Source organism: Anabas testudineus, chromosome 11 (genome assembly GCF_900324465.2).
Source record: "Anabas testudineus chromosome 11, fAnaTes1.2, whole genome shotgun sequence".
Taxonomy (NCBI): Eukaryota; Metazoa; Chordata; class Actinopteri; order Anabantiformes; family Anabantidae; genus Anabas; species Anabas testudineus.
In genome coordinates, this window is record NC_046620.1 from 6,258,376 (window position 1) to 6,367,090 (window position 108,715).

The 108,715-nt window shown below is 40.5% G+C and overlaps 8 protein-coding genes across 16 annotated transcripts; 4 read left to right on the forward strand and 4 right to left on the reverse strand.

The window, feature by feature from the left end:
• The first annotated feature begins 8,808 nt into the window (after positions 1-8,808).
• Positions 8,809-12,236, forward strand: oscp1a (organic solute carrier partner 1a). The gene is made up of 10 exons (XM_026350266.1): positions 8,809-8,964; positions 9,690-9,844; positions 10,186-10,353; positions 10,503-10,583; positions 10,695-10,798; positions 11,036-11,164; positions 11,267-11,321; positions 11,528-11,673; positions 11,756-11,816; positions 11,910-12,236. The coding sequence occupies exons 1-10, from the start codon at positions 8,853-8,855 to the stop codon at positions 12,030-12,032; spliced, it is 1,134 nt and encodes a 377-aa protein (XP_026206051.1). The 5' UTR covers positions 8,809-8,852; the 3' UTR covers positions 12,033-12,236.
• A 218-nt stretch (positions 12,237-12,454) lies between these two features.
• On the forward strand, positions 12,455-15,490 carry lsm10 (LSM10, U7 small nuclear RNA associated). Its single transcript, XM_026350267.1, has 2 exons — positions 12,455-12,581; positions 13,057-15,490. The coding sequence occupies exon 2, from the start codon at positions 13,093-13,095 to the stop codon at positions 13,504-13,506; it is 414 nt and encodes a 137-aa protein (XP_026206052.1). The 5' UTR covers positions 12,455-12,581; positions 13,057-13,092; the 3' UTR covers positions 13,507-15,490.
• Positions 15,491-16,185: 695 nt separating this feature from the next.
• Positions 16,186-21,801, forward strand: eva1bb (eva-1 homolog Bb (C. elegans)). The gene is made up of 3 exons (XM_026346596.1): positions 16,186-16,671; positions 19,465-19,609; positions 20,944-21,801. Exons 2-3 carry the CDS (start codon positions 19,543-19,545, stop codon positions 21,372-21,374), a joined length of 498 nt encoding a protein of 165 aa, XP_026202381.1. The 5' UTR covers positions 16,186-16,671; positions 19,465-19,542; the 3' UTR covers positions 21,375-21,801.
• Positions 21,802-23,921: 2,120 nt separating this feature from the next.
• Positions 23,922-37,980, reverse strand: thrap3b (thyroid hormone receptor associated protein 3b). 2 transcript variants are annotated; one of them, XM_026348129.2, is made up of 11 exons: positions 37,586-37,980; positions 34,293-34,452; positions 30,747-31,556; positions 28,782-29,399; positions 27,928-28,091; positions 27,672-27,783; positions 27,488-27,563; positions 26,619-26,800; positions 25,987-26,308; positions 25,620-25,769; positions 23,922-25,432 (listed from the first exon to the last, which is right to left on the reverse strand). In XM_026348129.2, the coding sequence occupies exons 2-11, from the start codon at positions 34,418-34,420 to the stop codon at positions 25,205-25,207; spliced, it is 2,790 nt and encodes a 929-aa protein (XP_026203914.1). In that variant the 5' UTR covers positions 34,421-34,452; positions 37,586-37,980; the 3' UTR covers positions 23,922-25,204. The 2 variants fall into 2 exon arrangements, with proteins under 2 accessions (XP_026203914.1, XP_026203915.1); XM_026348130.2 differs by lacking the exons at positions 34,293-34,452; positions 37,586-37,980 and adding an exon at positions 32,790-32,881.
• A 5,021-nt stretch (positions 37,981-43,001) lies between these two features.
• On the reverse strand, positions 43,002-74,405 carry LOC113154427 (MAP7 domain-containing protein 1-like). 4 transcript variants are annotated; one of them, XM_026348631.1, is made up of 17 exons: positions 74,044-74,405; positions 60,402-60,593; positions 58,334-58,402; positions 56,275-56,438; positions 55,524-55,632; positions 54,657-54,761; positions 50,441-50,560; positions 49,469-49,596; positions 48,875-49,017; positions 48,125-48,375; positions 47,373-47,703; positions 46,878-47,037; positions 44,747-44,851; positions 44,591-44,641; positions 44,453-44,507; positions 44,105-44,374; positions 43,002-43,607 (listed from the first exon to the last, which is right to left on the reverse strand). In XM_026348631.1, exons 1-17 carry the CDS (start codon positions 74,108-74,110, stop codon positions 43,597-43,599), a joined length of 2,331 nt encoding a protein of 776 aa, XP_026204416.1. In that variant the 5' UTR covers positions 74,111-74,405; the 3' UTR covers positions 43,002-43,596. The 4 variants fall into 4 exon arrangements, with proteins under 4 accessions (XP_026204416.1, XP_026204415.1, XP_026204413.1 ...); XM_026348630.1 differs by having other exon boundaries at positions 44,105-44,371; positions 49,469-49,620; XM_026348628.1 differs by having other exon boundaries at positions 49,469-49,620.
• A 4,184-nt stretch (positions 74,406-78,589) lies between these two features.
• Positions 78,590-82,751, reverse strand: stpg1 (sperm-tail PG-rich repeat containing 1). Of its 4 annotated transcripts, none has more exons than XM_026349337.1 (10): positions 82,713-82,751; positions 82,483-82,585; positions 81,893-82,090; positions 81,488-81,612; positions 81,302-81,403; positions 80,644-80,823; positions 80,446-80,554; positions 80,166-80,334; positions 79,883-80,073; positions 78,590-78,838 (listed from the first exon to the last, which is right to left on the reverse strand). In XM_026349337.1, exons 3-10 carry the CDS (start codon positions 81,921-81,923, stop codon positions 78,765-78,767), a joined length of 981 nt encoding a protein of 326 aa, XP_026205122.1. In that variant the 5' UTR covers positions 81,924-82,090; positions 82,483-82,585; positions 82,713-82,751; the 3' UTR covers positions 78,590-78,764. The 4 variants fall into 4 exon arrangements, with proteins under 4 accessions (XP_026205122.1, XP_026205119.1, XP_026205120.1 ...); XM_026349334.1 differs by having other exon boundaries at positions 81,488-81,615; XM_026349335.1 differs by lacking the exon at positions 82,713-82,751 and having other exon boundaries at positions 81,488-81,615; positions 82,379-82,514.
• On the forward strand, positions 82,490-88,579 carry meaf6 (MYST/Esa1-associated factor 6). 2 transcript variants are annotated; one of them, XM_026349338.1, is made up of 8 exons: positions 82,490-82,612; positions 83,680-83,795; positions 84,116-84,203; positions 84,310-84,355; positions 84,453-84,645; positions 87,158-87,187; positions 87,678-87,711; positions 88,149-88,579. In XM_026349338.1, exons 1-8 carry the CDS (start codon positions 82,523-82,525, stop codon positions 88,161-88,163), a joined length of 612 nt encoding a protein of 203 aa, XP_026205123.1. In that variant the 5' UTR covers positions 82,490-82,522; the 3' UTR covers positions 88,164-88,579. The 2 variants fall into 2 exon arrangements, with proteins under 2 accessions (XP_026205123.1, XP_026205124.1); XM_026349339.1 differs by lacking the exon at positions 87,158-87,187.
• Positions 88,580-93,193: 4,614 nt separating this feature from the next.
• On the reverse strand, positions 93,194-108,168 carry fhl3b (four and a half LIM domains 3b). Its single transcript, XM_026349373.1, has 6 exons — positions 107,993-108,168; positions 97,322-97,489; positions 95,842-96,016; positions 94,752-94,921; positions 94,352-94,538; positions 93,194-93,816 (listed from the first exon to the last, which is right to left on the reverse strand). Exons 2-6 carry the CDS (start codon positions 97,475-97,477, stop codon positions 93,665-93,667), a joined length of 840 nt encoding a protein of 279 aa, XP_026205158.1. The 5' UTR covers positions 97,478-97,489; positions 107,993-108,168; the 3' UTR covers positions 93,194-93,664.
• Between the last annotated feature and the right edge of the window lie 547 nt (positions 108,169-108,715).

Sequence of the window (108,715 nt, forward strand, 5' to 3'; positions counted from 1 at the left end):
TCTTTTCTTCAGTGTTTTGTTGCTTCAGGTAGTTGTTTGCTTCAGATGGTTTTTTCTTCAGGTGTTGTTTCGTTCAGGTGTTTGTTGCTTCAGATTGTTGTTTCTTTCTTCAGTTGTTGTTCCGTCAGTTGTTGTTGGACTTCAGTTTTGTTCCTCAGGTGTTGTTGCTCTCCATTGGTTGTTTCTTCAGTGTTGTTGCTTCAGTTGGTGTCTCTTACAGTGTTGTTGCTTCATTGTCGTTGCTGACGCTGGCCCAGGGTTGTTGCTTCAGTTGTTTTTTCTGTTTCTTAGTTTTCCGTTCTGACTACTCTGGACCAGGTTGTTGTGGTTTCAGTGTTGTTTTTGTGACTGCTGGCCCAGGTGTGTTGGTTTGCTTCAAGTTGTTGTTCTTGCAGTTGTTCATGTTCTGACTCTCTGGCCCAGGTTTTGTTGCTTCAGTTGTCATTTCTGTATCTGGCCCAGGTGTTGTTGCTTCAGTGTTGTCTTCTTCAGTCTGTCGTTTCTGAACGCTGCCCAGTTTTGTTGCTTCAGTTGTCATTGTTCCTGTATGGCCCGGTTTTGTTGCTTCAGTTGTGTTGTGACTTCTGGCCCAGTTGTTGTGCTTTCAGTGTTGTTTCACTACTCAGTCGTTTCTGACTCTGGCCCAGGTGTTGTTACATCAGTTGTTTTTCTGCTTTCCTTCGCCGTTTCGTCTTCGTTGTTTGTACGTCACGTGTCATTTCTTATTCTGGCCAGGTAGTTGTTGCTTCATTGTTTTTTGATCCCATTTGTTGCTCGTTGTCTTTGACTGATACTGGCCCCAGGTGTTGTCTTGCGTCAGTTGTCTGTTTCTGACTCTGGCCCAGGTGTGTGTTGCTTGAAGTTGTTGTTTCTCAGTTTATCGATCTGGACCAGGTGTTGTTGCTTCAGTTGTTTGTTCCTCAGTGTCTTTCTGACTCTGGCCCAGGTGTTGGTTCTGCAGTTTGTTTTTCCTCAGTTGTCGGTTTGACGAGGCCCTGTGGTTCGTTGCTCAGTGTATTTTCCTCTCTCGTTTCGTTGCACTTGGCCCAGGTGTTGTGCTTGTTTATTCATCAGTTTGTGTTTTGCTGGACGTAGGTGCCCAGGTTTGTTGATTCTTCAGTTGGTCGTTTCTGACTCTGGACCTAGGTGATGTTGCTTCAGCTGTTGTGTCCTTTCCGTATGTCGTTTCTGTGGCCCGGTGTTGTTGCTTTCAGTTGTTTTTTGTGACTCTGGCCCAGGTTGGTTTGGGCTTCAGTTGTGTTTGCCGACTCTGGCCCAGGTGTTGTTAGACTCGTTGTCGTTTCTGACTCTGGCCAGGTGTTGTCTGCCTTCAGTTGTTTATTTCCTATCCCAGAGGTCGTTTGCTTGACTCTGGCACCTGGGTTGTTGCTTCAGTCGTATTCAGTCGTCTATTTGACTCTGGCCAGTTTGTGCTGTTGTTGTTTCTTCTGTTAGTCGTCGGCTTTACTGACTCTGGCCCAGCGTATGTTGCTTCAGTTGTGTTTTCCGTAAGATGTCGTTTCTGACTCCAGTGTGTGCTCTTCGGTTTCGTGCTTGGCAGGTTGTTGTTATTCAGTTTCGTTTCTGACTCTGGACCAGGTTTTGTTGTTTCAGTTGTTGTTTGTGGACTCTGGCCCAGGTGTTGTTAGGGTTCTTCGTGTCTTGACGAAGGTTTGTTGTAGTTGCTTCGTTCGGCCATTGTTGCTTCAGTTGTTTCAGTTGTCTTCTGACCTGGGCCCAGTGTTTGTTGCCTTCAGTTGTCATTTCTGTATCTGGCCCAGGTGTTGTTGCTTCAGTTGTTTGTTTTAGTGTCGTTGACTCTGGCCCCAGTGTACAAATAGTTGCTTCAGTGGTTTCTAGTTTCGTTCTTGGACTCTGGCCCAGAGGTTGTTAATATTTTTTTGTAGTTGATTTGTCTGTTGTTGTTTCCAGTTGTATCTTATGCTGGCCAGGAGGTTGTTGCTTCACTATTTGCAGTTGTCTTCTGACTCGTGGCCCAGGCTTGTGTTGCTTATAGTCTAGTTGTTGTGTTCTTCGTTCGTGTTTCAACTCATGCAGGTTTAGTGCTTCAGTTTCGTTGTGCTTGGGGCCCAGGATGTTGTTGCTGCGTTGGTTTTTGTGACTCTGGCCCAGGTGTTGTTTGCTTCAGTTGTCGTGTTGTGACTACTGGCCCAGGTGTTGTTGCTTACAGTGTCGGTTCTGACTCTGGCCAGGTGTTGTTGCTTTCAGTTGTTGTTTACTCATTTGTCGTTTCTGACTCTGGCGCCAGTGTTGGTTGCTGCAGTTGGGGTTGTATTTTCCTCAGTTGTCGTTTCTGACTCTGGCCCAGGTGTTGTTGCTTCAGTTGTCGTTTTTGACTCTGGCCCAGGTGATGTTGCTTCAGTTGTTGATTTTCAGTTGTCGTTTCTGACTCTGGACCAGGTTTAGTTGCTTCAGTTGTTGTTTGTATCTGGCCCAGGTGTTGTTGCTTCAGTTGTTGTTTGTGACTCTGGCCCAGGTGTTGTTGCTTCAGTTGTCGTTTGTGACTCTGGCCCAGGTGTTGTTGCTCGTTGTCGTTTCTGACTCTGGCCCAGGGTGTTTGTTGCCTTCAGTTGTTGTTTCCTCAGAGTTCGTTTGTGACTCTGGCCCAGGTGTTGTTGCTTCAGTTTATTCTCAGTTGTCGTTTCTGACTCTGGCCCAGGTGTTGTTGTTGTTGCTTCGGTTGTCGTTTTTGACTCTGGCCATGTGCTGTTGCTTCAGTTGGTTTCTTCAGTTGTCGTTTCTTGACTCGGCCCAGTGTTGTTGCTTCAGTTTTGGGTTTGTGACTCGGCCCAGGTGTTGTGTTTGTTGTTGCTTCAGGTGTTTTCTGACTCGGGGCAGGGTTTGTTGTTTAGTGTGTTTGGGACTTGGCCCAGGTGTTGTGCTCAGTTGTTGTTTCTTCAGTTGTCGTTTTCTGACTTGGCCAGGTTTTGTTGCTTAGTTGTTCATTCTGTATTGGCCCCGGTGTTGTTGCTTCGTTGTGTTTCTTCAGTTGTCGTTTCTGACTCTGGCCCAGGTTTTGTTGCTTCAGTTGTCATTTCTGTATCTGGCCCAGGTTTTGTTGCTTCAGTTGTTGTTTGTGACTCTGGCCCAGGTGTTGTTGCTTCAGTTGTTGTTTCCTCAGTTGTCGTTTCTGACTCTGGCCCATGTGTTGTTACATCAGTTGTTGTTTCTTCCGTTGTTGTTTCCTCAGTTGTCATTTCTGATTCTGACCCAGGTGTTGTTGCTTCAGTTGTCATTTCTGACTCTGGCCCAGGTGTTGTTGCTTCAGTTGTTGTTTCTTCAGTTTTCGTTTCTGACTCTGGACCAGGTTTTGTTGTTTCAGTTGTTGTTTGTGACTCTGGCCCAGGTGTTGTTGCTTCAGTTGTTGTTTCTGACTCTGGCCCAGGTGTTGTTGCTTCAGTTGTCGTTTGTGACTCTGGCCCAGGTTGTTGCTTCAGTTGTCGTTTCTGACTCTGGCCCAGGTGTTGTTGCTTCAGTTGTTGTTTCCTCAGTTGTCGTTTCTGACTCTGGCCCAGGTGTTGTTGCTTCAGTTGTTGTTTCCTCAGTTGTCGTTTCTGACTCTGGCCCAGGTGTTGTTGCTTCAGTTGTCGTTTCTGACTCTGGCCCAGGTGTTGTTGCTTCAGTTGTTGTTTCTTCAGTTGTCGTTTCTGACTCTGGCCCAGGTGTTGTTGCTTCAGTTGTTGTTTGTGACTCTGGCCCAGGTGTTGTTGCTTCAGTTGTTGTTTCTGACTCTGGCCCAGGTTTTGTTGCTTCAGTTGTTGTTTCTGACTCTGGCCCAGGTGTTGTTGCTTCAGTTGTTGTTTCCTCAGTTGTCGTTTCTGACTCTGGTCCAGGTGTTGTTGCTTCAGTTGTCGTTTTTGACTCGGGCCCAGGTGATGTTGTTTCCTCAGTTGTCGTTTCTGATTCTGGCCCAGGTGTTGTTGCTTCAGTTGTTGTTTCCTCAGTTGTCGTTTCTGACTCTGGCCCAGGTGTTGTTGCTTCAGTTGTTGTTTCCTCAGTTGTCGTTTCTGACTCTGGCCCAGGTGTTGTTGTTTCCTCAGTTGTCGTTTCTGACTCTGGCCCAGGTGTTGTTGCTTCAGTTGTTGTTTCTTCAGTTGTTGTTTCTGACTCTGGTCCAGGTGTTGTTGCTTCAGTTGTTGTTTCTTCAGTTGTCGTTTCTGACTCTGGCCCAGGTGTTGTTGCTTCAGTTGTTGTTTCTTCAGTTGTCGTTTCTGACTCTGGCCCAGGTGTTGTTGTTTCCTCAGTTGTCATTTCTGACTCTCGCCCAGGTGATGTTGCTTCAGTTGTTGTTTCCTCAGTTGTCGTTTCTGACTCTGGCCCAGGTGTTGTTGCTTCAGTTGTCGTTTCTTCAGTTGTTGTTTCTGACTCTGGTCCAGGTGTTGTTGCTTCAGTTGTTGTTTCCTCAGTTGTCGTTTGTGACTCTGGCCCAGGTGTTGTTGCTTCAGTTGTTGTTTCTTCAGTTGTCGTTTCTGACTCTGGCCCAGGTGTTGTTGCTTCAGTTGTCGTTTCTGAATCGGGCCCAGGTGTTGTTGCTTCAGTTGTTGTTTCTTCAGTTGTCGTTTCTGACTCGGGCCCAGGTGTTGTTGCTTCAGTTGTTGTTTCTGACTCTGGCTCAGGTGTTGTTGCTTCAGTTGTTGTTTCTTCAGTTGTTGTTTCCTCAGTTGTCGTTTGTGACTCTGGCCCAGGTGTTGTTGCTTCAGTTGTCGTTTGTGACTCTGGCCCAGGTGTTGTTGCTTCAGTTGTCGTTTGTGACTCTGGCCCAGGTGTTGTTGCTTCAGTTGTCGTTTCTGACTCTGGCCCAGGTGTTGTTGCTTCAGTTGTTGTTTCTGAATCGATCCCAGGTGTTGTTGCTTCAGTTGTTGTTTCTTCAGGTGTTGTTGCTTCAGTTGTTGTTTCTGACTCTGGCCCAGGTGTTGTTGCTTCAGTTGTTGTTTCTTCAGTTGTTGTTTCTGACTCTGGCCCAGGTGTTGTTGCTTCAGTTGTTGTTTCTTCAGTTGTCGTTTCTGACTCTGGCCCAGGTTTTGTTGCTTCAGTTGTCATTTCTGTATCTGGCCCAGGTGTTGTTGCTTCAGTTGTTGTTTCTTCAGTTGACGTTTCTGACTCGGGCCCAGGTGTTGTTGCTTCAGTTGTTTTTTCTGACTCTGGCTCAGGTGTTGTTGCTTCAGTTGTTGTTTCTTCAGTTGTTGTTTCCTCAGTTGTCGTTTGTGACTCTGGCCCAGGTGTTGTTGCTTCAGTTGTCGTTTGTGACTCTGGCCCAGGTGTTGTTGCTTCAGTTGTCGTTTGTGACTCTGGCCCAGGTGTTGTTGCTTCAGTTGTCGTTTCTGACTCTGGCCCAGGTGTTGTTGCTTCAGTTGTTGTTTCTGAATCGATCCCAGGTGTTGTTGCTTCAGTTGTTGTTTCCTCAGTTGTCGTTTGTGACTCTGGCCCAGGTGTTGTTGCTTCAGTTGTCATTTCTGACTCTGGCCCAGGTGTTGTTGCTTCAGTTGTTGTTTCTTCATTTGTCGTTTCTGACTCGGGCCCACGTGTTGTTGCTTCAGTTGTCGTTTCCTCAGTTGTCGTTTCTGACTCTGGTCCAGGTGTTGTTGCTTCAGTTGTTGTTTCCTTAGTTATCGTTTCTGACTCTTGCCCAGGTGTTGTTGCTTCAGTTGCTGTTTCTTCAGTTGTCGTTTCTGAATCGGGCCCAGATGTTGTTGCTTTAGTTATTGCAGCTTCAGTTGTCGTTTCTGATTCTGGCCCAGAAGTTGCTGCTTCAGTTGTTGTTTCTGAATCTTGTCCAGATGTTGCAGCTTCAGTTGTCATTTCTGTCTCTGGCCCAGCTGTTGTTGCTTCAGTTGTTGTTTCTGAATCGGGCCCAGGTGTTGTTGCTTCAGGTGTTGTTTCTTCAGTTGTCGTTTCTGAATCTGGTCCAGAAGTTGATGATTCAGATGTTGCTGCTTCAGTTGTTTTTTCTGAAATTGGCTCGGAAGTTGCTGCCTTAGCTGTTGTTTCAGAATCCAGCCTGGGTGTCATTGGTTCAGTTGTACTGTTTGGCTCCACTGCAGGATCTGACTCTTGCCCAGATACTGGTGATTTTGTATTAGGATGTGATTCACTTGTCTTTGTCTCTTCTTTCTTTCCATTCGTTCTGTCTTCTTCAGTATTTGTACATTTACATGGTTTCATGTCAGTGATACTTTTAATAAGATCAACGCCGGGGAAGTTCATACTAAAGATGCCTAAGCAACCTTGGTTTAAGGAGGTGTCCTTATGTTGATTTAAAAAGTCATAAAGCTGAGTGTTAAACCTTTTTGCTAAACTCCTAGGACTACTGAAGACTGATGCTGCGCTGTCAGTCAGGATTATGGATTCATTACAGAGAACTGACTTGATTCGTTTTATTTTCTTTTCAACATGCAGTAGCATGTTTTTCATTAAGAAAAAAGATTTGTGGTTTTCTGCTCCTGCAGTAAATGTTTCACTCTGAAGTAAAATGATTTTTCCCCGTGCCTGCTGCAGGGTTGGCACTGACGACTTGGTCCATATTTTATCTTTGTGCTGTTCAATCAATTCATTTATCATTGTTTTGACTTTGTCCTTGTGGAACCAATGCACTGTCACTTTCAGTAGAACAGTCTCACTTGAATGCTCATTTAAGAAATTTAAAATTATCTCCAGAACTTCTTTAAAATCAATATGTTGCCAAAACATCCAGTGACTATCCCGGACATAAACATGTTTTTGGGTATAAATCCAAATCCCGGTGTGTATGTCAAAATACCGTAGACCTACTTTAAGTTGCTGGTCTAAGGTCCAAACTTGACAAACAGCAAGGGGTCCTCCATGTAAAGATAAGCTTTCATGTGTTCCAGGTATTGTGATAGCAGATAACAGAGTCTCATTTGGTATAGACTGCATCCACGCCTGGTTATAGAGTTGTGGATTCAGCTCTGGCTCATCATTGAAACTTTTCCATGAACTTGAAAACGAGGTCATCCTGGTGGGGGAAAGACATTTTCAAGTTTAAATATTTTTCGGAAATCTTATTAGAACAACATTTTGTAATAGTTTAGCAACAAGCAAAGACACTTTGTCTAAATGTGTCTGAATGTGAAAGACATATGTGCGCCGTAACACACTGTACTACATGAGTGAAAAAGCACATTTATGTTTTCAGAATTTCAAAGACGGTAAGAAAAACAACAGAGATCTAGACATTATGTTCAACTTACATAGAGAGAGAGAAAAGCCAAAAACAATGCTGAATCTCCATAGTTGGTTTGCTGGCGAAACTAAAGTCGAGTTAACTCAGTCAGTATTTGTCCAGCTTTCTTTGCCAGGTGTAAGGACATTTTTGTCTCAGCTGTTAATGTCCAAGTGTCTTATTAGCCTAAGAAAGCTTTTAACTGTGGACACAACGGAGACAAATGGCCAATTGTCTCACTTGGAGTGAGCTGCTGAAACAGTGAGAAAAAAAGATAAGATTTCATTTGCATGTTTCTACTCTCTAATCTTTTACTGGAGTGAGAGTGAGACAAAGAAATAAAAAGACAAAGACACGTGGGCATCGTACAAGTGCATACAAGTTAACAAGTTAATTAGTAAAATGTGACTTGAGTCAGCACAACTGGTAAACCTTAAACCTTAAAAAAAATTTTGTTTATAAGTTGAATTTTTATACTGTACCATTTCTGAGGACACTGATGAACATGCAAATATATATATATGCAAAATTTGTCCAGTTGGCTACTTTATATGTGACACTATTGTTCGTTGTCCACACATGCAATAAAGACAAAACCATCTTCAAGACTCGTCATTATTGTAATAGAAGACTTATTTGCTTTCTTGCCTTTTGGTTTGTAATGGTTTTGCATTTGTTTCCATAGTAAACTGTTCATATGCTATTTGTAATTTCTACAGAATATTTTGTGCTGTTTATATTTATCTTGTTCAGTCCTGTTTTATTTATATAGTGTGGATAGTGTAGTGGGGTCATACTGGAGAGCACTGCTGTATATTAAGAGGTGTTTCTAATGTTTTGGCCACCTTGGAGGCAGGTCTGCTGTATTAGATTGTGTTAGCTTAGATTGTACATATGTACAATGTAGAAAGTGACACTAGTGATTACTTTGTTAAAGCTAATGGAGATCCAAATAAAGGACAAAGAATTTCCCCATGAGGATTAATAAACGTTCTCAAGTTGTAAAGCTGCCAGTAAACCAGTAACTTGCCTTAATCCCAGTGTCTGTGGTGCCAACAAGCCGGGCCTCATCTCCCAGACGTATGACTCAACATGAATAATATCCTGAATGGGAACAAATCTGCAGCAGATTAATATTCATCAAATTAGAATGAGATCCTGAATAGTTGTGCATGGTAGTAATGTTAAGGTGTGCATGTAGTGTCCAAAATATTAATGTGATTACCACGTTTGGATGGTACTGTGAATGTTTGCTAATGAGCCTTTAAAGCGCTGACATTGTGATTTACTGTAGGTTTTGATATTGGTATACTTCATCCACGTATTGAACACAGACACATGCTGTACCTGTTAACCTTCTATGGTTGGTTGTGCTGTGCTGTCACATCATGCTTATCCTGGCCAATAGGCTTGTGTCTTGCCACTGCTGATCCTCTTCCTGACCACCTGTTGCATCTTAGTGAGAAAGGTTATCTGCAGCAGCATGATCAGATAAGACAGTTCTGTTTTGCAGCTGCAGTTCACAACACGATTGGCTAATGTCTTGGAAATGACAAGACTGCTTTTGATCTTCAAGGAGCTCAGCTGCCTCAAACACCTATTTCTGCACCAGCTTCTGCTTCCCAACTAATTCCTTCTTTGTCTTTGCGAGATGTCAGCGAGAACTCTCCCCCTGGTTTTCGTTAATCTCGGTGGAGAGATGCTTTACATACTGGACCAGCGCCTGCGAGCTCCCAACACGTCCGAGGACAAGTCAGACAAAGGTAGATGCAGCTAATTGACAGGCTTGGTACGTGCGTACGTGCTTAGCTCCCAGTCATCCTTCAACCCTGACAAGCTGTGGCTGCCAAATGTCAGCTAATAAAATAAACACACCCCATAGTTTTCATGTACAAAATGACAGCTGTTTTCTTTATGTTTTCTTCTCTTGGCTGCAGGAGTGTGGTCAGAGAATGACAGAAAGAGAGGTATCATCGGTATACTCAGTAAATACAGCACCCTATAGTCTCTAGTATTATGTTTAGTTTCCACATAATGATGTAGATTGGTAGGTGTGATAGATGTTTCACTACTGTTTTAATCAGGTACTAACAACTACCTGCCACATGGCACTCAAGTGTAGGTACAGTATTAGTAAATATGCAAAATAAATGTGTACAATGTATTAAGGACTGGAATCATGTTTTAACTGTAAATTTGTTGTAAAAACAACATGCTGAAGTAAAACTAGCGTACATTTGTTTACTTTTTTGTCCCTTTTCTTTTTCTTTTATTGTAATACTGTGTGGAAAATAACTATTCAGAGGAACAACTAAATGCTTGCAGGCTGAATAGCATTATAACTATTTTGATGCCAGTGGATTTACTGCAGTTTTTATCAATCAGATAAAAAAGTGCTTTTTAACTTCATGTCCAGACCCAAACTTTCCATCAGTGTATTGTAGCCAGAATTAATCACCTTCTGTTTTTGCCTGTTCCCTTTTCATAGTTATGAATGACATCATTGGGACCTTGTTTAGTAAAGCTTTTATGGATGAACTTCTCAAACCACAGCAGCTGTATTCCCACAGGACAATGAAAACTGTGCTAACGCGATTAGCGCACGCCTCCATCATGAGACTGAACCCAGCCAGTATGGACAGGGTAGGTACTGAATAACAAAGAGAAAAGAGGTGCTTTAAGGTCTTTTGGGGGGAAACTAAGTCAGTCGGAGCAGATGAGACAAGTTCAAGTAAAGCCTCGAGTCTTGGATGGCCCTTACAAGTTAGTACATGTCTTTAAAGTTGCTTTCTTGGAGTTTCCTTCAACTCACAGCCCAATTATTTAATACTCCAGACATAACGCAATGTCAGTGACAGCCAGTGTTCACAGTAATGAAGAGATACTGTCAGGTTCACCTTTGTATGCACAGTAGGTCTTATTTCAGTCTGCACTCTAGAGATCTTCCATACAATTAATTTGTTTTTCTGTGTTTCCTCCTGTAGCTTTATGAGCTGATGGTCATGGCATTCAAATATCAGGTTTTCCTTTGTCCGCGGCCAAAAGACTTGCTGCTCATCTCATATAATCACTTGGATACCATCAGGGAATTTGTAAAAGACACTCCTGTTGTTGTGAACCAGGTGGATGAGGCACATAGGAAGATCATTGAGGTATCGGATAACTGTCATCAAATAACCCTTATATTTTTATATTCCTTCACAAGATTGATTCCAGTTTAGCGTATTCAAATCCAAAAACAGAAGCAAAAACAGTCTGTGCAGCAGCATGTCTTCAGCTGTTTTGTCTCTCCTTCATGTAGGTATACTCATCGTTATCAGAAGGTGAATTCCAGCTTCTCAGACAAACGCTGCTCATATTTTTTCAAGACCTGCATGTTCGAGTGAGTCTGAGTCTGTTACCATTATCTGTCCAGCCCTTACAAGTAAAATCAACAATCTGTATAACGCTGCTTCTCTTCTGAGGCGACTCTTATTTTATTCTCTTGTCTCAGGTGTCACTTTTCCTCAGGGATAAAATCCAGAATCCAAATGGACGTTTTGCCCTGTCCACATCAGGTCCAGTGCCTCATGGGATAGATGTTCCAGGGTTAATCAGGTAGGAAATACTCTTAACACGTCCAATGTAGCTCCAGTGGTAGCACATGTAGTACAGAGTCAGTTAAAGAGGTTAAATTGATTGATGGTTAATGTGGCTTCTTGGAGACGTATGATGCAACTGTAAATACTTCACTGACAAACTGACATGTCTTAATTTGAAAAAATTCTTTTATTCAGTCTCATCTTTCCTCTGACTGCTTATAAAAATATCTTCATCCGTTTCCTGTTTGCACAGGACATTTGACAGTAAAGGCAGAGAAGTGACACGAAGCGAGTTCCTGACTGGAGGAAGTTACAGCAGCCCCATCAGACAGGGATCTTTTGAATTGCACGGAGATAGAGTCATCAGACTTGGCACGAACGTGTATGTACTGAGTGGTACAGTGCATCGTTTTCAATTTTTAACATATGGACAAACAGTATTTTGAGATCACAGTGGTGTGTTTTGTGTTTTATGAATTTAAAGGTACACTGTGAATCGTCCAGAGGAAACGAACACGTCCAAGGCTCCTTCTGTTAAGGTTGTAATGAGCAGATGTTTTCACATCTGGAAAAAAATGATGTTATTATATTATATTATAAATAAAGTGTATACACAAAATATATGCTTTAGCTTGAGTATAAAAAGGGTTTAGATTACCATTCCCTGTGACTATGTATCATGTACAGTGTACTCGAGACTTTCTAATCATCTCCAAGCTTCCTGTCTGTGTCCATCATGCTGCAGACGGGTGACACTCCCAACCTGTTGGCTAAGGAGGAGCTGAACCTGTTGGCTCGTTTGATGGGCAGGATGAAGGCTGAGAACATACCCAGAGCTGAAACTGCCTTTCGGATCAACATGTTTTCCACAGACCAAGAGGAGGAGGAGGCGTGAGTGCTTTTCTTGTCTTTACTCCTCCTTTGCAATCAACCTAACATTTAATTCTCAGAAGTCTGACTTTTATTTTAACAGGGGAACTTCAGGTGAAGCTGAGGAGTCCATATTTGGAGTGATAAATATTCAAGCCATGCAGGTAGCGTGTAGACGTACTGTTGCCCACCAGGTTTTATCCTGTGTAACCTGATAAAGGACCTGCAGCAAGTTAAATATATGTTATTTGGTTCAGGATGAACATGCTGCTACTGAACTGGCTCGAATCGCTGGACAGTTTGCAGAACTAGAAGAACAGGCTGAAAATCCCATCTGCAACAAAGGAGACGACCTGTTGGCCATGATGGACGACCTCTGACTTGTGATTGGTGGCTCATAGTTATTAAAGTCTGTGATGACATCCAAGATGTTTTCATGAGACTTATATTTTAAATGTATGGCCTGAAAAGCTGATGGCCTCATTTATGTCAGGTACCTTCACTTTGTGTAACATCATTATCACAACATTTCTCACTGTGATTTGTGAAATATTCAGTGGTCGATGTACACGTAACACTGAAGTAAACTAGAGGGTAAGTAACGTAAAGTTTTCTCTTTAATAATTTAATGTTTTCAATAAAGCATTTATTTATTAAATATGACCTCCTTGCATGTCTTTTTTTTATTTTGGTTGTTATAACGTCATATTTATATTTTATTATTTTTGGAGCACGCTGCAGGGGGCGCTGTTGTTCTGTGTTGACGCAAATGGGTGGCGCGGCGTGTGACGTCATCGCGCAATTTCTTCTTCGGTGACGTTCTTCATGCGGGAAACAACAACTTGTTGACATGTGGGGAACGACTTTTACTTCATCCTGCAGAGATTTGGTTTGTGTTTACACCTGAAACAGAGACTTAACTAATTCAGGTGAATGTTACGCACGACATCTATCGATAGCTGTGTAATATGTTTTCTCTAGAGGCTCTGTGGTACATACTTTGATCGCTGCTAAAGCTAAACGTAGCTAATACATCTTCTAACGTGACCAGATTTCATATTAGATTTGTTGTTTTGAGGTGACGGTGCAAAGTTTTAATTACCTGTATCTACCGTGATGTCTCTTAAAGTCTGTATCAGCATTTGATATGTTTCACAACCACTTCGGCGTTAATTGAAATCAGATTTAGGCAGGATTAGAGAATCCTTCATGTGCAGTGGTTGCAGAAATACTCAGGTTACAGAGAGATTATCAGCAAAATTAAGTACTCATTATCAAAAACCTTAACAACACATTTTCAGAATAATGGTTATTATACTATGAGGAAATTATTCGCAAAGTATTTATGTGCACATTACTTGTGACTTTACCTTTGACTGACTGGTATCTGGTCTGGATCTGTAGGTATCATTTAGCCTCTGGAGACTATCATTAGACTCCATGGAGTCAGAGGGAGCAGATTCCTCCCAATCAAGTTCGAGGCCAATCGAAGTCTTCAACTCCATACGGGAACGTACAATTGCAGAGAACAGCATGGTGGTCCTGCTGCAGGGTCTGCAGGGGGAGGTCACTACAGTGGACCTGAGGAACGAGAGCACAGCAAGAGGACGTGTGGTCAATGTGGATGCATTCATGAACATACGTCTAGAGGAGGTGCTTTACCGGGACTGGCGGGGCAACCTCAGTCAACTACAGGACATGTTTATCACCAGCAGAAACGTCCGGTATGTTCACATCCCCGACCACATTGACATAATGAAGACCATGCAGAACCAGCTGGCCAAGATCCACAGAGTCCGCAACTTTGCCAGTCAAGGAGGAGGCAGGAAAGAGTATGCCAAGAACAAAACATAACTTTATTATAAGTGAAAAACTGAGTTGGGTACTGCTGTGTGAAAACTTGAAACTAATCCAAACATACTTATTTTTCTTAGATTTCATGACATGCACCACTGTATGTCATCTGTTTACAATCTGACCGATCATGAAATGATTGCACAAATACAATTTACTTTCCTTTTTTAAGTCACAAAAACATGAACGATTTTTCTTTGGTTGTTGCTAAAATCATCATTTGCAGAGAGGAAGAAAAAACTGCTTATAACTCGTCCACACTGTGGCCACAAGCTGTGATATGAGCTCAATTTGACATGAATTATTTTCAAACAGGGAGAAGCCATAAATATAAATAAAGATATGTTCACAGAAACAGATTGAATTACTATGAAGATCATGTTCATCATAGATATTAAGAACTCTGATGTGTATTTATTTTCACTGGGCTTGCCACAAAGATAAAACATCATCAGAATGTAGAAACATGTAAATAGTTCATTTTCTAAATATGTCAAGAAACATGCTGTCACTAAATACCCCGAGATGTCTGTAACTATCTACCAGATTTTTATTTTGTCAAAGTGAAGATGTTAATGTGAAAGTAATTGCGCCATGACACCAAGCCATCATGCTTCTATAAAGAGTTCTTAGCTGTTGGAGGATCAGGTCCAGAGTCCACATGCCCAGTAGGAAACTGTCCAAGTCAGACACATTCTCACAGTTTGCCTAATTTCATCAAGGAGTGGAAGTGTCTGTATAGAGCGTGCAGGATTACATGGCGCTGCAAAGATCACATTGCAACATTACCCAGACTTATGTATGAGAGGATGTGGGATAAAGTCTGGGTGCGAGTCCTTGTGCAGCTCTCTCAGTTCAAGTATCAATATGTTCAGGGCTCCAGTGCATGACTGAAAGCAGCATCAGCCTGTATCTTCCTTCAGTATATTATTAAATTTAATTCATTGTAAAAAGACTAAAATGTTTTTCCATTAGAAATTGTGGCTGATTGTATGAAAAGCTGATTAAACTTAAATGAAGTCATTGTCTTGTTCTTGTGGAATGTCTCCATTATGGAACATATTACAATTAGCAGAGGGTGCGGTCCACAGTGTCAGTGTATTTACTCTTAAATAATCCTGACATTCACCACAAAGCCCATCTGTCTGTCTGTGAGACCAGCCCACAGATAATAACTGCCCATATGCAGGAAAACATTAGTCACGATCAGCACCAGGAAAAACAAGCAAGCGTGTTTCCACAGCATCCACCTCACAAACATCTCAGCTGCGAGCATCACTGGGCTGTCATTCTACACTGTGATTGGCGGTGTGACCTCCAGCCAAGCGGGATGGGTGCAGACAGAGAGTGAAAGGAAAGAGGGAAGTGGGAGTGTTTCGCTTGGAAACTGTTGTCCCAGTGTTCTCCCGACGCACAAATACGATTGGGAATTTAAGGAATTTGCAAAGGGGTATGTTATGTTATTCCTGCAGTGTCAGGAAGAGGCCTGATATAACACAAGCCGCAGGCAGCTGGTGCAGATAAACTCTCCCCTGTAGATGGATGGGCGTGTATTCACCAGCTGTATCATTTAAATCGAATGAAACGCTGCATCAATCTTAGACGAATATGCACACAGGAATGTCCCTTGGCAATAGGATCATTGTTTTGGCTGTGGCCTCGATGTGTTTTTAGGGACATATTTTTCTCTTGACTGCTCTAAAAACCAACCTTGAGAGAGTCTGAATGACAGCAGCCCACATAATGACAGCTCAGTGCTATGCTAAAAACACCAACAAGTGCCACATCAACACTTACTTAACTCAGAATAGCACTTTGCAGAGGCTGAACCGCGTAAACAATTCTTTAACAATACGTAACACAACCTGGTTTGATGTGTCAGACTCCACCAAGTACTCATGTGGAATGTAACTACTGTATGTGGATTTACTCAAGGAAAAGTATGTGAACTATTGTAGATGACCTGTTTTTTTGCATTGTGATCTGATTTTCAAGTCGAAGTACAAATAAAAACAAGCCACAGTTCACATCAGATGCTTCCTGTGAGTCTAAGTATAAAACATATGGGAACGGCTAGGCTAATTTATTTGTGTTTGCTCTACGCTGACGGCATTTTTATTTTCATTAGCCGTAGCTAATACAACAATGTGTAATGTCCTGAAAAAATAATAAAACCCTCTTTGAACTGAGCGGCGTATTCTGAACACGCCAAGGAAACAATAGCAGCTGATGATAGAAACGTTTGTGAGAGCTGTGATGACAAACTCAAAAACAACAATCAGTGTCCAGCAGGCTCCAAAGAGCAGGAGTGAAGGTTTCAACAAGTAGAAACAAGAACTATAGAGGCCATACGAGAAGATATGAGCCCTTCAGCAGCAGTAAGCCAGGTTGTTACAGACCTGACAGAGGTTCACATAAATGATTTGGTGTAAAACACATTACAACTATTTGAGAGGAGACATTTAACACTCCAACAGCTCAACACAGGACCACTGCACCGCTCGTTGCTTTTTAAACTCTGTTAGTGACTTCTGGGATGTTTTTCCTCCTTCAAAGCTGAGATTAAAATACAAAGAGTTCAATTAATCCAGCAGCCCCCACAGCACCGTGGCCCCGTGCCCATGCCAGCCGACGAGCTATTTCCTGTCCCACCCTCCTGGCTAAACAGTGAACAGACCTCACTGTGGTGTGTTCACCAGTGGAGAGATCACCTCCCTGTGGTCAGCACCGAGGCTCCGATCTGCCCTGAGGAGGAAGAAATACAGAGAAGAAGGGTGATTTCTATAAAAGTAGAGAGTTAAGTGAAGCAACTTTGGTGTTTAGTTTTGTAATCAGATGCCAGTGGAAGATACACGGTTTCATTTTTATCTCTCAGGAAAAGGCAGCACCTCCTTCTCAACACGAGTCTGGACTGTTTCTGTCTGGTCCTCCTCCCACTAAAGGATGAGAGGGAGTGAATCATGTCGTGGAGAGCTGCTCAGTCTCTAGTCCAGCAGAAATATTAGCTCCACTGTCGCAGACACCGAGTGACAACAGCCTCTCATGACGTTTCTGTCCAAATGATGGGATTTGCTCTGAACTGTTTAGTGACAGATCAGGTCTAAACTTGGATTTAAGTTCTGTGTGTTCAGAGAAGATTTGTAGAAGCTGTCATCCAGGACTAAGGTGAGTGATGTTGATCTTTTACCAGGTTTTCTTGAAATACACTTCAGTTTGTTGTTAATTAAGGTTTTTCTGCACATCACATGTCATCTCTCTGTCTGAGGACCTGATTGTCAGACTTTTTATTTATATTTTCACTAGGATCCTCCCAAACAGACAGCGGCTACTCTGTCAGGCAATAAACAAGGCAACAAACTCGTTTATTAGAAGAGCTTGGAGCATGTTTTTTACAATACTGCAGACCATAAAAATCTTTATGGGTGCTACTAGCAACAGCGTGTCCCTTTAAATACATATTCACACAGAAAACACCTGTGGTCACAGGTTTTGTTCAGAATTACTGAGAACAAATTATCTCCGAGAGGCCATAGAGGTTTGGTAGAATCACGATAGAGCGTGTCTAATTTTCTACGGTTTCAAGTTTCATCTTTTGACTTAAATGGGATTATCTAAGCAGGAAATGTGGGAGGGTTGAATGGGAGTGCGTTTTATGGGGTCACATAAACAGCTACAGCTGCCGGGCTTTGCATGTGTGTAGTTAAGTTGAGAAGTTATTGGACTTGTCTGGAAATGTTAGGTGTTAAATTTGTCTGCCTCAGACTGTGGCTGCATAAAATGGACATTTGTCTCCCTCTGGTATTTGTGTTGTGTGTCCAGCTTGAGCAAACTGCACCACAAAATGCCCGTCATGCAGTTCTGTGAAGAGCTGCATAAAAATACACGGTCTGTAAAAGTAAGAAAACAGAACAAGGCTATAATAAAACATTTCAAAAACATGTAGTTTACACCACATATAATATCTAAATATACATCAGTTTCCAAATCCACTTGTTGCATGTGTGTAATTAACATATTTTGTTTGATTATTTGAAATGAAGCTTACAAATAAACATGGTCACGTAGTGTGAAGTGCATCAGATGTAATGTTTACAGACCCTGTAGTTGTGAATGTTAACATGAAGATATGATAGTAACATAGAGTAGGACTTGACATATAAGTACTGTAGTATGCAGATATTCCCAGAGGTTGTAATATTCCTTTAAGTGCTCAAATTACAGACAAGATAAGAAGGTGATTTCTGCAGTGTGATAAATGCTGCAAGCTTTATAAACAGTGTGGTATGTGGCCACGTCAGATTAGACAGTTTTCATTTAACCAAACATTGTTTGACTTGACACAAGCAAAAACCAAATTGCCCACTTATGTTGTTAGGGTCTGGGGGCAGCAAAGTGAGGGTGCAGAGGCGTCACGCATGTTCAATCTGCAAGTTGAGTGCTTGACTGCAGGCTGTGCTGCCCACCAGTTCCCATGAGTCAGTGGCCCCGGAGTCAGCGACCAAAACGACTACAAGTGTAATTACCCTCCTAAAAAAATAAAACAGAAAAGGCTTTGAAAGAGCACAGGCTCTGCCAAGAGTCACCAGGATAAAGATCAGGGTGGGAGAGCGACCTAAGCCCCCAATGGCAGCGACTGGAGCAGGGCATGGTTTTGTTCTCCCGAGAGAGAGAAAGCTGCAGAAAGAAAAACACTCAGCTCCCACGCACGGAGCTGCTGTTACAACACAGAATGTAGGTGGGTGGGAAATATCAGACATCAAGATTTACTACAACTGTGGGACCCTCCGTGACTGGGCTTCTTACTAAATCCCCCCCAGTTCAGCTTTTCGGACCCCCTCCTTTTCTTAAAGGGTCAGTTCACCCAAAGTACAAAAAGAGAATCTAGTTCGTGTGAGGTTTGTGGATTATCCAGACCTGGATTACCATGAATTGACAATATGTGACTTTACACTTCAGGTTTGAGTGAAACACCTCAGCTAATATTGTATGATTTAGTTTTAGGTTTGATGCATGTATTCACCTTCCTCCTTTTTATTCATCAGGTTTTAATTTCTCTAATTTTTGTTTATGACCAAATGGCTGCAAAACAAATCCATTCTGCTTCAACTGTACTTTGAGTTTCATGTTAATTGCCAGCTGTTAGCATGCTAACATGCTAAAACATGAAAAGGATTAAAACATTTCAAGTCTGTAATTTGGCAATTAAATTAATCTTAAAATAAATGTACTAAATTATCCAACAGCAGAGCAGATATGTTTTCTTAATAGAGAAGTGTTAGAGAATGTGATTTAAGAGCATTATCAATCATCAAACCTTCATTAGCAACTTATGTTTTGTGTACAATCATTTTTTTTTAATTAGAAACAGTTAAAACTACACTATTAATCTACATAAAAGATAAAACTAAAATGGGAAAAGATTATTACAACCTGGCAAATGGTTCATGACTTATAGCTATAATCTTTAACACAACAACAAAGTAATGAGTTATTTATAAACTTTGTATTATTAAAATCTCAAAACCTGAGCCAAACAAAACAAAAGCAAGACATACTTTGCCTTTTTTGGGTGAACTGGCCCTTTAATCCGTATTTTGTGTTTTTATTAGCCGCTCTTTCTCCCAGTGGACGTGTAATTCGGGGCCAAAGCAACATGTGAAACTTGTAACGTGACTTTTTCTGTGGGAAAACACACTGTAAGTCACATTTCACTGACACTGGAAAAAAGGCTCTGATGTCATGAATGTAAACATCCCCATCAGACACGGAGGATCGCACGTTGCCTGCATTTCCTCGCCTCAGGACTCAGAGTAAAAACTTTACAGGGAACATCACAGAAAGAGTGACGGTGTTTCTAAACTCAGACTTAAGTGGTTTTGTAAAGTGACTGTTCCTCATTAAAGCAGATCAGACTCTGATGTATTTACCCACTGCCTGCTTGTGCTTTTTCTCTGGTAGGAGACTGGACTGTCCTGGAGTTCTGGGTGTGAAAAGTCCTTGAGATGATAGATATTTGACCCCACAGTGAACACCAGGATGGAGCCTGTTAAGAGAGACATGGAGCTGCTCAGTAACAGCATGGCGACTTACGCTCACATCAAAGGTAAAACCTCACTGTGGTTGAAATTCTGTCAAAACTAATATGAGCAAAAGAAATCACTGAGAAAACAAGAGTGGATTTTGTACTTTGGAAAATATTTTTTGAGATGTGTTTGGGATGAGTCAGTGACTTATTTTAGCTGCAGCTAAATGTTTGGATGCATTTTTATGCCCCCACATGGGCGACAGACGCGGCTGGAGGCAAAACGCTTCCAGATTGTCTGTTTGTCTCATTATAACGAACACGATATCACAGGAACACCTTGAGGGAATTTCTTTAAATTGGCACAGACATCCACTATGATTATGATTAGATTTTGGTGGTCATAGGTCAGAGGTCACTGTGACCTGACCTGCTATCCACCCCATTCTCGTGAACACATATCAGCATGTAGGTAAACTGCAGAGAAAAAAAGAGGGAAGGAATACAAACCAAGAGGAACATTTGTATATTTTGTTATATAACAGAAATCTAAACCTTTAAATTAGGTGTTTTTTTAATGGAGTCTTGAATGTCATATTGATATTGATAAGTACATAATAAAATGCATTGGAAACACTGGTCATCTCATCATTATGTGATGATCATTATTATCATCATGTGTTCATGAAGAAGAAACCTCTTCACACTGAGTATGAACTGGAGAAGCGATTAAAATGACCAAAACGTCTTTACATGAACTGTAGACCGAGACTTTAGGAGGTGACCAGCAAAAACTCTGGGAACCAAAAAAGAAAGACTTTCCTGCCATGAGTGAATTCCTCTATGTGACTTCAGTGTCCTGTTTTCTTTGGCTCACAGCTGCACAGTGTCTCACAATGTTGAATTTCTGGTGTTCAGAAATAGGAATAATAATAATAATAGAGCGTAGATTCAGTTCTGCTTCTATAGAGGACATGGACTTCACTAAAGTAAAAGATACTACAGGACACATCGACCCAATCAACATGTAACTTGGTTTGTTTTAACTTTTTCACAAAAGATTAGAGAGAAAAGTCCCAGAACTGCAAACAGATTCATGTAGCAGAGTTTGTTTTTTCTTCATTACTCTCCATTCATCATGTCACGACCCCACTGATTTATCTCGTGACCCTTTGACCCTTAGGTTGCAAAGCCCTGTGTTTAATTACTAAACTGCATTTAAAGTAGCTCCTCAAACAGCCACAATAATAGAAACATGTCATCAGTTACTTTACTACAGTACTTGAGTAAATGTACTCAGTTACTTTACTACAGTACTTGAGTAAATGTGCTCAGTTACTTTACTACAGTACTTGAGTAAATGTACTACAGTACTTGAGTAAATGTACTCAGTTACTTCTCACTTCTGTCTACAGCCAATCCGGAGAGTTTCGCCCTCTACTTCATGATGGGCGTCTGTTTTGGTCTGCTCATGGCGCTCTGCCTGCTGGTGGCCGGCATCGCCTGCAGGAGCCGCCGCCACAGCAGCAGACCTCCCCCTTCGCCCGAGAGGAGACAGCTGAAGGAGTCCAGCGAGGAAGAGGAGGACGAGGAGGAGGCGAGCGTTGGGGAGGACGATGGGGAGGAGCTAGAGATCCCCAAAGTGACAGTGGGGCCCATGAGTGATCACAGCAGCCAGTCCAACGGCACCCTGAGGAGCGTGAATGTGTTTGCTTCAGCTGAGGAGCTGGAGAAGGCGAGGCGTCTGGAGGAGAGGGAACGGATCGTCAGGGAGATCTGGAGGAACGGGCAGCCGGACATCCTGGTCACAGGGACGGGGACTATCGGACGAGTGCATTACCACTAACAGACAGAGGATCCAGAGTTTTTGGACTAACCCACAGTAGAGAACTAAGGAGTCTGAACATCTCTGCTGTTTGTCATTCTGTCACCTGCAAATCCCTCAGTGCAACCAAAGTGAAACACTCAAGTGTAAATATTCATATGAATAAATACAGCTAAAAGTAATTTAAGCATGAACTTGTTAAAGGTGTTTAAGACTCAGTTAATAAATGTTATTTCATCCTGTTTTTTTTACAACAATCTGCACATTGAGACCAAAGTGTATCTGACCCTGGTAATTCCACTGTTAAAGAGTCCATAGGATCTTTAATTTTCATATTTAACAGTGTAATGTTTCATACAGTTTGTCGTTGTGCAATTTGTTTTGTCTGCAGCATATTTGGCTTCATCCACATTCATCTTTTCAATGTGAATAAAACTTTTCAACCAAATGAGGCTGAAAACGACAAATCTGTTTCAAAATGTTTAACGGCGAGCTAATTTAGTTTGCAGAGGAAAACTAGGAGATGCAGTTCAAGGCAAAAGGCACAGTATCCAAAGTAAAGGTGTTAAATATGAGGCGTCTCCACAAACTAAAGAACCACAGTTTCCTATGATGGTGAACTTAAAGTGTTTCCATGCTCACGTCAGTGGGATGAAACAAGAAATTGCAACACTCAGTCTTGTGATCTGGTAAATTCATCATTAATCAAGTTCGTTTTCTGTTCATCAACTCTTTGTTGACATGGTGTTCGACTCTGGAAAGTTGTGGTGTGGATTCTTTACATTTTCTAAGAAATCAGAAACCGTAACTGTGATTAGTCGCAGCCCGGTGTTTTCAGAGTGGGTTCATCTTGGCAGAGGAAACTTTTTCCCACAGGAGCCTCCAGCTTGTTCCCAGCCTTTACACTCGCTTGTGTCTCTGACCCCAGTTACTTCCTGTGTTTCCTTTCCCACATTTCTCAGTGTCATCAGATGATTCTCTGTGTCGTATGTGTTTGTTAATGCGTGGAGGATTCGTTGGCCTGCAGCTCTTGGACGTCGATCCTACACAGAGCACGAAACAGAAATCAGCAGTGTAATGCAGTTTTTTTTATGCAAAAGCTAAATCAGAATGAAAGATTGAACAGTTTCATATCAGATTCACACAAATACAATGTGCTGTAAAAACTGCAGCAGGTGTCTCCATTTTTAACTGGGTCAAATACTTTCAAACAGTGAGTCATTGGTGTTTTAGCCATCACATGAGCACAGGTGTTGTCTTACCTGTGTTACGCCCGTTTGTCTTCTTATTGCCAAGTAAAAGCGTCTGGAGTCTAGAGTGATTAATACTTCCTGTTGGAGAAGCAGGGGAGATTATATGTACAGTAACTACATGGCTGTATGGAAAGTGAACCCACCCACTGATGGTTTAGTCCTCCTGAATCATTCGAGGGGGGCGAACATACTTGACAGTGAATATACTTTTTAAAAGTTGTTATTCTGTGAGTGAGAATCAAGTCACAACACCAGGAAGTAGAAAAGCAGTAATAAGAAGTGATGACGTGATTCCGCTGACACCGAGCCCTCGTTTGTCATCGGTGCCTCAATATTTAGCACAAACAGTACGAAGCTTCATCACAAACACACATTGCTGCCATCAATAAATGTCCACATAAGGCCTGAGCATAGTGAGCCTCCTCATTCACCCACATTCAAAGACAGTTTCTCTTTTAAAGACTCGTCTGTTCGCAGCTATGAAGGAGCCTTTCACCTCACCTCTACTGTACTTATTACCAGTGCAGAGCTTCCTGAAGTGGATCCAGACAATGTCCCAGGAGACGTTCTACTTTCTGCCGGCTCAGTTTCCCCACTCTGCTCCTGAAAAGGCTGATTATCCTAGAACACTTGTGACCAGTGACACGAAAAGTGTCATAGATGTTTCAGAATTGGAGTTTGTTGTAGAACAACTCTTAAATAAAATGAGACACTCATGACCTGATGCTGTCAACATGCTGTAACAAACTGTTTATTCACCATTGTCTCTGAAAATATGCTGCTGAGTTTCTGGTGACTCCAGTTCATGTTATTTTATTTTCATTTTATACTTCCACTCAGTCACAGGAAAAGGCAGATAAATTGGAATATTTCCCCATTTGCTTTCTTACTGAGAAATGACTTTAAGAAACCTGTAGCTTAGCTCTGTGGTAACAATAAACAAACATGTATCGTAGTCTAATATTTACAACCTGTATTACAAACTAAAATGACATTTGTAGAATATATAAAAACTGCAAATAAAATAAATAAGAGGATGGAAAGCTGTAACTCTCGAAACAGCCTGAATCCAGATCCAAAATGAATCATCCCAAGTGTAAAGACAATGTTAACAAGATTTCCTGATTTCCAGGAAAAGTTGGATGTTTACCTCTCACATATCCCATTTAACATTATTTAAACATTACATATTTATCTAGTGTAATGTTGTTACCATTGTGTCGTTGCCTTCATCGAATGTAAAGGCCCAGTTTGCAGTTTGACTGAACAACAAAACCGTGAATCATCCAGTTCTTCATGCAGAAATCAAACAAAATTGCCCTGAATCAAATAAAGATTTATTGAAAATTAAAAGACAAGTACTTCAAAGCTCTTGAAACAGTAAAAAAGTGTTCAGCTTCTGATTAAACAAACAAAACAAAACAGAAAAATACAAGTCCTACAGTTTTGTTTAGTACATGCATTATGTACAATCAAAAGTGGGACGAAGCAGCACAGTGAGATTCACAGAACTAGTTCTGCTTGTTTGTGTCGACTCCTCTTAAAAATATACATGTTCATCTTTTACCTTTTGACAAGTTTTATCGTCTCTCTTCAGTTTTTTTAGGTTCAAACACAGAATGTGAAACTGCAGTTGCTGTATTTAAAAAGAAAATTATATTCAGGTTTTATTTTCCCCTCCCTCAGGAACTAATTACAATAATTTAGGTCTTATAATTCTATACACGTATTACCCTTTTGCAATAACATGTCATTTCTTATTAAAAATCTAAACTGTGGTAGCCACTTACCTACACTGATATGACTTGAGGCTTATGAGGCTTTTTGCTTCAGTCTAAAGCAATTCAGGGGATTTTGGTGTCAAACTTTTTCAATTTACACTTGTTTTTAAACTGAAAACACCCAAGTCAATGAGAATACACTGTAACACACACGCACACAGGAAAATGTCTTCACTTCCTAACGAGAAATGCAGGTCAGTGGCTCTATAGATGAAAACGCTCAGATAATATAAGTGACAAACATCAACTGTCCAGGTGTTTAACAGATACTAACTTTCATGTTCGATCATTTCTAAATGACGAATCGTGAGCCTGGAGCCCACAAAATGATTGGTCCCATGGAGCGAGGTGTGAATGAACTCTTCATGCAGTAACATCAAAGATTTTCCAAAGCCCCAAACAAAGAAACAACACAAACTCTTTTCTACGCTGACGAGCACAGAGATGTAGCTTTCATCCCTTCAAATTACACAAGAACTGTATTATTGTTTTCTAAGGCACAAATTATTTTGTCTTTTTTTTTTTATAGAGTATTTATCTTCCAAACTTGTTGCCTCAGTAATTTTTCCTTTAAAAAGATACTATTAAGTCGTCCAGCTGCAAACCAACACAAACAAAACTCACCGGTAGATTAAAAAAAACAACTGTTTACGCTCCTCTCATTGACTTTAAACAGGAGAAGAAAGAAATTCAACACATTTTAACCATTAAATGATGAAATGAAGTTAAGGGCGACAGACATATGACCCCTTCATCACCACTGTAACCATTCTGACACCGAGACACTCATGAGTGTGTAGATGAGGGAGCGGGACGGTTACTGCTTCGAGGCGGAGGCGTCTCCAGCGTTCTGGGTGTCTTTATGGTCTACTTCGAGGCTGTCGTCTACCAGCTCTCCTTCTTCTTCTCCCTGGAACATGTCGTGGGTCCACTTCGGGCTGCTCCCTCCCTTACGGTAAATGAAGCGCCCCCAGCGAGTTGGGAAGGAACCTCGGCCTCTCCCACGGTTGTCAACCCAGGTTTTCTCACCATCACGGTCGTCGTGCTGGAAGGGAAACATGGTACTGTACTGATGAAGCTGGTAGGAAAAGACTAAAAATGAAAAGGCTCAGACTCAGTGTGAGTTTCTTCTTTCCATATAATTAACTTTTATAGTATGAATGAAGTCTAGTTTAACGAACAGGTAAGTATGACATTATCAGACAAATTCATTAGTAGCTGCAGAGACGCACCAGGTAATACTTCCTGCTCTTGGGAGTGTATTCAGGGTCCCACTCCTCGTCTGGAGGACGCACTGGAGGATTCATATTGACAGGGTTTCCGTTGCTGTTGTTGCCAGGATAATTTCCCCTGTTCCATCCTCGTCCTCTGACTCTAGGGAACTGAAATCAAAACAACAGGTGGATTTAAAGGTGCAATAAACAGACTAACACATTTACCATATGAAGATAGGAGAATATTTAATGGATATATATATATATATATATATATATATATATATATATATATATATATATATATATATATATATATATATATATATATATATATATATATTATTATAATATTTAAGTGAAAAGTGTAGCAATGAGAACTTACAAATCCACGGCCCCTGCCTCTCTCCATGGTGTGGCCCTCATAATCTCGAGGGCCTCTGTCTCCAGGACCCCTCTCTCCAGGACCCCTTTCTCCAGGACCCCTTTCTCCAGGACCCCTCTCTCCAGGACCCCTCTCTCCAGGACCCCTCTCTCCAGGACCGCTGTACTCTCGTGGAGGATAACGTGAGTGACTGTAGCCCTCCTCCGAGTGCTCCATCCCCTCTCCCATGTACTCTTTACCTCTGAAATTTGGGGGATAAGGGGATGGAGAGGTAGAAGCAGAAGAGGAGGACGGAGAGCGATCCCTCTTCTTCTTACCCTTCCTGTGAGAAAAAAAGTGAGCGTACATAAAAGGAACTTGACAAATATGATAAAACAAAAATATAAAGAAAGTTTTTACCTGTTCTTCCTTCACAAAGCAAAACCCCAAAAATGGGATTCAGCAGCCTGAATTAGTCAAATCAAGTAAATACTTAAATACGTAAAAGTTTCTCCCTTTTTTTGCACAAACTGTTTCTTCACATTTCTCTAACTCTGGTGGAAGGAAAGTCAAGTCAAAGACTTGATTTTTATGCAGAATCCAAATCTAAAAACAAAACCACATCGAGGGCCACGAGTGGAGACTGGACTTACTTGGATTTCTTGTGGTGTTTCCCTGATTTCTCACAGGACCTCTCTCTGCTTGGGCCCCTGGAGCCTCCTGGGCTCCTGCCCGCTTCCCGCCTGCAGTCGCGCTCCTTCCCAGCAAACCTCTTACGTCTTTCAATATCCAGACGAAGGTCCATCACATCTCCTTTGAACTTTTTACTTGGATCCTGCAGAGATATGCGTTTATTAATCATAAAATCAGCCATGTTCACTCTTGATTGGCAATGTTTAAATCACATATTCCCACAGATTTAGAAATGATTCACATTATTTCATAAAGATGAGAAACGAGTGAAAAGCCACAGGACATATGAATATACACAACATAAACAAGTAGTGTGTTCCCCCTGGTGGTTGAATGTGAATACTGACAATACAAATGACATCGCAAGACCATGATATTAGTACAAATACTATGTGTAGTAAATAAAATACTTTTATTTCTTTAAACTGTACATGTTTCACAATTCTATATTACGATATCTGTGAAAACCAGCAACATGCATGTAGCTTATTAAAATAAACTGAATTTCACAGTTGTTTTGTGGCTTGATTTTTTTCTTTTTAGAAAAAATACTTACAAGGTAAAGGCACTGATAAGCGTCCCTTGAGAGGCTTGGACTCGGATCTTAATTCACTTCCTTTAAGCCTTTGCTTGGGTTCGTATCTACCCAATCAATAACCATATCTCTTAGGCTGGGGGGGCTTGCTTGGCACTTACAAAACACAATTGGGCTCTTTTGATTTAGAAATATGCATCCTTTGAAAGAAAAGCACAAAGCTGAACACTGCTGCTTTGGATCGTCTCAAATTTGCTTGTTCCAAATACGTCAAATTTCAAAAGGGCTGGTCACCTTGTAGCTCGTCTCCTCCATATCCTCAAACAGGTAAGAGTGCCTCTTAAAGGCACTGGGGGAAACATCGATTCTCCTAAGATAAGAGGACAAAGCCGTCAGGTTGGTATGCAATAATTATAAAAATATGTGATACATAATTTGTTCCACAGTCATTCAACAGATAATTAGATGTCACAGCTACCTGTGGATTTCTGGGCTCTTCCTTGGCTTCATCATTTCTACCTCTGCAGCTTTTCTTTGGTACATGGCAAACCGCTCGCTTAAAGTCATGTCTGAGGAGTGGAAATGCTGAGCTGCAAATTAAGAAAAACAGCCATTATCCCTCACTCAGTAGCATCCACTGTTAATAAGACATTTAATAATGTAAAATGATGCAAAGTCCAAACTCCTGTTGTCTTGCTATGTTGTGGACAAAACCAGTACAGACCATACTATACCTTTGATGTAGTGCACAATTGAGACTATGTGCTGAGCAAACAGCTCAGAGGGGCTGCGACGAAGCTGGGCAGTCTGAATGTGCTGGAAAATAGAACGAAACTCTGGATCTTTCTTAGAGGGATTCAGCAGTTCTCGGGGCATGTAGCGATCTTTAGAAGAGGAGCTGAGAGAACAGAGGAGGTGAGGAACATTGGTCAAAGAAGCGTGACAAAGCTTGAAAACATCTACTGTACTGGCCTAAATATAAAACAGAGACAAGTACATATTTACATCTTTACTTAAGGAGTTATTCATTTGTAATTAATGTATTCTGATTCTTATTTTTCAATTAAAGCTGTTTATTAAAAAGACGGTTTTAAGTGGTAGAGGTGGGATCAGATCAGGCCCTGAAGTCTTTCATGTCCTCTAGGAATATGTGTTGTGGCATTATGACTTATTATGTCTTGGGTTATTCTGGTATCTCTTGTTGTTCTGCAGCACTGAATAAACAAGCTTCTCCTTTGGGGATTTAGGAAGGTATCTATGTCATCAGATATTCTGTCTGAATAGAGTTTATATGGACTAACTGGGCCACCAGCCCTTAAAAAATGTGTTCCCACCCACCCATTCATAGGAATGTTTATAATTGCACTTCAAACTTTATGAAGACTCTGAAAATTAATAATTATATAATAAATAAAGTTAAGAAATCAGTTTATTATTGAAAGTCACCTGTAACATGGTTACTGGTTGGCATGCACAGTACGTAACTGCACAATGTACTGGTAGCGGTACATTCTTAGGGCCGGTCTCTTAGATTCAGGCCAGTACAGTAATATTGCAGCAGTATATGAATGAGTATTAGCACACATACCCGGGCAATTCATCTAAAGAACCAATTTTGAGTTCAAAGTCTTCCCTTGAAGCTGACAGTCGTGATGCGGATGACTCTTCAGGTGGAGGGAAAGCTCCAGGAAACAGCGGGCGCTCTCTCTCTCTAGAGGTTGAGGGAGGTGACGGACTCCTCCTGAACTTTTCTTTTTCTTTCTTCTCTTTCTTCTTGGCCTTTTCCTCTTTCTTTGAGGCGTGCTTGCGGCTTCTGTATAATTCCTCCTCCATGTGATCAATGGGCTCAGACTCTTCAGCATCTCTGCAGCTTTTCTCTTTGACAGACGGATAGGAAGTTGGGTAGCTCGGCTCATCCCCCCATTTCCCGAAAATATCACGAGCTGTGAGGGCTGATTTGATTTCGCCATCCTCCTCAATGTTGCTCTCTTTCAGCCTGTGAGACTTGAGGAACTCCTCTTCTCCCGCATCAAAGAAAGGGACTGTCTTGTCTTCCTTGGATTCACCAAAAGAAGAGGACGAGATGTTGAAAAGTTCTCCAGACTTGCTTCCTTTCTCTAGTTCTCTGTCTATGATGTTGTGTTCCTTATCGCGACCGTTCTCCTTTTCAGGTGCCTGCTTTTTGTTTTTATTCTCTGCCAAGAACCTAAAACAGAGAACCAAGCAGATAATTAGTATCTGCAACTCCTTATTATAACAAAAGCCTTTAAAGATTGCAACAATAAACAACGGAAGAGGGAAACGCAAGACCACACGAGTACAACATATTGTCACAGGCTCACAGTGAAAAATGTTAAACACACCAGGGATGGGCATGGGAGAAGAAGTCTTTAATCAAATGTATTTACTGAACTCAAACTTCTGTTATCCTTTTTCTGGCTGAAATGTCCTAAACTGACAGAAGCATTAAGAGAAGCTGTAAACATTTTGGGAGCTGCACTGTAGGCTAAAACTGCCAATCACATCAAATATTCTCTACACATTACCTAGACAACCTGTTTGTGAAACGTCAACGTCCAGGTCAGTCAGCCTGGAGGTTAAATGAACATTACCCTACCAGCTCCTAAGTACAAAGTGCAAGTAATGTCATGTCCAACTGTAACTGTGCTTCTTGCAGACTCACCAACATATGCAGTTGCTCCTTTTGACCGATATGGTTATATTATTAGTTTTCTATAAACTTACAGTATGTACGTGTTTATGACAGCTGCATTTTATATTAGTACATTTATTGTATGTATAATTTATACCATTTTTTTTATTTGAGGCAGCTGAGGCACCTGAACAGCACCTGCATCAATAATGTTTTAATGTTTTGTTCTCAAAGAACACAAAGGAAACAAGTCTTAGAAAGAGTTGTCACACAGAAAAAGTAGCTCCCCAAAAGGACAAAGTACTTCTTAAAGAGGCAATATACAGACTTCTTTTGAATTAATCTTGTTGCTGTTAAAAAACATTACTTTAGCAAAATTAAGAACATTATTTGCACAGAGTTTAACAAAAGATATGTTCAAAAACAATTCATATCATGTTTATTTAACTAAAGAGATGCTGAATAGTTTAAGTTAATTTATAATTGTTATAATTAATGTTATATGACCAATACAATGGCTGGGTTTTAAAGTAAACAGATTCTTTAAAAATTGTACCTTGTTATTAACTGCTTGCCTAAATGATAGGTGTGATAAATAAACCAATACCCATCCCTTGTGCAAACAGTACAGATCAGGACTTACATTGCAACAATTATACTCACGTAACCAACTTCGTCCTAAGTAAGTGGGATTTCATATAACTTCGTCTCAGTGCTAGCCGGCTACATTTTCACTGCACTTAAAATCAGGAGTCTTATGTTTCATTCCTTTTTAACATGTATTCTTCCAAGGATCTTTAAAAACACTAAACATATTTGAAAGAATATAATTTGTTAGGAAAATTAAAAAGGAAAACAATGTAATTACATTAAAATAACTAAATAAAGTAACAGACATACTTTTTGAAGGCAGCTGAGATCATGGTCTTATCTCCAGACTTGGCATCTTCCTTTGAGAAGAACCCAAAGCCGCTGAACGAAGCAGTTTGTCCTGACTTTGTGGGGCTCTTGGCGGGAGGGGACACGCTGCCGATGGTTTTCCACAGAGGGCCACCGCTCCCGGGCCCTTTGGTCTCAGGACCAGGGGGAGCATCCTCTTTCTTAGGGCTGATTCTTTTAGGGCTTGCGTCGCAGTCAATCCATTTTCCTCCAGACACCTTCTCGATGGCGCTGCCATCAGCTGGCTGTCCTGCTTTCTCTGCTTGACTTTCAACTAGCTTGTCTTTAGCATCCTTGGTGCCAGGCTTGCCCTTGCTGCTGCGATGACGTGGGGACGAGGACCGGGACCGTGAAGAGTAGCTGGAACGTCTGGAGCGCCGAGAGCGACCTGAAGACGAGCGTTCAGAGTAGCGGGAGCGGCTGCGACTGCCCGAACGCTTCTTAGGTGTGCGGGAGCGTGAGCGCCCTCTTCTGGGGCTGTGTGAGTGCCGGTCCTGGTCATGGTGTCGGTCATGCCAACCTCCTCCTCCACCACCACCACCACCACCACCCTGCCAGTTGGCCTTGTAGCCGTAGCCACCGCCGCCACCTCCTCCCCTGTTCTGATAGTGGCCTCGTGGGTAGTAGCCTCGGTTTCTTCCTCGGTAATGAAATGGCCTCCTGTAGCCCCGGTTGTAGCCCCTGAAACCACCTCTGTTGTTCTGATAGTCCCTGCTGGGGTAGTTCCTATAGGATGGAGTGTGTGAACGAGAGCGGGAACGAGACCTAGAACTGGGGAAGCGAGAGGAAGGAGAATAAAGAAAGAGAAAAATAATATTAAAGAGGGCAAAGTGTGTGGTGATGCCAAACAGCATTTAAGCAAAATACTCTATGCCACAGGTCTGCTTCTCCTGTTGACTGACTATCTGTAACGTCAGACCCCAAACCAGTCACAGCTTCACCTGAGAAGGGGTAAATTACATTATAATTGAATCACTGCTACAATAATGGATCAAGAGTTCGAGATGGGTTTTAAAACTGCTTTTTTGTGAAGTTCTGCTCTGTTTCCAAGATCCGTGATGAATCTTTAAGCTTCTTCTTCTTCATCTACCATTAAAAATAATAGAACATTTGTTGTACCACTTTGTGGCATTAAACAAAACTAACAAGTCTGTAATTTCACCAGCAGGTGGAGCTTATGTCACGTTTTGGGCAGCACTGAAAGAAGACAGAACTACCAAATGGCCAGGTCTGTATCAAGTAAGAAATGTTCATGAGTCACAAAATCAAGTCTCATGTTGTATCAAGTTGCTAATGTTTCCAGAATTATATCTGGTAGATTAACTAATCGTGATTTATAAAAAGGGAAAGGCAAAAAACTGTATTTATCACTTACACACCATCCTTAATTAACAACAAATAGGTAACAACAGCTAAACACACAGATCACAAGTTAGATTTTATCTGTGTAGGACAGACAAGTTTATTTTTACTGCAAAAACATAATAAGGAACATAAACAGTCTGCAAACATTAATGTGAGATGGGATCACATCATGTCAATAAGAGTAATTGTCAGAAATGCAACATTTAGGATTTGGATATAATTAAGAAATTATTTTAGGACCTAGTAACCCACAGAACTTCTAAAGAAAACTGTAATTATAATATTTCCAGACATACTGATATGAACTCAAACATCACCTTAATTAAAGGTTATGGATTAAAGCCGCCGAAAACAAAAATAAACACATATAAATCACATCGAGAGCATTCAAGTGAACAGATGGCAATGCAGCCTTTGTATTAACTTGAATGTTTTCTCTGCGGCTGTCTCATCCTCACTGTGGACAGGTCTTTATGTTGCTACGTCAGTCACTCAAAGTAGTATTAATGTAAACAAAGACTTAAATTAGAGGTATCACACAGATCAAATATCTTTACACTGCCCTAACAGTAACTTCTAAAACACCTTCAACTAAACTACTCAGTTAAAAACTTTGCTTTCTCTGCTTACCGCTCTCACCTTTTCATCGGAACAGAGATTGTGCTTCATTACACAGAGAAGATACAGAATATTCCCACCTACAGGGCAGGCAGTGTCTCCTTAGTGTTTGTGGTGCACAAAGGGTGCATCCAGGGCACAACCTGCTCTAATCCACAGGGGGAGGAGGCAGTACAGGGGGAGGGTGTTGGATGCAGCAAAGCCAAGAGTACTTGCTCTCAACTTTGTTTTCTGCTTTAACAAATCATTAACATGCAGAGTAGCAATGTTCTTCAGAAAAATTACATCCACAACAACTCACCATCACTTCAAAACACAAACATGGGCTGACAACTAGCCTGCCAAATGGACAAGCAACATTATATTGGCCAAGGTTTAAAAACTTTAACTTACAAATGGTGACTGGACAAGATAAGGGGCGAGGCAATGCAAATTCATTCAGATCTTTCTACACAGGAACATAAATAATGCAAATATAGTGCAAACCTAGAGATCACAGGCGAAGAATGAAAGAGCAGGATATACACTTAATCCGAATTGTAGTAGTAATATTATGGACGCTTCCAGGAAGAAGCTGTTTGAAAAGGTGCAACCTTATCCCCCTTTTAAAAGCAGATTGTGTCAACACAGCCATTGGGTGTAAAAGCATCTGATTTCCAACCATGTCTGACATCATATTAAAAAAAAAAAAAACTGATCTAGTAGAGCAATTTTTTAAACCACAAATAAATCCTTCTGACATTTCCAATCTTTAGACGTCACTTGCAACCCGATGATACGGTTATTTTCATTATTTGGGGACACTAATCAGTCTTGTGCTTTAAGTTAAGATGAACTAAATATGCTTTCGTTTTAAAAGCAGTCTTGACAAAAACTGCATAGCACTTAGCAGAAATGCTTTATCACTGAAGTAAAATGGCTCCCATCACAAAGCAAACACCGACTCAACGAGAGCTGAAATCTGAGCTGGTTGTTTCCTTGATGCTGTGCAGTTTTAACACAGAAACATGTATCACCAGATTAATATTCTCAACTGATTTGTGTATAAACATTTTGACAACAAACTAATTTCACAGAGCAAAAGGCAAACCAGTGCCTGCACTGGAACCCTGAACTTATTAAGACAACCCACAGCAGCTGTATGTAGAAACACAAATGACTGATGAATGGACTTCACCCAGTCAGATCGTGAGTACAAAGTCTGTGTAATGTCTGATAATGTAAATACAGAAGGAAACTCACAAGAGAATTCACTGTGAGTGGGCATGTCGATAATGTTTCTGTCCAACCACTGGTGCTGCCTCAAAGTGTTGTAAAGAAAACAATATGATTTCTGCAATGTACTCTTTGTGTAATTGTGAGTATTTCCATTAAGTGAGAACACATCTGATACTCTCTCTCTTTTTGTGTGCTACATGTGTGAAATCCTGAGCAACTTATTGGTGGATAGTAATTTCATCAGTCAGGTCCCAGTGAAGAAACATGATGTAGCCTAAGGTCAAACAGAAAAGTCACTGAACTTACCTATAGCGACGTTTTCTGGATCTTGACCGGGAGTGGCTTCTAGAGTGAGACCTGGAATAAGATCTGGACCTGGACCTAGACCTTGATCTGGAGCGGGACCGAGCTGGAGAATCTGGAGCCTTTGACATCTTTTCACTCAGGCCAGTTTAAATATTTCTTCCTTCAAAGCAAAGAAAAGTATTGTCAATGGTAATGTTTTGATTTTACTAACTAAACGTCCACAAGGGAACAAAATGCCAAAGGTTATAACGTTGAGCAATTGTGCTCTTGAAAAGCAAACACCAAGTGTACATCAAACAAATCCACCACATTAATCAGGATTGTACAGCTACATACTTCCAGACCTGCTGACAGGGCTAGGACTGAACAGCGTACATGACACCTTGTAGGCTGTCATCAAAACCTGTGCACCCTAAAGCCCCACATGACCTTGAACTGTCAGAGTAAGATATATCAAAACCAAAGCAGTGATAGCACAGAGAGTCCAACAGGTTAGCTTTCGAACTGCAGCAGGCCGCTGGAACAGCATGCAGCGTGCTTGAGCCGGCAGCAACATGAGACAGGAGGGGCAGACACGATGTTCAGCCTGTTGCTGAAGTGGAGTGAAAGCTGGCTTCAACATCAGACACACTTCAACCTAAATAGTTCAGCTATCAAAGAACGTGGCCCTTCTAGCAACAGAGACAGATACTTTTGCCTTTTTACTTTTGTCTGATTCAAGTTCCTTCAGAGCAATTTGTGCGTTCTTCTGTTTTCTTGAAAAGTTACCCACTTATTCTCCCACGTCTGTGAAAGCACAAAGGAGTATCCAGGGAGCAGGTAGTATCACTTCAGGAGAATGCTTTTATTACACCAGGGACTTAAACCAGAATGACCAAACGACAGAGTCCCTGGTACTAATGACGTCAATCTTCCCTATCTCCTCATGTGTACTATGAAGTCAAAGTCTGAAGCATTTACATTTTATTCAAGATTCCCTGGAAGGTCCCAATCAAATGCACAATAGGGGTTTTCACTGAGTGTTGTGGAATGCCTGTTTTCTTTTATGTTTGAGGGGGACAACAGTTGCTATGTGACAAACAATGGTTGTTAGTACAGGACTTCCCCCAAACATCCAAAAACTACAGGAGGACACTCGAACAAAACTAGAGGAAAAAAAGCTCTTACTGTTCTTCAGCTGAACCCTAAACTTTTAATACATATAATTAATAATGAAATGCCTCTTTCAATGCCTGTCCCCCTTTACATGAGGCATTTAAACCACTTTACTCTCTAATAAAAGGAGAAGATTGTGTTTTTTTGTTTCAATGTAAAATTACTAATTGTATGATTAAATTCTCTATAAGCAGGTTTTACTGAGTGATTTAAATAGGCAGGCAGAAAGAAGGCTAGTGGTCTAAATGTATATATAGAAAGAGAGAGAGCGAGAGAAACCTCTAAAGCTCTGTGTTTCACAATATTTTCAGAACTGTTTTCATAGCATCATCACAGCTGCTGCTCTGCTTTGGAAAATGCCCCACAGACTTTCCGTATGCCCTGAATAGTAATTACAGCAAAGAGGAGACCTTCACCTCATTATCTACTGTATGCTACCAAAGCTCAACTCTGCATTTGACATTAAAGCAAAAAAAAAGGAAATGAAAGTAAGTGTGAATACTTTTTCCATTTCATCACTGACTCTGACTGATATTTGACAGTCTGTAGGCCCTGCTAACACATAATACAATGTGCACATGAAATGAAATGCAAATATGCCCATGTAATACTCTTTCACATGCATTTCACATAATGTGTACTCTGAAGTAGCTAGGCTGGTTGTGTGGGTTAATGCTCTATAGTTGCACCGTCCAATCAAATGCATCCACACTGTCACCGTGGGGGGAAGGTATGTATCTATGAAACTTCAAACTGAAAAAAGAGCACCTCAGTAGCACAAAACTGAGTTGTAGTTGCTCAAATCTATGGTCCATCGCAATTAATTTCTGTGTTGTGATGATGGTTTAGGTTGGCAGCTGGGTAAGTAGAGTATTTTAATTATTCCACAGGGAAATTAAAGTGTTACAGTCACTTAACACGAATCACATAAACAATAAGCTAGGTAAAAAAATAAACAAGTAGAGAAGACACCAAGACAGCCTATATTCACAGAGGAACTGTGGCAATTTCTCCAAGATGTCCGTAGTGATCTATCTGCAAAGTACCTTAAAAACTGTGCAGAAGTCTAGTGTTTCTGTTTACGTTTACCTTGTTCTAAATTAATTGATAACCAAAAACTATTCATTTTAATATTTTTAAAACAATCCCACTTCACATTTAGAGCTGTTTAACAGAACTTTATGTCTGTGAAAGTGAAAAAACAAGATTTACCACCACAGATGTGACTGATAACATAAAAGAAAAATTAAGTATAATTTGAGTGTTCTGGTGATGGCATAAACCTTAAAGTCAAAACCTTGAACGTGAACATGCAGAATGTAGTACATAAATATCAATTCAAGTTGACGAACATTATGTTATGAAAGGCACCTGCAAAAACTTGAAATTATTTTAAAACTGCAGGTTCTTTCGTTTCAGAATCTTGAACTGGGAAAAAAATAACTCACACAATTAATCAATTACCAACAATTGCAGATTAATAGACTGATAAACTAACCACTTGTATTTTCTACCAACTTGCGAGTTTGCTATAGTTTTGTTATTTGATAGTTCATTTTGTGGATTTATCATTTATTATTTTATTTGTGTGCAATATATGCACCTTGTTTTACTTGTAAATCACCAACCAAAATTAACAAAACATTCACCATCCATTTGCCAATGTGCCTCCAAATCTTTCTAGGAGGATAATGAGAAATATCTACATGTGGACAAATACACAGAGATATCAGGGGGAAAGCCCAGCTCCCCAGCACATGGGTTCAATGTTCAATCATTGTCTACTGCTTTTCTTTTTCTAGTTAATTTCGTTAATGATCACCATTTAAGGCCACAAGCAAAAACATTAACGTTATCTATGCACCGCAGAGAGCATGCTGGGTTCACTCATTATCAGGTATAAACAACACTATAAATGAGCTAGCTGCTAAACCAATCGTGTAAAAACACTTTGTTTTTCGTTACGTGCAGCTGCAGTAGCTATAAAGTAAATCTAATTTAATAAAAGTGACTACAGATATCGATACCACTCCTGCACTAATGTTAACGACCTCCCCAGCGTTAACAGTTAGCGGTGCCCATATTTCTACCACCAGCAACCAACTTTAACGACTAAAATGAAACCGAATTGCAGTTACCTCTCTCCCGCCGATACCAGACAGGACGACCCTCGTTTTAACGAAGAAGTAAGACGAAGATTTGCAAAAGTAGAGCAACCTTTCAGGCCAAGCTGCTCGATCTGCTCGTCTGGTCCCTCCTTCCTGGTTTTAGCGTTACAGGACGAGTGTAAACCGGACACCAACGGATGTTAGCCACCTAGCTTGTTAGCAGCTAACGTTAGTTACCAGCTAAACAAACAAAACGGCCACACCGGGCCTTCAGAAAGGCAACTACTGTTTCAATCCCCGCTAAATATTTGAGGAATGCTTCAATGCATTTGTCAATTCAGCAAAATGTATGTTTTTGGAAGCATCGAGATTTAATAGTTGCTAACTGTCGACAGATACACTATTAGCTCACGATGCTATCTATAGTCGACTGCTAATTCGCCAAATCACGCGAGACTTTGTGTGAGTGGTACAAAGCTGAAGGGTCAAGTTTCTTGACCTCACTGAGGTGCAGCAGGAGTAAGGTAACACTTATTCTTTCAGTTTCACCTGTGGCAAAGACACAGACAATTGCATGCAACCCAGAGGAAATTTACCTATATGATCAGTTGAAAGATTACAGGGTCAATAGAAAGATTACACTAAATATCAGCAAATTGTAGTTGGAGTTAGTCGATAAAGTGAGCTGGCTTCTACATCACAGCAAAAATCCAAAGTACACCTTAAATCCACCACAGATTACGGTACTTCAAGAAACACAAGATGAACTAACCAATTTGATGACTGAAAATCAGTAGAACTTAATTTTGCAATGTGAACATCACCGCCTAAAAAACCTCAGAACTTGAAATTATCTGCAAGAAAAAGTTTGTAAAAATCCTAAATCAATAATCAATAGTCATTGTACACATGATGCATTTTTGCTGTTTGTTTTGTTAATAAAATGAAAAGTAACAGTGCAGTAACATCTGAATAAAATCAAGTTTGCTTCAAAAGATCTAATTTATTCTTTTCACACACAAAAAAAGAAAGGTCTAGCTGGATTCACTTTCCCAAGGTCCAAATTCACTATTCAGCCCCTCTGTAAAGTACTGAAATATGCTCCAATGTACACATAAAAATTATTCCTGTAGCTACACTTCTGTTATATAAGGTCTGTGAAGGAGCACAGACAGACACAACTATAAAATGATCAAGAGGAGACGGTGGAGGTGTTTGCAGTTGCTATTTATTTTTTATTTTTTTACCAAAGCTCTGTCCATTTAACACGGTTTAATTTTAAAGTTTAAATGTTCTTTCTTAGTTTTTATGCCAGCAATTAAAATAAAGCTGTTACAGGCTGATAGCATGCAGCAGGATGTAAGTTATCATTAACATCCTCTGATTGTAGATAAACAGAAGACGTTTCATAATCAGCTATTTACCATGTCAACATTTGTCAACTCTGATGACATGCATGTTTTTTTTTTGTCCATCCTGTGGTGGAAGATGTTCAAGCTCCACCCAAACTGCCATCTTAAAACAGCTTCAAGGTGGTGTCAGTTGTGAATTCGCTGTTTGTAGCGCTGCACACTATTTATATCAGTCTGATTCACACAGAGCCTCCAAACAAAAATACATCTAGTTATAAAGTGACATGTTGAGAATCAGTAGTTCATTTGTCATATCAGATCTATAACAGACACAGTGTTAGATTTGTAAGTGGAAAACTTTGTCTCACCTGTTGACACTGGGAACCATTTGATCCCAGACAGTGAGGAATAAAGTAACACACACTTCTTAGCAGCTGGTGGTGGTAAAAACACCTGTGTAACAACATCAAACCCCACTATAAAATCCTAAATGAATGTTTAATAAGTTTAAGTGCATCATTCAAATGAACCTGAACATGCCAAAGAACTTTCTGTCTGTATATATTTAACAGTCTAATATTTTCTTTCTTTGCCTTTTTTTGATGATTGATAACGAAGTTTGTGCTCACACTTCTGAAACCGGCGAATAACGCTGTACAAACTTTGTTTTGAACATTTAACTGCTGCACAGATCACCAAACAGAGCCCGTCTGTACAAATCATCCAACCAAAAACTCAGAATCTAACATACTTCACACAACATTTAGAACTGAGAAGAAGCGCAGCAGCGCCTGCCTAAATATCTGTGATAATAACTTGTCACACAGTCCACAATCTGCACAGAAGAGCTTGTTTGAATTTTTACAGCTCAGTACAGGCATGCAGTGATCAAGTCACCCCTTGTTGACCTTTGACAAAGCCATGCAAACTGTTCCAGTTCACTGTCATTTTCTTTGCAGCACAGGTGTTGGACACTTGGCCTTGCCAAAGTTAAAATTAACCCAAACCAATCTCTCCTCTGGCCACAAAGTGGGACCACACAGTGCTCCTTGTCTGTCACTCACTGTTAGGAGGTGGTGATGGTCTCTCCGGAGGTTTGGATTCCAAGGGGCAGAGGACACGTTTGACCAGTGAGATCATGAGATTAAAGCGAAATAAAGTCAGAAGGACTAAAGGGATTATAACATGTTTACTCACTGCAACATGAAACGTTTCGAAGCATTTGTGTCACCATTCAAAATAGAGCAAACGGACAACAAGCCAACACAGAAATACTAAAAGGCAAAATAACTTCCATAAATGTCACATTTCATTTTGTGATAGGGGATTTTTACATGCTGTGTCAACTATGTTCTGACTTTTCTGACTAATTTTCTCAAAATTTGAATTAATTTCTATTTTTTGCAGTAAATGAACAAGTGTTATCTAATCTAAAGTATAAAAAGTAAAAGACAGTTAACTTTGGACCATAAAATATTGCTCCAATGAAAGCTGTAAAGACCCTAAATGAACATATTGTCAATATCTCTAATTAATTTGCATCCACTGGTAATTGTTTAATTATTTTTAATTTAAATTTAAAGTGGACTCAGAGGAGCAAAACATGAAAAGTATGTATGTGAAAGGAAAGTGGCTCACCTTGCAGGGGAGAGTCAAAGTGCCACGAACAGAGAAGAGCAGGTCGCCTTTGCCTTGTCGAAACAAAACATCAGTGAAGGGTGTGCACAGCCCACTGAAACCCACTGTCTGACAAGGACTTGGTGAAATCACATCTGCATTATAAATAGTTCTCCCTTTGAAAGTGTGAATAATGTTGTTTGAAAAAAGGCGTTTGGAAGAATCTGCTGGTGGGTAGAAAAATATAAACGATCAAGTGTTCAGCATCATGTATTCGTGACGGTGACCTCGTTTTATTTGTGATGTGAAGGATGAGCATGGTGAATCATTCAGCTTCATGACACATGCTTTACAATTTGTATCCTGCTGCCTTTGGCTCAGGTCCAGTGTCGGTTTGAGCAGCTAGAAGCCGTCCTTCATTCTCAGCCTCTACCCATTCAAAGCCACCCTGAATCTCTTCTGTTAGCTTCCTATCTCTGGTCCCACATTGAGTGGGGAATAAATCAGCAGCTTAATGCAGAAGCAGGAGTAGCAACCTGAAGGAAGGAGGTGAAGAGACCCATTCAAACCTAAACACAGTCATTAATGCAGTCATAAAGTGGTTATGCAAAAACCCCAACTCTTCACATGCACTGTGTATTTATCTGTCAACCTTCTGTGTCACAGGACAAAGTTCAAGCATTAGGGAAAAAAAAGACAAAGGGTCCAGGACTGCAGGTTCAGTGGTCAGGCTCTTTGGACAAGACACTGAAACCCTGTGGCTGTTCTATTAAATACATGTGCAGCTGTCCCACAACAATTTCCCCATAGGGATCAATGAAGTATATTGTTACAGAGGGTGTTTCTAGCAACTGAGCAAAACATGGGCTAAGTAAGGTGAATCTGGGGCTAGTGTTTAAGTGGGTGTAGCTGTGGAGGTCACATACAGCTATAATAAATTATAATAATAAATTATAGTAATTTATCAACTGAACGTATCTTTGCTGTTTATTTATGAACTGCTGACCTTTTCTCTTCTGTCTATGGCTGGAAACCCTAGACTACAGTTATTCTATTAAGTCAAACCATGGAACCGTTTAACCACTGAATAGTTTACATGTTAGTTTTATAACACTTGTATTAACAAATAAATTGAATAATAATGTTCTTGAAAACTGTGCACTTTGATATTTGTGATTGAATCTGATGCTGTTTGAACAGTATTCCTTTTAATAAGGTCAGCTCGTCTCACGCAGGCAGAGATCGGATAACACAGACATTGTAAACAACAGAACATGCAGAGTACTCTGCTCACACAGTAATTGAATGCTGACTGTGCAGCGCTGCATTGTTAGTAGCTTTGAGTAAGCTTTCCAATTGTAAAGTCATCATCCAAATCAAAGCAAACACATACAGATAAAATATCCTCCATCTGTCCCAAATCACGCCGCTGTGCTAAAAGGGCAGCACGGTCGCTGTACAACACGGTGTAGTGGATTTTGTTATACATTTGAAATTATCACAAGCCTGTGACAGATGCTCTGTGACCGAAACTGACCGGCTGCCGCAGCAAGGAGAGTTCTGTCTGAGGACAAGGCTGAGGGGAAAACAAGGTCGACCACAGTGGTTTCAATGTTTGATTGCCAGAGTGCATAATGGCAAATGGACAGAAAATCTCATGCTCACACCTCTGATCCTCTGCCTGGACTTGACCTCAGAGCTGTCTGGAGATAGTTCTCCTCTCTGTGCAACCTAAGGCTGCAACCAAACACTGAAAACAGAGGCAGCCTGTTGATTCCGGGCTTTAAAGAAAAGACTAAATGAACTTTTATTATGTTCGGTAAAGCAGAGAACACCGTTAGTGTGTCTACATACAAGCACCTAAAGTAGGTTTACAGTCGTATCACGTCATTAAGACTGACTGAAAATGGGATTAATCACCCTGAAAGTCCACACAGATCACCGAAACCGTCTAGAATCGCTGAATATGCAAAGCTTCATTCTTCAGCCCTCTAGTGCAGTGACCTTCATGTGATCACCTGTAAGTGTTTGTGGTGCAGCCACTCTCACATTCCTCTTCTATGGTGCTCAGGAACAAAATCAATATATAATTTCACACTTCATGAGAAAGAAGCTTCCTGTTGTTTTTAACAGGTGGTTTCACATTTATTACTGGTGTTTCTCAGGCTAAATTATTATTATAATCATTGTTAATTTAATTTTACATAGATTTACATAGATATAAAGAACTGTGTATTAAAAATACTGAAAGTAAGATTAAATTATTACTACAGAATTAAAATGATAAAACATTTAATAAGATTATTAAGAAATAATAAAATACTCTAGTACCAGTAAACATATTCTTAATGTTACAGTACACGGTATAGAGTAAAATGTTTTATGAATTATCTATTTATTATATAATCATTATTACAAGCTAATATATATAGTTAGAATCCATAAATGTCAGTATTAATAATAATAAAGAGGCCTGGTCCCTTTCATAAAGCTTTATTTCACAGATCTCCTGTAACAGGAGGCAGCCGGGCTCATTGTACATTTACATACACCCTCTGTGTCCAGTCCTTACAATGCTCCCCATGTTAAATAACTCAAGACGAAAACAACTAACACACACACACACACACTCACACACACACACACACACACACTGTTCAACTTAATAACAATATCATAATGACGGTAATAATAACAACCATTGTCAAATATTATGTATTTCCAGGATCTTATACTGTATTTTCTAAAATTTGTTACACAGTCAGTCATCTTTAAGGTGCACCATAAAATCTGCATGTGACATTTCAGTAAAACTTGACAATGCTGCACCATAACATGCAGTGAAGACAGAGAGTAGCCTACTTGTTGTTGCATTTTTTAAAAATATATTTCAGATAGGTATTAATTCATTTCCTGGCAGCGTTTCCCTCCTCCGATCTCTGCGGCAGATACTGTGGATGTGAGTTTGTCGTTTGTTTGGCACTCTGTTTTTTTTATAAGCCGCTGCGGTGTGGCATGAATCTCGTAGCTGAAGCAGAGACATAAGGCGGGTCTCCATGGATGTGTGGGGACTCACAGGACCTCTGCAGAAAGAGACAACAGAAGGAAGACGAAGGAGAAGAGTTGTGTTAAATTATTTGTTTATACTACATGACTGAACAATAACCTTTATTGACCGCTTACATCTGATTTATTGTCTCAACCAATATGTTGTCTCTTTTGTTAAGCAGGAGAATAGGGACACGTTACACTTGGAATTTAGCTTTTATTTTGAAAGAAGTACTCAGATATGTGAAGAATAGTAGCAATACCAGAGTGTAGAAATACTCTGTTCCAGTGGAGTTTCAGGTTTAAATCTTAATTCCAGTTGTTTCAAAGCAGTGCTGCCCCCTTCTGGAGCTGAGTGTGAACATGTTCATAAAAATCCACAGTGTGTACATAATGTCATTTAGTGCACAGTCTATGGTTAAAGTCAGTAGTGAATTAAGTATTGAAAACTTTCACTGTACCTAATCTTAAATTTATGAAACAGACTTAACTGGCTCCAAGGCCTAAAGCTGCACCTGAGTCGCTACTGTACCTGCAACGTGCTGAGGCTTCATTGGGCCTGTTTTCATCAGGAACGGCTCTCCGCCCTCGAACGCCAGGATCGGCTCGCCGACCAGCCCGCTCTGTTGTTGACCCGGGTTACTGTTCTTCAGCTGGACGAGCTCCTCAAAGTCAGCTGCCTCTCCGTTGGGCGAGACGCCGTTCTGGTGGGTCGTCAGCTGGACACCGTTTACAACAGGTGTAGACACACCTTGTGCCGGGCTGAGGACCGCTGCAGCTGGACTCTGCTGGTTTGCAGCTGCTGCAGAAAAACCAAAGACTTTCAAACTACATCCCAGAGGCTACAACTCATTAAGATGAGAGGAGACTGTTACAGTACCTTTGTTGAGCTCTGTGTCTTTGCCGTTGAGCTGCGTAGAGGCTTTGACGTCCTTCTGTGTTATAAAGAACAAAAAGACTTTTGTTATTTCAATAAGAGGATGTTTCGTTTTTACCGTTTACAATGAATCACACTGACCTTATCTCCTGCATCACTTTTCCGAGTCCTCTTCATGATCTCCTCGAGGCGCTGTGCAGACCAAACGGAGACATCAGTAAGTTATGTTTTATAAAAGGAGGAATTCGAGCATGACCTCCTGTGTCACTGACTGTGATTTTCTCTCTTCGTCCTCACCTTCTTCCTCTCCAGTCGCTCCTGCTCTTCTTTCTGGAAGTGTTTCTCCCTCTCCAGGCGCTGACGCTCGGCCTCCTCGCGGGCTTTAGCATCAGCCTCCTCTCTCTGAAGAAGGGAAACAAAAACTTTCATATGAACCTAACAAAAATAACACACAGGATCCGTCATGCTGACATTGTAGTTAACTTGGATTGTTCCACCCAGAGACCACATATGCAGCTTGAAACACATTGTAAGCTAAAGGATGTCACTGACATTCAAAAGAAATGTTAAATACATTTAAAAGAGCACTGAAAAAATAAAAAAACATGTCAACCACTACCCAGCCGCCCACTCAAAGCGGAAAATTAAATTAGCTCATTCAGTATAAAGGAGTCTATATTTACACGACTGTTCATCCTCCTACTCTTAAAGGCAAATTCAATTTACTTACTATGATTTTGTTTACTGCAGGTGAGAGACGTTTTGCTGTTTAATGGGTAAGTACAGCGCTAAAATACTTCTAAATATGATACAAAAATATGTTTAAACTAAATAATATATACAGTATATAGCGAATTCTAATTATTCTATATTATTCTGTTCACAATGACGTCATCATGTGCTCATAATTAACAATTAAACTCTGTCCAGTATCATCCCCTGTTCCAACACCAGGCTGTTTAACATCACAACCCACGGACTCTACTCTACTCTAGTTGTAAAAACGCATGTTGTGAAACTACACTAAACCTTTTCCATTCAAATAAAAACAGTCTTGCAACCTCTCCACCACCAGGCGGCAGCACATGCTCGCTCTGCTCTGCAGGCTTCAGGCCAGGGTTGACATTTTCAGAGTAACTCCATTACATGGTTCACAGAGTGTCTGCAGCCAGCACCAAGCACACAGATGTTTTAAAGTCAGCAATGAAAACAAAATTATGATGCGAGTATAAATCACATGTATTGAGGGCAAAACATCTGCAGCTTAAACGCGAACATTTCACACGTTAAACCGCAGACAGATGGTAAGTAGACACATTCTAGGAGTGTTTCTACTGCACAAACACTTGAACTCAAGTCAGAAATATGAGGCAGCTAAGAGCTGTCAGGCTGGAACAATGGTCCATTCAGAGTTAGCATTGCTGAGCGCTTGAGGCACGGCGTATCTGACTGCAGAGCCCAGTGCGTGAGAGACAGGCAACACAGGCCTGTCACTATCTCTCTGGACACAATGGCTCCCTCAGCCTGTGCTCATCACCACTATGGAGGTCACCAGCTGGCATCTGCCGGGCAGACAGGGGGCCACTGACTATACGGGCTCATGCATGACATATATCGTCCGTGACAGCAGCAAATTTTCTCGTCTTTAATCTGCCCAGATGCCAGACAGTGAGGGGTGAGGGAGGCAGAGCGGGGCCTGATGTTTGGGCTCGAGTACAGTAAAGCACCCCTTCCCAACTGTGATAGCTCCTATGCATTAATCTGCCCAGATGGTAAATGGGCTTACTGCATGTGGGGATCACTGGGATTCATGCTGCTTAATGGAAAATTAAAGGGTTTTTAGGGGGTGGAGTATTTACAGTTAACAGGAAGATGTCTCACTGGTTGAGACAGCAGCGAGTTCACAGTTTTGATTTTGTTTCACTAAAATGAGTCAAGACATGAGAAGTCTGGTGTCTCCTGTATATTAATTCTCCATGAAGCCCCATAACTCAAAGTAAAAATTCAAAAGTTAATTAATTAGCGTTACGGGTTGAATTCTAGATAAAAAGTGTTATGAGAGCAATAATTGTTGGATTTTCATTCCTATTTAACTCGAAGTCAGCAATTTTAGCTAATTTATAGAAATACTGTGTTTAATTCCTGTAGTCTGCAGTGTGGACAATGTTAAATATTTTATATTGAATCAAAACAATCTCATCCCAAAGTCCTTTGTGTGGGTGTTCTGGTGCTTTTTACTGTATCACATAATTTTCTCCAACAGATGGGATTTCTCTGAGCTTGTCACACACTGTAAACATTTCTATTTTCCTGGGAGCTTTTACGTTGTTAATAAAACACAATTTTCTGACAATTCTGGAAAATCTTCAATCTTCCAATTCATTAAGTCTCATCCATCAACTCTCATCCGTGGTTGCTGATCACTGACCTGTCTCTGCAGCCTCTCGTTCTCCTCCTGCGCCTCCTTCTCCTCCTGAGCTCGCTGGGCTTCGTCTCTCAGACGCTGCTGCTCTGCCATGAATCGAGCCTCCTCCTCTCGGCGCTTCCTCTCCTCTGCCTCCCGGACCATCGCTTCCTCCCGCAGGATCCTTTAAAGATATTTACATAGATATAAGTGTGTGGGCTAACACCTAAGATCAACCTCACCGAATTTAACGTGATCACTGTTGAACCCGGAGAGATTCAGGATCAAGACGAAGTTTAAAATTAATAATGTGATGCAATTCAATGCAATAAGCAGGTGTTGTTATTGCAGGGCTGTTGTGTTGAGTTATGTCATAGTAGAGGTGTTCATGCTGTTTTGTAAAACCCTCCTTGTTTAATGTTCTGTTTCTTGGCAGTAAGGATTATTTTTTTTCCTACAGTATTGACAATCTTGGAAACAAGCTGTTGGAGATGACAACGCTGACAGTCTGACTCTGACCTGTTCTTCTGCTCCTGCTCCAGACGCTCCTGCTCCTCTCTCTCCCGCTGCTCTCTGGCTTGTCTCCGCTTCTCCGCCAGCACACGGGCAGCCTCCTCCGGGTCGTTGGTGCCTGCTGACGGCTTGCTGGCCGGTGCCGCTGGGGTGGAGGCGGCAGCAGGTGTAGCAGGAGGAGCAGCGATACTCGTGGAAGCTGCTGCAGGAGATGCAGCTGAGGCAGCCGGCTGTACACTTGGCATAGCTGCAGAAGCTGTTGATACAACCGGTGGACTCAGAGAAGGAGGAGTCACCGGTGCAGAGGACACCACGATGGCAGGAACGTTACTGGAGCCTGTAGAAGAGACGACAGGTGATGCTTCGGTTTCTAAAAACAAAGATTATTGTGGCTGAACATCTGGGTTAAAAGCAGGGTCTTTACTGCCTTATGTTTGATTAATCGTGAGAATATTTTTTCACAGTTTACAGTATTTTTTAGCCTGTATGCATCCTGACAGGCAAAGCATCACTTTCTGCTGCTGGTGATGTTTATTCCTGTGAGCGCACAGTAACACGACAAACAGAACAAATGTTTTTATTCACTGTTTTAAGACGTTGTACACAGCAAAAGTGGAATTAACACCCCTGACACACACACACACACACACACACACAGTGTCTCTTCAAGTGATAATTTACACTACAACACGAGTGTCGGCCAAAACCTCCAGATCACCTTGAAGCTTGGATGTCATCTCCATGGTAACAACACTCACTCTTTTTCTCCTCTGGCGTGTCAGGCTGCTTGGGTTCGTGGCTCGTTTCCACGGTAACTGCAGTGACCGTCTGGGGCTGCACCCTGGCAGGCGTCTGGGCCCGTTTGGGTCGGGTCTTGGTGCCAGGCGGAGGTGTCTTCTTGCCTGTGGGGGTTTTGGAAGCGGCTGTGGATGCTGCTGGCACCAAAGGGGACAGGGGCCGACTTTTGGGGGCGGCAGGTGATGGAGGTCTGTTTTTGGGCTTTGGGGTGCTGAGGAGCAGAGAGGAGATGACAGTAAAAGTGAAATATGAGCAGAAGAGTCGAGTAGCGCTCAGGAGATGGGATTTCATGTAGGAAAAAGTAAAGACAGCGCAGCACATAGAGCCTTTAACTAGGTCATGTGGAAGATATGAGCAACTGAAGCTGAAACTCCACCTTCGGTCAGCACGATTCTTTGGATTTAACCTGAGAGAAAAAGAATCAGGGAGCCATTTTCCCCCTGTGGATAAGTGAGGAAAACCCCATTCTGTCTAAGAGCTCCTGACTCTTACACTAACAGACCTGCTGCTGGCAGACTGCTGACTAAACGAGGCTCCTTTAGTAGATTATAGCACCTTAGACCATCTGTCAGACGTTAACCTGCTGCAAGGACACATGAGCTGCCTTCTGTCTCTCCTACATTAACTAATCCCACAAAATAGACTTCATTTAACATTTTCCTGGTTATAAATATACATTATGGGACATATAACGATCTACTGGGCGTTACCTGGTCTCTGGTCTGGACCTCTGGATTGTGGTGGTGGGTGATGCTGTCTGTCTCTTCTTCTGTACTTTCTCTTTTGTGAGAGCATTCTTCTCTTTTTCATTCTCTCTCTCCTTGTCTTTCTTTTCTTTCTTCTTTTTATCCACCTTGAGAAAATGAGGTGACACAAATATCATTTTCACATCAGTCTTACAGACATTTTTGCAGTTTGGTGCTGAGCAGGAAGTGTACAATTGATCATCGGAGCTTTTCTTTTACGAAACTGAGTCTGCTGAACTAAAGTAGTGGAGCTGTATGAAACCAAAACAAGGAGCAGAAAGATGCCAAATGATAATTCTCACATTATTTGTAATGAGAGTGACATTTTTTACATTACACATTATATAAAATATTGATTTGTGCATCTTTAAAGTTTGCACTAAGACAAATCTGGTGCAGAGAAAATATTTTGCATTAAGGATCTAACAGAGAGTTGGCAACCAGAAAGGTTTTCACCTTTAAATATCTTTTAAATGTCTCAAAACACGATAATACCAACACTAACATTACCACATACATTGACTCATGGATACAGTGTGCACTGTATTCACTGCCTACCGGTGTGGAGTTTCGTCTGCGCTGACGCTGGGTGATGTCCGGCGTGCTGGCAGAGGAGACTCTCCAGCGCTCGGCAGTGTTCTGGTGGGGGTGTTGATGGGAGCAGGCGTACAGCGGGCTGGCAGAGGCTGAACGGGAGCAGTGGTGAGAGTCTGAGCGACACATAGACATGCAGAGAGTGGCAGCAGGGCCGAGGTCAGGGGCCCAAACTCACAGACACACACCATGCAGAGTGATAAAAAGCCCCTCAGAGAGGCGACAACATGCTGCAAGACAATGATTAAAATCTTGATGGATTAAGTGCTGATACCTGAGGAGACAGCGTCTTATTTATAGTTTTTTGAATGAATCATGTCGATCTTTTTATTGTTGTCCATTGCTGGTTTTTGTAGCTTCACTCTGTATAGTCATAGTGACCACATTTCCCCTCAGGAATCAACCAAACAACTGTTTTTATTATCGAATAATAATTAAAGCCACAAAAAAGAGCAAATATTTGCTGATTGTTGCTTCTCAAATTGAGATTTTGCTGCCATTTAAAAAATTAAACAACACTAAACTGGATATATTTGGGTTTTGGACACTCAAGATGTACTTTTAGGATCTGGGTAACTATGTTAAACAATCGATTTAATAAATTAAACAGATTAACTCATGTTAAATGGTAATGGTCAGATGCAGACTCAGTAAGTGAAATCAAATATCACCACAGACTTAATAAATTAACCACAGTTAAGACAACAAAACAAAAGTTAGAAAAGGGAAACTACACCTGCAGATGAAGCATTGAAAGCCCCACATTAGCTACTAAATGGACTTCATAGTGTTTTCTCAACTGCTATTCCCAAAGTTAAGCAACAACTTTGAACAACAGCACTTGGTTGGATATGAAAACACACACTGCAGTTTTGTGCAGAAACAGACAAGTGTGGGTACATGAATAGAAAGATCATGTTGGGCTCTCACACTCACGAGAGTCACTGTTGTTGAGGAGGGTGGCGGCGCTTCGACTGCGTGCCAGGAATGACAGGGTTGGAGTCATGAGCCTCTCCACGATGCGACTCTCCCACGGGCTCAGACGCAGACTGCGGGCTGACACAAGAAAAAGCTGTGAGTGCCGGATAACTGTCAGAGCTTATACAAACACATGAAAATACACCAGATACCTGTCTTACACACTAAATGATCTGTTATCTTCTGCAGACATGCACGCTGTCAGACACGCAATACAGAAGATGTAATACTTCTGAATGACATTCACATTTTCACACACACTCCGAACACTGCCTGTCTCCGTCTGATGAAGAGCAGAGGTTTTACTGTGCCTTCATGTGCTGCTGAAAATATTTAAACCTAGTTCTATAAAAGTAAAAAAGGAGAATAACTTGGAATAATTACCGGGCTGTGAAAGGAAAAAATAAGAAAAAAAGAAAGTTACCTTTGTTAGAGGTAAATAAACTCTATTTTCATGTTTATTCAGCCAGAAACGTCATAAAACGTCATAAATTCTCAAAACAGCAGCAGCAGCATGTCTCAAAGAATTGCCCATATCTACACAGATCTTTTCATCCTCACATGAAGACACAGTTAACCACAAAAAAATGTCTTTGAGGCACAGTCTCACTGGTCGACGTGGACGTCAGTAGGTGAGGTCAAGGATCCAAACTACAGGTTCTGTAGTTTACAGATCATTTTCCTGGAAAAGTTTCCTCAGACCTAGTGTAGCTGGTATTTAGCTGTAAATTAGAAGAGAGACTTCCACTGAATCACTTTCTTTCACAGGTTCAGTTTGTGGAAATTAGTGGAAGGAGACGAGGTGGTGAAGTTTTCTGGCATAAAGTGTTATTTGTTGGTCGTGTGAGCTTGAAACACAAAACTCTGATTTCAAATGCAGCTGAAAACTACAGGTAAGCATCATATATGAACTATATGAATACTTACTGATTACCAACTTTAACTTATATATTTATATTAGAACACCTTACAGGTCAAACTCAGTCATTTTGATATTTTCTTGGAAACTATCTGGATATTGACATCTTCCACTTGTCTTTTTGTTAACTAATAAGTTTTATATATATATATATTAACTTTTAACTTCTAAAATCAAGCAAATATCTAATTTGTACAGGTACTCTACTTTCTTTGCTTAGAGCTTTACTGTAAATATCGTCTTATTGCCACTCACCCCCGTGAGTTTTCACAGTTTATCAGTTTCTGCTAAATGTCTGCATGTCAGAAATGATCAGACTCAAACAAACAGAAAAGTCCAGATGAATGAGTCAACTTGAGCTTGCATGTTACATCCAGAACCAGACATTAAATAAAAACACACAGAAAAGCAAACCCAAGTTAATTTTCATTACTTACCACACAAAAACACACCACACAAAAACCAGTGTGTCCGTTTACTAGACTTCACTCAAACACAGATGCGGTGCAAAGGTGTGTCAGTGACTCGTGAGTTCAGTATTAGTGCTGATGGTCCTTCTAAGCACCGTTCTGCTATTACACACTATGCTTCTGACTAATGGATTGTCATGGTATGGAGGTTCAGCAAATATGATGTCCAACAACAGCAGCAAACGTAATGACGGCTGGATATAAACAACACATACAACAATAAATCAATTTATCACAAGCAAAGCAAATGTAAACTTCAGCCTTTTGTGTTTGTTTTAAATTTTATAATATATAAAATAAAGTTTTAAAAGTCAATTACTACACAAACTATGAAATAAAATATAGTTTGAGTACATTTTGCTGTTAAATACTTGTGTTTAAGAATCTAAACACAGGACTGTAGCTGATTATTATTTCTTCATACCTTAACGTACATGAACAGCCTGGCATTTTAGTTTCTGAGTTTCTTAATATCAAATCTAATAGTATTTATTCCGCCCTTTGTCACAATCTCTCAGTCTTACACTAATATTATAAGTTGTATAACATCCTCTGTCCTTCACCCTCAAATCAGAATTAACCATCTGACTTTACATAAAGGAGTCAAAATTAGTTCCACCTTTGATGCACTGGCTTTCTGAACTTGAATTGAATTGTTTAAAGGTCTTTTATGGTTCAGTCCTGCTCATTTAAAAATATCTGCTCCAGAGTAAAACAACAGGTTCACTGGGGACAAAACAAACACAGAATCTACCACCAACATCAGATACAATGAAATGCGACAGCGAGTTCAGTTTGTGCAATTTTCCGGTCTCTCATAACAAAAACTTCAACTGACAACGTGCTGAGCAAAGATGTTTTTAAGTGACAGGTCGAGCTTCTGCTGCAGTGCTCAATCTGTTTACATGCACAGTGCACAGTGCACGTACAAACACTGACGACAATAGTGTAATAACAACAGCGCTGCCGGGGGTGAGTTCTGCTGTTTTTACACAGTTGTCTGCTAAACTGGCCTTTCATATAGAGCGTACAGACGGTCGCTTCTGCTGCACGTCGTACGGAGCATTTTAACATGTTTTATGACTAACTGATAACACGACTACCTCCTGTTGCTAGGCAACAGTGGTTTCCCTCCTCCTCTTCTTTCTCAAATGCGGCAAGAGGAGCCCGAGCTGCTGCCTCGTGTCGACTGTTCAGCTGCAGGTAGATTGATGCCTGGATCTACACACGTCACCTCACCCCAGTCATTATTACTGCTACACTGTGCAGAGCATCTCCCGAGGCGTGAAGCAACAGCTATGATGTCGTAGCTCTGCAGAAATATGATTCATGTGCTTTCATGTGCTTGTAGTATCAGACCATCTGTACTGGTGAATAAACACTATTGTGAGAGTCGAACTGTTTATTGCACTGTGGGTGCAGGCGTGATGCATGAAGACAGGGCTGCTTATGTACATGTGGCAACTCAGGAGTTAGATGAAATGAGTTCGGTATAACACGTTAGTTTACATATTCATAATACTGTGGCAATGCAATATTGTCATGTCATGTATCCCGTCATGTTGTGAAAAGTTTCCCATTTTAACTTGTCCATGTTCATATTATAACAAGATATTTTAAGATAAGATAACATAAGATGAGAATTTTATATTGTTACACACATAATGAAATTTCTCTTGTACATTAATACACATGCCTTTAAATGTAGTCAATTTAAAATTAAGTAGTAAATTCATTCCAGGAAGAACGGTAATAATACCATCCTATAATTGTACTTTACTTTGTTTAGTGGCAATAAATAAATTATCTAATACTAATCATTACTCCGCATGTGCTAGTTAGCATGCTGATGTTAGCATTTAGCTCAGTAAAACCTCCAAGTGTTGGTAGTATGGCTGCCATTTGTGTTATTGCAGAAAAATGGGTTTTGCGGAAGTTTGTTGAATTTTTATCAGAGCTGCATTAACAATTGACGTTAGCCACGGATTCAGTGGACAAAATGCTAATTGGCTACTTCTCCCCTCCTAATCAGAGCAACAAATAACACCCAAAGACATGCAGCCTATTTATCTGCTGATATGTCTGCTGCAGATAAACAGCTGCCAGATTTATTTATTAAAAAAACAAATATAATGATGATGCGACAACATGAACTGTCCTAATAACATGAAAAATGTCTTGTATGTAATAATAATTGTGTTGCAATGTGTAATTCTCACATTATAATGACATTTCAGTAATATACCACTATAAATTAGTAATGAAGTAGTAAAAATGTAAATGTACTGTATAAAAGAAATAAGAATTCATGTGCATTTAGTAGGTTCTTAATTCATTTTCAACAATCACACTATAATATCCACCACCATCACCACCACACCAAACCACCAACAGTAAAGTGGAGGGGGACAACCAAAGAGAAGGTGTCATGACAAAATGTAAACTGATAAACCTATGAAACACCAAAATATATCACAAAATATGGCTCAGTGATGTCGAGGTGAGAGGGAGGCTGACCCAAAATGCAGAAGAGACTTAAATCAACAACAACCACCAAATCAAATTAAAAACCACGATGCATATGAGACCGAGAGACAAGTGTTGGGGGAAATAGGTGGTAAATGACCAGTCACCAAGCACAGGCAGGCAAGCAGGCCACCAAAGACGACAGTTATAATAAAAGAAAACCAAAAACCAGATTGGGGTAAGAGGAAGGGGGATGAAGAGGAAAGGGGAGAGGGAAGAGGAGGAAGCCTGGTGGACATTGACGCAGGGTCGTCCTTACTTCTGTTGGGGGAGTTCCAGAGGGTGGCAGAGGACTTGGACAGCCTGTTGTTAATGACAGGGTCCACCTGTCTCGGCAAGTTGACTGTGGAGGCCGAGCATCTGCCTGCACCGGAGAGAACGCAACAGACAACAACTGTTCAAAAGGCGGCCGGGGTGCGAGCAGCGGCCCCATCTGATGACTGCTAAGAGACGGGGCTGCTCAGTCTGGATCTGGACTCACCACTCTCTGAGGTTCAACTCGCTTCTTATACTTTAGAGGGAGATTAATGTGAACTCAGACATGAGGGCGAGGGGGAGGAAATTTGAGGAAAGTACGGGAAGGGTTTGGTTTAGTTAGAGATCGCATTTAGAGTAACGAAGTTTTTTACTGCAGCAAAAGATTAGCTTTAGATATCACACACCGACTCCCACACACATTCAGGATCTTTCACACTTGGAAGGAGAGATAATGTCTTGACCTCAGCGTCACGGGTCCAAAAGAAGCAGCCCGACAGCCCTTCGTGTTGGTCTGAAAGCTGAAATTAGCTCACAGCGCTGTGAAAAACACTGTTCACACTGCAAATCTAATGAAACATATTCATCACAGCTACCTCGTTGCTCGTCTTTCTGCTTCTGTGATGACTTGAAATGAAGAAAATTACTACTTTAAACCAATTTTCCCCCAAAAAACAGAGAGATTACAAAGTTTTAACATAATAAATTACTGTGTAGGTCATTTGTTACCCCACCCTTATGACAGCAACCCCTTCCCAAGCTATTTCCCTGAATTGCATCAGTGGGTTGAGTGAGTCACCGTCTGTGCAGCGTTGATCAACATTATTGCCTTTGTGTTTGGCTCTTTGAGTGTCCATGTGGTCAAACTCACTTTCTCTGCGGGAAGTCTGGTTGAGCCCTCCCGCCCAGGACCACCGCTGCTGGCGGATCTCGGCCCACGTCTTCTTTGTTGACCTCTTGATAGCTGCCTCATATCTCTCCTGGAGAACCAATCAGTCATAACCGAGTCAGTGTTTACACCCATCAGAGTTAATTTAACAGATAAAATATCTTTAATCCAGTGTTTCACAACCATAGAGCTCATAATCACTCTGAGATAAAGCTTGTGAGAAATCATTTTTCTCCCAGTTTCTGCTTCTAAAATGTGATGAATTGCTGTTTTCTTTGGCTTAGGATAGTCATTCCAATATATTTTTTTATCATTTGAATATTTTTTAAGTTACACAATTAAAAGATAATGCAGCCAAATAATGTAGAGATAGTAGGGAGTACAAGTAGAGGGAATAGATATTGAGTTTTTTCAAGTGTGTACAAACTTCCAACCTCAGCTGTAGAACAAAAATAACCCTTGAAATAACTCTTTGGCAGAGCTACATCTTACAGGTATGTGCAACTTTTAACAAGAAGAGACCTTTTTTAAGAGGCAAAGTCAAAAAGGTCAGAAACTGCTGCTGTGATCAATAAAAGCCAAAGAAAAATCAATGTTCATTATCCCCGGAACAGTGGACGTACACAGTCAGTACTTGGCATCATGAGTGATAGTTGGGACCAAACACAATCTGCACCAGACCTGCAGTAAAGGGAGGTCCTGTGGTTCTGCTGTTACACCCCTGTCATCTCACCTTGTTCTTTTCTAGTTTCTGTCTCTGTTTTTCCTCCAGCAGAGCCCGACGCTTCTCCGCCTTCAGTCTCTGCTCCTCCAGCTTCCTCCTGCGATCCTCCAGCTGACTTTCCCTCAGACGTCGGGCCTTCTCCTCCTTCTCCAGCCACTGGGCCTTCTTTGCTGCTAAAGAGTCATAAGGAGATGTCGAATTTTAGGCAGGAAAATTAGTGTGTTTGTCAAATTCCATGATTTTCCATCAACAGGAGCTGTCCTTCCATAAATGTCAAATGATGAAACCTTCTTCAGATGTAACAGAATATAATCACTTATAGCTTTTGTTAGGCCTCAGCTTCTGAGAACACCCAAACAGAATCGATAAAACAGATGGAAGACAGTGTTCATTACACTGTAATCCCGCAAACAGTAAACAAGCATAAGTTTCCTGCTGTGTTTTACAGCACCCTCCAGCAGACGCCAGTTCTTCTCTGCACAGACGCTGCTGTGGCTCATTTCTTAAGGGAACAATTAAACGGCAATCGATCCTCTTAAATTACACTGCCAAGATGTGGGATAGCAGCTGTGTTGCTCTCACTTACAGTATATTTTTATTGAGAAATCTGCTTCCAAGACTTATTCTTATCACAGTGCAGAGTTTAAACAATGAAGAGGTCAGTATAGAGGATGAGGCAGGTGGGTTACATGCTGAATTCAACCAAAGAGAGGCATGAGCATTAGAAACACTTCTTATTGGATTAATCAGCTCTGCAGGGAAGTAGCACTGTAGCACTGAGGCAACAACATGTTTTGTAGTTAGTTTAGTATTTTGCAGCTCATCTTCACTAATGAGCCCATGAGACAAACAAGTCGGAGCCTCGACAATAAGAAAGCCTTCTTCAGTCCTCCACAAATCGAATTCGTGAGAAAAATCCAATTATATCTGCATTCTCTGCAGCAGAACTGAAAATATGTTGGGTTCCTGCTCATGAGTGTGTAAGATTCTCATTTTTGCACAAATTTGCACAAAATATTCCAACAAAAAGCTGCTAATACTCCAAACTGGGTTCAGTTCTTCACAAAATGTTCTGAATTGTTGTTCAGAGGTTAAACAGTGAGCATCATGTTTATTATTTTTGATTACATGCAAAAAGCTTCATCACTATATCATGTTTTTTTTTATACAGAAACAGTCGGCATCAAGCTAAACGCATCTGAGAGCAGCTGAAGCTGAGTAATCCTCGGATAAAAAGGCAGCACAATTCCCCTTTAACTGTGGGGCGGCTGCAGCATGACCACATTATTGATGCTAATGAAAGTAGTAATTAAATCTAATCTGTCTGAGAGGCCTGGTTTCAGTTCACGGTAATGACGGCTCATATTTTACGCCAAGCGCCTCGGGCTCTGAAGGATGTCTCCGCTGGGAAACGCCCACTTGGATCTGCTCTGATTGGCTACTCTGGTCTTCGTGCACCAGGAGAAGTCTTTGGAAAAAACAAGATATTGCATGACTCTGGGCTGGCACAATATGTTTTATCCTGCAGCCAAAAAGTAGAACCACAATTATATGTGTGGTATATGCATGTTGGATGGAAATGCAGAAAATAAAGGTTAAAAATGTAAAAATCATTGAAGTCAAAAGTGAAACTGCAGAGGGCTCACAGAAGTCATAATTCTCCAATGGATAGTGACAGAACCACCCAAAAAAATCACTTCATGGAGGGAAGAAGAAAGGGCACGACGGAGTGAGCCAGCATTAGCCGAAATGGAAGGAAATGAGATTCCTGTCACAAGTCTGATTATTCCCAAATGGCATGACTGATGGGAACGCTGAGGGTTTTAGTGAAGCCCCTTACCTTGCAGCTGAGTTTGCTGTTCTGAGAGCCATGAGAGGAGAAACAATAAGAGACGACAATAACTGTCAGTCACATCAGAGCAGAGTGACAGAGACAGAAATTTAGAAGTTTCAAATAGGATACAATAGAGGGGTGCCCATGCATGAAGTTAGTGACAATAAACCCATGCTTCATGCATTACCAACGTCAGTAACAACTTACAGTCAGTACTGTTTAATCATTTCTTACCGATGTATCTGGCTCTCTCCTCCCTCCGTTCCTTGGCAAGTTTCTGTCGCTGCTCTGAGCTCATCGAATCTACAGGGGCAAAAGAAAATATAAGGCTTTCAGTTATGACAACATCATATACCAGAGCACGCCGGCAGGATTACTGTACTGTTACTGTATATACACATGTGAGTTGGAAATATCTGGTGGAGAGGGATGTCTGGGCTACTTAGCTCGAGGCAGAAGTACAAGTTAGTGGTGTTCTCCACCCATACATCAAAAAGAAAATACTGTAAGGCCGCGTTTAAACAAGCAGGATTGTCTGGAAAGAAGTTTAACCTGCATCAGTTTTGGCTGGATAATGTCATCCAACATTAGTAATAATAACATACAAGCAAGCACACGTTCCTGATATTTACTTTGAAACATGAACACTGTACTTCTACTCTGTGATCATCACAACTAAAGAGGAAATAGTTGTGACTATTGTTAACGTCCCACAGTGTTGTTAATATACAACATTAAAAGATCCCTGCAGTGTTGTGGTTTGTGATATACATGTGAATCATTAATCTGTTGCCCAGCCTGGACATCCTGGATCATATTTCACGTCTCACAGCTACCTGAAACTGCGCACCTCCACCAACTCATCCTCTCTGTGTTGTTTTAACTATTGATAAGCCGCACCTCAAAGTAGCTGAAAATGGTGGATAAATATTATTAATAATAACAATTATAAACTACATACATGTATTTATCAAATAGGTTGGAGATCAATGTTGATCTTATAATCACTGAAAAAAATTAAGTATGTTAATTTATAAAACTCAAATCCAACATGAAATACACATAAGACTTGCAAAAAAATAGATAAATAAAAGGATGAATGTCAGTCTTAATTCTGCAGGTGTCAAGGTCAATCCAGCTGCATCGCTGAGGAAGTTTAACACGTGTAGCTCAGCTTTAACTGTGATGCAAATATAGATTTCATCTGCAGGGATAATCAGCACGTATCCTCATACGCTTTGACAGACTTGGTAACACAAGGATCTGTGTCGTGCTTTCTGCCCTGAAAGGTGGCTGTGAAAAGGTTGCGTACACACCATCGAAAACCACTGCCCCTGGGGTGCTCGCTGAGCCCGTCTTCTTTTGTGCTATGTAATATGTATGCCGCCTATTCTCAACCAATCACCTAAGGGTCTGCAGCACTTCAGGTCGGTTTCCGTGGCAACCTGAACTTCCTCCTTCACTCCCTCCCTTCCAGATTCCTACATGGCTTCGGTCGGTCTGATAAGCAGACAGTATGAGGAGCAGTGGAAAATAAGGCTCTGAGCTTTAGCTACTAAGACATCACTTCCTGCACCAGGTCCCCGCCTCCATCCACACTATATCTCCTGTGCCTCAGACACAGCCATCTGTCACACATGAATGACTCGATGTACATCAACACTTTCAATAAGTTTTTGAAAATCATGTGTGAATCCTGCATGAGTAAGTCAGTCGCAATCGCAATGTCCACAAATTGATAAAACGTCAAAAATAATGGATAAAAAGTCCACCATTAGACTTTTATATTCTGACTTGTATTTTGTTGATTTCTTTCTGAGCTTGTGTTTCACAGTAACATTTAACATGGGGCCGGTTTTTAACAGAAAACAGCCTCACAAAGAGACACAGTAAGAAAAAAAAAGCTGAAATTTTGATTAAACTGTCAAAATGTCAAGTTATACCTATTTTCAACAGTGGGAAACCATTAATTTTAAAATTTATAGTGATAATAACGATAATGACATATTAAGACAGTTATGACTTTGCATTGTGTGGCTGTTTCTAATGAGCACCAATATCTCCCTACAGCATCAGTCTGCCTTAATTACTTTTTATATCTCAAGCCCAGGACACTATCTGATTACAACACCCTCTTATCTGCCTGATTCCTGCAAATAAAGCACACAGGTGCTGGTGCTGCACAGTAAAATCAGCCACTCTTGTGCATTATTGCTTATGAATAACATAAAATGTGGCTGTGTGAGCTAAACTAGTACTGTTGTTTTCACCTACTGTACATCAGAAACATCCATAATTCTACCTTTCTTGGGCTGAGGGCTGCTGCCGCCCGGGGTGGACGGTCCGACATCTGTCTTGGAGGAGACATCTGTCTTGGTGGGCGTCTCAGTGTTGGGGCTGGAGTCTGTTTTAGGGGAGAGGTCTGTGATGGCTGAGTCGTTTGGAGTCAGAAGGTCCTTCCCCAAAGACGGAGACTCTGTCTGCAGGGGCAGAGCTGGAGGACAGAAAGAGAGAAAGACAGCTTGATTAATGCAGTAGCACACATACGATCTCTACATATCCACTTTGTGCTGTCGCTGGCAGTTGTTTGTCTAATTTGTGACGTCTTGTTGTTGTGTCAGTCACAATTAGTTTGCAGCCTCCAAGGTGACACTTCCAATAAAAGCTTCTGGCTTCTTCTCTACCTCTTTTGCCAACACACCTTCACTACAACCTTGTAAAGCCCTCAGTGGCTTCATTAGCAGTCTCGCCTCATTAGAAATCATTAACATCTCTTTCACACACAATTCACACACATCAGTCGTAATTCAGCAAGAACCTGTGCTTTAACCTGCATCCCTAAAAGTCTGATTCCTGCAGAGAAAACGCCTCCAGTCACCAGTGTTACAAACACCTGCAGCAGTGAGACACTAGCATGGGAACAGATGTGAGCTTTAATTTAATTAATGTAGCTGAAGAAACAGATTTACAGAAGAATAACAGAGATCCTAAGACGCACAATGGTTGTTCCTGTAGGGGAAGATGAAAACACCAGAGATAGCTGTGTAAGATTAATTCAACTTGCTTGTCCAAACAGAAGAAATGCTTCCACAGACATTGTCATGGGGAAAATGTAGTTAATTGTCCCCACAGAGAGTAAAATGAACGATAAATCCCTCAACGTCACCGCAGGTCACAACAAATCTTAATGTGGTCTCTAGAGAGAAAAAACTGTTATGTTGTATTTAAATTATAACAATGTTCAAACACATTTAATATGAAGTGAAAACTAAATTACTGAACTAAAGGCACTCAATACATTTCCCATAATGCATCTCAACATCAGTTACTTGTCTCAGAGCTATTTTCTCCAAGTTGCACACTAACCGTGACAGACTTGCAGTAAACAAAAGTATTTTATATTGCAGAATAAAGTTGTTGTGGCTAAGTTATATTAGCATGTTCAAGCAGTGGAGCACATGGGTTTTAGCATGCTAACTTAGCTAATAGCCAAACATTTCTGGACATTTCATTATTTATACAAAACAAATTTTTAAACAAAAATAAATAAAGAAGATAACCACACAGTCGTCAAACACATTTATCCAAATTAGTTTATTTGTACCATTCAAATGTTTAGTTACCAAATGTTTGTACGTCCACTCTCAGTTACAGACTCTCAAAGAGAAAGTGGGTGATTCCAAAGGTTTTTATAGTGGGGGGGGGAATTGGACTGTACCATGATGAGTAGAAAGTTTTCATTACTTCCACACAATAGTATTGAGAGTGTACTGATGTGTTTCTAACATTTTTGTGTTTGGACAATAATAAAAATAACTACAAATTGTTTATGTTGTCTCAGTATAGAAATAATATCAAAATACCTACCGTTGATTATTAATTGATTATCATTTGTCCTTATAGGAGGAGCTCCTGGTAAATAAAACCAGAGATGATTGTACAATCCAGATGTAGACTGACTAAAAGGCAGCCACTTCCAGCTATTTAATCACAACCAGTTCTCACACTGATTTACTAATATTTTATTTTACTAATGATCATAGTTTGTAACGTGGGTTTAAGGCTGATTGAACAGGTAAAAGCATAAAGACTTTGAATTGTTGAAAAATGTCCACACACGGGCTCCATACTTGTCTCCACACTGATCCTCAGACTTCCTGACCTCTGGCTTTTGTAACAAAGAGTTTACAAAAAGCCACAAAACACATCCTGTTTTAATCCCAGCTCTGACTTTGTTTTCATACTCGACCACCCTGTTCATGCTGTCACCGAGTTCTGCTCAGCTGCTGCTTGTCCCCCCCCCCCAACTTCCTCCATCCCTCTCATACTGGAGAAGTCGGTGACAAACTGCACATGGCTGCAATGACGCATGGTGGGGGAGACTGGAGCAGGGAGAAGAGACAATTTGTGCTCTTCTACAAGGACATTTGGAGAGTGGGAAGAGAGATTTATAGAGAAAGGAAAGCTGGAGGACAAAGAGAGAGCAGAAAAATGGTGCAGCGGGCTGTTTTTATAATGAAGACAGAAAAAAAGGGAATGTGGGATCTTTAAAAAAAGCCAAAACGGAGGACCGTTTGGCACAGAGCTGAAGATGTAATGAGCCACGAGTTGAGAGACAGAGATGTAGAAGGTGACATCCTGGAGCTCTCCACTCGAGCCAGCCAACAATAGGCAGATGGAGCGTGACACTCTCCTCAAGCTCGTCCAAACGTTCACCGAACCACATGAATCACAGATTAACACTGGGCTTCTCTCCAATGCCCCCACTGTACTTCAACATTGAGCTTAATGCACAGGCTGTACTACAGAATACTAATGGAGGAATAATAGGATGTGAATTAGAGCCCCGTGTGCGTCTGCATACGAGAGCAACTGCAAGAAAAAAGGATGCAGATCATGTTCTGACACTGCTAGTACCTGATGTTGAAAAAAGGATTAGGATTTAGCAAAAAGAGGATTGCAGTGCTCCTCCTTACTTGAGAAGATTATTTGTTCACAAAGTGTGGCTGACTCTAGACACAGAAGAAAAGGAAGGAAATAAAACATGCGGATATCACATAATTGCTAGAATTTATATTATATTTCATACTATTTTGCAGAGAGAGCACATTATACTTAGGACACAATTGTTTTAATTTTGTACTTCACAATTAGAGCCACCTTTTGGGTGTGATATATTAAAATCCTAGCATATAATTAACGTTAATGTGATGACTAATGCAAACAGAAACTGTGTATCAGCAGCACAGAACAAAAACAAGCTATGTTAGGGGTGAAATCCTCAGTTTTTGCTGCAGAGCGGACTCTAACTGGTTATTACCATAATCACAACATGGGTGTGGTTGTGTGTTTTCTTACTTCTACTGTAGAGCTGCTCCACAAAGGAGGATTGATGAGGGGGGTTGTGTTGAAGGAAGACAACTGTATAAACTTTTGAAAGAATAAAGCCACGCATCCCCGTCTTACAAATAAGAAGTGGAATTTATGACTAACAAAATACAGCCATTTTGAATTAAATACATACTGTCTTAATTATCTCACTTTGTATAGTTTTAAGTTTTTGCCATTATCAAAGTAATCCAGTGGCATTTGTCTGTGCATCCATATGTATATCGCAAACAGGAAGTGCAAATATCTATTCTGCATGCAGCATGTGGTGACCTCGCAACAAGAATCTTGCATCTTGTTGCACGTGATGAGACATCCATGTGATAGACTGAGTTTAACACAGAAACACAAATTCAGCTGGATGCTCACCTCCCTCCCTCAGCCCCGACACAGCCATCTCAGGTTTCTGTGCCACTGTGACAGACTCTACGTTTATAAATAGCGATAAGCACCACACTGAGAATGTCGGCCATAAAAGGGACTGGCTTCTGTCGAGGCACCTTGGGACGGCACAGTGACCACAAACAGCAGCATGTGGTGCACCAGATTTACCACACAAGCAGGCAGGACAGAAAACTTGCCTTTGTGTGTGTGTGCGTGCCAGATTGGCTGATAAAATCCAAATCCATCTGGCACAGAATTTGTTGCAACCAATAATAGAATAAAACAGCGAAGGACGTCCAACTGGGAGCCAGTAGTCTGCCAAACATGGCCACTTTAAATTATAGCTGAATTTTACCAAGTACTGTAATGCAAGATCCACATTTTGCAGTGAGTACTTTGGTGTGTATTTCCCTATAATTAACCACGCTGCACCCAAGTGAACTGTGTATAAAGAAGCAGTACCAACACGCACAGCAACTAGCTGTTTACCAACAGCTGGTGCCTCTGATACATGTTTTATGAAGGTAATCCAGGACGCTTTGAGACTGACGGTCTCTGGGTTCAGTCTAGTTGGACTACATGGGCATATTTATTAAAAGAGACAGCTGTACTTCAGGGGAAATCTCCCAATTTATCCTGGCATGTCAAACAAATATGCCTGCAATGCCCCTGCCTGTGGTTTAAAGGTATGTTACATGAAATTCAGTCAGTTCATTCACAAAAATGAAAAACATCCCATTAAAGGGCAATGTGTTGGTCTAGTAATGCATACTATGCTGTCTGATGTCAACAACCCAGTTTGATTCCCCAACAGTATGTCATTCCTTGTTCTCCCATTTCCTATGGCATCTTTTTTTGCCCTCCTCCAATTACAATAAAGGTAAACCGATCAAGCACAAAGCACAATGTCATTACTTGTCTAATTTGTAAAGATATAACTGAGAAACAGATTTTCTCCAGATAGTTCTGATCCATCATAAACAAATTTATGCAGATGTGTAGTTCTGTGAACAAATGTTATAGTTCATACTAAACAGTTAGAAATCTTCAAACCAAAACCAACACACAAAACACAAGTTTTCCATGAACTCTGTGCACCAAGTGTGATTACTGTGTTCACACCTGACAAAACAAGCTGCAGCAGAAATTTCAGAAATGTGTCTTATGTTTAGGATCATTGTCTTCCTGCATTGCTCAGTCATGCCCGAACCTCAACTCACACAATAAATCTGTGTGACCCCTTCTGGATCGATGGGTGCATTTTTTTGCAATTACCATCTAAAATGTTTTACTTATTTTGTGTTTGCTCAGGTTTTTTTATGCTAAGTTTAAAAAAAAAAGATGTTCACAGCATTGTATCACGTCTGCCAAAGGCCACCACTGAAATAAGTTAACACAAATTTAATGGTTGTAACACTATATTTTAATCATTACATGACCAACTCTGTAATAATACAACAGTTTTGAGAAGTTCAATGTCAATCACAATACGGTTTCACTGAACAAAGCACAGCTACAATACATACACTGTAATTCCTTTACAACCAAAGCTAATACATTTATAAAATACATTTAGTTAAATCAAACTGAGGATGTGCTCTTCAGCAAGTTAAATGCATTTTTGAATGATAATAATAATAATAATAATTTAATTTGTGTAGGATGGAGCATATCTCCATGTGAAGCAGGTCAAGCTCTATTGTCTGGAGTTGCATAGATGAAACACAAAGTATGTAAATGTATATGTGTGCGTGTGTTTGTGATGAGTGGGACATGTTGGATCTGGGTCGGACCCAACACGAGGAATCCCTGACATTCACATTTCCCTTTCACGTGATAATAGATCAATCATGTGTCTTTTGTGTGTCTGCATCGACCAAAGAAAGAACATGGGCAAAATCATTTAAAAAGGGAAATGATTAAAAAGCTTAATGTGTTGTCCAAGCAACAGTATAATAAGTCATTGTTTTTTACTTCCACAAAATGTTTAAGCAGCAGCAAGCATTTCACTAAGTGACCGACGGCTTACAAACTGTTTAACGGCACATGTGCCCCTGATGGATGCCTCCACAACTTCTTCCTGTATGAGCAGAAAAAACGGAAACACTTTTGGGAAACACGCCCGAGGGAAAAACAGAGGAAGAACATTCCTGGGACTTTGGTGCTGAGAGCAACAAAAGCCAAAACAGTTGCCTCAGTAGGGGAGTGTGCATGAGGTAATCATGACCCCACGTCACCAAGTAAATATTCAGCTTTCAGATCAATTTTCTCTTCAGCTGTCGAAAAAATTGTCTATTGTCAATTGTACCAAAGTGAAAATCTACCACAAGAGGAACGACTAAATAAAGCATGCACGATACAAAAAGTTTACAAACGAAATGTCAACAACACAAACTGAGGGCACAGGACCACCTCAGGCCTCACGCACAAATGCTGCGTGAACCTTTGAACCCATCCGTTTCTCCCATTACACCGTGAGAGGCCACCAGACAAACAGCTGTGTTTACAATGAGAGCCAAAGCAACAAAAACCTCTGTCACGGAAAGAAAGAAACCTTTATTTATTTTAAATCTACTGAAACAGCTAACATGTCAGCTGTTATGATCAGGGCATGTGTTGAAGTGAGTTCATCTGGCCATTTGCTAAATGACCCCACCATTAGCTAGTTTAGCTATCAGGTTTACACATCACATTTAAAACGATGAGCTGTGGCAGATTTACCATTAGTAGTAAGTTTGAAACAGTGGGTTCTCAGTTTCATACATAAGAACAAAATAGGAGGCTTCTCATTTGTACCCAAGTGTTAGCAGACTTTAGCAGCTAGCAGCTAAAAGTCAGAGTTACAGTTAAAGAGGTATTAATGTTTACAGATGAGGGTTTTTAAATTTAAAAGTGTGTAGAAGGTTCTTACAAGTGTATGTGATCCTACATATATAATAGAGACAAAAGGTCAACATCATCACTAGTAGGTAACTCAACTATAAAATCAATAGCATGTAGGCTATTTCAGAGTAGAGAGCTGGTTATCCCCATAAGTGCAATAACAATTATACTTTTTAATATTATTTATACATATACAGAACATGTTATAACCCATAAAATAATAATAATAATAATAGTAATAATAATAATCTACAATGATCTACAATGTTTAGTTTGGTTTCTAAGCTGTGAACAATGATGTTTTGTTTTGTTTATAGTCAATTATTTAAAACATTACATCTTAATCTACAAATTATTGGATCGTTGGGGATGATAAAATGTAGTGTAACAGTATTACAGTCAACAAACAGTAAATCTGTTTTAATCTATTGAAAGTTTGCTAACTTTAGCCACCATTAGCTACTGTTTATAGACTAGCTACGTTCTGTCTATAATATAGTTGTGACAGAAAAAATAAAGTGCGTACATTTGGAAGGATGTTGTTTTGAATTCTAGAAAGGTTTAAGACAGTTTACCACTAAACGACCTTCACACTGTTTTTGTAATTTGTGTGAACTGCCCCTTTAATACAAATCCCATTGAGTTGGTATCTTCTGGTTCGGGACACAAGGTTCTGGTTTGTTGCTAAACGCCAGGATCATTTTATGATGATCTCAGCCCGTTGAAAACAGTGAAAACATGACTGGCTGCTTAAAATATTAACCAAGTAAGGTAAGAACTAAAATAGACTGAGTCAGTGGTGAAGCAACAGGATGTTACTCTTCTGCAAACCGGAGGGATCTCCAGGAGCCTTTAACTACAAAGAAGTGGGTTACCCAGTCACCATGACATAAATCAGAGCCAGGCATGAATCATAAATACCGTAGCTACTCCATTATTCACTTTTTCCTCCTTCATTCAGTGTCTGATAATCAAATAAAGGTTGAAGGTTGTTCAGCGGCGAGGTGAAGCTTTCTGAACCATTTTTAAAGTCTAAGAAAAGATTTTCTTTGAGACAGTGGGAAATAGCTGAAGCCTGGTTTGTTGTGACTGAGGCTGTCGTCAGGCAGTTTCACTTCCTCCGCCTCACTGAGGCAAAGTTCCCATTTGACATTTGGTAAAGTAAATTTTAGTCAGTTGGATCTTACAGTACTCATCAATTTACTTTTATGTGGATGTGCAGCACTTGGAGTTGCCGTCGTGGATGTAAGTTCTCGACTGCAGTACGTCATTATTAGGTCCTCTCCACCACGTCACTGCAGTCAGCAAGTAGATGATGTCAATGAGCAGGCGTTACCACCGAGTATGTTTCTCTTTAGGCTCAAGACAATAATAAAAAACAAAAACTAGAAGGTTTTACTGCATAAATTCCAATGTGCAGTACTGAAGATAGCACTGTCCTGTAAATCACAGAGACTGTAACTAAGATCTAGATCAAAAACATCTTTTTATGATGGAAACAGAAGCTACAGCTGCTCCACCACCACACTCTTGTTTTGGATTCATAAAGTAGGACATAACTGTATCTGGCTGACTACTGTTGACCTGGCAGCAGAGATGATGTGAGGTGGGTTGATGCACTTGCACAAGTTTAATCTCAGCTCAGATCTGATTTCAGTGCTGCAGGGGTCCGCCATTGCAATATATATTGTAATATAATATAACATAATAATAATTTGCAGTATTGTTATTATTAGTAGTAGTAGTAGTATTTACAGACTGAATGGTCACTGTTTTCTACAGCCTGGTCTCCATCTTCCATTCTAGAAAAAAACCTTCTATGGATCATTTCTAGGAATTAACGGGGAAGCTGGGTCAGTGCAGCTTAATGTGGGTAAAAGACGAAAGAAAACAGAAAGAAATCATCTGATACACCACATGATGATGGAACCTCACACAACCTGAAGAAAGTTTTCTCTTTGCGGCCTGTTGTTATTGTTATTATTATTTGTTGTCCTGTCCCTGAAGAATGCTGTTGTACAGTCGCTCTGCAACAAGCATTCGCCATAATCTCTGCTCTAATATCAGAGCGTGTGGGTCGTGTGACTGAGATGTTGTGTGCTGCGTGTGAGTTTAAGTGGGCATGAACGTCAACTGTACATCAGGGCTTCAAAGCAGCAGAGGGGGGCTCCATCTGGCAGTGATTCCCCTGAGGTTAGAGCAACAAATCAACGAAAACATGCAGTCTGTGTTGCAAGGCAGCATGGGTAAAGGGGCAGCAACCAGACAGAGACAGCTGAACACCTACAGGACCAAGCCGAAATACTAAATACAAAAGGTGCAGCATAGAAAGCTATTAAACAGTACAACCTGAAATCAGCTGTATTATTGTTGATCAGTTAAACATTAATAAATAACCCAGTGCCCAAGGAAGTAAAATCTGTGTGAGCAGAATAAACAAAGAGACAGAGGACATAGTGCTTCTGGGTTAGCTGGAAAGGCCCCGAGGACACAATCAATACTGCAGGCTCTGTCTAAGACATCAAAGTGAATCTTCAGCATCAATATTTAAGCTACATTAAAGTGCAGAGCAGCACAGGACTGTGAGGCCAAACTCGTGTAGCAGTTCCCATCGAGCTGGGCAGAAATCCAACCTCCATACTTTCTTGGTACCAACATAAATGACTCTGCAGTGCGAGTATGAAGCACTGCTTCACTCAAGGCTGCCTTTGAGTGTCTGTTTATCTTAGAGAACGTTCAACAGAAATACACTGTTAATATATCTAAAAGTAACTGAACAGGAGGGTTTAGGTTGCCTATCACATTATAAGCAGGTGCTATTATACCTTTCCTGCAGACATTTGCTCTTTCGCAAACACTAACCTTCAAAAGTTTGGAAATATTTCTTAGAATTGTCCTTGTTTCTGAAAGAAAAGTAGATTTTATAACATCAAATTAATGTTTTTTGTGAAATTTAGTGGAGTATCTTCAAAGGTGAATTTGCTAATGCAAGTTTATTATTTAAAAGTCTAATTGATCAATAGAAAACCATTGTTCAATTATGTTACCATGGCTGAAAACGAGGACATTTATAATTAACTCCAAACTTCACACACTACAGACTTTTTTAACCTCGTATGATTTTGTTAATATTATTTTTGTTGGCCTTTTAGCCTTTATTTTATCACTTGACAGTAGAGATACATACACATTACAAATTCAGATATCTGCAAATCACTATTTTGTAAAGTAAACAGTGTAAAACTCAAAATATTTAAATAATTTTCATGTCGTCTGCTTCTTATTTCTCTTATTACTCTACCTTCATTAGCTTTAAAATAGTCACACATGTGACAAAAATGACTCTAATCTATAAAACGTGATATGACAGATCCCTTTATGACTAAGCTCTGCCTCACACCGTTCCCTGACAGGATTATGCTGCAAACAGGATTATTAATATCAACATCCCATTCATGAATTCTGCTTTGTGAATTCAGGATACGAGGGCAAAAGTGACTAATCTGAGAATAAGCTGTTAGGAAGCTACAGTCCGTCCTTCTCCTTCTTCCTGCTCAGCAGCAGAATGGAGCATTTCCTCTCCTTCTCTGTGCGAGCAGTTGGCGTCATCACGGCTGTGATTTACAGCATCTGGTCACAGGGACGCTGACGTGGAGCATGGTGAGGAGAGCGCTCCGCTCTGTCTGCTCCGCCTGTTTTCTTCTTCTTCTTCTTCTTCTTCTTCTTCTTCTTCTTCTTCTTCTTCTTCTTCTTCGAGGATCCACTCCAACCACAAAAACACGCCTGAACCCTGACTTCCAACTCTCCGTCCTGTTTCTCAGAGTCATTCTAGCCGACCCCTTACACGCCCATCCCTCCCGGCAGCATGTGAAGGCATTCAAGCCCCCGGGCCACAAATGAGACACAGCTGGCAGAGATTTGAAAACTTGAGCCTCGACTGACTGCAGGAGCTGAGCAGATTCATCGTTCATATAAACTAATGTAAATATAAATAATTCAGAAATTATAATTATATTTAAGTCAATCAATAAAAAAGGTGGAGTTTTGATGGAAGCAGTTGATGAAAGAAATATATTTGTTTGTGTATTGATGAACTCATCACAAATTTAAACTCTATGTACAGTTTTCATTCATTACTTTTCGAAGGGATGTTAAAACAGTTTGCCTGTTGTCATAGGATTCCTGTTTGTTGCCCAATAGCAGCGATGCTGCAAAACACAGGTTTTGATTTTGGGGGCACTAAGCTTGCAACAATGAGTGAAGGCACTGAGATGGTAGAAGTGCACAAAAATAAAACTCTAGTGCAAAGAATTGCCTAGAAAAGTACTTTCACTTCATTTAATTTTACTCACATTAAAGTACTAAGTACTTGCCACACTTCATTGTATTGTAGATTTAATTTTAGCTTTAATTTTTCCTCACCAAGCTACACTCACTAACACGTAATGACAAAGTCAAAACTGAACTTTACAAAGGTTTTCATGGTAGAAACCCCATTTGGCAGCAGTTATAGCTTTGAGGTTTCTTGGATATTGATGATACTGTGCACATAAACCTAACTGCATGTTACTGTCAGTAGAAAATAAGTGGGTTTATAGACTACTGAACACAAAATTAACTATTTGAAGAGGTCATTTTGGGCTCTGGGAAATTAAACAATTAAATGTTTATCTGAAGAATTAAGCAAATCATCAGTAATTAAAAATAATCAACTGTACTTATAGGCTTTCTAAGTTTAATAGTGGAGGATGACTGATGATAGAGAGCAGCAGGAGCCAGTGGAGGAATGTATCCAGGCCAAAATCTAGATTTCCAGACTGGCTGTGATCATCAACATGCGCCAAGAGCATAACGTCAGCATGACTGGAGAGCTCGCAGGGCCAAAGGGAGTCCACGTCTCATGATTACTTCCACAGAGGAGCATTTAACTCAAACTGAGACTGACTGCAGGCCAAACAGGCTGGAAAAGTTGGCACTGCAGATATCAGGACAGACACATACTCATCTGGGAACGAGCTGTACAGTATAAACTCCTTCAGCAAGAAGAGCAGAGGTTTCCATCCGCAACACACAAAAAGTGAATTGTGTCAGCGAAGGAAGGTGGTGCCACTCCTATTGTAAGCCACAAACAGAGAGTCTTTGAACATGTCATGTCTTGGAGAGGCTTGGTTTGACTCCAGCACTCGGCGAATACAAAAGAAAGGAAGCTGCTAGCTGTGTTTCCTTAAAGAAAAACCTCGAGCTCTGGTCTTTTCTGCTCTGACTGCAGCACTGAACCACCAGCAGGCACAGAAACTGGCTCTGATTAAGACTGGTTGACTGGTTTCAGGGAGTATGAGGGTTGACAGGAGACATGAGGTCAGAAGGGGTAAGTGTGTGTGTGTGTGTGTGTGTGTGTGTGTGTACAGTCAGTGTTAGGGATTTGGATGGTATACAGGCATTAGGAGCTAAACCAAAGGTCTGAATAAATCACTTTGATATGGGATTATGATCTCTCACAGCTCTGCCGACACACAAGGCTATAAAAACAAACCCTTGTTGGCTTTTATTTTCTTTCTCTGCACAAGAATGAGACTTGCAGCTCTCCGAAAGGAGTCAGAGAGAAAGAATGCCTCTGTTTATCTAACGCCCCTGCCTTTTTCGGCGTATAGCAGTTCCTGATGTCACATGTTGATCAACCCTGCTGAAAGGTACAGTACTCAGAACAACAGTAGAAGACCTGAAACCAAAACATGAGTTATTTTCCATCTTTAATCACCTATAGATTGTTGAGCATGTCTGCGAATACACCACAGAGAAGAATGAACGCAAAGGTCTCCAGATTGAGCTGAGTGTGTAGCATGAAAACACACCATGAAGGTGAATCCATCTGAAGACACTTATACACACCAGGAATAAGTTGGGGTTCAGAGTCTTGCTCAAGCAGAAGCCAGAGTTTGAACCCCTGTGGTGAGTGAGCAACCTTCTTAACCTCCTGAGCCACAGCCGCCCTCAACGTTAAGGTATATCTACATTCAAAAGCAAAAATGCACAATCACTGCTACAATAGTTTATTTTTTTAACACAAGTCGATAGAGCGCAAAGTAATTGGTCAAATAATCAATGTATAATATTTTGATGAGTAATAAATCTTTTCTTTTTCGTGCAAACACGTCACATATTTGATTATTGTAGCTCCTTAAATGCTGGTTCATTCTTACTTCAGGCTACTTCTGATTTTTAAGAGTTCCCTTTATATGTTAAATAAAATAAATAAGAATTGGTGGATTTCATTCATAACAGGTACAACAAATAGATTCAAGTTATTCTTCTATGCATCTCGGTTACAATTAAGAAAAAACCATAATAACTATGGATGACTTATTGTTTTAAGATTTCTGGTCTCTAAATTCCAGTATCTATCAGACAGCCTCACCACAGCCTGTTTTCTCCCTCTGTCCTGTGCTCTCCACATCAAGTAGAAGTGGGGGAAGGGCTGCCAATTAACAGAAAGTCACTACCACCGCACAGGTCAAGGTGGTGGGTGCATGCTGCGTGCAGCTCATTTCCAAGAGTCTTTACATGAGATTCATTTATAATAAATAAATGTGCTGACAGTCGGACGTCACCACAAATTCATATTTTTCATTTTTAAACACATGTCCAGAATTAAAGAAGTCTCAGCCACTAGATCAGCTACAAGGATGCCGGCCAGTGTCAGAAACCCATCTGCATCAGCTGTAGATGCAGATATTAAACCTCTGCAGCAGCCAGTCTCTGAGCTGCTGATGTGCCACTGAGCAATAATGCGAGTCCCTAAACCAGAAGGAGACATCTCATGTTGAGGTGAAAGGGATTTTTCATTTGCACCATTTGCCTTCAGTTGCAGCAGCAGCAGCAGCAGCAGCAGCAGCAGCTCTGCACGGTTATATATGTGGGCCATTTTTCACCCTGTGCACCACTGACGTGTTTGGTAATGGAGACCACAGCTCAGTGCAGCATTTCTAGGATCTATGCTGGTTAGGACCCGCCTGTTACAGATGCAGACAGCCCGCTGTTTGCTGTGGAGCAATTAGTGCAGGTTGCTAGGACGGAAAAACATCCTGTTTGTCAGATTTTGGTGGAAGAAATCTGATAAGATGCGTTAGATTGATGATTAATCAACAAATGAAAAACCATTTCAGTGCACAGGAGGGTGCGTGTACAAATAAACAGACACCATTATAATTATAGGCTATTATGAAATAAATTATTTTAAGGACCACTCTCACCACACCACTATCACCTTATTTATAGACACAGATACTCACATTTGTCTGTCAGTGTCAGCTTCTCCTCGAAATTATGTCCCAGCTCCTTATAATCCATTGTTTCCATTCAGGCGGATCCCAGTCCCGTTCCAGTTGCTGTCATTCCTCAGAGTCGCACAAGTACAGGAGATGAAACTCCCGGTACAGATCAGCCTAACACGCCCTTTGTAAGTCCGACCGGAATAGAGGAAAAAGTGATCAAAATATATGGGGAAATAAAAGAGGATCCGGCTGAAAACAGCGGGGAAGGTCTGAAATGGTAAATTAAATTAAACTGGGTCTGTGTCCTGTTAAAATTAGAGACGCAGTCTAATCCAGCGGGTCTGAGGGTGTTCACTGGAAAATCTACGGTGTGAGAATAAAACGCGTTAGTACGAACCACAGCAATGAGTCAATTTACAAACGATGACTGAAAACTAGTTCCGGAAGAGACTTTCAACATAAAATAAATTCCTAGTGCCACCACAATTATTGAGAGGAAATCCAAGTCCAGGGTCTAGTTATCAGCTTTTTTCCAGACTTTTAACTTAATGGCATTGTCTTCCTCATTCACTTTGTATTGACATAACTCGCTTGTCTATCTCACTGACAACAACTGAGCAAAGACAATGACATGCAGGTGAAAGCTCCAGAAAATGAGTAAGTAAGGAGTAAGTATACATTGAATTAAGCCTAACTCTGTATTGTTAAGCTATTGTTTTTTCATCAAAAGTTTAATTTTATACTTTTAGTGTGATAATAACAATATAATAGAATAGACAATAACAATAACAATAACTTTTTTGCTACATTTGTAAACTTTTTTTTATTTATTGCACAGACAATATGCGGCATCACAAACAGAATCCTGCAAAAAAAAATCACATATATATATATATATATATATCTTAACATATAATGTGAAAGGTTGGAAGGTCGAATCGTTTCATTACTTCTCCAAGTGGGTGTGTATGACTGTCCTGGGCATGACTGGAAGGGCAGCATTATAAATGGAAGACAGGTTGTGTCTAAGGCCTCTGGTCCAGGCTGAGGTTTTTTCTAGTGCTGAGAACTGTCCTCTTCCAGTCTTCTACTTACAGATGTTAAGGCATCCAGGGACTCCTACCTTGTGTATCTTGGGTAGTCCATAAAGACAAGGGGTGGCTTCCCCAGGATACAAGTGGTAATAAGTTCCCCCGTCAATGGCGTTTTTCAAATCCAAGTGTTAATGTTGATGTATGTTTTACTGCTATATATGTACAGTATGTGACATGATAAACTATGTATTGTTACATTTGGAAGCTAGATAGTGTAGTGGTAAGATCACTGCCCTACTTATGGGAGACTGGAATCAATTGTAAGCCTGTTAAAATAAAAGCATCTACTAAATGTAAATACATTTTTTAATGCTTGCTTTGTACATTATGTTATTTGGTGAGTGCATATGAAATAAACAAACAAACTAATAATACAATGTTTGTATTATGTCAACATGCCTTCTCTGCAGTAACATGAGTGGTTTCCCTAAAATCTAGCTGGTTAAAAAAATACTCTCTGGGACGTTTTCCTCAAATTCTACGAACCAAACCTTAAACTTTTATAAATTCAGTAATGGTTTCCATTGTTTCTCTTTCCTCTATTTATGTCCATTTTACAAAAATGAAGGGTCATTTCTAAATACTGAACTGTGACTAGAACATCAACATTTCAATAAAAAATTAAAAGATATCGTTTAAAAATAGCAACATTTTATTTTGAAGGCAGCATTGTTTATTTCCGGTTGTAGTCGCTACTTGACTTGAAGCGAAAAACCGCATGCTGGACAACCGGATCGTACCAACTGTATCACAAGGGAAGAAACACACACGTAGCTATTAAAAACCAGATTCAATCCTCAACCAGAGACGCGTTCATAACGTGGAGTAATACATTTTATGTGTCGTGAGGCTTCTCTAAGCAGTGACAGGAGAGAAGTGAGCTTCAAACTGTTGAACCCCGTCAATGGTTCTGATGGTTTGATCCATCAGAGGAGGTGAGTTGTCACAAAACGTCAATTAATGGTTTGTAAGCAAAGTGACGTCAGCACCGCAGCATGGAATTAATGAATCAGTGCTGCTTTAGCAGAAATGTGTGATTGTCTACATGCTTTTATTAGTTTTTTCATTTCATTTTAACCACTGGCTACTTTAAAAGGCAACTTCACCAATCTCCATTCGTGAAAACACTCTTTTTGAAGAAACTTACATGAATGGTATTAAACCTTTTTCTTTCTTCCCCATATTAATATGAATCTCAGCATCTGAGAAACAGATTATTTCATCCGGAGGATTTTATTTTAGTTCTGATGAGGTCATCTGGAGAAGTTCTGACTTAAATCTCACTTTAATATTATATAAATAAATTGATTTGATAAAAAAAGAAGTAGTCTGACCAGACTAATTAATTAATTTTTAGATTATAAATGTTTGAGTTCATCCTCGTTTTTATCTTAAATAAAATTCACATTGCAAATAAATAAAATTCCCTTAATAATCATTTTGAGGCTCTTTTTAGAGTTGGATAGGATAGGTTAGATCAAGCTGAAAGACCAAATGTATGTGAGTGTTACCAGGGGAGATAAAATATGCATGAACCACTTAGTGACTTCAGACACTTCAGAACTACAAACACATGGGTTGCAGGTGAATTGAGAAACTTCTGTGACTGATCCAACTTTTTATTTCTCTCCCACTCTTCATAGTTCATCCTAAAATCACAATCTGACAATTGAAGCCTAAATTTCAAAACTTAAATTTACGACTGAAAACTATCCTTCAGAAAACTGCAGTGGACTCATGACTTATAATCTTTGATGTGCCCAAACGCTGCGAATCAATCCAATGGCGGCTCACACATAAAAGTGGAAAAAGAAGCAGCTCAGTCAGGACTAATGGAGTTGGACGTGTGCCTGTGAAGGAGTGAGCAGCTCTGTTGTCTGGAGTCCCTCTTTAAAAATGATTTGTTGATGCAGCAACAGCATTTGGACATGCAAAGGCAGGATATCATTTTCTGCTTAAGATCCTTTTCACCACTATACACCATATCTAAAGTAGAGTATTTGTTGCTGTGTTTCCATCTGGACAACTACATATCTGATTCTTCAGGAAAATATGATGTCATGCCCATGACATCGAAACTGTTTTTCTAGAAAATGTTACTGCTGTAGGTTGTGTGAAAAGTAGGAAGTAGTGAGGAGTATTTTCAAAATAAAACTTATTTATCAGATTCTATCTAATTCCTATTCCATAAATACACTATGTGTCTATAAATGAATATAAGTTTTTGACATGAGCTCAAGTTGACATGATGCAGACAGTATTAGTTCAGATTGACAAATTAGATTTATTGGGTACTTTGGACTATTCTTATTAATATAATTTGGAGCCAAATCTAACGTAATACACATAGATAACTTAAAGCCATGAACAAGAAAAGGTTTTAATCAGCATAGACCAGTGAGTTAAAGATTCATTCTGTCTGTAGCCAAAGACAAAGAACTTTCTCAATAGGACTTCCTCTGAGGGGAGTGCATGTCCGTACTCGCCTTCATCTGACTGAAACATGGTTCAGAGAGCCTCCCATAAATCCACAGAGGCATGTAGTTAATTGACCCTCCTACACAGGCTACGACAAAAGCGCCACAGCAAGACTCTAAACCAAAAAGCCTGCAGTTGCACTTAAAACATTTGTCTGGATCCTCCCAGTGTGTTTGGCTGAGGGGGAGAGAGGGCACATTTCTGTCTGCAACAAGGAGTTATAAAATGCTCTTCTCACAATGGTTTGGTTTTCCAGGGAGCGTACACATATTTGGAGAGCACACTGCTGAAGTCAGAGTCTGAATATAACTACAGCTGCTACAGTGTGGGAGTCAAGCCTGTTTCCAATTGGTGTGGTTATCAAGAGCAGAACTGGGGAAAAATCTCCAACTGATGTTCTCGCAAACAGATGCACTGAGGTTAAAACTGGATTGCATCCTCTTCTACTCTTTGCAGATGGAAACAACCGCACAGTGTAAATATCAGCTCTTTGTCACCATGTTTTTGTTCCCAGTCATTTCCAGAGAACAGATATCACTCAGCTGCAAATGCCACATCAGTGTTTGTATCAGCTTTCCAGAGTAAAGATTTGCCTCAACAGAAAATTCAACATTTGATAGAGGGAGTGAGTGAGTGATGTGTCCATTTGTCTTCTGGCCTAAACACCAACCCTGCCAGTCACATTGCTCGCATACAGAGCCACACTCCACCCTCCTGTCTGCCCTCTAGCAGTTGGCACAGTGGTGTCATCTCGAGCTCTCAGCTGTTACTGTGGAGTAGTAGTGACTGGACCAGCAGCTGCTGGGGACTGCAGCAACAACATCTCCACAGTAGAGCATCAGGAAACTGAGGTCAGGGTAAAACACATGGCTTTTCAAGTGTTTGGCATTCCCATACACTGAATATTCTGGATATGATTCATCTTCTAAACTATCCCAACAGTTTGTATCCCATTGTCCCAATTAAACAGAAATGAGGCTTAAATAGTTGCAACCATTTAATTTTCATCTTTGTTTCTCTACAAATACTCATCTTTAAGATCAAAGATACCAGAAGTCATTTAAATTTTATCACAGAGACACATAGCCTGCATGGAAGCCAATTCATACAATCACAATTCACATGTGAAAAATGTACATATCTGATGTGCAGCTTTCCTTCAATGCTTCATGCAGGAATCCAAACTCTGGAGTCATTGTAAAAGAAGGACTGCTTGGAACAAATCTGTGGATTATAGAAACCTGGAAAAAAGGAGAGAAAGTCATCAAATTAGTAGCTTAAATACTCTTCTTAAATTAAGACCTAATGCAACATAGTGCTAATTATAACTATCTATTAGGTAGCAATGCTTAACATACATGTGTATAGCCAGATAAAGGAATATCAGACAAACGTAATGTCTGCACAGCCTGCACAATTTAATGCATGTTTTAGGACAGCTACTAGTTGCAGGGGAGTAACTCTTCTATCTCACTTCAGGCAATAAGAGACAGAGATTCATTGTTTGCTAAAATCCGGTCAAGGTAAAGTCGGGGGCCATTCCCAGTTTAAATGTGTCACAGCTTTGTGTAACACAGAAGTTAACCAAACTAAGCTACCTCTATTAATCCGTCTGTCAAGGTCACATTTTAGATTCAAATAGCAACAATTAGAAACAGATGTGACATTAGATGTAGAGGTAGTAGAACTTAGATTAAGCTACAAAAGCAGTGAAAAGTATAATAACAGAAGACATCTACTCCGATTTTACTCACTAGCCTTTCTGACCTTTTAGTCAATGTTTAAAATCTATAATTACTTACAATAATATCAAATAATAAATAACATAACAGAGTTTTTTTTCTTAACCTTTTACACAACCATTATGGTGCATAGATGTTGCATGAAAACCCATAATAACATGGTCTGGTTACAACAGACCAGAACTGTATAATACAGATAAACATAAACACTGAGGCTTAAGAGGTGGGAAGGATAGAGATAAAGTAATAACTGTGGGCAGATACCAGGAGTTACTTTATGATGAAATATTCACTTTTCCTTACACTACCTCATTTACAAACAATTATATTTAGAAATACACCACAGTCCCCACTCTCAATTTCAACAGTTGTGGTGCAGATGATTAAAAAAAATAAACTGCGACAAGGTGAGTCTGTGTCTCTTGCTATTGTGTAAAATCTGCAAGAAACATTTTATTTTTTACTGAGCCAAAATAAAAACATAAAATGGATGTTTTTAATGTAAGTACTTGTTTTTTATGTAGTATATTTTTTAGGGATTACCTGGGCCTGGATTCATGTCACCCTGTGAGTTTTGAGGTATACGTTCACTCCTGGAAGCGAATGCAGCAGTGGGAATAGGATGCTTAGATGAGCTGTCATAGCTGCCAATATCATACTGCCCAGGGCCTGGTAAAGGAGGGTCCTTAGGTACAATAAGAGGAGGCGCTGATATTGCCAAATAATACCCCCTCCTTCAAACACAAATTATAAAGAGAATTATATATTTAGACTATCTACAAGAATAATTGGGCAACAAAGTCATAAGTATTGTGTGTTTACTGACGGAAGCATAGTCTTCTTCACTGGTGCGTGGATCTGATGGGGACTGTAAGATCCTGGACCGGGAACATGGTTGTCCACTGGAGCAGGGATTCTCTGAGTTTTTGATTTGAAGGGTGACAACACTGCTTTGGAGCTGTGCTGGATAAGGTGGTTGTTCACCTCATAGTGGCCTTAAGAAGTGTAACATTAAAGATTACAACTGAAATATAGAAGATTAAACTCTGTAAAATGGAATTATACATAACTATAGACAGACAATGTAGGGAACAAGAGGTAATTACATGGTGATGGCACATTTTTGTTTGGGCACAATGAATCCCGGGCAGTTTTTGAGAGGAAAGCTGATGTTCCAACCACTGCACAAAGTCTCTCTCTACTGCTGCAGTTAATCTGAAGAAGGAGAAAAAACAATGTAATGAACTACAGGAAACACAGCACAGTCTCTAAAAGCAACTTGCATAAATCATACAAATACATACATCATACTGATTTGGGGCTGGAGTTTTATACTTCGGACCATTCAGCTGCACAGCCACAGGCAACCTGAACACCCTGGAGACTCCAGTGTTGAAGTCATGCTTGTTTATGAAGGAGCTCTGTATGTTGTATGCGTTTGGTCCTGGGATGCCTCTCTGTGGGTTACTGTAACCCCTGGCAGGCTGTTGGGGAGGATGTTTTGACAATGCCATTTTAATATAAAAATATTTCATGTTTTCACAGACAACCAGAGGATCCAAACTGACCATATTCATCGTAACTTAAAATAAGGGCGCTGAAATCAAGTCCTACAGTCATGCTAGCAATGCTACCAACTTTCGACAGCTGTTCCATCAGTCAGGTGGACTGCTGTTAAATTTGGCACAAACTTTTTCTTGGATAACATTTACCAGTGAAAATTGTTGTTAGTTTTGTGTTTAAAAAGGCAAAACTAACAACATTTCCATTAGTTATTTAGCTAATTTTAACATGCCAGTATGTAAGATGGTAGATATCATAATTGCTACGCATCAGTTTATTAGCATTTTAGCTTATGTTTACCCCAAAGTTCAGCTGTAGATAATTAACATTTTACAATTAACAGTGTTGATGTAGCAGCTGCCTTTGAAATCAGCAAAACATATGAATAGATGTTCTGACCTTGGATGCAACGAAGCCTGTAGTGCCTTTCTTTGAGTAAGAAGGACTTTTGACTTCAGTGATGGAAGTACAGCTATAGCTGCCTGGTCCTGGATTTTCATTCTGAAATAAATGGATTTTATTATCACCCTTTTATTATCAACTGCCTCTTAATAGAGAAAAGTGGATGTAAGTTGAATTTCTTACCAGACTGGTATGTGAGGGGAATCTCTTAGCCTGGGATGAAAACCCCTTCTTTTCTTCATTTGTTATTACCACTCTTTGGTATTTTGTTGGTATGGAAGATGAGGCATTTAAATGTGGAGTCTTCTCTGCTGGAATATCAAAACACCCATTATGTCACTTTATTACATTGTCGTCTGAGGTCTCTTATCTGAGAAACATGCTTCATACCTGCAGCGTATTGTAAATAATGTCAATATAAACACGAGCAATACACCTATCTGTGTGTTATTGATAAAAAATAGAGTATTTGTTAACAATTATCATGTGAAGACCTGTCACTATGCTTAAATGCAGATAAATTCAAAATGCTGATTTACTTTTTCATCTACATGATATATAATCAGATTAAGTTGAACTTAGACTCACTTTTATGAACTCCTCTGTACATGTTGCCCATTGTTCATTTGAATAATACCTAAATAGTTAGAGCTAAATTTCGTTTCTAGTTAAATCTGGAGCAGTGAAACTTCTCAGAGGTCGTGTGATGTCCTGCCAGGTCGGGTTGCCATGCCGACGCCAAAACACAGCGCGATTGATCCCGTGTTGCCAGGTTGGGTGGATTAACTGTAAAACCCCCAAAGCCATAGAGAAGCAATAGAAAGTAAAAGAAAAAAAAGTAAATAGTTATATCTCAGTAGACATTAAACATATACTTCAATGTGACTTACACCTTCTGTGTAAGAAATTATATTCAATATACACTTTTCTTTAAAAGATGAACTATGTAGCAACTTAACGCTACAGAGCTGCTAAGCTAGCAATGTTAGCATTGCCAACGTGTATATTACACTTTGAAAGGACTCCATAAAAATAAAGACATTAAATAGGTTCCTAAATGAGAACTGCCACTACTTCTACAAAGGCTTTTTCTTTGGCAGCGCTGATTCAAGCTAACGCCGGACTCTGAGCGCCATCTCTCGGTGGAATGGCGGTGGACGAGCGCGCCTTCTACAAACCGAGCCACCGCTGTTTTGCTCCTAGATAGCTGGATCCATCATGGCGATGCATGCGAAGGCGACTCCGCCACAGATCCCGGACACTCGCCGGGAGCTTGCCGAACTGGTGAAGAGGAAACAAGAGCTCGCTGTGAGTTCACTTTAACTGTTTTGGCGATTTCGTTATAAATGACCGTCACATAAAGCGTTTTATGTTGTGAAATTAGAGCTAACTGCAACTTTAACGTTACCGTTGCGTAAGATCTGACTCGCTCCTAACTGAGGCCTTGCTAAGTGCTAAGCTAATAGCCGTTGCTAACGTAGCGTTCGTTGGGCACAGTTAACCGCTGCAGTGCTAGCAGCTCTGCTAACTTAGGCTAGTGAGCTAGTCATACAGTAAAATGAAACTGCGATGTTAGTAATTTTGTCTAAATGCTTAACATATGCGCTTTGGTAGCGTTACGTCACAACACTTGCTTTGCCGAATACGTTTTAATTTAAAACATTAGCTCGCTAATGTAGGTGCAGCATTGTTCACCAAATGTGCTAGCTAGCTAGTTAGCATAGGTGCACGTTAGCCGCCGCGCGATTTGGCGAAGTTCTCGCGTTATGTTCGCGGTGGCTCTAAATATGTTTGTGATGATTTTGGAAAACATGCAAAAAGAAATGAAGAATGCATGTTGTGAAACATGTCACATGGAGACAATATGTCAGTTTTAGCTAAACATTGTAAAGTTAGTTCTGTAGAACTAGCTTCTTTGTCTTTTCAAATGTGCACATTGCTTATTCTCCTTTCACAATAGTCATGTTTGGGCATCTCTGAGCAAATTATATGTAATGTCTACATTTCTTATTTACATTTGGCAGAAGTACTAGTAGTCTATGTTTTGCAGTCTTTGCTTGTATGCTTATTTATCAGTTGTAACATGGCGTACCATATTCTCCAGGAATATCAACATTTGAACTGTTATTTATCTATTTATGTACTTTGTGTGTACTTTCTTCTTGTGTAAATGTAAAGAAACAAACAGGTTCACACCAGTCTGTTGTAAAACTAAATTTTAAGTCTTGGTTTTAGATAGTATTGTTTTGGAACATGATCTACAACGTGATGTTTGTGTTTTAAAGGTGATTGACTATTTAAAGTGTGATAACACAGTTGCAGTATATTTAATTCAAGTTTTGTTTTGTTTTTATTTTTTTCCCTTAATATCGTAGGAGACACTGGTGAACTTGGAAAGACAAATATATGCATTTGAAGGCAGCTACCTAGAAGACACCCAAATGTATGGTAACATCATCAGAGGATGGGACAGATACCTCACCAACCAAAAGTAAGCTTCAGATATACAACTGCTGGGCTTTCTGCATGTTTATTAGGTGTCTACAGAAGAGAGAACGTGAAATGTGGGGAAATATCGGGGACTTATGGGGAACGAGTCAGGAAAAAAAAGGAAATACTATGGCCATTGGCCAATGATTGATTCAGTGTGTTCATATCAAAATGCTGTGTTACCCCTTGGAAACTGGTGTTGTTTATCCAATTTTTTTGTGATGTTAAAAGCTCAAAAACAGCGCAAACGTAACAGAAATGAGAATTTTCTACTATTTCCTGACTAAAATAGTTTACATTTTGTTTTTGTAATTCCTATAGAAACTCCAATAGTAAGACCGATAGAAGGAATAGGAAATTCAAGGAAGCAGAGCGTTTATTCAGCAAGTCGTCTGTGACATCAGTGGCAGTAAGTCCCTCTCTTCCTGAATCTTGACACATAATACTTTAATTGCTCATTTGCTGCATAACAAGAAATGACTCCTATGTTAACTGTACTCACTTTTGATTTGCAGGCGGTATGTGCACTCGGTGGGATACCAGATCACATGAATGAAAAACGTGAGTTGTGAGTTGGCAAGCGGCATTGGAAAATGTTCTCGCTGATTGTCTTTGATCATTCCTGACAGTGTTTGTGTTATCGTATTTGTTCTGTCAGGTGAAGCAGGCAGCGGTACAGAAAGCGACACATCTCCAGATCTCCAGAACCAAGAGAACGAGCCCAGCCAGGAGGACACAGAGGACGTGGACTCGACACTGCAGGACCTAAAGCCTCAAAAGGCTGCCTCATCCTCCTCCTCAGGCAGCCATCACGGGAGCCACAAGAAGAGGAAGAACAAAAACAGACACAGGTAAAAAATTAAAATAGAAAACTTCAGCACAGGTTTAATCTCTGCTTCTTTTTCTGTTGGATTGTGCTGTTTATTACACTCGGTTTCAAGATTTATTGCTAAAAGCCATGTACATACATGCAGCAGGTCAGGCCAGATTGTCCCCCTGATCTTTAAACTGTACCATGACTTGACTATTAAGCATCTTAGATGCTGGGTTCTTTTAATATGTAAACTAATTTGAACGTCATCCTGCTGTTGTTGCAGGTAGTCTCTGTTTGAAGCCTTTGGTATAGTTACATATATACCTTGCAAAAAAAAAAAAAAATTAAAGGAACGCTTCTTAATCAGTGTATAGCATTAAGTCAACTAAACTTCTGGCCTAATGATTTCATCAGTTAAGCAGCCGAGAGAGTTGTTCATCTGTTTCAGCTGCTTTCTTGTTAACAAAACAGCAACCACAAATGTGCAACTAGAAGGGCAACAATGAGACAACCCCAAAACAGGAATGGCCTCAGGTGGAGGCCGCTGTTATTTATTTCCTTCCTCATCTTTTCTGACAGTTTCTTCACTAGTTCTACTATGGTTAGTGTCACTACTGGTAGCACGAGGTGAAACCTGGACCCTACAGAGGTTGCACAGACAGTCCAACTCCTCCAGGATGGCACGTCAATACGTACCATTGCTATAAGGTTTAATGTGTCTCCCAGCACAGTCTCAAGAGTGTGGAGGAGATTCCAGGAGACAGGCAATTACTCTAGGAGAGCTGGACAGGGACGTAGATGGTCCTTAACCTATCAGCAGGAAGGTATCTGTTCCTTTGTGCAAAGAGGAACGAGATGAGCGCTGCCAAAGCCTTACAAAATGACCTCTAGCAGGCCACAGGTGTGAATGTATCTGACCAAACAATTGGAAACAGACTGAATGAGGGTGAACATCTAGTTGCACCATAGACCTCGATTGGCATTTCCAGGTTCATCCTGAGCACATGTGACGGACGTGAAAAGGTCTGCGAAGCCGTATGAAATGCTGCCTGTAAATGTTGTTGAAGGCACATCCATGAAGGGAAGCACAGACCTCTACAGGCAAGACAACGATACCCTGAGTGCTATTAGGTATTAGGATGAAATCCTTGGACCCATTGTCAGACCTACAATGGTGCAGTAGGTGCTGGGTTCCTACTGGTGCACGACAATTATCTGCCTCATGTAGTGAGAGTATGCAGGCAGGTTCTGGAGGATGAAGGAATTGACACCATTGACTGACCCCCACGCTGGCCTGACCTGAATCAAATGGCACCTCTGGGACATATACTTGCATTTTAGTTTATCTGAAGCCACCAGGTTGCACCTCAGACTGTCCAGGAGCTTAGTGATGCCCTGGTCCTGATCTGGGTGCAGATAGTCTCGTCTCATTAGGAGCATACCCTGACGTTGTCAGACATGCATACGTTTTTCCACTTTGATTTTCAGGGTGTCTTTGAATTCAGCCCTCTGTAAGTTGATTATTTTTATTTCCATTAAACTATGTGTTATCAATTCATTCCTAACACATTTCCTCAGTTCATATCAGTATCGATATCCACCATTGAGATTTGATGTGTTTTCAAAGTGTTCCTTTAATTTTTTGAGCAGTTTATTTACCTATGTATGTATGTATGTATGTATTTATTTATTTATTTATCTATCTACTAACATGACACGCAGTACGTTTCCTATATACAACTGTATGCAAAAGTGTGGGTGCCCCAGGGCAAGGGACATGTTTTGTTGTTTTTTGAATTGAAAGGAAGTATGATCAATATAAGCAAACGGACATTAAATGTGAATGCACACAGTGGTGTGTGTAGCTTTTTTTTTTTTTTTTACTGTTTCATTTGAGCAAGTATTTTAAAAGGAAAAAAGAAATGATCATGAAAAGGTAGGAGGAACATACTAAATATCCAGTGCTCTAGATTATAATTGGTTATAACACGTTGAATAATAATGTTCTAATGTAATTTCTAAAGGGTTCAGGTCAGAGTGCTGTGTTTTTACCTTATTATGCCTTTAATCATGTTTAATTATTATTTAATCATGTTGCGAACCTGTTACATTTTGAGGGATCCTGACACCAGGATTGGGAAATAGTGACATAAGAACATGTAAACGCACTGATTATTTATAAGGAGTTCTATTTTTGTTATTATAAGAGTCAGTGTAGAATAGATGGCTTTAACAAATGACTGCTTTGTTTTGAATTGTTTTTACTGATGTAACACAAAGCAGATCTGTGAAGTTGCTTTCCAGTAGTTGAAGTCGGTGTGTTACCAACCTTTTTATTGTTGACCTGTTTTTTCCTGTTGAATCGAACATCACTGTTTCTAACCACGTATTAACACAGCAGGTGCTCCACCTAACACACTGATGGAGCAGTTCAGTCAGTCACTCTGTAAAGTCTGGGCTGTATTGTTATGTAGATGTAGGGTTTTAGACTCAGGTTGGTGAACTAACAGCAGTTGCTCTCTTCCTTCCCCTAATGCTGCTCCTCTCAGCCCTTCTGCCATGTTTGATTATGACTTTGAGTAAGTCTGAATTTTACTTCCTGCTCCTGTGATGTTTACATCCTGCCTGCTGTGAACTACCATCCTCAACATTTCCACCATTTTTTTCCTGCTCTGCCTGCTTCTGGTGACCTAGAGTTGAAGCCTGCTAGTACATCATACTGCATGTCCAACACATTCTTTACTTTGAATGCAAATCGCATCCAGCACTTTTAACTCTAACTCTATTAGATTTTCTTGCCTTGTTATGGGGTATTTTCCTATCTTTCTACCCTAGATTCATTTTAAGTGTGCTTCTCCAATGCTAGCAGTACATTAAAGTATTGCTGGTATTGTCAGATGATGGGTTGGCTACAGATGTGTGCACAAACAAGAACACATGCTCATTTAGTGTTCTTGTTATGGGTTTGTTTGTAGGCTGCTTCATGGTAAAGTAGTGGCAACGCTTTGAACCATTAATATGACCAGAACCTGGCTTTTTAATATCTAATGAATTTATTTTTTGTTGCAGGTTTGACATGAAGGTTAACAAGAAACCGAGAGCTGTAAGTGGAGTTCCTCTTTCATTTGTCTAATTAGAAATGGTAAAAAAGAGGCATCTTCAGATTAGAAGTGAAAAGAACCCTCACATCAGTAGTTTAATCACTTGATATGTACTCTGTACTTTATTATGTACTCTGGTTTCATCAGAAGAAAGCATTTGCTACTTTTCTGTCTTATCGTATATGGTAAAAAACAATATTACTGTTTTTTATAATAAGAAAAACAAGACGTTTGCAGACGTCATGTTGGGCTCTAGGAGCTGTGAATTGAATTTAAATTAACTGTTAATGAAAGGAGAAGAGATGTAACCCACTAATGTTTGGAATTTATTAAGTGTCCAAGATGACATTTGATTATTAAAATAATTGCTGATAAACCTTCTACTAACTAACCATTGCAGCTCTAAAATAGTCGTTTACTTATTCTTCGTCCTCTGCAGGATTATTCAACTTAACCAACACGACTGGAAAACTTGGATACACAAGGATACATGTAGAAAAACGCAAGATTGATGGACTTTGTGAATTTTGCATGCCTTTTTTTTATTTTTAATTTTTTTGGGTTGTCATACTTAAGCCTGTACTGTGTGGATTGCTTGAAACATTCCTCCTGCCATCTACCTTTGGTTATGGTTAAGATTTGACCTACCTGTTAAAGTAGACGTATGGTGTTGCATGTTACTGTTTCCAGTAACATCTTGTATATTGTTGAAAAAAAGACTGTATTTATTATGTAGCTAATTTTCACGTTTCCAAATGTAAGTTTTGCCTTTTTGTTAAGTGTCACATAGTCGTAAAACCCCAGAATACCACAATTCTTTTATTACATGGTTTGTTTTGCAAAAAAATAATAAAATACCAGCAGCATGAATGTGTTTTGGTTCTTCATTGTCTAGGTCTTGGAAAATAGTGCTTTGTATGAGTCAACGCAGTAATGATTATTTTGCAAATATCATCAATGTTTATTTAACTGATGTAGAGAAAGGCCACTGCATTCTTCTGACAGTTCCTGGTTTGTTTTACACAAGCTGCTTGTAAAAACAGCATCTGAGGAGTCGTGCAACACACAACATTGGCAGCTTTTTTGACAGTCATGAAGTAGAACTTCTAAATCCTTTTTAACAAATGGATGACTTAAAACTTGGAAGGTTGTTTGCGATACACTGTTTTGGTTAACAGATGTTTGTTAAAGTTGGTAGTCATGCAATATTGGACATTTTCACTAGGTAGCGCCATAATACATGTTTGGCTTCACTGAGCAGCTGTGACAGGAACTGACAAATTTCTTTATCTTCATGGGTTTTAACTTGTTCTAGTTCACCTGCAGTAAAGGGTTGTCCTGTAAATCTTGCATAACATTTAGTTTTTGTATTTGTGTGTACCACAAACATAACGGTACAAAAAATGCAATACAACCAGGAATAGTATATTATCAGTGTGGATAGCCTGGTTATTTCTTTATGTGAAGGCCAATGTCCGTTTGCAGGAAAACTGTGATATGTCTTTAAGCTACTTTTAGTGCGACATACCTCTATCCTTTGCTTTCTGGATTAAAAGGAACATATTTTGAAGCTCCTCTAGTGTAACTCAAAAGTTGAAGTGGATGTCGTGCCTGGTCTGAAACATCAGCACCACACGGAGGAGAGGGGGAGACGGGCGTCCTGGGGAAACAGATCTGCTGACAGACTCATTTGATGGAGAGACTGACTGGGAAGAGTTCATTCCTGGAAATGCATTCCTCGGTTTCATGCAATCCACCACTGCTTCATCCCAGAGGCACATTTCATCTGGTATGAATGACACAATAACAGTTTTTTACTGCTGTGTTTCTCCATTAGGATATGTTGGATGTGTTTTGTACATACAGTGGCAAGAAAAAGTATGTGACGCTTTTGGAATTTCATAGTTTACAATAAGATATTTGAATTGACGAAAGAAAAACTCCCCAAGAAGAATTAATCTCAAAGATGTTTTAATTTGTTTGTTTTTTTAAATTCTAGTTCCAAATCTAGACCAGTTCTGGTACGTGCACAAAAAAGTCTTGCCTGCTGTTAGACAACACCAGAGGATAACAGCCAGAATTTGCAAGCTTAGTATGTTGAACCTACCGAGCATTTCATCTACTGAAAAATCTGCATATTAGCATTGTCAGTGTGAGTTTTGTGAGTTTTCTAACCTTCTGGTGGTAGCAAAACATCCAGGTCCCACACTCACTAAGGGGTTAATTTTACATTTTACACACTAGGGGTGTTTGAATGCTTCTCCCCCTGCTGCAGTTGTAGGTTTCATTCTGTTACCTGTTGTGCTGAGTCATAGTAAATGATAGTGCATCATGCATTAACACAGGTTTAGAGACATGCTGCACATTTTTCTCCAAGCAGTATTACTTCCACGTCTCCTCCCATGTCTACCAGCACATTGATAGTGTAGAGGTTGTGGTTTGGACACGATTGCATGTCAGCCTGTGACTCACCCACAAGTCACATTCAAAGTGCTCCACATCGGTGACTACGTAATGCAGTCTGGCTGGAAACTCACACAAGAACACATGCCACACTTTTAACTTTGGGGCATGTGAGTAATGAGGCATGAATGTACAATGTGTGTTAGGCCACTTAACAGCATATCTATGTTTCATTTCCCGTCTCTTCAGGAAATTATCTGGAAAGAACTGACCAAGGCAGCGTTTTAATTGAGCTTTTGGAGGCCGAACAAGATTCCTAAAGTTAAACTTGAATTGCTCAACTGTGTGGCACTTTAATGGGAGATGATATAATATTAACAAACACATCTGTTTCTGGACTTTGTTCGACTTTTAAAAAAGAGTAATAAAAGTTTGTTTGAGTAAGAAAAATACATTTTCATCAAATTGTGCTCAAAAGTAGGAAATGTAGTCTGCAAATCAGCCAAAAACCAAGAATGCTGTAGGCTAATGGTGCTGTCATTTATCACATATTTAATTCATTGCACTGGTCAAAAACATAATTGCAAAATTGTTTCACCACAATGTGCATTCAGGAGCAGATTGAGTTTGCTGAGTTGTCATAGATGTATATCAAGTTCAAATTTCTGTTTTTCTGTGCACTTTCAGGACCTCTTGTCCGCATTGAACTGGATTTTGGGTCAACTGGATAAACTCCATCTTCTGAGGAAGCTCATATGGCACAACGGAAAACCGTTGAATGGACCTTGCCAGCTGCGGTTTCCAAGGTCAAGAAGAAACTTTCAATATTGAATTTATCAAGTGTTTTTGAATAATTTGCACTACACCACACTTGATATTAATGTGGCAATAAAAATTAAATTATCATTCACATCACACACCAAAAGTGTTTTTACCAAACGAACTGCTGAAAAATAAGTGTTGTTCACAAACAGAAGTGCAATTTGTGCACATCTGCACTGTCCTTTCTCAGTTTAGGACATTTTGTTTGTGTCCTACTTATTTACTTAACTCCAGGTAAATAAAACTGTGGCAGTGATATGTCACCTGAACAAAGTGAAGACATTCTTCAAAAAGTCCAAGCTCACCATCATGTTTTGACTTTTGTACCTGTAGTAATACACTTATTTGAAACATATATGCAGATTGTGAATAATATTTTGTCAGATTCCTTTCTCTGTAATGCCTTATACTTACATTATTACATTTAGACAAGCTATGCTAGTGAACTAACCTGTAACCTTAGATATAATTCTGCTAATCAATACAAAAATTTCAAATAGACTAAACACATGACTAAACTATACACATAATTATATAAGTAAAATAAACAATTATACATTATTTTGCAGTGTTTAGTTTCTTTCTCTTCTAGCAACATCACCCAACATCAGCTTTTATCTACAACACAATGTCAGTATCTTCCCAACTCTCCATATATCATATTATCAGTGATAACTGTAAGCGATATTGAAAAGATTCAACCTATGGGTCAATCATGATTTCTGCATGTACAGATCTATGTTAGATGGAGCCAGGACTTCATACAAACACCATAGGAGAATTTAGCATTTAAAGTCCACCTCCCCTCTGTTGGTGTTGAGGCAACAGGACAGCTTGATATTTTTGAAACTAGGGTAATAAAAACAGAATTTGCATACGGCTACAAATCACTGTAGGAGATTAATGTGTTTTTAATTGGAGTGAGCTAACCCTCTTAAAAGTTGTCTTCATCATTCAAAGCACCAAATTCCAAGGAAGCAGAGAATATATTGACTTGGCAAATGCTGAAATGTGAGTCTCTGTTGATGCTACACTCAGTCATCTCAGGACTATTCAGTAGAAATACTGCAGAAGGATCTGGTGTGAGATGTAGACCCCTTTCTTCTTCTGTGGTTTGCCTGTCAGAGTAATGGCACTTAATTACTTTAACAGCCTCCACCAGCTGAGTCGGAGTCCCTGCCGAGGCTGGGCAGGATGACATGAAATCTTCAATATTGACTGTGCAGCACCAACCCCCCCATCCTTCCTCCTCCTCGTCCTCCTTTTGGGACCAAACAAGACTGTTCTCCTACGTCCCTGCAAACAAGGTCAAACATATTTCAGGAAGAGTCATGGGAAACGCTCAAACAAACACCAGCACCATATGGCCTTTTTATTTTTCATCTGGAGTTGATCTTGTGATTAGATTTTAACAGCATATAAATAACAGGCCCGTTGCAGCAAGTCAACATTAACACTGGGTCATAAATGATCATCAAAAGCAGGAAGTTACAGGAAATTAGCATCAGAACTTGGCAGTTAAATTTCACATTTTATGAAGGAGATGTGGAATATGAGGACTGATCATATTCACACATTAGCACCTGTCAAACTGTAAATTTACATCTTTTGTCTTTTTGTTAATGCACAATAAATTCTTAAAATTCTTATTTGACTAAGAAACATTGTTCTAAAGTTCGGAAATTGATAATTGACGTTTTTTTTATCATTGAGAGAACTTTCTGTCCTTAACGCCGTCACTTAGTGAACTTCTGTTCCCTCCTGCTGACCGGGACACTAGGCTGGTACAGCCTCCATATAAACAGAGCAGGTCAGTACAGAGGCTCTGGAGTCTAAATATTTATGTGGATTATGCAAGTGATAGATAGGGAACGTATTCATGGGGCTACCCACAAAAAAGCTTTTTTTCGGGGGTTGGGGTGGAGCTGAGGAAGTCCTTCCCTGGTTTATCTTGCTTTTTAATAAAGATGGTTTAGTTTTCATTACTCTGTACTCTGGAAGCAGAGAATATATATTTACACTAGTTCCTCGGTCTAGTTTTTATGTCTTGTTAAACTGTTACTGTTACTACAGGAAGAGCTATAGTAAAATATACTGCAGTACATTTAAATTATGAATTATGTTTACACAGTGTATGGACAACATGGGTGGTACAACTTTTATACCACCCATGTTTAAACCTGGTCAGTGCAGCCTGCTGTGTTTGCTTCATAAACAAGCTTGTCATTTATTAATCAATTTCTACACCATTCTTTGTTTTATTACGTTTTTATTGCATGTTCGGCAGTGAAAGTTATTTTAAGCTGAAGAGAAACCAACATTTATGTAACAGCAAATACATACAATGCAGTAGTGGGAGAAAGGAGGAAGTTTTAATTACATAACTGGAATATTTCTTTAAAAATAAAAATATATTACGCCAATCTTAGATAATAGAATTCAAACTTTGGTTTTGTCCAGCTGTCATGATGAGAAAAAAACATTGGATGTGCAAAACAACGGAAAACAACATCACACATTTCTGCAGAATGTATATTAAAAAACATTTAACATGCTAAAAGCTGATAGGAGTTTGAGTTGTAAATACTGAGCTTTGTATCTGCTTGACACAGTGAAGTGAATTAGTAATATTGCAGTGTTCATGTGCAAAGCTGAGGTTTAGAAGTTTCTCTGCTGTTGTCAGCAGTGTTTGATGCTGTCGTTTTCTGTTTCAGGCGTAGTTAGTGGTGGTCAGTCGTCGTTGTTGCAGTCTGTACACAGTATCAGGTCACGGTCGGGGAAGAAACCGGAGCCCACCAGCGACACGGAGCAGCGAGAACACTTGAAGCATGGCTGGTGCCACTGTCGGTCCTCAAAAGAAACGTACTTTCCATCTCCAAACCCTGCAAGGCACAAAAGCAGCATGTGAGCATGAACAAATGGAGGAATGTTTTACGAGGGATAGAAAATAGACTTTAATTACAGCTTTGCAACATGTCAGCAGTTGGTAGAGACACTAAGAAGACTCCAGTATATTCCTGTTCATAGGTGTGATCGAAGCATTTCATTTAACTAAGGCGTGAAGAATTCTTTGCTCTAAAGAGATGAGACAAAACTTATAATGGCTTTTGTTGTGTCTGAATAGCTGCATTACCTGATAACTGGTTTAGCCTGTGGTTTATTTTCAGGTTGTCTCACGTTAAGTTGCCTTTAAAGCAGTGATCCATGATGTGTTTGGAATAACAAATCGTTAAATGACATTGACTGAATAGTGCACTTAAGTCTATCAGTTAAATACAAATTGACTCCCAGTGAATGGTAATATTGGTCCATAACTGCTGGATGTGTGAATAAATAACTATTTAGCAACCAGTTCAAAGCCCCCCTGTTGTATTGGGCTGTAGGGCTTTACTTGCTGCTCCAGTAAACTTTACTGACCTGTGATTGCCGTGTTGCAGCCTGCACACTTTTTGGCATAGAGGCTGCTGAAACACTTGACACAATACGGAGTGTCTCCCTGCGAGGTGAACGGTTGACCAGCCAATGGAGTTTTGCAGCCCGTGCAGAAAAAACACTCTCTGTGCCAGACCTCGTCCTTGTAGGTCACCCCTCCTTTAGTCAGAGGCTGAGGAGCACAGACACAAATTACATCAGTACAACATTGAACAGGTAAAGTTGCTGTACTTGATGATATCTGATGTCTGAACCATGGGGAGCTCTTCTATTGGTTGTATAAGAGAGTTGGCAGAAACTACACATGTAGCTGTATTAGTTTGAAGGACTGGTTAATATTTATGATGACCATCTATCATCATGCTGCACATATCACATGATTCACCTTTTTGCAGTGGCTGCACTGAGGAGCAAACCTGCCCTCGTAGCACGGCACACAGTAGTAGGCGTTTTTGTCTGGGATGAAGGACTCAGCACCGATCGGCTTCTCGCAGCCCTGACACACAAAACAGTCCTCGTGCCACTGGGAGCCAGCGTACTCCAACATCCTTGACCCTGTCAGAAATAAAGAGCCGAGGACAGAGAGCAGAAGGTAGAAATTAAGATGTTTATGTGCATTTCATTGAACTCTGTCCAACTGTGCTGTAACTGTAAACTGGTTTGAAATGCGACAGACTCCACGCGAGAAGACTCGAACTCGTGATTCAGTGCGACGGATAAACCTGTTCTTACAAAACAGGCCTGCAATGTACAATTATTTCAGTTTATGTTGCATCAAAACAACCTGACAGTCTATCACAGAGCAATGCACTTACTCACATACATGGCTGCACAGCATCCTAACACAGCTTTTTATTTATGTTTCAGTTTTAAACATTTCAGAAGTGGCGAGTGAGTTCACGGCAAAATATGTGGGAGTCTGCAGAAACACACGCTTCACTGCAGAGTCTGTCATGGCTATGAAACTGGATGTGAGATCCTTTAATCACCGGCCTTGTTTTATGACTTTTGGGACGAGAAACGAAGCCAAAAGGCAGTACGGGATTTTGAATCTGAACTTGGCTGCACTTTTAGGGAAAAAGGGGGGAGAGGGCAGCAGCTTTTAAAGGCTTTCCAAGCTGAAGAGAAACTGAAGAAAGTGACTGCTCAGTTCAGAAATGATGGTGAGTTGTCATAATCCCACACTACCCACAGGCCCCCGGGGTAATTTTCAGTCATCTGACACCGCTGCTGCACTTGTGTCACTAGAGAAATTCTTCTGGGAGATATTTTCAGCAGAGCAAGGAAACAATCATTCTGTCACATCTAAGCTGTCACACCCTAGAAAACAGAAACTCATTAGCCTCTTTATCCCTGCAAAAACAGGGTGTGAACCCTCTGGTGTCAGCACTGTTTAAGTGATTACTCAATAGAGGTTTGTGAACTTGGTGCTGGGGAAGAAAAAACATGGTTCAGTCAGTTCTTCTTCTCTGTACCTGGCATGACTGTCTTGTCGCAGGCCACACACTTGGAGGAAAACTCGTTGCAGTAGCAGTCACTGCACACCAGCGCATCATCCTGGTTGGTGAAGGGCTCGTCTGCCAGAGAGCGGTCGCAGCGGAAACAGCGAAAGCAGTGCTCGTGGTAGTGTCTGTTCTCATAGAAGAGCTCCTGGAGGAAGAGGAGAACCAGTGAGCCACCAGAGATCGTGAGAATAACTCCAGTCGATACTCAAATGTTTGTGTCACTGTGGTGAGAGACATGCAAACGAGTGTAAGTTAATAAAAACTGAATTTGCATTGAGTTCAGAGGTCTCAGGATCCTTCAGTGCTTTAGTTGTTTGCTGACATTTGAGTCTACACCCAAAGTTTCCCTGCAGCCTTTCAAACATAGAAGTTAAACATCCAGTTAAAACCCCGAAAAACTCACGTTGTGATTTTTCTCTATAACAGCTGCTTGTGTTCCAGGTCAGCTGCAGTTCACACAAGCTCTGTGATAAATGGCTTCATTGAAAAACCTATTTTTGAGGCCTGGGGTTTCACAGTAAAAGAAGTAAAGGAGGAGGATGACGAAGGCTGAATGCTGTCACGTCTTGTGCAGAGGAGCCACAGCCAAAGCAAGCAGCAGCATAATTTACTGCCGGATCGTCACAGAGAGTCCATAATTCACAGGACACTGATGGCCCTGTGGCGTCTGTGGGTGTTTCCTTCAACACAGTGTTTGAAATTTTATCCAGCTAAAGCTTTGTGCAACTTAGAGGGGAACTGCAGACTTTTTGGTGAAAGTAGATGTTTTATAGAAATATCTGTTCTGTAAAAACAGAAATGCTAAATACTGCAGTGTACATACACACTACTGAGGGTAAAAGTAATGATTGCATGGATGTTTTGAGGCACATCCCTGTTCAAATTTAGTTTTTTTTCTCTGGCCCATCCCAAATCGTGATGTAACAGACCTAATGGGTACTAAAACCTTTGTGGTAGAGTCAGGGACGTCTCCCACGTCTCTGTGAGTGGTGTCACATAACCTCCATCACAGAGCCACCACCGCAGTACTCATGCAACCGTCACGTCCGTCGCATTCCTTAAATACTTTGGACAACGACCAGTTCGATTCCTAGGGTGTAGTTCCTCTTTTAAAATCTGAGGGCTTCAACCTACTGAACGAGCCGCCAGTGGATTTCTTGCTAAGTTGCAGCTCTTTAACGACAAATCTGATCTTTTTGTTTCTGTCCTTTCATTTCAACTCAACAGAGTGCGTTCTGTCCAGAGAAGCACAAAGAGGGAGATTTATCCTAAAACACGTTAGTAAGTAATTGATAGTGTTGCCAGAAATAGTCTTAATCAACTGAGCTATAACCCTCATTAAAATTCTACTTGGACAAGGTCTTCATCCATGGTTAATCACTCAATCAAGGTTTTTTCCTGATACTTTAAACTTCAACTTGATTCCCACTCTCCACCAATGTGATCTTACCTTGGCATTGTGACTGATGATTTCTTTACATTCCTGGCAGGTGTTGGCATGCAGCCGGTCGTAGCAGGGGATGCAGTGAGGGTTGTCCTCCACCTGGATGTATTTGCGTCCGTACAGGGACTCGTTGCAGTTTTTGCAGTCGAATCGGTCGCTCATGATGCCTTTGTCCTGCAAATCAGAGGATTCACAGGCACAGATTAGCGTTCATTATCAGCTGGAAGTCAGCGCAGGAGGGAGGAGGAGTGAGATTAGTAAGACAGAGACAGAAGAGAAAAGGGAGGCAGACAGGTTTTGGATATGTAGTGAACAAAAAACCAACATGGGAGACAAAGAGGAAAAACGCTTAAACACTGCTGCAGTTATTGTTAAAAAATGTTCCACAGAACTAAAAGAGTTATGGCTCCTTTGCTGTAAATCAGTCTGTGACCATAAAACTGCTTTTTCCCATTTAATCATTAGTCACTGTAATGTCTCTCTCGGCCCCAGTCATTCTTGTGTGAAACACCCTGCAGCGATTTGGCACTGACACAACAACTAAACAATATTAATTGTTGGGAGCTGAGCTGAAACAGTGTTCTCAATTTCAAAGACTCTCCCAAAGCTCTTTCATGTGTTTTTTAAAGGGCAATGCCCCTCATTTATCTCCAGTAGTTCATTCCTGTTTGTCCACAAGTCTCGAACTGAACGAAAGGTAACAAGATAACAACAGCTTCAGCTTTAATGAGATCAGGATGTGATGCCTACATCCCAGATTTCACTCACTTTCCAATAATTACGTTATTATTATTATTTAATCTCCTGCAGACCATTTGGTTTCGAGGACTACTCCCAGGACGTGCCTTAATTCCAATGGTATTTCTCCCAAAAGCACAACTGTGTCCCTTTTTAACTGGACCCTGTTTTCTCATAAAAATCTTGTAATGGGATCAATTGTCCCAAATCTCAGTTGCCTCATTGGGAATCTTTTTATGTCTTGTTTGCCTGGATGCACGATGCAGGATCCCACTAGGGAGAATGGATGATCTGCAAAAATTAACTACGAGCATGTCTTGTGTGAGAAGCAGATGACTTACAGTACTCGTTACAAACTTTTTCTTGTACAGGAATACTTCAGCACCAAAATGAGGAAAACGTGACTCAATCAAAATGTTCTTGGTTGTTTTTGCTGAAGATTCTTGGGATGACATGGCTGTAATTGAAAACCGCAATTTGCTAAATAAAAAGCTGCACTGACGCAACTAATGAGATTTTGTTTGAAGTTATTATTATAACTGAAAACAACAGAATAATAAGGTCCAGAATGACAACGCTTGGTAAGTATGCTTTTATCATAATTAGCTGGTCAAAAGCTGGTTTTGATGTGACTCATTGGAAATTGATTGAACTGTTGTTTCAACAGCTTCTGATGTCTAATTAGACCCCACTTCACTGAAATGCATTATCGAAAAAGCTTTTTTTATAGCACTGAAGACACAACAGACACAAAATGACCCCCACGTCGGTTCAAAACCCCGACATAGAGACTTAAAATCACTAAAAGGGATACAAAACAACTGTGAAGATGCAAAATTACGTCAAAGAGGCACAAAAAAACTACTAGATACCACAAACTTTAGAGATATTTTAAAAATGCCAAATGACTAAAAAGATTTGCAATATTACCAAAAGTGGACACAAAACATCTACGAAGACACGGAAAGAGAGAGATGACCACAAAGAGGCGTACAAGGATACCGGTCGACTACATGAAATACAAACTACAAACCTACTTAATGTAAAACCACAAACTTCAAAATAAATAAAAAAAAAAACTCATGATGTACAATACTAGCAAAAATAAACACAAAACATCAATAAGTTGAGGAAAAACTTCTACAGAGATAAATAAAAACACACAAAATATGAGTACAAATATAACTTTAAAGACAAAAAAATGACAATCTAAATACAGTGGTAAACATTATGATGAAGAACACACAACAAGCTGGCCTCATCTGTCCACAGCTGTAAGTTTGTTGAACACAGTGATGCATTAGCAGCGTATGTGACCCCACGTTCTGCAGCTGAAGAGGGAAATGAGCGAGTAAATGAAGTGCGGGAGGTTGAAAAGCCCTCCTGTGGAACAGCTAACACAGGACAGACATAGCTAAACAAGACATATACAGAGTGGATAAAGATTGTGGATCATTAAAGAGCTCCAGAGTTTGGGTATATGTTCATGCTCAGGATCACAATGTCTGGAACAGTGCATTTACAAAGGCAGACACTTAAATATTTCACTTGGAAACGCTTATTGTTTATAATATTCTGCCTATTTTGGGCACAGAGTGGCTTTGACATGTTTCTATAATGTCAGAAAAGAGGAGGTGGGTTCAACAAAGAGCAGCTGAGAAACAGTGTGGCTTTGAAATCTCCCCGAGGGATCGAGGAACAAGCCGAGGCCGCCCTCCTCCTCCTCCTCCTCCTCCTCCTCCTCCTCCTCCTCCTCCTCCTCCTCCTCCTCAGCAGTGGAAGACGTCACCCAGATCCCAGTGCGAACTTGAAGCCCATTTGTTTTCTCACAAAAATCTGTTTTGTGGTTTGTTGTGAAGCTGGATCGTGATGAAGGTTTTCCCTGATTTCAAAGCTGATTTTTACAGGTGCCGAGGTTCGCGCTCTGCGAAGTATTCGCGTCGGGTCATCCTGAAAGTGCAGTTTACATTCCTCATGTCTGACTGCTATCAAACATGTTGTTTCTAATAATGATGCAGCAAATTCAGATAAACACAAAAAACATAAACACAGTGTGCTCTCAGTCAAGTCCTAGAGCCGATGCCAGAAGCAGAAACCCTCCCTCCTCCTCCTCCTCCGCAGTGTCTCGTTAGTACAACACCAGAGGACATCCCTCATACTGTACATCCCTCCCTGCAGATAACAGCACGGCTTCCTCTTGCAGGGCATCAAGCTAGGTTAAGAAAACATGGAGGAAAACCAAAAAGAGACAAAACCTCACATCCTACGAGTCTGTTTTGTGTCAGCTTGCTCTCCGAGCGGGTTAATCAGCACAACTTCCCTCCTATAAAAGAAGTTTGGAGTTTCTATTCTCGTTCGTCTGCGTCCACGACACACGCAGGGACAGAACAATGCTTTTCCTTCCGCTCATAGTCTTCTCAGTTTTCAGCTTCATGTTTCTCTTCCTGAAACATAACATCTGCAAACACATTCTGTGTTCTCCAGCTGTTGTCTTTCATCAAACTCTGCTTCAGGCAACCAGCAGGGAATTATTATGTGAAGCAGCTTCTAATTGAAATCCATCACGGCTGAGGTCGGTGTGTTACGGTTTCTATAGGACAATAACTTTACAGTCAGCTATACGACAGACAATTATGGTTAAGACTCTGAAGCAGTTGACTGAAAACTGTGCGTTAAGTACAAAGCTAAAGCCAAAGTCAAGTTTAAAGTGACAATTAGTGGTTTTAGTGGGGGTTATTTGCAGTTTTCTGCCTATTAGCAGCCAGGAACAACAACTTTCTGGTGTCTCCTCAACCTCCCTTTAGGCTGTGAGTGTCCCCCAAGCTAATGACCCCCTGACTCCAGCTCTGTACGTACCACTGAGTTTGGACAGCGACTCCTCGCACTCCAGACACAACCTGTTCTGTCTCTCTCCCTGCAGTTGATGCTACATGTCTGCACAACTCAGTGTACAGAGACGTTTTATGTGTAATAAACTCCGCTTGTAGATGAGTGTGTGGTGGAGGCGGTGGCTTTCAGAAAGCTCATTAGCCACATTCAGTCCACGTTTAATCTGGGGAAGCACAGAGAAGCAGGTAACGAGCTAGTTGATGGGAGAGGCTCAAGAGTAAAAGTAACTTAGAAAGTAATTAATCATTGCCTTAGGAAATAATGAGAGTGTTCATTAACTCTAATTGTCACAGTGTCAGAGGCTCAGACGTAAAGAAGAGGCATCTATCAGGACAGAGGTGTAGGATTAACGCAACAGTGGACATTAGTTTCTGAGTTCTTAGATTTGTGGACACACAGAGGATTCATTATGGGGAACCTTTGATTAACGTGGGAAACTGAGCGGGCCCTGAGTAACCTCTGAGTTGTTTAACAGTAGCTGCTGTTCAACTAAATGATGACTGACGAGAGTCTGATCGTCCCCCCCCCCACTGAGACAGTCTGACACTAATTTCCGCTGTTTCAAACACTGACTCACACGTCCGTCGGCACCTCGTTCAGGACGAGTTCGTGTTACTCTACAGGTGCGGTGTTGGGCTCCTCCCAGTGTCTGTTCTCTTCACCACGAGACTTCGCCAGTCATCCTTCCTGTCTACATGTTCTGTGTCTCTCCCTCGTAGTAAAGCTGCTGAAACTATTCAAGCCCACAACTCACCTCCACGAGTAGACATGTTTGTTCACTGATACTCTGCACCGGTGAGAGATTTACTGCGCTCACTTGGCCCTGAACGTTTTGCAGCGACAGGGCCACTCCTGGCCTCCTGTCTCATGTCCCTTCATGGCTCGCTGCTGTTGTTTAACTCCTCAGCAACCTGACAGGAAGCCAAGAAATCTGCGAGCCGTGAGACCTCAGCTCGGTGTTAGTGTTTATTTTCCCCATGGAAGAATTTAGACTTGTGTCAGAGGTTTTATTCCATGATGAAAACTGCTGTCACACGTAATAAAATGCAGGGGGACAAATATGTAGCTGAAGGTTGTATGTCACAGCCACAGATATGAGTTCATACATTACAAAGCAGCCTCAGTGCCTTTTTGGGTGATGTTAGTTCATTCCTTCACCTGAATCTGAGCTGTCCACCCTGACGCCTGTTTTACACAACACTTAGTTGACAGTTTTACGTACATTTTCTGATTTATCCTTTATTTTTACAGAAATTCAATTTAATCCCACTGACTTTCATTCCACCATGACACATTTGTCCTTTGTACCGTTTGCTGGATTTACATTAACCTGTTTTCATTGGTCCAGTGTTTGAGGTTATGACGAAACGTCTGAAAATTAAAGGATAAGGCCACAGATTTTCTTTTTGTTTTCAAAACATCCCATTAAAAAGACTTAAACTAACAATGAACTCCATCTGCTCTGTCTAAGCTGGTTGTTCAGCCCTGTCATAGACTTGTATTGCTGTTTAAACCACCATCACTTTTCACAGTCTTTGAAAGAAGAAAGAGTGAATGAAGTCTAACTTGTTTAAACTTTCAGCTACTGTAGCTTCTAATGCTACACAAAACTTAACGTTTATGGAGAAACCTTCAACGTCTGGTACAGTGTATGATGCATGAGAAGAGCTTTGGATGTGATGAATTCATAAAACCGCACTAGTTCGTGCCGGAGTATTCACAAGGGGAATATTGAGAGATGTGCTGAGAGAGACTGAGAGCAACAGCTGAAACTAACATTTCCACTTTTCCCCCATTTTTCATAATGAAGAAACATGTCACCCAGTGCAGCAATGTGGTTCACTGGTGTGTTTTCAGTAGTTTTTTAACAACAATAGAGCTCGATGGCACAGACAAATACACTCAAATCGAGTAGAAAAGGATGCTTATCAGTCTCCGCTCCACACGCCTCATACTTTCTTCCTGCACTCATGCCCTTTGCACCTATTTCTGTCGATGTATTTCCTCAAACAAACTTCTTTTTCCTCTTTTTCCTTTCCTGACTACAACTCCTCCACATCTCCAAGGTGCTTTTCTGCTCGCTTTAATATGTGTTTGCTTCCAGGTGAAAATAGTTAAAAACAAATATCTTTTTCTTCTAATTTAGAGTCAGTGATGATCTAAACAACATGGTATGAACAGGACATAACTGTAGCCTTACATAGCTGCTAGCGTGGGCTCCTGGGGTTGTTTTCTTAATTCCACTTGCAATAAATGCGTCATCCTGTACTGTATAACACCTATTAAACAACCCAAACAGTACGTGCACTCATTTGAACAGTAACAAAGTTGGGTTTTAATTACCACCCCAATTTCCTGTGTATTTCCTGTGCAATGGATTAAGATGCTTTATCGAACTCACCAGCTCAGAACAGTCCTCATATTGTGTGAGTTACACAACCTGGAGGTGAAGGAGAAAACCGAACTGACAGTGGCACAATAGTCTGCAGGAAGAACAGAGGAGCCCTGCAGCACTGGAGGAAAGTGACACCCTGTTGGTCACAGTTGTAAACTCTTACAGATAAAAACACGACCGGTCTCTTAATTCTGCCAGATTACTGCGCTCTCTTTCATCCCCGGTACAAAGACGCTCAATGTAACTAGCCTTCCTGCAGATCACAAAGCCAATAACAGCTGCTCGCACACAAACCGAACTGAACACACTGTGGTTTTGTTGCCTCTGATTAAAGATCTCATCCGGATGAATTGCTCCTTGCTGTTTCGATGGTATTCTGAGATACTGAGATTTCAGGTCTGTAATATCGTTTTGGTTACGTGAAAATGAAAAACTGCAGTTTCTTGAGTGAAATCCTTATAAGGCCAAATCTGCGTCTGTGATTCAACTGTTAATTACGAGGCTTCATATTTATCTGTATTCTGCAGAAACAATAACACGATCACTGTCGTTGGATATTATTATTGGACACATAACATTTATTTATTGGAGAATAAAGTGCTTTTTAAGAGTGGGTTTCAGCTTCCTGCAGATCATCGATTTCAGTTGCACACAGTTAAATCAACATGACAAAGTGTATTTGGTTAAAGATCTAATCAGATCGAATTCCTGCTTCCTGTTTTAAACAGATGCTGCTAAATTAAAGTCAGTTTCTTTTTTCTGAATGAACGGTGTCATTAACAGTCTCATCAGACATTAACGAGACATAACAGAGATCATAACGTTAGGGAATGAAGGGCTTTAGAGGCAGAGCACAGGTCTGGCTTTGTTTTATGAGTCTCCAGCCGGCGGTTTGTTTTTCCTCTGTGAAACAATGTGGTCTGCAGCTGCAGCTTCACCTCCGCTGCTGTCGACTGAACTAACAAACAGAGCTCAGACGGACAACAAGTAAACAAGTCGCCAACATGCCAAGAATTCAACACACACGGACCCGAAGCCATAGTTGCTAGTCTACGGGGGAGGGGGGTTGAGGAAGGACCCCCATCTGAGGTCACTAGATGGTTGCTGATGTACAAAATATTTTGCTGCACACAATTACATTTAATTGTTATTGTTGATTACAGTATAATTTCACCTCTTCCTGAGATTCTTAATAAGATAATAAGATGTGTTATTATTTGTTTCCTGGCAAGAACGATATAAAAGAAGGAAAAAGGGGAATTTCCTTGGACCAAACCCACCAAACTAAACTCACTTGATGTATAGTAAGTATGGAATAAGATGCAGCTGAAGGTTCAAACTACTGATTTGTGCTTGCTTCTTTTCTGTTTCACTCTTTAACTCGTGTCTCCTCTCCTCTGTCCCTCCTCTCCTTCATACCTTTGTCCTCCGCCCACTCACACACCTGCAGCGTGTTCGTGTCATCAGTCCCGGTGTATCAGCCCACTCTTACAGTAACTAATGACTTTTTGTTTTTGTCTGCTTCCAGCTGTTTTGACTTCACCCCTCCCTGTCCCCTGTCTTAGAACATGAGACACTCTGCCTTTGTCCACACCTGCCCCGTCTACCACCGTGTCTTCTTGAGGACGTTTTTTGATTTCCTGCCAATCGACTGTTCTGCTGCCAAGTGCCCTGCTAACTTCCGTGTTAGACTCACTAACTCACTTTAAATCACTCTCACAACTTAGTGTGAGTGTTGCAGCAGCGCCGGCTGCCACCGAGCTCAAGGTTTGTTTTATGTCACATTGTCAAATAAGTTTTAATCATCTGCTCGAAGAAAATCAGGTGAGAGTCAGGGTGTTACTTTGGTTGAGGAGATGCTGTATTTGTTTTGGCAAAATCTACTGAAAATACACTGGGAGTAAAGGTTTATCCATCGAAATTAAAGCATCGCATCACACAACTTTTCCAGTTTTCATGATCATCTCTTCATTTGGCATTTTTTAATATATTATGATTGAATTTAGCTCCAAAGACTGAGATGTTAGGTTAATGGGTGAGCTGAATCCCTGTATGTTAGATCTGTGATGGCCCGGTGACCTGTTTGAGCTTGTTTCTGTCTTCTTTATATGAAGTTGTGATCAACTTGTTACAGTAAATATCATAAACCCTGATCATTAGCTCGACTAATAATACATTTAAAAGATGTTTACGCAAATGTTTAAGATGCACATTAAAAAGATTATTATCAAGTGTGTTTCTGGAGTCTCTTAAAATGAAGTAACTTCTGTGAAGTTACTTTTGGCAACTAAGTTGTTGCACTTGGATTGAACTCACAGGCAAAACACAGGTCGACGTAAATAAACAGTGGCCTGAACTTAAATAGTGACAACTACCATCCAAAACAAATACATGTGTAAACATATTTTCCCATGAGCTGCCAGCTGGCAGTGGACGGTTCGGCCGAAGTCCTGGGTGTTAATGGTACCAAATGTTTGTGTTCTGAGAAACTGCCGGGCTGCTGTCTCTGTTTTATGTTTGCTGCTTGATTTATTTGTCTTTGATTCAGGACTTCATCTTAGTGTTGGAAAGAATCAGAAAGGCTGAAGGCTGCGTTCACTCAGCTGACAAGTCGTGGTTATCGGACTGAAACCGAGAAAAGGCCGCAAGCGCTGGTCAGCGTGTAGTTACACGTGGGGAAATGGTGTCTCTGTGCAGAGGAAAACATTAATGGGGAGGTGAACACAGCTTCTAAAATCTGCCTGTCAACACCTGTAAAGCTGAGTAACTGAGTCGAGGAGACTCACTCAGTAAGGGAGAATATCAGCCTAACCTTCACCAGGTGGATTAAAACTAATTCTAATGTTCACGTTGCTAATGGTTCAAATCTGATTTGATTTGTGTGTTGAGACATGTGAACAAACCAAATCCAAACAAAAACATTTCTACACATATCGCCTGTCGTCGTCAGTAAGTGATGTCACCTCACAGTAAAAATAAACACGGAGGAGAGCGACAACATGGACGAGGGTCAGCGCAGAGAGAGAGGGGGCTGTTTCCAAATCTGTGGACATTTATGGAGAAACTTCTGCTCAAGCTGAAGTGGATGGAACATGTTGTAACCGAGGAATTGCTCTTGGGGTCAAGTGGTTCACATTAATAGGTAAATGTGCCAAAGTTTATGAATGTGAGCACACAAACAAACACAAAAAGATCAGATCTCAGCCTTCATCAGTCTTCAGAGTTGCCTAAATGTTGAACTGTTCCTTTAACTCTTCCCAGGCTGTGCAGCAGGAATGGGAAATGGAAAAGACGGTGATGTGAGTGACACTGACTCAGAGACTCAGGCCCCTCGTGGTCTGATTTTATGACTCTCAATCATTTGGCGATTCAGAGTCATCTCCATACAACTGCTTTATTTGCCTCTGGGTCGTCTCCAGCGATTGTACGCAGGCTCACCCTTCGCCCAACGCAAGAATGTCAAAGGAATGTCGCTGTGGTCGAAACGTGGCAAAACCATGTGGCTCCAACGCAGAAGAAGAAGGAAAAAAAGCAACATAAAGCATTTTTTTTCTCCGCCCTCTGTTTTCTAAAAAAAGACAAAAGTCAGGCATCCTTTTCTGCATGGACGACAAAATAGAGGAGAGAAAGCAAACAGAGTGGGATTGTTTCAATGAATGGATTCATTTGGAACATGTTGGTGGTGTGGGGATGGAAAGAATGAGCGGTGCCAGAGGACGAGGGGTTCGCTGAGTCTCCAGAACAAAATGTGTAATCTACAGGAGACATGACGTCACTCTGTGCTAAGACGGAGTGGATCATTAACACAAGAGAGAAAAGTGTGTGGAGCATGTTCGAGGTTGAATTCTCACTGTATGAAACTGTTTTCTCTGTGTTGCCTCTCCTGCTGCTAATTCAAGACTTGAGGTGATTGTGTCTTCAAACGTCTCCTAGTCCCTGATTCCTACTTCAAAAACTGGGCTGCAGCATTTGTTCACAGTATTAGTTACTCACTTTGGCCCCTGTCCAGTCCCCCAACCCCCAGTAACGTCCACTATTTCCTCAGAGAAAGAAAGAACATCCTTTCCACTGCATCCTGGATGTGTGTGTGTATGTGGGGGGGGTCAAATGTTTGAATATTTGGCTCAAAAATATGCAGGTCACAGCATGATTAAGATGATTCCAGCAGGTTTGGTTGTTTTCTACCACTTAAGGTCCTTAATGATCGTTATCATAATAATATCCTGTCATTAAGTCATCAACTGGAGGAACGTTTGGGTTGCCAGGTTGTGGGAATAACTTTGGTGAGTGTTGAACTTTTCTAATTAAGTTTTAAATGTCTGGAATCTATTTATAAATGCTGCTGAGTTTCTCTAATGTGTGATCAAATCTGCAGATGTTAAACAATTATCCTTCCTATCACCTCCAACACTAAAGTCGTTTTCATTCACTGGAGATTCCACTGTGTGGACTAACTCCTAAAACTGAGTCGGAGCGTCGTTGTGCAACAGGTGCAGACAGGTAAAGGTCGATGCTTCAGTCGATTTGGAACAAAGCAAACTCATCGTATCACACTTAAATTGCACTTATCACCGAAGTTTTCACACGATAAAGACGTCAGTGGAGTAAATAGATAGTTTTCATGTGACAGAGATTAAAAATAATTTTAAAAGTACCTCTCTTTGCGCATCAGCAGCCCGTGGAGACACTCGTACCGGGACTCTGCAGGACCTGCACAGTTTGTCCTGTGATGCTCTGCTGTCTAAAATAACAGATAAACAGTTCAACAGTTAAATCCTCCGTGGACTCTTGCGAGCTGAGAACTGACGGGTTTCCACAGACTGGTGCGTAAAACCTAAGCGCTTCAGTGGACGCCGCCCCTTTCCTCCTCTCTCCGCGTTTCCACTCCCTCAGTCTCTTTATTTCACCTTGTGCGCAGTTCAGGCTGAGAGAAGGTAGACTGTGTGTGTGTGTGTGTGTGTGTGTGTGTGTGTGTGCGTGTGTGTGTGTGTTTCTTGGATGTAACTCAATATTTTAAATACATGGTAGACTTGAGAGGATCCACTGGTTTCCAGCTGCTTATGTGAAGCACTTTAAATGGAAAATCACCATAATAATCTCATAGTATAGGAGGTGAGACACTGAGAAGTCAACTTATAATGAGTTTAATATGTTCAACAGTGTTTCAATCTCAGATAATAACCAAATAAACACGATTTAGTGTCACATGTCTAACTGTGTCTAACTGTAGCTAGTATTTAAATTGAGTTTATCAACACTTTCTAAATGAAAAACAGCATTTAAGCAGATATAAGAGCAATTTTAGCAAATGTTTAATAATCTCATTGTCACCAAATATATCAGATGATATAGTTTGTTTAAATATGATAGAAAAAACT

Excerpts from the sequence above, each read along its gene's own strand:
- oscp1a (XM_026350266.1), top strand. The coding sequence starts at position 8,853 with ATGTCAGCGAGAACTCTCCCCCTGGTTTTCGTTAATCTCGGTGGAGAG. Across the intron at positions 8,965-9,689 it reads CGAGGACAAGTCAGACAAAG|TTATGAATGACATCATTGGG; the intron begins GTAGATGCAGCT and ends CCCTTTTCATAG. Across the intron at positions 11,817-11,909 it reads TAAATATTCAAGCCATGCAG|GATGAACATGCTGCTACTGA; the intron begins GTAGCGTGTAGA and ends TATTTGGTTCAG.
- lsm10 (XM_026350267.1), top strand. The coding sequence starts at position 13,093 with ATGGAGTCAGAGGGAGCAGATTCCTCCCAATCAAGTTCGAGGCCAATC.
- eva1bb (XM_026346596.1), top strand. The coding sequence starts at position 19,543 with ATGGAGCCTGTTAAGAGAGACATGGAGCTGCTCAGTAACAGCATGGCG. Across the intron at positions 19,610-20,943 it reads GACTTACGCTCACATCAAAG|CCAATCCGGAGAGTTTCGCC; the intron begins GTAAAACCTCAC and ends TTCTGTCTACAG.
- thrap3b (XM_026348129.2), bottom strand. The coding sequence starts at position 34,420 with ATGTCAAAGGCTCCAGATTCTCCAGCTCGGTCCCGCTCCAGATCAAGG. Across the intron at positions 31,557-34,292 it reads TCCAGAAAACGTCGCTATAG|TTCTAGGTCTCGTTCCCGCT; the intron begins GTAAGTTCAGTG and ends TCGCTTCCCCAG. Across the intron at positions 25,770-25,986 it reads GAGGCAGGGGCCGTGGATTT|TTCCCTAGAGTCAGAGGACG; the intron begins GTAAGTTCTCAT and ends TTTTGATTTCAG.
- LOC113154427 (XM_026348628.1), bottom strand. The coding sequence starts at position 74,110 with ATGGAAACAATGGATTATAAGGAGCTGGGACATAATTTCGAGGAGAAG. Across the intron at positions 54,762-55,523 it reads CCAGACTTCCCGCAGAGAAA|GCAGATGCTCGGCCTCCACA; the intron begins GTGAGTTTGACC and ends TCTCCGGTGCAG. Across the intron at positions 48,376-48,874 it reads AGGTCCAGACCAGAGACCAG|CACCCCAAAGCCCAAAAACA; the intron begins GTAACGCCCAGT and ends TCTGCTCCTCAG.
- stpg1 (XM_026349334.1), bottom strand. The coding sequence starts at position 81,923 with ATGGGCAACATGTACAGAGGAGTTCATAAAA. Across the intron at positions 80,555-80,643 it reads CAGCCCCAAATCAGTATGAT|ATTAACTGCAGCAGTAGAGA; the intron begins GTATGTATTTGT and ends CTCCTTCTTCAG. Across the intron at positions 80,335-80,445 it reads CAAAAATGTGCCATCACCAT|GCCACTATGAGGTGAACAAC; the intron begins GTAATTACCTCT and ends ACACTTCTTAAG.
- meaf6 (XM_026349338.1), top strand. The coding sequence starts at position 82,523 with ATGGCGATGCATGCGAAGGCGACTCCGCCACAGATCCCGGACACTCGC. Across the intron at positions 83,796-84,115 it reads AGATACCTCACCAACCAAAA|AAACTCCAATAGTAAGACCG; the intron begins GTAAGCTTCAGA and ends TAATTCCTATAG. Across the intron at positions 84,356-84,452 it reads AGATCACATGAATGAAAAAC|GTGAAGCAGGCAGCGGTACA; the intron begins GTGAGTTGTGAG and ends TTGTTCTGTCAG.
- fhl3b (XM_026349373.1), bottom strand. The coding sequence starts at position 97,477 with ATGAGCGACCGATTCGACTGCAAAAACTGCAACGAGTCCCTGTACGGA. Across the intron at positions 94,922-95,841 it reads CGACAAGACAGTCATGCCAG|GGTCAAGGATGTTGGAGTAC; the intron begins GTACAGAGAAGA and ends TATTTCTGACAG. Across the intron at positions 94,539-94,751 it reads AGTGCAGCCACTGCAAAAAG|CCTCTGACTAAAGGAGGGGT; the intron begins GTGAATCATGTG and ends TGTGCTCCTCAG.